We start from the raw sequence: 144,179 nt of genomic DNA, 5'->3' as shown, positions 1-144,179 counted from the left end.
TTGCAAAAACTATAAAAAAACTACTGGAACAATCTATTATGACATATACAAGGTGCGACTGACACCATTGATGAAATTCAGTAAATCACCGAGCCAACTGCGCTTGAACTGGCTACACGCAAGCACACAGAGGCCAACGCTGACGCTTGCAGGCTCGTCTAGTGCAGCGGCTGAATCCCAGTGACAATGATGCTGATTCGCTAGGGGGCGCCAGTGGTCATGAGCTTGCTGCTCAACGAATGTATGGCATGGACTGATCATCTCCGGTGTGCTGGCAAATTGCACTAGGAACCGACTATAGCCAGTTGCGGTGTTCAACGAATCTACGTTGCTGAAGATACTTGGCTCCAATGTGTTGGCAAATTGAGATCCGACTATAGCTGGTTACGGCGGTTTAAGGGTTAATGTTTACTTAAAAAGTCAGACCTTGACCCACATATACTAAATAATTATAGGCCTATTTCAAATCTACCGTTTCTCTCTAAAATACTAGAAAAAGTAGTCGCCAGTCAGCTTCAGACACACCTTATGCATTACAATTTATTTGAGAAATTCCAGTCTGGTTTTCGCACTGGTCATAGTACAGAAACGGCACTAACACGGGTTGCAAATGACATTCTGATATCCTCTGATGAAGGAAACTCCACTGTAATTATGTTGTTAGACTTAAGCAGCATTTGACACCATCGACCATTCTATTTTACTGCACAGGCTAGAAAATGATGTTGGGCTTACAGGCACCGTTCTCACTTGGTTTAGTTCTTACTTATCAAATCGATTCCAATATGTACAGAAATGTGCTGACAGTACTCCATCATTATACACAGAAGTTCAATATGGTGTCCCGCAGGGCTCAGTACTGGGGACCTTTACTGTTTTCACTTTACATGCTTCCACTGGGATCTCTCATTAGGAAACATAATGTTAATTTTCACTCGTATGCAGATGACACCCAGTTATAACTTTCATTTAAATCAAATTAAGTTTCTCCAATGTTGTCTTTAATTAGTTGTGTTAGTGAATTAAAGGAGTGGATGAATAAGAACTACTGGTCTTTAAATACAGATAAAACAGAGATGTTAACTGTTGGAGGGAATGATGCTGATCACAACAATATTTTGTCATCATTTAACTCAGTGGGAATCCCAGTCAATTTTACTGAATCAGCCCGCAATCTAGGAGTTATCTTTGACTCTAGCATGTCATTTAAAGTGCATATTACAAAGTTGTCCAAGACATGTTTCTTCCATCTTAAAAATGTTAGGAAATTAAGGCACTTTTTAAATAAACAGGATTCTGAGAAACTAATTCATGCATTTATCTCTAGTAGGATTGACTACTGCAATGCGGTGTTCACTGGATGTTCAAACTGTTCTCTATACAGCCTCCAGTTAATACAAAATGCGGCTGCGAGAATTATTACAAGAACAAGAAAATACGAACACATAACTCCAGTTCTTAAATCCTTACACTGGCTCCCAGTTAAGTTTAGGGCAGATTTCAAAATCCTTCTTTTAACATATAAAGCATTAAATGGTCGAGGTCCGGCTTACTTGTCTGAACTTATCATGACTTACAAACCAGAGCGCACATTAAGATCTCAAGATGCCGGTCTGCTTATGATTCCAAGGATTAATAAAATAACAGTGGGAGGTCGAGCTTTTAGTTACAGGGCCCCTAAACTGTGGAGTGGTCTGCCTGCTACTATAAGAGATGCCCCTTCGGTCTCAGCTTTTAAATCCCGGCTGAAGACTCACTACTTCAGTTTAGCACACCCTGACTAGAGCTGCTGATTAACTGTACAGACTGCATCTCTGTTATTAGTCATTAGCACTTAAACATAAGTAACATGACAGTTATAATTGTATACTAACCCTCACTTATTCTGTTTTTCTTCTCGGTACTCAAATGTGGCACTTGGTGCCACGGCCCACCTACCAAGTTGTTTTGCCTGCCTAAGGAAAAGTCATCCCCGATGGAGGATCGCAGGAATCGTGGGAAAGAGGGGTCTTTTCATTGGATTGGCTGGCCCAGCACTGTTTCAGCCGTGGAATGGCCAAATGGGGGAGGCAGCTTGAAGGATGAGGTCTCCAGGACTCTACACAAATCCAAATCTTATTATGGGATATATCATCTACTGTTAAATTCTGCTCTGTACTTCTAAAATTTATATTTTTTATTTCTTACTATATTGAGAAATTGTTCTGTTCTGTGTATTGTATTGTATTGTATTGTATTGTATTGTATTGTATTGTATTGTATTGTATTGTATTGTATTGACCCCCTTCTTTTGACACCCACTGCACGCCCAGCCTACCTGGAAAGGGGTCTCTCTCTGAACTGCCTTTCCCAAGGTTTCTTCTATTTTTCCCTACAAGGTTTTTTTGGGAGTTTTTCCTTGTCTTCTTAGAGAGTCAATGCTGGGGGGCTGTCAAGAGGCAGGGCCTGTTAAAGCCCATTGCGGCACTTCCTGTATTGTATTGTATTGTATTGTAGTCAGTGACAGATGATGCACACTCATCTAAGTTGATGAAACAGCCAATAAGTAGCAGCTGCTTTAAACATGGCCCGGTCCGTGTGATCTAAACAGTCCTGCTGGGTTGAAACAACTCCTTCTGGGCACATCTGGATTTGTTTAAAATGTCTGTAGTACTAGAGTGTTGTTAGCCATTATGAATGTAGTGTTTACATCTTGCCTGAAGAAGGGGCCTGAGTTGCCTCGAAAGCTTGCAAAAGGGGTCATTTAGCTTGACTTTTCACTACATTTAAAATGTCTGAAATGCTTTCATCCCGTTGCCCTAATCTAGGCATAGACACAATTTTTGTCACAAAGGTCTAGATAGAGGTCCTTGAACTTCATAGCTTGCGTTGTGAATTGTGGGACCTTCTCTACACAGGTACAAGATGTCCAATCGATTCCATTTACCGCAGGTGGACTCCAATCAAGTTCTTGACACATCTTAAGGATCATTAAAGCAAACAGGATGCATCTGACCACAAATTGAAGAGCTGCAAAAAAGGATCTGAATACTTCACTGAACGAGAGATTTCAATTTTTGAGTTTTAGTAAATCTGAAAACCTTTCAAAAACATGTTTTCACTTTGTCCGTATGAGTTATTGAGTGTTGACTGATGGGCGGTGATGGCACATTTATCCATTTAAAATTCAATCAACAGCACAGTAAAGTGTGGCAAAAGTGAAGGAGTCGGAGTCTACTGTATGACAAAGGTTAAATAAGTTAGAAAATGGAAAGTTGTTATTCATTGTTCTGTTTGCTAGAAGAAATTGATCCTATCATAGGACTGAGAATGGTGGATGACATCATCTATGCTCTTGTTAATGTAGTCAGTGACTGATGATTCACACTCATCTAAGTTGATCAAACAGCCGTAGGTGGCAGCTGCTTTAAACATGTGTGATCAAAACGGTCCTGCGGGGTTGGAACAGCTCCTTCTGGGCACATCTTGATTTGTTTAAAATGTCTGAAATGCTTTTATCCTCTTGCCCTAATCGAGGCCTACACACAATTTGATCACAGAGGTCTAGATAGAGGTCCCTTGAACTTCATGGCTCATGGTGTGAATTGCGGGACCTTCTCTACACAAGGTACACATGTGCCTTTCTAAACAATGTCAATCAAATTCTTGACACACTTCAAAATGGAAAGCTGTTATTCATAGTCCTGCTTGCTAGAAGAACTTGATCCCATCATAGGGCTGAGAGTGAAGGGTGACTATCACAAAACTCACTCATAGACACTCATATCAAGAAAGTTTAAAGTCACCAATCAATCAAATGTGCAAGAAGAACGTGGAGAAAAGCCTGAAAACACTACACAGGCTGGTGTTCAAATCCAGCATCCTGGAGATGTGAGGCAGCATTTGATAGTACGTAACAAACGGTGAGAATGTATCACATGAAATGCCTTCTAAAAATTAAAACAAAAATTAATAAGCTGTAAGATTCTTTCATAGTGATAGCATAAATAATACATTTTAGGAAAATATTAACCATTCATTTATTTCCAGTTCAACCTTCCCAGGAAAGCAATTCTGAGAATGTAGTAATAAAACAAGACCGAAAAAAATTTACTGACATATGTTAAGAAACTATTGCAAAATCAATACATATAAAAAGTAAAAATTACTGGACATTTTCTGAATAGGACAAATTGTTCACAAATGACCTCAAATGCTTACCAAGTATTAAATTACTATAAAGAGCTCTAATGTATGACCACATATGAATGATTGATAAGTGCGTACTTTTGACATTATTCCAAGAGATACTTCAAAAATACCATTTTGGTTGTCTTGAGTTTGGAAAAGCTTGCAGATATTTCAAACAATTGCTGGTCTGTTGTATATAAATGAACAAAGGACAATTAAACGATGATCAGGGAGAAAATCGGTGGTGGTCTCTCCTCACCTTTCTTATATTCTCAGATATGGGGATGGATATTTGAGAAGTAAACCACAAGAGAATGATTATATTTTTATATTATGTACAGTAATCCCTCCTCCATCGCGGGGGTTGCGTTCCAGAGCCACTCGCGAAATAAGAAAATCCGCGAAGTAGAAACCATATGTTTATATGGTTATTTTTATATTGTCATGCTTGTGTCACAGATTTGCGCAGAAACACAGGAGGTTGTAGAGAGACAGGAACATTATTCAAACACTGCAAACAAACATTTGTCTCTTTTTCAAAAGTTTAAACTGTGCTCCATGACAAGACAGAGATGACAGTTCCGTCTCACAATTAAAAGAATGCAAACATATCTTCCTCTTCAAAGGAGTGCGCATCAGGAGCAGATCATGTCAGAGAGATAGAGAAAAGCAAACAAATCAATAGGGCTGTTTGGCTTTTAAGTATGCGAAGCACTGCGGCACAAAGCTGTTGAAGGCGGCAGCTCACACCCCCTCCGTCAGGAGCAGAGAGAGAGAGAGAAAGACAGAGAGAAAGAGAGAGAGAGATAAAAACAAACAATCAAAAATCAATACGTGCCCTTCGAGCTTTTAAGTATGCGAAGCACCGTGTAACATGTCGCTTCAGGAAGCAGCTGCACAGAAGGTAGCAACGTGAAGATAATCTTTCAGCATTTTTAGACGAGCGTCCGTATATCTAGGTGTGCAAACAGCCCCCCTGCTCAATCCCCCTACGTCAGGATCAGAGAAAGTCAGCGCAATAGAGAGAAACAAAAAAGTAAGTTGGGTAGCTTCTCAGCCATCTGCCAATAGCGTCCCTTGTATGAAATCAACTGGGCAAACCAACTGAGGAAGCATGTACCAGAAATTAAAAGACACATTGTCCGCAGAAATCCGCGAACCAGCAAAAAATCCGCGATATATATTTAAATATGCTTACATATAAAATCCGCGATGGAGTGAAGCCGCGAAAGGCGAAGCGCGATATAGCGAGGGATTACTGTATAGTAAACAACCATCAACAACAAATCAAATCAAAACATAATATATTAAATAATTATTATAAAAGTAAATTCGAATAAATCGCACTCTGCGGCTACATAAATAAAAAATTTGCCATGGTAATTTTATCTTGGCGAACAATTCAGGTAAATCACCACTTTCAGTAAGCGGAAGTGGGACAAAAGTTGCAAGAGACTTTAGTAATGTGTGTAATGTAGTATTTGTACACACAATTTCATTCACGTAAAGCACAAATGTTCAAAAATATGTACAGTATATATTATAATTTGAGCATCAATTGGAACATTGCGATTATCCCAAAAACCCAGTCGTTTTTTGAAAACAATGCAAAGCGACAAAAAATGCCTAGAATGTGGTGCTTTACCATAATATGATTTGAAATTATCAAATTTTTAATATTTTTGGGAAAATGTTTCAGGTAAAGTATCACTTCCGGTTAGTGGAAATAGCTCAAAAGTTGATAGAAATTTATGTTTTGTACCTAATACTTGTATGCAAAATTTGGTTGACCTAAGTGAAAGCGTACTCAAGTAATCGTGTTTACACACATACACACAGACAGAATTCCAAAAATGGTATTTTCGGACTCAGGGAGGTCTAAAATGTCGAGATTCATCAAAATCTCGAAATCGAATATTTGGACGATTACAATACTTTCCCTACGAGAAAGTAAATCGGACTCAGGGAGGTCTAAAATGTTGAGATTCATCAAAGTCCCGAGGTCAAATTTTTGAACGATTACAATACGTTCCCTATACTTCGTATACCAAAAAGTTAAAAGAATAAATGATTATTTTGTCGGTTGAGCCTGGAGATGTTGTCTCCCTTTATCGTATGTCTTAAAGAAAGACGATGTTTAACTACCCCTGAAGATGATGAGGGGGACTGCACCCTTAAGGGACTTTGGACTTGTGGACTGGACAATGAGGTTGCCCAAATGGACTATGAAGCTGTTTTAAAAGAGTAAGAAGTGTAAAAGATGAGGAGATTGTCAAACATCAAAGAGGAAGAGACTCATTTACTGTGACATCTTCTTCTTCTAATTCTGGTTCTTCCTCTTCATCTTTTCTCACGTCTATGTGGGGTCGATGTGCTTGATCATCCTTCTCCAAACAGCTCGCTCCTGCACCTTCTCTCCAGTCAGACCCTTTTCCTTCAGATCTTCTTTTACTTTATCCATCCACCTCTGCTGAGTCCTCCCTCACTTTCTCTTTCCCTAGACTTCCATTCCCATCACTCTTTTGCCCACATCTTCATTGGTTCTCCTCATGACATGTCCATACCACCTCAACTTACTTCTCTGTACTTTCTTAGATTTCTCTCTCATTTGTGTTGTACCTCTGATTACCTCATTTCATATCCTGTCTCAGTTTTGTAACTCCACACATCCATCTCCACATTCTCATTTCTGTCACATCTAACTTCTTCTCCTGCTGTGCTCCCTTTACTGTCCTTGTCTCAGCTGCATACATCACTGCTGGTCTTACTACTGTCTAAAAAACCTGACCTTCAACCTTGGCCTTAATTTTTCAATCACACAACGTTTCTGACACCTTCTTCCAGCTGTCCCGTCCACACTGCATTCTATGGGTTACTAAGAGAAAACCTTGAAACCAGAGACATACAGCATAACAGGAAAGAAGAAAATCTCTGGTGCTAATACAGAGTTTGAGAAAATGGCAGTGTATTGATCCCACATTATTTTCTAATTTTTCTTTATTTGTATACTTGCTTTTGTCAGTGTATTTCCTGTCCCATTTGAATTCTTTCATATGCTCATAAACACTCATCCATGGTAAAACACTATCTCCATATTGTGCAGAAATTCTTCTGTGGATTTTGGACGTCCAGCCCTGCATACGTTTGAGTTTGCCCATCCTGTGTCCCGCAGTGAGGGATACTTGAAGTGAGGAGTGAAGTGGAACTGGCAGTGTGAATGAGACAAATGAAAGTGTGTGGAGCCCCATTGACTGGTGTCCACACATGGTAGCGGTGTTGTACACTGTAGGGAGGACAAATAAGGACATGGTAGAAGATATGAGCTCCTACTCAAAACATTAACCCTGTCGTAGATGGCCGGGGTCCTTGCCCGGCTGTTATACCTTTTTGCTGAGAGGACTGGGGGATCAAGAGTGGGCAGAACATTACCTCCCCCTGGATGCTAGATGACAGCCCTCATGGGTCACAGTGGTGCCTCGGACTCCCGCAGGGCTTTGTGGGAAATGGAGTTGTATACAGCCTTGTTGGGATCTTAGGGCACTGCCGGTGGGTGCTGTGCTGCACCACACCTGGAAGTGCGACTGGAAGTAATAATAATAATAATACATTTTATTTATATAGCGCCTTTCCCATGCTCAAGGCGCTTCACAGAGTCTTAGAAAAAACAGCAGGGTATATGTAACATTGGATACACATGTTTTCCTGAATAGAACAATGAAACAGATAACAAAGCATTAAATAAAATAAAGGACAAGACAATAAACCAGAATAAAATACTAAATTCAATACTTAAAGAAAAACCTAACAAATAACCTAATTTGTGATATAACAGACACACAAATTATCCTTCGCTCTTGGACAGAGAAGTAAACTGAAAGAAAGGGCAGAATGTTAAGTTAAGTTAAAAGTCTTCCTAAATAGATGAGTTTTAAGTTGTTTTTTAAAAGAAGGAATGGAGTCAGCTGATCTAATTAATTTCATGTAATTCCAGAGTCTGGGTGCTATGGAGCTGAAGGCCCTGCTGTCGCCCATAGAGTGCAGGTTAGTGTGAGGCACAACAAGATTACCAGAATCAGAGGACCTTAGTAGGCGAACAGGCACATAGTGATGGAGAAGGTCACTGATGTAGGCCATTTAAGGCTTTGTAGGTTATTAATAGGATTGTATATTCAATCCTGTAAGACACAGGGAGCCAGTGAAGGTGAAGCAGGATGGGTGTGATGTGCTCGCTGCTGCTGGTTTGTGTAAGGACTCTTGCAGCAGAGTTTTGAATAAGCTGGAGCTGTGATAGAAGATTAGAAGGGACACCTGCCAGCAACGAGTTACAATAATTGATGCAGGATGTGATAAAAGCAGAGACAAGTTTCTCAGCATTAGAATATGAGAGGCATGAGCAAACACGGGATATGTTACGGAGGTGAAATTAAGAAAGTTTCTTAATGTGGTTTATATGGGCAGAATAAGAAAGGGAGAAATCAAAAATGACAGCAAGATCCCTTGTTCAGAAGAAGGTCTGATGAGATCACCGTCAAGAGTGACTGAAAAGGAGCTCATTTTCTTAAGTAGCGCTTTAGTGCCAATTTGCAGGAGTTCAGTTTTGTTGCAATTTAATTTTAAAGAGTTCTGCTCCATCCAGGTTTTAATTTCACTGAGGCAAGTTGTGAGCTGAGAAAGCTCTGAATTTGCACTTTCAACATTGAAACAGAGTTGAGTGTCATCTGCATAAAAATGATAACCCAGTCCATAGCTATGAATAATATGGCCAAGGGGAAGCATATAAATAGAGAAGAGAAGAGAAGAAGTAGGTCATCAAGCATCTGGTGCACTTCCGGGTAACATATAAAAGGAGCCTGCTGACAGTACTTGGAGAGCCAGAGTCGAGAGGAGGAAGACAAGGCTTGCCGAGGAGGAGTGGAGGAGAAAGAAAAGAACGAGTATTGTGTTTGTGCTTTGTGACTGTGTTGAGGATTGTGGGAACAGGGAAGAAGTTGCCAAAAAGGGAAAAGAAGAATAAAAATCATGTGTGCTTTTATAAGTGTGCCTCCACCAAACCCAGTTTATTTAAACCATTGAGTAGCCATGTGCCAGCTGAAATGATCAAGGGGGACCACCCTCCTTTGCTTGATGAAACGATTGAGTATCCGCGAGTTGAAATGACCAAGGAGGACCCTTTCATTTGATAAAACGATTGCATATATGTGAGTTGAAAAGACCAAGGAGGACCCTTTCATTTGATAAAACGATTGCATATATGTTGAAATGACCAAGGGGGGATATCCCGCTCGATTGGAGTCTCACAACGAAGTCAAAAGCTACTGCACTTTATTAAATGACCATGTGTCGGCATGTTGCATTGTTAAAAGTATGATCAACTCTTTGTTAAGAAGCCAAGTTACCCAGGGGCCTGTGGGGGTCTTAACTTGAAAGATTTTGAAATCACTGAGCATTTGTTGTCCGGAACCTCCTTACTCACCGGCATGAAAAACCCTCTCCTCATGATATACCATTTGACTCATCTTTAAATAATAATAATAATACATTTTATTTATACAAGGCGCCTTTCAGAGAACTCAAGGACACCGAACAAACAATAAATAAATAAATAAAAGACACAATTATAAACAACTTAAAACATCAGAAAATCTAAAAATGAAAACAAAGCAAAACCACTGTAATCATAAGGAAAAAGAAAAAGCCATTTTAAACAGATGCGTTTTAAGTTTGCATTTGCAAAATGAATATGATTTGATGTTTCTGAATTCCGCAAGTAATGAATTCCAGAGCTTGGGAGCAGAATGGCTGAACGCTCCGCTCTCCATGGTGGTTAGACGGGTGAGAGGGACGGTCAGATGGGTGGAGGAAGAGGATCTAAGGTTACGGGATGGAATGGCAACATGAAGAAGGTCAGACAGATATGGAGGGGCGAGGTTATGAATGGCCTTAAATGTTAATAGCAGAATCTTAAAATCAGTACGAAACTTGATCGGGAGCCAATGAAGCTGCTGCAAGACCAGAGTAATATGGTGAATAGATGGGATTTGAGTGATGATACGTGCTGCAGAATTCTGGACTAACTGAAGCTTATGAAGAGATTTATTAGGGAGACCAAACAGGAGTGAATTGCAGTAGTCCAGCCGAGAAGTGACAAGACTATGAACAAGAATGGCAGTGGTATGAGGAGTGAGGGAGGGGCGAATGCGATTAATATTACGTAGGTGGAAGTAAGCAGACCGGGTGAAGTTATTAATGTGACATTGGAAAGATAGAGTACTGTCGAGGATGACACCCAGACTCTTGACCTGAGATGATTGGGAAACAACAGAGTTTTCAATAATAAGAGAAAGATTATTGGTTTTGGATAATGATGATTTTGAACCAATGAGGAGAACCTCAGTTTTTGTCTTTATGTCTGGTTAGGGAGAACATCAAGCTTTTTGGGGTTCCACCTTATTTTTGGCCGCTTCGTTTCAAAAAACCCCACAGTTGTAGGCCATTTTTGTGCAGTAAATTACACCTCTTGTCAAACAATAGGTGTCTCTAGCAAAACTGACAAGATGTACTTGAACCTGTGCACGTCATCCAGGGGTCAAAGTTACTCCTTTTCACAAAGAAGATTGGTAATATAGGTGTGTGGAGTGACGTTTTTTGTAATCTTGAGGTTGCTAATCAGGAATATAGTAATACTTTTAATACTTGATGCTTTATTGGTGGTCCTAGCCCTCTAAGAGTCACTCCAAAAAAGGTCAAAAATGACAAATTTCACACATAAGCATGTCAGGAGTCATTTTAGACTATTTCAAGGTCAGTGATTGTGAATATGATGCTATTTTTTATTTTTAATCCTTTACTGAGGGGGCCTGCCCTCTATGGACCACTACCAGAGAGCAAAAAATGACAAGTTTCAATTACATTCAAGAATATTTAGACTTTAAACATTTAAACTGAAGTATGCATTTTAACTCTTTGAGGGCCGAATATTTTTTCCAAAAAACATTTTCTGAAAAGCAATGGTTTCACACAGAAACATAAAACATCTGTTGCTGCATGCTGTGGCTGCCAGTTTGCCAAGAATATGCGGCAGGCTTGCTGCCAGGATGTCTTTGCATGGCTGGGACAAAGTCGCAGTGAATTGCAATCTGGTTTCTACCTCTTATCATTGTTAAGTGGCAGTCCTCCATGGCAAATATTGTCAGTACAACGATGAGCTGGGGACCAGTCAGCTGAAGCTGGAACCTCACATTCATTTTCAATCACTTGTATCAAAATCCGACAAGTCATAGTCCAGTTCAGAGAGAAGAGACAAAACGTCGTCCACAGAGTGTTTGCTATACGCATTCACTTTGATCTCTCACCAAATGTCAGTGCCATTTTTGCAGTTATTTGCGCCTTGCTACTCACATGAACGCAGGAAATCTCGGTCAAACCAATGAATCTAACTTTCCTTCTATCAACAAGAGTCCAACTAAAACATACTAGTGTGGTATTGTCAAACTTTACAGACGATTACCATCGTCAACTCCTCCTTTTGACAAAAGTCGACATCAGCCCTGAAAGAGTTAATATTTCACATTTCTGACACAGCTATTATTGTTTATTATGTACTTGTACCTCATGAAGTAAATCATTCCATCTCTTTAGAACCCCCAAATTAATTATCTTAATATGTTAATATTAAATGACCCTAATTTGTACTGTCACACACGTGCACATGGGAGGCAGCTAAAAGGCCTGAATGAGAGTAATTCCATGCCAGACCAGGGGGTGGCAGAGTGCATTGACTCTTTCTCTCACTTCTCTGCATACCAGTTACAGGAAATTCCGCCAGGCCCCGATTACATCACTTCCGGTTCCGCCCCCACTGATTATGTCACTTCCAGTCACTGCCCCAATGACGCCACTTCCTGGTTCTGGCCCAACTGATGATGTCACTTCCTCCACTCTCCCTTAAAGCTGCCATCTTTGTGCTATCAAATCAGTCTCCAATCTGTACACATCTTTACATTGATAAGTATCCATTTTGCAGCCAGGAATAATACAAGGGTGGATGCCCCAATCCTTTTTTTGGACTCTTTTGCCATGCTTGTGACAGTATTTAAGCTCAAAGTTGAATCATGTTCCAGGAACTGCTTGTGAGGGGTTGATGTGTTTTCTCCTGGCTGAGAGGATTTTTTTTTTGGATACTTCAATTTTCATCTCACATTCCAAAAACATACCAATTAGATGAAAGGGCAGTATGAAATTTGCCCACCGTGTGTGTGGGTGTGTGCGCGAATGTTCCTTTGGCCTAGGCTTGGCTCCTGAATTGCACTCAATTTTCCCAAGAAAACCACAAGCTCCCCCACAATCCTGATTTGGATGAGAAGGAGAGGTGAAAGGAAGGATGACTGTTGTCACACAGACTTTGCATTTGGGAACCATCTTCTGGGCTCTGAGAAGGTAAGCAGTTCCATCCCAGGACGAGAGGGGGTGCTGACTCTAACAGTATCTTCTCCATTCCCTTCAGCAATGAGCCACCACTCAAGAAGGACATCAAGCCACACCTCAAAGAAGAAAGAAGGCTCCGCCCCTTACGGTCCCTTCAGCATAAACAGGAACTATTCCTGGAAGGGGGCGGCACGGTGGCAGAGTGGGTAGCGCTGCTGCCTCGCAGTGAGGAGACCCGGGTTCGCTTCTCGGGTCCTCCCTGCGTGGAGCTTGCATGTTCTCCCCGTGTCTGCGTGGGTTTCCTCCGGGCGCTCCGGTTTCCTCCCACAGTCCAAACACATGCTGGTTAGGTGGATTGGCGATTCTAAATTGGCCCTAGTGTGTGCTTGGTGTTTGTGTGTGTCCTGCGGTGGGTTGGCACCCTGCCTGGGATTGGTTCCTGCCTTGTGCCCTGTGTTGGCTGGGATTTGCTCCAGCAGACCCCCGTGACCCTGTGTTCGGATTCAGCGGGTTGAAAAATGGATGGATGGATGGATGTTCCTGGAAGGCTGCATTTCATATCAACCTTAAGCTTGCTGAGAACAGAGCTCCCAATTAACCACTAGTGCTTTTTTCTTTGTTGTTCTTATTTTCTTGGTCATAGAGCCATTTTTTATTTGTTATTGGTAACAATTTTTTGGAGTACTCGGGTTTCTCTTTGGTCACGTTACACTGTGTAAGATGCAAAATTATCACAACCTGGACATAGTTTTACCTAGTGGGGTGCTACAAAAAGTTTTTAAACAATAGCAAAGCTCAAACTTAGGTTGACAGCTTACAAAATAGGGGCTTACAATTTAAAGTATGAGACAAACTTCTTGCATCATTTTTATGTTCAACGCTGTCAGGTGCGAGAATCATGATGAATGAGTTTGCTTACAAAGTAGTCAGTTTTCTCATTGAAATGTCACTGATTGTGTAGATGATGTAGTCATTTTGAGAAGAAGAATATGTTTCATAATTGCTCCTGTGGTTCTGTGAATGACTATTTTTGTTCCTACTGCTTCACAGAATTTATTTAAATTACATTTAGTATCATTATATGCCTTCATTTTTATTAATGTTGCTTGATATTCATTATGCTATGCGCTGATGTATTTCAAGCCACTTTAAACCTTATGGAGATTAAGAAGGCTTTTTTGAACAAGTGAACAATGCAGAGGGTGGCACCCTCATTTGCTCTACCACCTCATGGATCCTGCATCCTGGTCTCAAATCCTGGCTGTTGTCTGTCTGGTCCTTGTATTTGTCTTGGGTCTTCCTCTAAATATTCTGGTTTTGCTCTTATATGTCAAAGACATGCTAGTGGGGTTGATTGGCGATTGCAAAATATGTGTGTTTATAAGTGGGTTTTGCAATGGATTAGCACCTCGGCCCTGGTTTGTATCCTGCCTTGAACTCAGTGCTGATGGAATAGGTTCTAGCTCCTCTAAGAAACTGAACTGGATGAGTCGGGTTTACAAATATTATGTTATTTTGTCATTTGAAAATACATTGCCCAAATTAACAGATATACAGTGCATCTGGAAAGTATTCACAGCGCATCACTTTTTCCACATTTTGTTATGTTACAGCCTTATTCCAAAATGGATTAAATTCATTTTTTTCCTCAGAATTCTACACACAACACCCCATTATGACAACGTGAAAAAAGTTTACTTGAGGTTTTTGCAAATTTATTAAAAATAAAAAAACTGAGAAATCCCATGTCCATAAGTATTCACAGCCTTTGCTCAATACTTTGTCGATGCACCTTTGGCAGCAATTCCAGCCTCAAGTCTTTTTGAATATGATGCCACAAGCTTGGCACACCTATCCTTGGCCAGTTTCGCCCATTCCTCTTTGCAGCACCTCTCAAGCTCCATCAGGTTGGATGGGACGTGTCGGTGCACAGCCATTTTAAGATCTCTTCAGAGATGTTCAATCGGATTCAAGTCTGGGCTCTGGATGGGCCACTCAAGAACATTCACAGAGTTGTCCTGAAGCCACTACTTTCATATCTTGGTTGTGTGCTTAGGGTCGTTGTCCTGCTGAAAGATGAACCGTCGCCCCAGTCTGAGGTCAAGAACGCTCTGGAGCAGGTTTTCATCCAGGATGTCTCTGTACATTGCTGCAGTCATCTTTCCCTTTATCCTGACTAGTCTCCCAGTTCCTGCCGCTGAAAAACATCCCCACAGCATGATGCTGCCACCACCATGCTTCACTGTAGGGATGGCATTGGCCTGGTGATGAGCGGTGCCTGGTTTCCTCCAAACATGACACCTGGCATTCACACCAAAGAGTTCAATCTTTGGCTCATCAGACCAGAGAATTTTCTTTCTCATGGTCTGAGAGTCCTTCAGGTGCCTTTTGGCAAACTCCAGTTGGGCTGCCATGTGCCTTTTACTAAGGAGTGGCTTCCGTCTGGCCACTCTACCATACAGGCCTGATTGGTGGATTGCTGCAGAGATAGTTGTCCTTCTGGAAGGTTCACCTCTCTCCACAGAGGACCTCTGGAGCTCTGACAGAGTGACCATCGGGTTCTTGGTCACCTCCCTGACTAAGGCCCTTCTCCCCCGATCGCTCAGTTTAGATGGCCAGCCAGCTCTAGGAAGAGTCCTGGTGGTTTCGAACTTCTTCCACTTACGGATGATGGAGGCCACTGTGCTCATTGGGACCTTCAAAGTAGCAGAAATGTTTCTGTAACCTTCCCCAGATTTTTGCCTCGAGACAATCCTGTCTCGGAGGTCTACAGACAATTCCTTTGACTTCATGCTTGGTTTGTGCTCTGACATGAACTGTCAACTGTGGGACCTTATATAGACAGGTGTGTGCCTTTCCAAATCATGTCCAGTCAACTGAATTTACCACAGGTGGACTCCAATTAAGCTGCAGAAACATCTCAAGGATGATCAGGGGAAACAGGATGCACCTGAGCTCAATTTTGAGCTTCATGGCAAAGGCTGTGAATACTTATGTACATGTGCTTTCTCAATTTTTTTATTTTTAATAAATTTGCAAAAATCTCAAGTAAACGTTTTTCATGTTGTCATTATGGGGTGTTGTGTGTAGAATTCTGAGGGAAAAAATGAATTTAATCCATTTTGGAATAAGGCTGTAACATAACAAAATGTGGAAAAAGTGATGCGCTGTGAATACTTTCCGGATGCACTGTAGATATGTTGAACCTTCTATGCTCAGGTAAATGTGTGTCTTTCTTAACAATGTCCAATCAATTCAGTTTGGATGTTCTGGAAGCATTTCAACATTACAACCTTAGAACAATCTGGACAAGAGCAGGCCATTAAGCCCAACAAAGCTCGCTAGTCCTATCTACTTAATTCTTCTAAAAACATCAAATCGAGTTCTTCCACACTACATGGTCACTTATTCCAAGTGTCTGTGGTTCTCGGTGTAATGTTAAACTTCCTAATGTTTGTGTGAAATTTACCCTTAACAAGTTTCCAACTATGTCCCTGTTGTAACACACGTGCAATCGGGAGGCAGCTAAAGGGCCTGAATGATAGTAGTTACACGCCAGACCAGGGGGTGGCGAGGTGCACTGACTTTCTCTCTCATTCCTCTGCAGACCATCCATGGGAAATCCTGCATGGTTCCGGCACCATTGATGATGACACTTCCGGTCCCGATGACATCACTTTCAGGTCCAGCGCCATTGATGACGTCACTTCCGCTCCAGATGACCTCATATCTGGTTCCGGTCCCAATAACGTCACTTCCTGTCTATGCCTGCAACCTTAAAATCAGTTCTGTTTTGGACCCAGACTTGTGAACAACTCACAAACGAATGACCCATTTGTAGCCAGGGCACAATATACTGGTGGATGCCCCAAACCTTTTTCAATGTCTTGTGACTATTATTGTGACACTGTGTTCTTGATGAACTCATTTTAAAGTCACCGTCTTGATCCACTGGACTAATTCCCTTCATAATTTCAAACACTTCAATCATGTCTCCTCTTAATCTTCTTTTGCTTAAACTGAGGACTGATTGAGGTCATTTATGTTGGGTAGAATGCCTAGAGGAGGCTGGGTGGTCTCGTGGCCTCGGACCCCCTGCAGATTTTATTTTTTTCTCCAGCCGTCTGGAGTTTTTTTTTTTTTTTTTTCTGTCCTCCCTGGCCATCGGACCTTACTTTTATTCCATGTTATAATTAGTGTTCCCTAATTTTAATTATTTATTTTGTCTTTTTTCTCTTTCTTTGTCATGTTAAGCACTTTGAGCTACATTGTTTGTATGAGAATGTGCTATAGAAATAAATGTTGTTGTTGTTGTACACTGAAAAGGCTCAGCTATTTTAATCTCTCCTCATAATTCATATATACTTCATAATACACATACATATTCTTCATAAGACTTACAGTGTGTATATATATTTATGTATATATACAGTATGTAAGGGGATGTGAGCAAAGATAACGCCCTGAACCAATTTTTAATAGATTTTCTCTGTTTCTGACCAGTCTCCCCACACCATTCCTACTACATTAATAACTCCTAACACGTCAACTGGAATGGCCAGATACAAGCCCACTTTTGATCATTGGTGTGGCCTGAGGGTGTATAATTTAAATTATTTGTTATTACTTTTGTAGAGGGTTAAGTTCATGTAGCTTTGGACAATGGCTGTCCCTTAAAACTCTGTCCGTGAATGTGCCCCCTTTGTCCCCATTCACACTCTGATGCACTCTCCACCGTGTAGTTACTTTCACATCTTGGCTTCTTCTCTCCATTCAACCCCTGCTACTTTTTTATTTCTTTCTAAGGACATGCTGTTATAACTTGGGATTTTAGCCTGTCTATTGTTTCTAGAAATACATAATTTTTGTTATTGGGTAGTGTATTATCATAGTATTTCCCTCTACTTACCCTTTACCTGTTTTCTCAAGGGTAAATGTTCTCGTGAGGTTCGTTATCGGGTTAGTCTACTGTTGCACTTTAAAATGAACACACACACACACACAGATAAACACACACACACAGACCCTAACCACAACAGTGCCCCATGAATGACACACACACACACGCTGATTAACCCTTTGCACTTTATACCACACATCAGCCTGTCACTCAGCACTTCAAGAGACTTACTTATTATCGGCACGAACAACATACGATGTTTTAGTGATATCTCAGACCTAAATATTACTTTTGGTCTACAAGAATACATTTAAACATACAAAGACTCAGCACTCTTGACTATAGGCCATTTATCAGCCAAGAATACCTTCTTTTTATCGTATTTTCCCTTCTTTTGAGTGGCGCTCCTCAGAAATAATTTCACACAGAAATAATGGCAAAAATCTGGCTACCCCAGGTGCTCAAAGAAATCTAACTTATTAATTCAATCACTCTAGACATTAAGACAAAGCATAGAAAGTTAAAAGCAGCATGGTATTTATTACAAGAATAATAATAATACCACTGGAACAAAGAATAGAAAATAAGTACTGATAGGAAAGTCTGAATATATATAGTCTTTAGGAAAAGCTTACGAAAAAGTTGAAATGACAAGGATGAATGTCCCAGGGAGGCGTTTGATTTAGCAATGGATGTTCATGCTGCCTTTCTGACGACCAATGTCGTCTTTGTCTGTTCCTCTTCTTCTCCTTCTTCTCTGTGCTTCTTCTCCTTCCTCCTCTTGTTCTCTTTCTCCTCCTTCTTCTCCTCTTCCAAACCAAGGCATATTTATTATGAAACATCATGCCTTGGTTACACAACACATGAACCTGATTGGCTGGCTGTCAATGTGGTTGATGAATTTTGCTCAAACTCTTTCCCAGATAATAAAGTTCTTTGATATTGCCTGTTTCCCTTTCCCAGGCCATAAATCCCAGATGTCCATCCATAAAGTAATCAATAGCCTGGGGTGTCAGCAGAGCATCCTTTCCCAGGTTGTAAGATAATTGAGCCCCAGAATGTCTTCCTTTCAATGTAGGAAACAGCTGTTTGAAAGTGAGGTGTGACAAAACCTGCTTTGATCTGTCTTAGTTCATCTGTTGTCTTGTCTCGAACAAAATATAATGGAAACCAAAATGTACAGATTTTATACACCATAACAGGTAGCAAACATCTGTCTCTTACCATGAAAAGGTAAAATGTTTTAGGGTAAAGGAGTCAAAAATTTTTAATGGCACGTGTTTTTGATCATATTTTTTTGGAGCACTAGCAGATGAAGGGACTTTCTTGTGATCACACAATGGTGTCAGCAGTGGGATTTGAATCCACAACCTCAAGGTTTGAAGTCCACAGTGTTAACCACTGTGACACACTGTCTGCCTTTTCTTCTGGACTGAGTATGATCTAATTGGAGCCCAGCAATATAATTTAGAGTACTGTAGCCTTGGCACAGAGCGCTGCAATGGATGGATTCCCTGCTCTTTACATGGCTCTCTGAGATGTTTGTTTTTTATCCTTAAAAAGACTGTTTGCCTTTTGGAAAAGCATGTGACTTTGACATTTTTAAAGTGGATGGCACAAACTCGCTGAAATGTTAGCGTCGCCTTTTCTCTCACTTCAGTCATGCAGATGATGACGAGGGCACGTCAGCAGGAATTGTGAGCGCTGTGTTGTCAAATGGCACAGCTGGAATGTCAAGTGCTGCACTGTCATGTGGTGCAGCAGAGATGGTCAGTGCTGGTCAGTTGTAAGCAGGCATGCAAACCATCTTGTGTGTGGACATGCAGATGTTCTGGTCTCTTGACTGTTGTCCTTCGCTGAACTGGAGCTGCAAACTGCGTTCCAAGTCTGAATCTCAGTTTTAAGACCCTCCCTCCTCTGCTGCTACTTCACAATGTCTCCACAATCTTCCTTGTCCTTTGAGTGCACATTTTTACCACTGCCTCTGATTCTCACCACTCACATGAGGTCAGTGACAACTCAATCTACCTCAAGCTCTGCCAACGTCTGAACACCCAGGTTAATGGACCTTAGCACACAGAGAAGTGGTGGTGGAGCTGCAGAGGTGGCAGTCTCTCATCTGTCTCCTCCATGTACTGATGCTGCAAACAGCACTCCAGATTATGGATCTGAGCCTCGAGACTCTCCATCAACTCTTCCGAAGAGCTAAGCAAATCTGTTTTAGGTCTCCAAGGCACCCAATGCTTTGCTAAGTTGGACTGTAGGTCTTTTCCATATCCTACTTCTGACACCCATGTAACGTTGGAGCCAAGCTCCACAATGGGTGGATTCTCTGCTCTTTACTTGGCTCTTTGAGGTGGCTCACTATCCTTAAAAGGACTGCTCGACTTCTGCCACACTAGTTGAAAAAGCCTGCGACTTTGCAGTCTCGCCATTTATATCAGCACCCCTGCCACTGGTGATGTAATGCCAGCTCATACATGGGTGACTCAACAACTGTCTGATGTAACTTGTCAGCGGCATCTTCTTATATAATTCATTACTGTGGCTGTCCGTTTGTCTGTCAAGGATTTTAAGTCACCTGTAGCTCACAAACTGTTTGACCTATTCACCTGAAATTTGGTACACATACACTACGTGAGGTCTACTATCCACTTTCAGGGTGATGATTTTTATTACTTTTTTTATTTTCATTTTATTTTATTGTAGAATCAACTCTCAACAGCGGGCAGCGGGGCAGCCATGCGGCGCAAGTGTAGAGGCGCCGTTCTCATCCCTACCACCTTCGCTGTCACTTCCTCTACCTCTTCATATCTTAAATCATTCTTGAGGCAGATTGAACACTTAAGTGCCAGCTTAAGTGAAAAATTAAGAAAAACGTACTAAGTAATTGCAACAGAAACACTGACTTAATCAGTTTTAACGAGAAAAGATGCTGATGGAAGAACAGAAGAAGCGGGCCACTAGAGTGGAGGAAAGAAAAAGAGCTGCTCTGAGCAAACGAATGATAAATGTACAGAGAAAGAGGCGGAAAAGTATAAGTCAAGTGTATTCACTGAACGTTATTGTGCAGTCCGCCATTACAGGTTAGAGTTTAATTCAGAAGGAAGGACTAGAATTTTTGTAATTACGATATTATTACCTCAAACAACTGTCCATGCATTATTTCTTTCTGATCTCATTGTTATCTAGGAGAAACCAAAAAGTTATTAAGGATATTAGATTTTTTATTCCTGTGGGTATTCTCCTCTGAAATCCTCAATTTATTTCTTTCCAATTTTAATGTTTGTTTGTTTATAATTTTCTCTCTACTTTTTCTTTTGTCTTATAATGATTTATGATTTAACTCTTTTATTTATGTTATTTCATTTTATCCATTTGTACTTTTTCTGTTGTCTCTCTTACATATTTGTGTTTCTTTAGGTTTTAATTCTTTTCTATTCTCCATTTATTCAGGTTAGGGTTAGGATTAGAGTCACCTGCACTTCAGAAGAGGTCATCCACCTGAAGTTAAGCAGGTTTTGTCCCAGCCAGTACCTGGATGTGAGACCAACCAGGAAAAGCTTGGAATGCTTCTGGAAGAGGTGTTGGGGAAGCCAGCAGGGGGGCGCCTACCCTTGTAGTCTGTGCGTGGATCCCAATGCCCCAGTCCGGTGACCAGGATGGTGAGACGTAAAACTGAGGTCAGATTAATCAGATTACTAGGACAGCATGTTTTTACTTAAGAAATATAGGAAATGTTAGACCTCCTATAACATTGCAAGATGCTGAGAAATGAGTTCACGCTTCTGTTTTTAGTTGACTAGATTACTATAACGCACTCCTCTCAGGACCATCCAAGAAAGACATCAATCGAATACAATACAGTGTGGAATGGAGCTTCTAGAATCTTAACTGAGCAATCTGAGCACATCACCCCAGTTCTGGTGTCACTACACTGGTAACCTGTGTCATTTAGAATTAAATTATGGTTTACAAAGCCTTAAATAATCTGCTCCATCTTATATTTCAGAATGTCTTACACCTTACACTCCAAATCGTAACCTTAGATCTTCAAATGAGGTTCTGCTTAAAATTCCAAGAGGTAAACTTAAGAGAAGTGGTGAGGCGGCCTTCTGCTGTTATGAACCTAAAATCTGGAATAGCTGACCGATAGAAATTCACCAGGCTGATACGGTGGAGCACTTTAAAAAACTGCTGAAAACACGTTACTTTAACATGGCGTTTTCATAGCTTCATTTTAGTTTAATCCTGATGCTCTGTATATTCGATTAATTATCATTATTATTCATGGTGGCTTCAAAATCCATACTAACCCCTACTTTCTCTTCTGTTCTTTTTCCGGTTTTCTGTGGTGATCTGCACCACCACCACCTGATCAGCGTGCCATGCAGTCCCTACATTGATGGATTGAAGGCCAGAGGTCCATATGACCGTCATCATCAAGAGAACCCTGAATACAATGAGGACTGATTGAGGTCATTGATGTTAGGTAGAATGCCTAGAGGGGGCTGGGTGGTCTCGTGGCCTCGGAACCCCTGCAGATTTTATTTTTTTTTCTCCAGCCATCTGGAGTTTTTTTTTTGTTTGTTCTGTCCTCCCTGGCCATCAGACCTTACTTTTATCCTATGTTAATTAGTGTTCCTAAATTTTAATTCTTATTTATTTTGTCTTTTTTCTCTTTTCTTCATCATGTAAAGCAGGCATGTCAAACTCACTACCATTGGTGGGCCGCTTCGACTGCCATACGTGTGTCAGCGGGCCGTACTGTAACAAATACTATTATACTATTATACAAAGTTACTGTAGCTTTCTTTCCAATACTGAAAACTTTAAAAAATGTAACACTTAAAGTTTAAAGTTTAAAGAAAAGCAATTTATTTCCATGCAGTCTCCATACGACAGTGTAGAATTAGAGTCTTAACCTCTTAGCTAGGTCCTTATTATATTACTAGGCTCACCCTCCTTTTAAGGCGACCGACATTTATCCTCAATTTGTGTGCACTCCATGTGTACATCAGGCATGTAAGTGTAGGGAATGAGAACATCAAAGTGCCCATTCATAACATCTTCCGAAAACCTAAGTTTTTTTATCCCCTCGACTGCATGTCCAAGCTTGGAGTGTAGGACACCATAATAATATACTTGAAACTCATTGAGGAACAACTCTCCCGCTGCCATTAGCTCAGAAATGGTACCATAAGTTTGAGACTTTGACATTTCAGTGAGATACTGAAGCTCATTTGTATAAGAGATTCCTGACGGCATCATTGTAAATGGCTGAAACCTTGAGCAATTACTTAAAACATGTCGTACAATGTCAGCCCGAATCTGTACTGCTAAAGACGGAGTTTCATGCACTAAATAAGCTATAGTTGAGAATAAGCAAGCACCACCTCCCCTAATATTTACTACGCGGTGAGGCATTTGTACTCCATCAACATTACTTATTTCCTGAGACATCATTTTGTCTATTTTTCCAGCGCATCGCGCACAAAAGCAAGGGAATGATGGGAGCACCAGAACTCTGCTCACATCGCGTCGCTTCGTACCGCAAGCCGCAAGTAGTAAGTAAGCAGAATACCGCTACACTTTGCACTCACGGGACGGAAGGACAATCCCGACCGCTTTTATATAGTGTCTTGATGATTGATATTCATTATATTATATTCATTGCTTATATAGGAGCCTTACAGTGTGAGATTTATTTCTTTTGTCCCGACACTTGGCATCTCTTGTTAGTAACCAGTTCATCAATATCAGGCTTGAAATCTTGTGCAGCTGCAACTTTTAGGAGGGATGAAAGGTACTCGATGGTAAGTCTTGAGCGATGTGGGGTTTTGGTAGCTTTCATTGACAAAAACAATTGCTCACAAAGGTAAGTGCTTCCAAACATTGACAGTACTCTCGATGCCAACTTACGGATCTGCACATAAGAGGGTGGCAGGTACAAGCCTGGCACACCAACTTCGTTGTATTTTGCCTTCAGAATAGAATCTGACTGCACTTCAATCAATTCCATTTGGATATTCTCAGGCGCATTCTTAACGTTGTAAGAGAACAATGCAATGCCCTGTTTGTGCGAACTGAAATCACGAAAATGCTCACTGAATTCATTGCTCAGTAATTCAAGTTGGAAAACCAATCCTCCAAAAATCAAATTTTACTTTACTAAGTTTACTTCAAAGTTTATATTGTAAAATAAGCCGATATGCAAAAAGCCACCTCACCTAGAATAATTTTACAAACTCAAAATCATAAAAATATGTTAATAAACAACTCACCAACTTCTCGAGTCCACTTCAGATCTTCAGCTGTAGTCTGCACTAACTGTTTGTTACAATACCAGCACAAAATTACATGAAACTAGAGCAAAAAAACGTGAAAATATGCGGGCTATTACTACTCGTGATGGTCAGTTCTGCCCAGTGGCCAGTCTCAGCAGCCCAGTCAGTAGTGTAGCCTTAGCAGGGGCGGCTCTAGGCTCGTGACGGACCTGGGCAGAGAAAGAATCAGCGGCCCCTTCGCCTGGCAATGTCAATACGGTATCTTATGTACGGCGGATGGCCACATCCGTTGCGGACACTGCATAGCCGCCTCGTGCTCATGACACGCTTCTATATACGCATGTCCGTAACTTGAAAACCAAGTGGCGGCCCATGATATTCTCATTACTGCTCCAACTCTAGCAACATTAGTAAATACAGCGTACTAATTAACAAGAAACACAATGTTTTTCGGCCACATTGTCGTCAGCTGTGTCGTTATTTTCTCTTTCTGTTTTATATTCAATATATATTGGCGTGGCGGCCCCTGGGATTTGGCGGCACTGTGCAGGTGCACAGTTTGCACATGCCTAAGGCCACCCCTGCTGCAGCCTAGAACTTCAGTTGTGACGCTGCGGCTCATTAACTTGTCAAGGTTCGTGGCTATACTAGCAGATGATGTTTCCGGTACCGTAATGCCATGGGAAAACGCGCTTTTGTCAGAAGGCAGAAGTAAGAAAAGTCAATAAGTAACACCGAAGATGCAGAATGATTCAATCACACACGATAGTAATCATTTTGTACAAGTTCAGTGCTAACTAGGATCTGTCATGCGGGCCGCACAGATTTCTGTTGCGGGCCGCATGGCCGCGTGTTTGACATGCCTGATGTAAAGCACTTTGAGCTACATTGTTTGTATGAAAGTCTGCTATAGATATAAATGTTGTTGTTGTTGTTGACTCTCTGTGGTCATAAAAGATCCTTCATAAAGAGCAGGGTGTTATCCCAATGTCCTGGTCAAATTGTGTTGTCTATTCTGCCCCCCCCCCCCCCCACACACACACACCCCATCATTCCCTGTCTCAGGGACTTTCTTAGGCATACGCAAACTATGGATCCGCGTAGGGCTCCGACTGTGAGGGGGGCCCCTGGCCCGGCCCCGACTTACAATTTTTTTTTTTTTTGTTGTTGTCGGGCTGTGGGCCTGGGACCCCTGGCACTGCAGCCGTCTGTGCCAGTCCCAGGAAATTCAGTTCAGTGCATCTATTAGTCTTATTAACAATGGTAATTTATTATCCAAATTGCAATCTTCACCTAAATCCCTAATAATATCGTCACGCCATCGTAACTTTGCCAAATGCACTATAGCAATCGTTAATTTTAGAGATTCATTTCGGATTCATTCAGAGAGATCCCCATAAAATCATGAAATATCCCTGTATTACCGGCCTTTATCAGATCCAGAACAAAATCAATATTTTACCACTCTGCATACACACAAGCGTACATGTAGGCCTACTGGTCATCCAAGGCCTTTTCCCGATGTTTTATTAGAACATCTTCCTGAGCCCCCGGACCCGAATTCCCCCCCCCCCCCAATTCCATGGCCTGCACATTTCTGAACCGCGTAGGGACCCCAAACTTCTAAGAACAGTCCTGCCTGTCTTTAACTGGCTATCTCTCTCACCACTTCACCACTTAACAGCCCATGTGTGGCGGGGGCAAAAATGGCTGCCGTTGCATCATCCAGATGAATGCTGTACCTTAGTGGTGGTTGCAGTGGCTCCCCACTTATTATGACAAGTGCTGTTAGTAGTGAGAAAAAGCGCTACATAAATGTAACAAACTATTATTACTCTTATTATTATTGTTGTTATTTTTATTATTATTATAGACAAAGTTTGTGAACCACTGCTTTTGAGAGACCCATCATGACTTGAAATAAGCCCTAAATTTCTTCCTCTATTAGTATAATGCAGCAGGATCAAACACACACACACACCCCCCCATATTTACCTCCGATTTGTAGTGTTTTGCAGCCTTTTACAAAGGACGTAATATCCTGCTGCCGGCATTAGTAAATATTTCCATCCCATGCCTCTCCTTAAAGTAGAGTAGAGGAGCACTCAATTGTATCTTTAAGAAAGACTGGCTAAATGCCTTATTTGTATTCCAGCCTCCTCCTCTTCTCTCACGTGTGTGACTGAGAGAGATGAAGCACAAGGGTTGGGGGACGGGGGGGTTAGAGAGAGGGAGGCTGAGCCAAAAGCGATGCAGCAGAATGCTGTGACAGACCTGGCATTTATTTGAACAGAGGCTGCAGGACTAAGAAGGGAGAAATGCTTTAGTGTAACTCCAACTGAAGAGCGAGGAGAGGATAATAATAATAAGTAATAATAATAAAATAATAATAATAATAAATAGAGAGAGGAGTAGAAAGAGCCGATGCAACAAAGAAAAAAAAATACCCTGCGTGTACTCAGACAACTGCTGAAGAGCCCCGTGTTTTGGAAATAATCTTTAAACACTGTGTCTCTGGCTTCAAACTGGGTATGTGCATTCAGAGTCGTACGAGCCTTGAATCCAAAGTCACTTGGTTACCTACAGGTCAAACCGAGAGGCAGGCGCTCTGCAACTGAATTAAAGACCACTGGAAACATTTGTCTGTTGCAATTCAATCTGCACACTTCAAGCAGTTCAGCATTTCAACACGCGAGCCCCCCTACCCCTGGAATCGGGCTTTACAAACACGTAATGCCTCCCTTAACTTTTTGTTGTTTTTTTGTTACGTTGCTATAAATCGAGACTGGAGGATTCTGTATTTTATAATTTCTCAAAACTCCACTCAAGAGAGGACGTCTTACTTTTTTTTTTTTTGTTTTTTTTGCACTCCTCTTAAATATCTACACACTACAAAATCAGTTTTTGGATCTAAAAGAACAATAAAAAAAGAAAACACCCACAGAGGATATTTTGAAGAAAAAAGTGTGAAACTCTATTTGCTTTAGTCACTGTTTTTGATTTGTTTTCGACTGCATTTGGAGAATATAACTGTCCTTGGCAGGCAACACATAAACCATTTAAGGAAATGTGACCATGGGGGCGGCTTGTAACACTGGTGAGTCTTTAGAGGTTTTTCTTTTTTTTTTTCTGCTGCCCATGTGGAATTTTTGAACTGGCATCCTTGGCATTTTTTCCTAAATGTTTGGAGCACTCGAAGCTCTTCCATGGCTTTGCTGCTACTGCTGCTGCTTTTTGGGTTTGCTGTTAAAGAACCTTTTGGATTGATTGCATTGCTTTCCTGCAGATTTGAATCATGGAGTAGGAATATGATGAGAAGCAGTACACCCAGACCCCAAACCCTTCCGCCAGACCAAACTCCCACATAAGAAAGCAGAATTAAGTTTGAGTAGAGGTGATGATAAGGAAACCACAGAGTGTGACAAGGAGAAGGAGGGAGACTAGGGGATGAAATGACTGCAATAAGAGGCAGGAGATGCTGGCCGGGTTTGACTTGAGACGTCTTGAAGGTTTCCTCCGAGTGGCTTTAGGATTTAGCACTGAGCTTTTGAAATGTCTGCATGTGGTGGACAAAATATTAAAGTAGATAGGACTTTAGAAATCTTGGGATGTGTTGGCTGCTTTAAGTGAATATTGAAGTGTTGTTTGCCAATATCTAAAAGTTACCAAAAAACACAATACATAACTTAAATCATGAAGGACTAAATATTAAAGCAGAATACTATTTTTAAAATGTTGGGAACAGGTTGACTAGTGTTCCCGTTTTGGGAGAAATACTGTGATCACTATGTGTGTGTTGATTTGGGGTGCCCCCGCAGGCAAGGGGGCCCCAAGTTTTGGCCTATGCTGACTTATGCCAATAAAAAAGGCCCCTGCTTGGGAGAAACAGATTGACATTGTATGTCGGCGTCTAAACATTAACGATCTTTGTTTGAAAAATGAATGATGGGAATAAATAAATTAATGAACGAAGAAATATTAAAGCAGATATTATTGTGATCACTGTATGTGTGTGTATTGGGGGACCCTGCTGGCAAGGGGGACCCATGTGCTGGCCTAGCTTGCTTATGCCAGAGAAAAAGTCCCAGTTTAGGATGAATAGATTAAAGTTTCAAGCCTTTATTTAAAAGTTACCAATCTTTGGTTTAAAAATGAAGGACAGGAATAAACAAGGAAACTAATGAAGAAATATTAAAGCAGATATTATTGTGATCACTGTATGTGTGTGTTTTGGGGGCCCCTGCTGGCCAGGGGGCACCAAGTGGGTTCAATAGCTTGCTTATGTCAAACAAAGGTCGTGCTTGTGATTAATAGACTAAAGTTGTAAGCAATTATTTAAAAGTTACTTGTCTTTATTTGAAAAATGGATGACAGGGATAAAAAAAGAAATTAATGAAGAAATAGTAAAGCAGATATTATTGTGATCACTGTATGTGTGTGTATTGGGGGCCCCTGCTGGCAAGGGGGGCCTAAGTGGTGGCCTAGCTTGCTTATGCCAGAGAAAAAATCCTTGCTTAGGGATGAATAGATTAAAGTTGCAAGCTTTTATTTAAAAGTTACCAATCTTTGGTTGAAAAATGAAGGACGGGAATAAATAAGGAAATTAATGAAGAAATATTAGAGCAGATATTATTGTGATCACTGTATGTGTGTGTATTGGGGGCCCCAAGTGGTGGCCTAGCTTGCTTATGTCATAAAAAAGACCCTGCTTAGGATGAATAGACTAAAATTGTAAGCCATTACTTAAAAGTTACCAATCTTTAGTTGAAAAAATGAATGACAGGAATAAACAAAGAAATCAATGAAGAAATATTAAAGCAGATAATATGTGTGTATTGGGGGCCCCTGCTGGCCAGGGGGCACCAAGTGGGTGCAATAGCTTGCTTATGGCAAACAAAGGTCCTGCTTGTGATGAATAGACTAAAGTTGTAAGCAATTATTTAAAAGTTACTTGTCTTTATTTAAAAAATGGATGACAGGGATAAAAAAAGAAATTAATGAAGAAATAGTAAAGCAGATATTATTGTGATTACTGTATGTGCGTGTATTGGGGGGCCCTGCTGGCAAGGGGGGCTTAAATGGTGGCCTAGCTTGCTTATGCCAGAGAAAAAGTCCTTGCTTAGGGATGAATAGATTAAAGTTCCAAGCCTTTATTTAAAAGTCACCAATCTTTGGTTGAAAAATGAAGGACGGGAACAAATAAGGAAATTAATGAAGAAATATTAAAGCAGATATTATTGTGATCACTGTATGTGTGTGTGTATTGGAGGCCCCTGCTGGCCAGGGGGTCCCAAGTGGTTGCAATAGCTTGTTATTTCAAACAAAGGCCGTGCTTGGGGTTAATAGACTAAAATTGTAAGCCATTATTTAAAAGTTACCAATCTTTGGTTGAAAAATGAATGACAGGAATAAATAAAGAAATTAATAAAGAAATTTTAAAGCAGATTATACTTTGATCACTGTATGTGTGTATCGGGGGCCCCAAGTGGTGGTCTAGCTTGCTTATGTCAGAAAAAAGGCCCTGCTTGGGATGAATAGACTAAAGTTGAAAGCCAATATTTAAAAGTTACTTGTCTTTATTTGAAAAATGGATGACAGGGATAAAAAAAGGAATTAATGAAAAAATATTACAGCAGATAATTACTGTGATCACTGTATGTGTGTATTGAGAGCCCCAAGTAGTGGCCTAGCTTGCTTATGTCAGAGAAAAAGTCCCAGCTTAGGATGAACAGAATAAAGTTGAAAACCAGCATTTAAAAGTTACCAATCTTTGGTAGAAAAATGAATGACAGGAATAAATAAAGAAATTAATGAAGAAATATTAAAGCAGATATTACTGTGATCACTGTATGTGTGTGTACAGGGGGGTCCCAAGTGGTGGCCTAGCTTGCTTATGTCAAACAAAGGCCCTGCTTGGGATGAATAGACTAAAGTTGTCAGCCATTATTTAAAAGTTACCAATCTCTGGTAGAAAAATGAATGACAGGAATAAATAAAGAAATTAACGAAGAAATAGTAAAGCAGATTATACTGTGATCAGTGTATGTTTGTATCGGGGGCCCCAAGTGGTGGGCTAGCTTTATTATGTCAGAAAAAAGGCCCTGCTTGGGATGAATAGACTAAAGTTGCAAGCCTTTATTGAAAAGTTACCAATCTTTGATTGAAAAATGAAGGACGGGAATAAATAAGGAAATTAATGAAGAAATATGAAAGCAGATATTACTGTGATCACTGTATGTGTGTATGTCGGGGGTCCCTGCTGGCCAGGGGGCCCCAAGTGGTTGCAATAGCTTGCTTATTTCAAACAAAAGCCATGCTTGGGATTAATAGACTAAAGTTGTAAGCCATTATTTAAAAGTTGCCAATTTTTATTTGAAAAATGAATGACAGGAATAGATAAATAAATTAATGAAGAAATGTTACAGCAGATAATTACTGTGATCACTGTATGTGTGTGTACTGGGGGCCCCTGCTGGAAAGGGGTCTTGGGGCTAAGTGGTGGCCTAGCTTGCTTATGTCAGAGAAACAGTCCTTGCTTAGGGGTGAATAGATTAAACTTTCAAGCCTTTATTGAAAAGTTAACAATCTTTGGTTGAAAAATGAATGACAGGAATAAATAAAGAAATTAATGAAGAAATATTAAAGCAGATAATTACCGTGATCACTGTATGTGTGTATCGGGGGCCCCAAGTGGTGCCTAGCTTGCTTATGTCAGAAAAAAGACCCTGCTTGGAATGAATAGATTAAAGTTGTAAGCCATTATTTAAAAGTTACCAATCTTTAGTTGAAAAAATGAATGACAGGAATAAATAAAGAAATTAATGAAGAAATATTAAAGCAGATATTACTGTGATCACTGTTTGTGTGTATTGGGAGCCCCAAGTAGTGGCCCAGCCTGCTTATGTCAGAGAAAAAGTCCCAGTTTAGGATGAACAGAATAAAGTTGTAAACCATTATTTAAAAGTTACCAATCTTTGGTAGAGAAATGAATGACAGGAATAAATAAAGAAATTAATGAAGAAATATTAAAGCAGACAATTACTGTGATCACTGTATGTGTGTTTTTGGGACCCCTGCTGACCAGAGGGTACCACATGGTTGCAATAGTTTGCTTATGTCAAACAAAGGCCCTGCTTAGGATGAATAGACTAAAGTTGAAAGCCAATATTTAAAAGTTACTAATCTTTGGTTTAAAAATGAAGAATGGAAATAAATAAAGAAATTAACAAAGAGATATTACAGCAGATAATACTGTGATCACTGTATGTGTGTGTACAGGGGGGTCCCAAGTGGTGGCCTAGCTTGCTTATGTCAAACAAAGGCCCTGCTTGGGATGAATAGACTAAAGTTGTTAGCCATTATTTAAAAGTTACCAATCTTTGGTTTAACAATGAAGGACGGGAATAAATAAAGAAGTTAAGAAAGAAATATTAAAGCAGATAATACTGTGATCACTCTTTGTGTTTTTCAGGAGCCCCTGCTGGCCAGGGCTGCCCCAAGTGGTGGCCTAGCTTGCTTATATCAAACAAAGGCCCTGCTTGGGATGAATAGACTAAAGTTGAATTTTTATTTGAAAAATGAATGACAGAGATAGATAAATAAATTAATGAAGAAATATTACAGCAGATAATTACTGTGATCACTGTATGTGTGTGTACTGGGGGCCCCTGCTGGCCAGGGGGCCCCAAGTGGTTGAAATAGCTTGCTTATGTCAGAAAAAAAGGCCTTGCTTGGGATGAATAGACTAAAGTTGTAAGCCAATATTTAAAAGTTTGCTTGAAAAATAAATGACAGGGATCAATAAAGAAATTAATGAAGAAATATGACAGCAGATATTACTTTAGAAATGGCAAGATGTGTTGGTTGCAATTGATTCTTTAAATGAATACAGGAGAGTTGTATGTCAATATATAAGAGTTACTAATTTTGGCTGAAACTGAATAAGCACAATAAATCAATAACAACTAAATACTGCATTTGGGCCGAGTATTACCTTTACATTTTGGGACGTATCAGCTACTGTTTCTATTTGGGAGCTGAAATGCTGTACTTACTGTGTGTTCATTTGGGGTCCCTACTGGCCAGGGGGTCCCAAGTGATTACCTTGCTTGCTTATAACTGAAAAGTAAAAGTCCTGCTTGGGATGAACAGATAAAAACGTTGTGTACCAAAATCTAAAAGTTACCAGTCATTATGTGAAAAATTAACGGCAGGGATAAATAAAGTCATTAATGAAGGAATATTACAAGCAGATATTATTTTAGAAATGGCAGGACATGTTGGTTGCAATTGATACTTTAAATAAATACAGGAGAATTGTATGTTGATATATAAGAGTTACTAATTTTGGCTGAAAATAAACAAGCACAATAAATCAATAACAAATAAATACTGCATTTGAGTAGAATATTTCCTTTAAATATTGTCACATAGCAGCTGCTCTTTCTATTTGGAAGTTGAAGTGCTGAAATGTGTGCAATGGGGGTCCCTACTTGCCTTGCTTGCTTATATCAGAAAAGAAAAAGTCCTGCTTGGGATGAACAGATAAAAACGTTGTGCACCAAAATCTAAAAGTTACCAGTCTTTATGTGAAACATTAATGGCTGTCATTAATGACGGAATATTAAAGCAGATATTACTTTAGAAATGCTGAGATGTGTTGACTGGAACTGATCGATGGAATATTATGGCATTCTATAAACATTAACAATCTTAAACTTAATTATGATGGAAATTATTATGTAAGATATGTTGAAATGTTTTGTCTAGGATTGGCAATTAGAATTTATACATGAGAGCTGTAGCCCATTACATAAAAATCACCCATTTTTGGCTGAAAAATAAAGAAACACAATAAATAAATTAATGGCTAAATATTAAAGCAGAACATCACTTTTAAAAGTTGTGACGTGTTGGCAAGAATTCCTCTCTGGAAACTGAAATGTTGTGTGGACTGTATGCGTGTATTGGGGGTCCCTGCTGGCCATGTGGGGGGCCCAAGTGGTGGCCTTGCTTGCTTATTAGAGCAGATATTAGTTTAGAAATGGCAGGACATGTTGGTACTTTAAATGAATACAGGAGAGTTGTATGTCGATATATAAGAGTTATTCATTTTGGCTAAAAACGAATAAGCACAATAAATCAGTAACAACTAAATACTGCATTTGAGCAGAGTATTACCTTTATATACAGGGAGGTAGCAGCAACTCTTTCTATTTGAGAGTTGAAGTTCCGAAATCTGTGCATTGGGGGTCCCTGCTGGCCATGGGGTGGCCCAAATGGTGGCCTTGCTTGCTTATGCCAGAAAAAAAAAAACGCCCTGCTTGGGATGAATAGATTAAAATTGGGAGCCGTTATTTAAAACTTACCAATCTTTGAAAAACATTTAATAGGGATAAATAAAGAAATTAATGAAGTATGACGGTGGATATTACTTTAGAAATGCCGGGAGGTGTTGGCTAGAATTGATATTTTGAATCGATACATGGCTGTTGTGTTGCAATATACAGGGTGAGTCAAAGTTACAGTATGTTCACATTTGAATGGTGGAAACAATTCATTCACAAAACATACTTCATATGTGCGAGATGATTTACAGGAATGTTTCAGCTTGTTCACCATCATGTTCAACACACAAAAACCAACGAGCAACAGCACCATTTAAAGCCCGGACACACATTTTGTGGGTAATAGATGATACCACAGTCCGTATTCTGTCCTTCAGGTCACTGATATCACAGACTTTAATGCCATACACACACATACTCCTTCACCATACCCCATCACCAGAAATTACAGGGTGTCATATCAGGGGAGTGTGGAGGCCACGGCAATGATCCACCACAACCTACTGTATCCATCGACCTGGAAAGGTATGGTCGAGATAAAAGTGTTAACATCATTTTGACTCACCCTGTATAAAAGTTAGCAAAATCTAAATGAATAAGAACAATAAATAAATAACAATTAAATACGGTATTTGAGTAGAATATTACTTTAAATACTGGGACGTATTGAGTAGTGTTTCTATTTGGTAGACGAAGTGTTGAAATGTGCTCGCTGTGTGTGTTTTGGGGGCACCAAGTGATGGCCTTGCTTGCTTATCCCAGAAAATAAAGGCCTTGCTTAGGATGAGCAGAAAAAAGTTGTAAGCCAATATCTAATTATTACTGATCTCTGAAAAATGAATGACAGGGATTAATATAGAAATTAATGAAGATATTAAAGCAGATACAGTAATCCCTCCTCCATCGCAGGGGTTGCGTTCCAGAGCCACCCGCGAAATAAGAAAATACGCGAAGTAGAAACCATATGTTTATATGGTTATTTTTATATATTTTAAGCCCTTATAAACTCTCCCACACTATTCTAAACATTTCACGCACAATTATACAGCATAAACCCTTTGTATACTCTTAGATATTAGGTAAGATTTGTTGAAATTATGTATGTAAACACAGTTTACATACAGTAAAACCTAAATATTATTTTAAAGATATCGAGCGTCTCCAATATCACATACGTTACAGCCATTACAACAGACAGGCCACCAGCAATAAATACGTACAATGCAAGAAAAATTTTATACAGTAAAATGTGTGTACAGCGACACTAAACTATGTACATGTAATAAGTACTGTACGTAAATAATTAATTATGGTTACTCACCAACAATGACACGACGACTTGTCCGATAACGATGAGTTTAATTTTACTGCACAACAAAGGATAGCATTACAGCTCTTCTAAAGGAGCCTCTTCAGGCGACTGTGTAGCACCGCCATTGTTCTTCTTCCATCACTCTTCAATCCAAATCCCTAAAGCAGATTCCATCCAGACTGCTGCCTTATCACATTCCCTTGCAACTCGTTTTGCGCCCTGATTAAAGGACACTGCGGCCGTAGATCTTATATGCTTTTCCTCCTTTTTAAATAAAAAGAATCGTGGACTCATTGATGCTGTAATTGTGTCCTGCAGCGGTGTAGCTGTTTCCTTCCTTCAACATATCCAAAACTTTTACCTTTTCTGCAATCCTGAAGCATTAGCAGTAACGTGCATTAATTCTGAATGAGTGAGATGAGACTTCCTGGTTAATGCAGCACTCCGTTGCTGAGCCAATCAGCAGCACACAGGAACTTAACTGCGTGCTCTGATTGGGTAGCTTCTCAGCCATCTGCCAATAGCGTCCCTTGTTTGAATTCAAATGGGCAAATCAACTGAGGAAGCACACGTACTGTAGACCGCAGACATCCGCGAAGCAGTGAAAAATCCGCGATATATATTCACATATGCTTACATTTAAAATCCGCGATGGAGTGAAGCCGCGAAAGACGAAGCGCGATATAGCGAGGGATCACTGTATTACTTTAGAAATGTCAGGATGTGTTAACTGGAACTGACCCTTTGAATGAAGACAGAAGAGCTGTGTGTCATTAGAGAAAAGCCACCAACATTGGCTGAAAATGCACAATAGATAAATAACAACTAAACACCATGTTTGAGCAGAATATTCCCTTTCAATTTTGAGATGTGTTGGCTAGGGTTCTGCTCACTGTGTGCGTGTGTGTTGGGGTGGATCCCACTACCTAGTGGTTGCCTACCTTGCTTATGACAGAGGAAATAAAAGGCCCTGCTTGGGATGAATAGATTAAAGCTGTAAACCATTTCTTAACACTTACCAATCTCATTTTGAAAAATGAATGACAAGGTTAAATAAAGAAATTAAAGAAGAAAGCAGATATTACTTTACAAATGACGAGAGGTGTTGTCCGGAACGGATACTTTGAATCAATACATAACAGTTGGATTGCAATATATAAAAGTTAGCAGCTTTGACTGAAAATGAATAAGCTCAATAAATAAATAATTATATATTGTATTTGAACAGAATTTCACTATAAATATTGGGACGTATTGAGTAGTGTTCCTATTTGGAAGGATCACGCTCACTCTTGTGTGTATTGGGGGGCACCAAGTGCTTACCTTGGTATCCCAGAATGAAGGCCCTGCTTAGGATGAACAGATACAAGTTGTAAGCCCATATCTAATAATTACTCATCTCTGGTGGAAAAATGAAAAACAGGACTAAATAAAGAAATTAATGAAGAAATATTAAAGCAGATATTACTTCGTAAATTGCAGTTTGTGTTGTCTGGTATTGGTACTTTAAGAGCTTCATGTCAGAATATAAAAGATACCCATTTTGGTTGAAAATGAATAAGCACAATAAACCAATAACAACTAAATGTTGTGATTGAGCAGAATATTACATTTTGGGATGTGCAGGCTTGTGTTTCTATGTGGGAGTTGAAGAGCTAAGCACTGCAAAAAATGCTTATGCAAAAACTACACAAAATAAACTTTATATGGGAGTTGTTTTGCTTTTATTTATGTGTTGGGGGTCCTACTGGCCATCGGGCCCCACGTGGTTGCCTTGCCAGAAAAAAGGCTCTGCTTGAGATAAACAGATTACAGTTCTTTTGCCAATGTCTAAATGTTACTAATCCTGGGGTAAAAAATGAATATCAGGGATGAATAAAGAAATTAATGAAAAAATATTTAATAAGAATGCCCTGCGGTGGGCTGGCGCCCTGCCCGGGTTTGTTTCCTGCCTTGCGCCCTGTGTTGGCTGGGATTGGCTCCAGCAGACCCCCCGTGACCCTGTATTTCGGATATAGCGGGTTGGATAATGGATAGATGGATGGATGGATATTTAATAAGAAATGCTGGTATGTGTTAAGTGGAATTGAATCTATGAATGAATACAAAAGAGCTGTATGTTATTATAGAAAAGTCACCAATCCTGGCTGAACATCCATAACCACAATAGAAAACTAACAACTGTTTTCAAGCAGGAAGTTACCTTTAGGGTGGCATGGTGGCGCAGTGGTCATGCTGCTGCCTTGCAATTAGCGCTTCCCGGGTCCTCCCTGCGTGGAGTTTGCATGTTCTCCCTGCGTCTGCGTGGGTTTCCTTCGGGTGCTCCAGTTTCCTCCCACAGTCCAAAGACATGCAGGTTAGGTACATTGGTGATCCTAAATTGTCCTGTGTGTGTGTCTGTGTGTGTGTGTGTCCTGTGGAGGGCTGGCACCCTGCCTGGGATTTGTTTCCTGCCTTGTGCCCTGTGTTGGCTGGGATTGGCTCCAGTAGACCCCTGTGACCCTGTGTTAGGATATAGCAGGTTGGATAATGGATGGATGGATGGATTGTGAAGGAGATCTGGTCACACTTATAGGTAGTCTAACCTAAACACAGTTAAAATATCTGACTATGCCACTCAGTCTTATTAATTTACAGTATTTTAAAGGCTAAAAAGTTTAATAATAATTAAATTATTAAACTAGATCTTAACATTAAGAATCTTTATAATTTAAAGGTAATAGTACACAGGCTACTTTAAATTGGGAGGTGAGTAAACACAAACAATGAAAGACAAGGCAGCAATTTCAAGAAAAACTACAATAACTTGTATTACACCAGACAAAATCAAATCCACCAAGAAGGTAAAAGCATACAAGAAGCTGAAAAAATATCAGAAACAAAAGCCTTTTAACATTCATCCTACCGACATATTTACATACATGAACTGCCGACTGGGGTCCCTGGGGACCCCAAGGATAATTTAATGTAAGAAGCAATCATTGTAGCAAAATAATAATAATACCAAAACTTATTTCTTATCAAAGCATTATTAGTTATGTAAATAATGTCAACTAAAGAAAAAATATATATTATTATTATTTTAGCAAATTTACAATTAATTTGCATATTTTGTATATAAAATAATTGAAATAAACACACAGTCATTCAAATTTCAACAGTTTTAATTTACATTTTCTTTTCTTTCTGCGGTGGGCTGGCGCCCTGCCCAGGGTTTGTTTCCTGCCTTGTGCCCTGTGTTGGCTGGGATTGGCTCCAGCAGACCCCCGTGACCCTGTAGTTAAGATATAGCGGGTTGGATAAAGGATGGATGGATATTCTTCTTTTTTATCTTTTAAAACTAAACTCTTCAACACTTCTAAATTTAATTTTTCCCTTCAGTGCAAAGTAAATAAAAAAATGAAAACTAAACCCACTACAGGCAGTCGTAGCACACAATTTGCTTCATGCTATGCCCAGTGCAGGCTGGCATGTGACAGGATGAGCAAACAGTTGCTACCTTCTTTGCCAAATAGATTTTTCCACCCGAGCGTTGGACAGTCACATCTGCAGGAGGAGTTTTACTCACTTCCATAAGGGTCAATACTGCTTTGATTGGGGCTTACAATGTGGGAGTTTCAGCCCTCCTTTTCATGTGTGGCATGACCAAGGCATAGCCTCAGCTGCCTCAGAAAGATATGGCGACGTCTGCCATGTTCTGATGACTTCCAGTCTTTTAAGTCCCCCACCCAGATGATGAAGGCAGCGATGGCTGCAACATCCACCATGTTCATAAATAGTGCCATCGGTCAACTGTTTATTTTTCCTCTGCATGTGAACATTTTGGACAGATGATCCAGATTACTCACACTACTTTATAGTGTAGTAGGATCTCTGGTTTTTTGCTTTTCACCTTCAACCTTGGTGTCATGGTGCATGGAGGACAGCACCAGTACCGCTTTTCCTTTTGCAGGAACATATGACACAAGGGGAATTGGCCCATAAAAGCAAAAACTGTGAACTGTTGATATCCCTGTCACTGTTAGGCTTCATCTCCTCTGGGATATGTGGCTTGTTTGACTTTATAGTGCCCACATATATCAGCCCATTTTCCAGTAAGGCTTCAGCTAAGGGAATGGAAGTGAAAAAATTGGCAGCTGTGACATTTCTGCCACTTTTGTGCCAAGGTCCCACAAGCTCTTTCACTACACGATTTATGTCTCGTTCCCTCCCAGACTGTCTGCCAAGGTATATTTCACCCTTGAGCATGTAGCTGGTCGCTGCATCACAGTTCGACCAGATTTTTATTCCATATTTGTCAGGCTTGAATGGCATGAATTGTCTGAAGCTGCACATGCTTCTGAAACCAACAAACTGCTCATCCACACACATGTCTGCGCCTACTTTGGGAGATGTGCTAAAAACATTGTCCATACATCTCAGAAAGGTGTATCTTGGAGCTCTGAGAAACCTCCTTCCCCTTACATATCTCTCCTTCCAACCTTCCCCTTCTGCAGTCTCAAAACATATTCTTTTTTTCCAGTCTTCATCATGCTCTGACTGCATGGCAAACTATTTTACGTTATTATCATTTATAAAAGAACATAAACATTACATTTTATAGTTATATAACATGTCATTATGAAGCTATGCATTGTATTTCAGACTTGGAACTTATCTTACCTTAGGAACAGCAGTCTCTCAAGTTGTGAACAGAGGAGCTGTGGAAATCTCTGGTTGCTGCTGTGTCCGTCTCCTTCTAAATGACTAACAAAGTGTCCCTACACCCATCAGCAAGAGTGAAAGGGAAGGTCTACAGGACGGTAGTGAGACCAGCTATGTTATAAGAGTTGAAGACGGTGACACTGACCAGAAACCAGGAGACAAAGCTGGAGGTAGTAGAGTTAAAGATGTTAAGATTTGCACTGGTTGTGATGAGGATGTACAGGATTAGAAATGAGGACATTAGAGGGTCAGCTCAAGTTGGACAGTTGGGAGACAAATTCAGAGAGGTGAGATTGTGTTGGTTTGGACATGTGCAGAGGAGAGATGCTGGGTATATTGGGAGAAGGATGCTAAGGATAGAGCTGCCAGGGAAGAGGAAAACAGGAAGGCCTAACTGAAGGTTTATGGATGTGGTGAGAGAGGACATGCAGGTGATGGGTGTAACAGAACAAGATGCAGAGGACAGAAAGTTATGGAAGAAGATGATCCGCTGTGGCAACCCCTAACGGGAGCATCTGAAAGAAGAAGAAGAAGAAGAAGAAGAAGAAGAAAGAAGAAGCCTAGATTAGATTAGAATAGGTCTACAGGACGGTAGTGAGACCAGCTATGTTATATGGGTTGGAGATGGTGGCACTGACCAGAAAGCAGGAGACAGAGCGGGAAGTGGCAGAGTTAAAGATGCTAAGATTTGCATTGGGTGTGACGAGGATGGACAGAATTAGAAATGAGGACATTAAGAGGGTCAGCTCAGGTTGGACGGTTGGGAGACAAAGTCAGAGAGGTGAGATTGTGTTGGTTTGGACATATGCAGAGGAGAGATGAGGGATATAAATGAGAGAAGGGTGCTAAGGATAGAGCTGCCAGGCAAGAGGAAAAGAGGAAGGCCTAAGAGAAGGTTTATGGATATGGTGAGAGGGAACATGCAGGTGATGGTAGTAACAGAACAAGATGATGAGGACAGGAATATATGGAAGAAGATGATCCACTGTGGCAGCCCCAAACAGGAGCAGTCAAAAGAAATAGAAGAAGAAAGAAGAAGCCTATATTAGATTAGAATAGGTCACCCCCTGATAATGTGTGACACTCATAACTTAGGACCAATCAGAAACAGTGACTGAAAAGTTATATTTCTTAAGATTGCATAGGTGGGATTGGATGCTTTTGACTGGGGCTTTTGGGCACTTTTGACATTTGTATTTTTAAAAAGCAATAATCAAAGTCAGAAATAGAAAACAATGATGTGACATTATTGGGAACAAACTGCTTGACAAAGTCATACAAAGTTGAAATGATAAAAAAGCACCTGTAAAATATGACAAAATATTAATATAATATCCCCAAAGACCCAAGTCAGTAAGATGAGGGTTAAAAATAGAGCACACAGCCTACACTGTAAAAGTCCATTGAAACTTTCACAGTAGAGGATTTGACCTTTGGTGGCGTGAAGTCCAAGTTGCACACTGTGTTACCACAACGATTAGTCTTCCAACTGTCCCACTAAACCAGCGTTTCTCAACCTTTAAGTATTTGAGACTCAAGTTTTCATAACAGTTTTAATCGTGCCCACCTAACATTTTTTTGAAACCCTAATATAATTTATTCCTATATTTTTTGCTGCCGATACACCGCTACAAGTTTAAAATTTCCCTACGAATAGCGAAATTACGCAACATATGGCAACATTCGCACCCCTTTTTCTGTTACTTCACACTCCCCTAGGGGGTCGCGCCCCACAGATTGAGAACCCCTGCACTAAACCAATCTGTTAGCCGAACACTTGTTTCCCAACAGATGTCTTGCTAACTTCCTGAATCCCTGTCCTCGTCTCTCCCTCATGGAGTGAGTGTTCTCTTTCACTTCTGGGTACCTCTTGTTGCTACAACAACCTATGCATACGAGTATTATGACTTTATTTGCAAGTTAACAATCTTTGCCACAAATCGATAAAGAATTTAAATGAATGGAAATTACATTAGAAAGGTTGGAATGTGTTGGCTGAATATTAATAATTGAAACTAATACATAAGAATCGAATCCAATTATATAAAAGTCATCAATGTGGGTTTCCAAGCAGTCACATAGGTTTATTGTAGCAATAAAAATGCCTTGCTTTGGATAAACAGATAAATGTAGTATTTCATTATCAAAAAGCTGAAAAATTGATAAGTCTAATCAAAAATTGTGACTTTGTATAAAAACTGGAATAACTAAGGAGGAAAAAATAAACAATAAATTAAGTAACTAATGAACACAAAATTGAAACAGAATATTACTTACACTAGAAATGTTGGGATGTCTTGGCTGGAGTTGATGCTTATGTTTCTTTCAGAGTTTATTCTCTGTCTTATCTCTATTTTCTGTTTTTAAATGATTCTATTATTTTTACATGATATTTTTCATGTTTGTTAATATTTATTATTTGCATACTCTGTCTTTAACCCCTTAACCGCCCTCTGCCGGATATATCCGGCAACGTTGTTTTATTGCTAACGCCATACTGCCGGAATTATCCGGCACATTTGCCTGTGGTTATATGAATGCCTGGCAAGTAGTATAACTGACGGTTTGGCGTAGGTATTATTACTACGTTGTATTTCGACAAGTCTGTGGTTGTTTTGGCCGGTCATGTGACGTGATTCGCATGTAACAGCTGTGAATATGGCGAAACGTAAACTGACTTCAAGTGAGGCTTTGCAGGCGATTTTGGACAGTTCTGATCATGATTGTAGCAGTTCTGAAGAAGATTTTAGCGACAATGATGAGCAGCAACGTGCGCTGCATGATACTGTGAATGAAGACGCATCGGATGACGGCGATGAGTGGGTGTATCCCCAGCATCTCAACTGGACTGCTGCCCGAGGTGAACTACCTTTTCTGCATCCGTTTGAGGCAACGTGTGGCTTTACTGTTGATGTAAACAATTACACTGCTGAGCAGTTTTATGAGCTGTTTGTGTCACCTGATTTGATCAGACATTTTGTTCATCAGACAAATCTGTATGCAGCACAGTTTATTGAGAAAAATCCCAATTTACCTCCACATTCCCGTGTTCGTGCTTGGTTTGACACTGATGAAAACGAAATGAAAAAATTCATTGGGATTTTGATGTTGATGGGAATAATCAGAAAACCAGATATTGAGATGTACTGGTCTACAGATCCTATGTATGCAACACCTATTTTTGCAGCTGTCATGACACGTAACCGATTCTCTTTGCTGCTGAAATTCTTTCATTTGAATGACAACAGAAATGAGCCAGATAAGAAAGATCCAAACCGTGACCGCTTGTTCAAGCTACGTCCTTTGACTGATCATTTATTTGAAGCATTTCAGTTGCCCTACATGCCAGGACCGTCAGTTGCAGTTGATGAAAGTTTATTGTCGTGGAAGGGCCGCTTACAGTTTCGACAGTATCTACCATTGAAAAGGCCACGGTTTGGTATCAAGATGTTTTGCTTAGCTGAGAATTCAGGTTACATTTATAGATTTCGTGTATACACTGGCAAAGAGGATCCTATGAGTAGTATTTCAGCAGTGTTGCCAGATGAATGTAAGGACTTTGGACTTTCAGAAAAACGCTGTCGTGTCTGTTCAAAGAAGGGTCAGCGTAGAGACGTCAAGACCTTCTGCTCAAAGTGTCCCAGCAATCCAGGACTTTGTGCAGTTCCCTGCTTTGGCCTGTGGCACAGCAAACTCAAATACTGGGAATGAAACTATGATTGACTGAACTACTTTTGACTTTTGAATTACTTTTGACTGTTCCGTTTTGTAGTAGACAATAAATCCAGAAGCCTGAGAAAAGGTACATTTTGTGTTTTATTATGTTATGTCAATACTGCTTGAATAAATGTAAAAAATGTAAAACAAATGTAAAAAAGTAAAAAAACGAAAATTGTTCAGATTTCGCCTGGCGTGGGGAATATTTAGGGAGTTGGCGGTTAAAGGGTTAAGGTTATATATATTCCATGGGTTCTGTAATTGGAAACACCAATCATGCCACACCTGAGGGACCACTCTCGATTGTTGCATTCTGGCTTCCCTCAGTTTAGGTTAGGTTAGGTTAGGTTAGGTTTCTTTATTTAGTCATGTTTACACAGGAAAACATGAAATTTGCCTTCTCAGTTGCATCTAATAACAGGTAACAGACAGAATGAAATAAAACAGACAAATAGAAATAAGAAAGGTTAAGGTAAGGCAGTTAGATAAAACATATTTATACCAAAAAAAAAAAAAGGTAACAGGATATATATCAAAACCTTAAACATTATCTCCGATATTTCTTATTGAAAAGTCGTATGGCACTAGGAAGAAAGGAGTTTCTGGAGCGATTTGTGTGGGTTTTCAAAGCGACTATCCTTCCTGATTTACTGAAGTTTAGTTCTACATGTAATGGATGTCTGTCATCAGTTGAGATGATTTCCAGGTTCTTTAGCATTGCCCTATGACACACACTAGTCAAATCATCTACATCAGCCCCAATAACTTTAGCTGCATACTTCGTAATCTGCTGGAGCTTTTTTGAGTTTTGGTTTGTCAGACTATTAAACCAGGCAATGAAACTGAAAGTGATCACGGACTGGATCATACTACGATAGAAGGACAACATGAGGTCCTTGTCTACTTTAAATGGTTTGAGTTTATGGAGGAGAAATAAACGCTGGTTGCATTTAGAAAATCATTTTTTTGTATTTGTATTCCAGTTAAGATTGTTATCTAGGTAAGTTCCTAAGTATTTATATTCATTCACTATTTCTACCTCCTCTCCCAGAACTACAATAGGTGAACATACAGATTTCTGTCTCTTAAAATCAAATATCATTTCTTTGGTCTTTGTCATTGAGTTTGGTTTGGAGTTGACAAGTCTTTGCTTTTCTTTTAACATTCTGGTTTTTATGGATTTTGGATGGCTTACACATTTATTATTTACATGTTTTCTGCCTAAGAGAAAAAGAAAATCACTCATTGTACAAAAATGTTCACCACTGACACAACAAATAAATAACATAATTAGGAATTAGATACTAGAACAGAGTATTACTGCTCTTGGACTCTGGGATTTGCTGGGTCTGAATTAACTTTAAGGCCAATTCTTTTCAATTCTTATATTTGCCTTTTGGCTTGTTTTGTTCATAAATTCTTCATTTATAAATATATATTTATTTTGGCTGTCTCGACAAGCCAGGGGTTTATGAATACCCACTCCCTTGTATGGCATATTAGTATATGTTGGGACTTGTATTGTAATTTGTACTTTTAAAGCTAGCTCCCCATTTTTTAGGCATGTGTAGGCCGAGGCCTACAGCTTCAGAGAGTAGTTGGGGTCTGGTTTCCTGTGGTATGGCCATATCTTTGCAGGTCTATGAGGGTCCTGCCCTGCTTATTAAGACTTATAGTAGGCCTTACACCATTTTGCTATGTTCATGATCCTACTTCACAGATTCAGTACTTGGAGTAAACATACACAAGTAGTATACCATTACTTAAATATAATTGATCTTTGCCTAAATGAGACTCTACTGTAAATAACGTAATTAATTCTGAATTTTACATTAGGAATGTTGAGATGAGTTGGTTGAAGCTGATACTTGAAATAAATGTATGGAGTTGTATCCATTGTATGTTAACTGTCCTTGACTGAATCGATACTTGGAATGAATAATGTAAAGTTATTAATGAGAAAATATTAAAGCTGAATATTACTTTAGAAATTCTGTAATATGGTAGCTGGATAATATATTTTAGATAAGAGCTGTTTCTTGCTGATTTGGGGCCCTACAATTGAGGATTTTGGAGATGAAAATAATAGTCAGAAATAAGAAATAGGCAGAAGAAAAGGGAATTTATTTGTTTCTGAAATATTGCTTAGTTAATATTCTTTTGCAGTTGTTTCACTTTGCTTTGTATTTGTAATATTTAGCAACCAGTAACGGTGCACCGCACTAATACACTTGACTTGAGCATTCCTAGTTTTCATCCTCTTTCTCTGTACATTTATCATTCGTTTGCTCAGAGGTTGATGCGCTTGGTGCTTCCTGAGCAGCTCTTCTTCTTTTCACCACCCTAGCGGCCCGCTTCTTCTCTTCTTCCGTCGACATCTTTTCACTTTAAAACTGATTAAGTGAGTGTTTGTGTTGTAATTACTTAGTATGTTTTCCTTAATTTTTCACTTAAGCTGGCACTTAAGTGTTCAATCTGCCTCAAGAATGATTTAAGATATGAAGAGGTAGAGGAAATGACAGCGGAGGTGGTAGGGATGAGAACGGCGCCCGTACGCATGTGCCGCATGGCCTCCCTGCTGCGCACTGCCGAGAGTTGATTCTACAATAAAATAAAATAAAAATAAAAGAGGAATAACATTGGAGGTCAATCACGTAGTATATGTGAACCAAATTTCAGGTCAAAAGTTCAAATGGTTTACGAGATACAGGTGATTTAAAATCCTGGACAGTCAAACGAACAGCCACGGTGGCATATTACATAAGAAGATTAACTTTGAAGTACTGCACTTTGATTTAGACAGGAATATAAGAAACACACTGGTTAAATTTGCAGATGATACCAAGATAGGTGAATTAGCAGATAATTTGGAATCCGTTATATCATCACAGAAGGACATGGACAGTACAGTATACAGGCTTGGGCAGATTTGTGGCAGATGATATTTAATGTCAGTAAATGTAAAGAATCACACATAGGAAGTAAAAATGTGAGGTCTGAATACACAATGGACACTCTGAAAATCGAGAGTCCACCTTATGAGAAGGATTTAGGAGTCATAGTGGACTCTAAGCTATCGACTCTCAGACAGTGTTCAGAAGCCATTAAGAAGGCTAACAGAATGTCAGGTTGTATAGCGCCTTGATGTGTGGAGTACAAGTCACAGGAGATTCTTCTTAAGCTTTATAACACACTGGTGAAGCCTCATCTGGAGTAATAGGTGCAGTTTTGGTCTCCAGGCTACAAAAAGGACATAGCAGCACTAGAAATGGTCCAGAGAAGAGCAACTGGGCTGATTCAGGGCTACAGCGGATGAGTTATCAGTAAAGATTAAAAGAGCTGAGCCTTTACAGTTTAAGCAAAAGAAGATTAAGAGGAGACCTGACTGAAGTGTTTAAAATTATGAAGGGAATTAGTCCAGTGGATCGAGACGATGACTTTAAAATGAGTTCATCAAGAACATGGGAAACCAGTTTTAAACTTGTTGAGGGTGAATTTTGCATAAATATTAGAAAGTTTTTCTTTACACAGAGGCCAGTATGCTTAATGTGCATCGCAAGAAAATTAATGGAGGGAATTATTCAATATAAGATTGAGCAGCACATGACAAGGACAGGAGTTTTACTGAACAGTCAGGGAGGTTGTGTTTTACCAACATGCTGGAATTCTATGAGGAGGCAACAAAAGGATACAATCAAAGTCGAGTAGATGATATTATCTATCTGGACTTTCAGAAAGCATTTGATAAGGTGCCACATGAGAAGTTGGGCATCAAACTAAAAGAAGTGGCAGTTCAGGGTGATGTTTTTAGATGGCTGCAGAATTGTCTCAGACACAGGAAGCAGAGGGCGATGGTGTGAGGAGCCTCATCAGAATTGGCTGGCGTTAAGAGTGGTGACCAGCAGGGGTCAGTGCTGGGACCACTGATATTTTTAATTTACTGTATATAAATTATTTAGATAGGAATATAAGTAGCAAACTGGTTAAGTTTGCAGGTGATACCAAGATAGGTGGATTGGCAAATAATTTGGAATCTGTTACATCATTACAGAAGGACTTGGATAGCATACAGGCTTGGGCAGATTTGTGGCAGATGAAATTTAATGTCAGTAAATGTAAAGAATTACACATAGGAAGTAAAAATGTGAGGTTTTAATACACAATGGGCAGTTGGAAAATTGAGAGTACACCTTATGAGAAGGATTTAGGAGTCATAGTGGACTCTAAGCTATCGACTTCCCAACAGTGTTCAGAAGCCATTAAGAAGACTAACAGAATGTCAAGTTATATAGCGCCTTGATGTGTGGAGTACAAGTCACAGGAGGTTCTGCTTAACCTTTATAACACTCTGGTGAGGCCTCATCTGGAGTACTGGGTGCAGTTTTGGTCCACAAGCTATTAAAAGGATCACTAGAAAAGGTCCAGAGAAGAGCGACCTGGCTGATTCCAGGACTACAGGGGATGAGTTATGAGGGAAGATTAAAAGAGCTGAGCTTTTACAGTTTAAACAAAAGAAGATGAAGAGGTGACATGACTGAAGTGTTTAAAATTTTGGTGGGAATTAGTGCAGTGGATCGAGACAGTGACTTTAAAATGAGTTCATCAAGAACATGTGGGCACAGCTGGAAACTTGTTGAGGGTAAATTTCGCATAAACATTAGGAAGTTTTTCTTTACACAAAGAATGATAGACACTTGGAATAAGCAACCAAGTAGTGTGGTAGACAGTAAAACTTTAGGGACTTCCAAAACTCGACTTGATGTTTTTTGGAAGAAATAAGTGGAGAGGACTGGCGGGTTTTGTTGGGCTGAATGGCCTGTTCTCATCTAGAGCGTTCTAATGGTCTAATATTCTATCTTGGATACTTCTCCAAATTCCATATCTTGGTTACCTGGGCTTTATCTGATTACAGACTGAACTTTCATATCAATACGTGTCGGACTGATAAATATTGTTTGTGATGTTTATATTGTGTTGTGCCCATCTTGTTATTTGTAAATTGTACACACGTCTTGTATTTTGGGTTTTAGTTTGGTCACAATATAATCCCGACGTTTATCAGCCTATTATAAGAGTGAAGTCTTGTTCATGGGAAAGTGGAGCCAGTGTAGCAGTTATTATTACTGGGGGTCCTCGGGTTACGACACAGTTCTGTTCCTACAACAGTGATATAAACCGAATTTTGGTGTAAGCCGAAACACACCCTAGCCTAAGTTACTTACCTATCCTAACACATTTGCAAAATCATAATCTAAAACATAAAAACACAACTAAGCCACAGAAAAAGGAAAAGGACATAAATTTACTACTCTGTACACTGTACTGTAGTAACAGAAAAAATGAGTGTAAAAAAATATCCTTACCTTTATTCGTTCTCACGTCTCAATTTTTTTAAGTTTTAATGGGAGTGAGCGTTGTAAACTCGAAACATCATATGTTGAGACGTTGTAACTCGAGGATTCCCTGTATAAGAAATAGCAGCAAGTAGCTGCAGTCCTCATCCCACCAATCTGGCAGCATAGTGGGCAATCGGTACAATCTTCTTATAATATTTTCAATATTGCATTCCATTTACATATGGTTTATTATACACTCACTTGGCAGATTATTAGGAGTGCCTGTGCACTTACTTATTCATTCAATGATCTAATTGGCCAATTATGTGGCAGAAGCACAATGGATAAAATCATGCAGATACGAGTTAAGACCTTCAGTTAATGTACACATCAATATAATCTCAGTGATTTGGGCCGTGACTTGACTATTAGTGCTGGATGGGCTGGTTTGAGTATTTCTCAGATCTTTCCACAGATGTTCTACATGGTTAAAGTCTGGGCTTTGGCTGAGCTACTCAAGGACAATCAGAGACTTGAACCAAAGTCAATCCAACATTGTCTCAGCTGTATAGTTTGGGTCATTGGGTGAAACATCACCTCTGTTTGAGGTTGCATGCATTCCAAGGACCACTCTGTACTCTAGGTTCTAATGTTCTAACACTGTTTTGCTTTTTGTTTGTAATTAAAGCACTGCACGCTTTACACCTTCCCCTTGTTCCAAGTGTGATTTGTCCTCATCTCCCAGCTCCTCCGGTTACATTATCTACAGTGTCGAGTTTGAGAGGCTACCAAACAGGAAGAGGGAGCATGGAGCAGTATCCGCACCATCACACCTTGCACTAATGAATTTGATTGTGGTGGTCTGCAAAGATTTCCTGGGACTTCCTTGGCTTGGTTTTTATCCTGACATGCAGTGTGAATTGTGGAACCTTATGAACAAAATGAGATGTGTACCTTTCAAAATGATGTTTGTCACAGGTGGAATCCAATCAGGTTGTAAACATGTCTCAAGGAGAATTAAAGGAAACAGGACACATCTGAGCACAATGTGGAGTGCCACAGAAAAGCATCTGAACACTTATAGGAATTAGACGTCAGTTTTGATTTTTAATATTTTTTATAAATAAATCCAGGACTTAAACCTTATAGAACATGTGAGGAGAGATCTAAAGATGGCAGTTTTCAGACATTTCCCATCCAAACTAACAGAGCTGGAGAGAATCTGCCACGAAGAATGGGACAAACTGCTCAAATCCAGGTGTACAATGCTTGTAGAGACATAACCATACTGATGCTCTGTGCAAGAGAGGACAGGGCCGACTATACTTCCTTAGAAGGCTGGCGTCTTTCAACATCTGCAATAAGATGCTGCAGATGTTCTATTAGACAGTTGTGGCGAGCGCCCTCTGATACACAGTGGTGTGCTGGGGAGGCAGCATAAAGAAGAGGGACGCCTCACGCCTGGATAAACTGGTGAGGAAGGCAGGCTCTATTGTAGGCACGGAGCTGGACAGTTTGACATCTGTGGCGGAGTGACGGGTGCTGAGCAGACTCCTGTCAATCCTGGAGAATCCACTGCATCTACTGAACAGGATCATCTCCAGACAGAGGAGCAGCTTCAGCGACAGACTGCTGTCACCGTCCTGCTCCACTGACAGACTGAGGAGATCGTTCCTCCATCACACTATGCGACTCTTCAATTACACCGGGGGGGTAAACGTTAACATTATATAAAGTTATTGTGTGTTATACCTGCATTTTTATTACAGTTTAATTTAATATTGTTTTTTATCAATATGCTGCTACTGGAGTATATGAATTTCCCCTTGGGATTAATAAAGTATCTATCTATCTATCTATCTATCTATCTATCTATCTATCTATCTATCTATCTATCTATCTATCTATCTATCTATCTATCTATCTATCTATCTATGTTATAGTGCCTTTCACATATCTATCTATCTATCTATCTATCTATCTATCTATCTATCTATCTATCTATCTATCTATCTATCTATCTATCTATCTATCTATCTATCTATCTATCTATCTATCTATCAAGAAGACTGAAAGCTGTAACTGCTGCCGAAAGGTCTACAAAGTACTGAATCAAGGGCCTGAAGACCTCAATGAAGGAGAGATTTCAGTTTTGGATTTTGAACAGATTTGCAAACCTTTCTGAAAACAGGTATTCTCTTTGTCATTATGGGTTATTGAGTGTAGATTGAATGGGCAAAAATTGCAAATGTATCCATTTAAAATTAAATCTGCAACACAACAAAGTGTGCACAATGTGAAGGGGTTTCTGAATACTTTCTGAATCTAATGTCTTATTTGGTGACACCACAAATTATAAACTGCTCAAACAAATTAAAAGAACACTTTGAAAACACATAAGATCTCAATGGGAAAAAAAATCCTGCTGGCTGTCTCTACTGCTATGGACTGATATGGTGATGTGTTAGGGACGAAAGGATGGAAATGAAAATGATGAACCTACAGAGGGCTGAATTCAAAGATACCCCAAAAATCAAAGGGAAAAAATGATGCGGCAGGCAGGTGAGTCCATTTGGCCAAAATTTCATTGTAGCTCCACTTCAAATCGTACTCAGTAATTTATATGCACCAAAAGTGCTTATATGCATGACTGACAATGTCCTAATGAGACTATGGATGGTGTTTTGGGGGATCTCCTCCCAGATCTGGACCAGGGCATCACTGAGCTCCTGGACAGTCTAAGGTGTCGGATGGACCCAAACATAATGTCCCACCCAGAGGTGTTCTATTGGATTGAGGTCAGGCGAGTGAGCGGGTTGGGGCAGAGGGGCTGCGGGGGCAGTCAATGGTATCAATTCCTTCATCCTCCAGGAACTGCCTGCATCCTCTCGCCACATGAGGCCAGGCAGTCGTGCACCAGGAGGAACCCAGGACCCCACTGCCCCAGCATAGGGTCTGACAACGGGTCCAAGGATTTCACCCTGATACCTAATAGCAGTCAAGGTGCCATTGTCTAGCCTGTAGAGGTCTGTGTGTCCCTCCATGGATATGCCTCCCAGATCTACCATCCCTGACCCCCCACCAAACCGGTCATGCTGAACGATGTTACAGGCAGCATAACGTTCTCCACAGCTTCTCCAGACCCTTTCACGTCTGTCCCATGTGCTCATTGTGAACCTGCTCTCATCTGTGAAAAGCACAGGGCGCCAGTGGTGGACCTGCCAATTCTGGTATTCTATGGCAAATGCCAATTCGAGTTCCACGGTGCCAGCCAGTGAGCACAGGGCCCACTAGAGGACGTCAGGCCCTCAGGCCACCCTCATGAAGTCTGTTTCTGATTGTTTGGCCAGAGACATTCACACCAGTGGCCTGCCTGCTGGAGGTCATTTTGTAGGCTCTGCCAGTGCTCATCCTGTTCCTCCTTGCCCAAAGGAGCAGATACCAGTCAGTCCTGCTGATGGGTAAGGATCTTCTACGAGGGGCTCTGTCCAGCTCTCCTAGAGTAACTGCCTGTCTCCTGGAATCTCCTCAATGCCCTTGAGACTGTGCTGGGAGACACAGCAAACCTTCTGGCAATGGCGCATATTGACGTGCCATCCTGGAGAAGTTGGACTACCTGTGCCACCAAACTCTGTAGGGTCCAGGCATGGCTTCATGCTACCAGTAGTGACACTGACCGTAGCCAAATGCAAAACAAGTGACAAAACAAATAAAGAGGGAAAAATGTCAGTGGCCTCCCTCCACCTGTGAAACCATTCATTCCTGTTTTGGGGGTCGTCTCATTGTTGCCCCTCTAGTGCACCAAAGCAGCTGAAACTGATGAACAAGCCCCTCTGCTACTTAACTGAGCAGATCAATAGCCCAGAAGTGTCATTGACTTCATGCTATACTCTGATTAGAAAGTGGTCCTTTCATTTTTTGAGCAGTATAGTTTGTGTAAAACACACCCAAAGGCAAAAGATAGAAAACTATACTTTGTGAAATGTACTGTATGTGCAGAAATGATTCTTCATATCAGACAGCATCTCGTTTTTGTAATGCAGAAGTCCACATTCTGCAAAAAATGCTGTCTACATCTGTGAAGTCCAATGTTCCCATGAAAACAAATATTATTTACACATAAGGCAGGAACAGTCTATCAATGAGAATGATAAGATCGTCAAGTGTAATTTTGAAATGCAAAGAATTATGAGTTGGGCATTCAGTGCAAATAATCTATCCATCACCGTAATTTATAAAAATGGCACATGTTTCTGTGCAGAGTACAAAGTTAAGGTACAAAAATGGAGGCCTGTGACCTCTTTTCGTCCCTAACACAATCACCACCTTAGCAACCCCTTCCAAAGCACAAAGCTAACCTGTACTGCACTTCCCACCGCTTCCATCTGGGAGTTCAGCTCCAGTCAAGGACATCCGACTGTGATAGCCTTTATCCCAGGAGAAATCATCTGAGCTTAGTAAGCTGTCTTCTGACTGCGGAAGTGCTGCATTAGTCTAGTGCTCCTGATTGTCAGAAGGAGAACGGTCACCTGGGAGATTTAACCAGTTCTGGCCGGCTCCAAACCAAGTTTCGACAATATTTTTTTTTCTAGATGAGTGGAAAACCTCCATTTCTTTTTGAGCACATGCGAAGTAAGACAGGCTGACATCTTTACCTTAGTCAAATTCCTCCAGAGACGTCAAGTAAAATTAGCAACCGGAATGACCCTCTGTCTTAGTGGGATATATCAGATATTATGGCTCTGCTGGTGCTTGCTATTTTTTTTCTGTTGCTTTTCTCGGGCCCTTCTACACCCTTGAATCCCACGGTTCTGTCAGTCTGCAACCTGGAAAAAATTCAATCTGGCTTCACTTCATGCTTTTTAGCAGATGCTGTTCATTTCTTGTTATAAATGTAAATGTATCGCTGACACCTGCCCACCATTGACCTGTGACGATGCGGGTTCAGCTCCATGCTCCCATCCTCTATTAGGGAGCCCTTGAACACAACACCGTCGGTAATGTCACCGATGAGCTAGACAGTGAGGCAATAACATTAGAGCAAGGGGATGATGTAACAAAGTGCAAAAGTGCTTTTATTTACAGCCAATCAACAAAAACAAATGAGTGTTCAAATAAATAAGTGCAAAAGTGAAGTGCTTCCAAAGTCATTAAATAAATAATCCATTAAAATGAACGTGGCACATGGAGGTTAAAATACAACAAACACAATCCTTTAAAACGAGGTTAAAACGTTGTGCAGGAAATAGTCTCATAAAACAGTTACACAAATGAAAAGCCCGGTGCTTCTTTTAAACTAGCGTCTCAACTGCTTCTCCCGTTAGGGCCCTGCAGCAGGCGAGATGCTCTCTCTGCAGCTGACCTTCTCAAAGTGCTTCTGCTGCCACTACTACTGTCAGTCGCCTTACCGATCCTTGGCTCCGGTCGGCCCCTCCTGACAGTGACTTGGGATTCTGCAACGACCAAGACTCTCACGTTGGGGACACCACGTCCCAAGTCCCGACTCCCTCTGCCTTCCGCGGCCTTAATCGGAGAGTCACTCGTCTCCCGGTCACTCCCGTCCTTCGTAAAAGTAATCTCTACGGAGTGACCACATCTACTACTTCTCTGGGTGTCGGCCAAACATCCAGGCTTTCTGCTCAGCTGCCGCGAGCCTGCTCTCTCTCTCGCTTTCCTTCACCGGCTTTCTCTCACTCGCTCCCTTCCTGCTTCCTTCTGCAACCTCCGTTTCCTTCTCTTTTCTCCCCTCTAACCGTCTCGGGCTTCTCTATATATAGTCATGGCCGAAATTATCGGCACCCCTGGAAGTTTCCTTGAAAATGCACTATTTCTCCCAGAAAATTGTTGCAGTTACAAATGTTTTGGTATCCACACGTTTATTTCCTTTATGTGCATTGGAACAACACAAAAAAACAGAGAAAAAAAGCCAAATCTGACATCATTTCACACAAAACTCAAAAACCGGGCTGGACAAAATTATTGGCACCCTCAACTTAATATTTGTTTGCACGCTCTTTGGAAAAAATAACTGAAATCAAGCGCTTCCTATAACCATCAACAAGCTTGTTACACCTCTCAACTGGAATTTCTGACCACTCTTCTATTGCAAACTGCTCAAGGTTTCTCAGATTTGAAGGGCGCCTTCTCCGAACAGCAATTTTGAGATCTCTCCATAAGTGTTCAATCGGATTTAGATCCGGATTCATTGCTGGCCACTTCAGAACTCTCCGGCGCTTTGTCTTTCTGGGTGCTTTTAGAGGTATGTTTGGGGTCATAGTCCTGCTGGAACACCCATGACCTCTGACGCAGACCCAGCTTTCTGACACTGGGCCCTACATTGAGCCCCAATATCTTTTGGTAGTCTTCAGATTTCATGATGCCTTGCACACAGTCAAGGCATCCAGTGCCAGAGGCAGCAAAACATCCCAAAAACATCTTAGAACCTCCACCATGTTTGACTGTAGGTACTGTGTTCCTTTCTTTGTAGGCCTCATTCCGTTTTCTGTAAACAGTAGAATGATGAGCTTTACCAAAAAGCTCTACCTTGGTCTCATCTGTCCACAAGACGTTCGCCCAGAAGGATTTTGGCTTTCTCAAGTACATTTTGGCAAACTCCAGTCTGGCTTTTTTATGTTTCTGTGTCAGCAGTGGGGTCCTCCTGGCTCTCCTGCCATAGCGTTTCATTTCGTTCAGATGTCGACGGATAGTTCGAGCTGACACTGTTGCACCCTGAGTCTGCAGAACAGCTTGAATATGTTTTGAAGTTGATTGGGGTTGTTTATCCACCATTCGGACTATCCTTCATTGCAGTCTTTTATCAATTTTTCTCTTCTGTCCACGTCCAGGGAGATTAGCTACAGTGCCATGTGTTGTGAACTTCTTGATTATGTTGCACACAGTGGACAAAGGAACATGAAGATCTCTGGAGATGGACTTGTAGCCTTGAGATTGTTGATATTTTTCCACAATTTTTGTTCTCAAGTCCTCAGACAATTCTCTGCTCTTCTTTCTGTTCTCCATGCTTAGTGTGGCACACTCAGACACACAACAGAAAGGTTGAGTCAACGTTTCCCCATTTTAACTGGCTTCAGATGTGATTGCTATATTGCCAGAACCTGTTTCTTGCCACAGGTGAGTTCAAACGAGCATCATATGCTTGAAATAAAACGATTTACCCACAATTTTGAAAGGGTGTCAATAATTTTGTCCAGCCCATTTTTGGAGTTCTGTGTGACATGATGTCAGATTTGGCTTTTTTTTTCTCTGTTTTTTTGTGTTGTTCCAATGCACATAAAGGAAATAAACATGTGTACAGTAATCCCTCACCTATCGCGGGGGTTACGTTCCAGAGCCCCCCGCGATAGGTGAAAATCCGCGAAGTAGCGACCTATATTTATTTTATTATTTAAACATATTTTAAGGCTTTATAAACCCTTCCCACACTGTTATAAACCTTTCTCATTCTCTTGTTAACCTTTCCCACACTCTTATAAACACTTCCTATGCTCTTAAACACTTTCTACATTCTTAAACACCTCAGACCAACACTACACACTGCACACTGCACGCAGCGATCAGATGTCAATGTGTCTGCACTCGCTTTGTGAAGGGGGGCAGCTGAACTCACGCTGAGCAGAAATGGACTTTGTGCTGCTTCTGCCAAAATGCCTGCTTGCCGCTCTGCGCGTTCGGAAGGAGGAGGAGGAGTGGGGGTGTGTGAGGGCTGAACGCACGTTCGCTCAAAGCCCCCCTTCCCGGAGGCGCAGTTCGCATTGTCAAGGGGGTGGGGAGCTGAATGAAAGCTAAGGAGAAGTGGACTTTGTGCTGGCTTTGTGCTGCTTGTCGCTCTGCGTGTCAATAATTTAAAAGCCTGTACATCACCAATTTTCCTGTCTCACTGTCTTGTCTTGCGTGAAGTTAAAATGTTTTATAATAGTGAGATGTTACTCATATCCTTAGCCCGACATCCACATATCATATGTGTTAACAAAGTGTGTTTTATAAGTTTACATGTGTTTAAAGCATGTGGGATGGGTATTTTAAGGCTTAAACTATAAAAATGTTTATTTATATGGTCTTTCTATATCGCGGATTTTCTCCTGTTGCTGATGGGTCTGGAACATAACTTCCGCGATAGGCGGGCAATCACTTGTATTTAAAAACCCGCGAAGTCGTGAATCCGCGAAAAGTGAACCGCGAAGTAGCGAGGGATTACTGTATACCAAAACATTTGTAATTGCAACAATGTTCTGGGAGAAATGGTGCATTTTCTGGGAAAATTCCAGGGGTGCCGATAATTTCGGCCATGACTGTATAATGGACGTGGCAGCTGTGGCAATCAACAGTTCCCGGGATCAATTATGCTGCGGACCATCCCTCACCTGTGCACTTAGGTGAGATACGCCCGCAGCACGAATCCACCCGGAAACCGCTTCAGCCACACTACCACGCCCCTTGCAACGCCACGAGCGCGGTGATTATTTATTTAAATAAAACTGGCCTTTGCTGGTAGAGCTGTGAACCCACAACACCACATGACCACCCCCTAAAAACAATAAAAACAGAGTTCTATAATACAGTGGATTCATAAAGTATTTGGAACCCTTTAACTTTCTGCACAATTTATTGTGTTGTAGGTTTAATTTTAATTACATACATTCATTAATAATTTAATACATGCGCAATTTTTGCCCACCAGTCTACATCGAATAGCCCATAATGACAAAGCGGAAACAAGCTTTCAGAAAGGTTCGCAAATTTATTAAACAAGCAAAACCTGACATTTCTCATTCATAGAAGTGTTCTGATCTTTAATTTGTTCAGACCCTTTGTAAAAGCCCTTTTGGCAGCAGTTACAGCTTTGTGCCTTCGTGGGGTACATCTCTACAAGTTTTGCACACCTGGATTTTTGCAGTTTATCTTATTCTTCCTGGTAGACCATCTCAAGTTCATTTAGATTAGAGGGGAAGTGTCTGTACACCGGTCTCGCCTCACATGTGAGGTGATGCGGCAGTCCTTCTCCTCCTTGACCTGTCCGCTGCCTTTGACACTATTGACCATGAAATATTGCTGATGCAGCTTGAACATCTTGTTGGGCTTAAAGGGGCTGCTCTTAACTGGTTCAGGTCATATTTAACTGGTAGACACTTTTCAGTGACTTTTAATTCCTCTTCTTCATCTACTGCTCCTCTTAAATATAGTGTTCCTCAGGGATCCATTTTGGGTCCTATTTTATTCTCCATATACCTTCACAATATTGGAGCAATTTTTAGGAAATGTAACATTTCTTTTCACTGCTATGCTGATGATACTCAGGTTTATATTCCTGTCTGCAACTCTACAATGAATCAACTCCACAACTGTCTGTCTGAACTAAGATCCTGGATGGCTAATAATTTTCTTGATCTAAATCAAAATAAAACGGAGGTGCTTATAGTGGGCCCATCAGCTAAAGCCCGAATTGGTCTTGGACTTCTCGGCTCTTTCTCTGTCTTTTCCAAACCTCAAGTCCGCAATCTTGGTGTTACCTTTGATAGTAATCTCTCTTTTGAGAAACAAGTAAATTCTGTAGTCAAGAGTTGCTTTTTCCAACTTAGTCTATTAGATAGATAGATAGATAGATAGATAGATAGATAGATAGATAGATAGATAGATAGATAGATAGATAGATAGATAGATAGATAGATACTTTATTAATCCCAATAGGTAAGATCAAGCCTTTTTTATCTTCTAAGGATCTTGAGATAGCTACTCATGCGTTTATTTTTTCTCGCCTCGATTACTGCAGCTCACTGTATTCTGGGATTAACAAATCCTTGATACGCAGGATACAGTTGGTCCAAAATGCTGCCGCTCGCTTTCTGGTTGGGGCAAGAAAGTCTGACTCTGTTTCTCCAATATTAGCTTCTTTACACTGGCTGCCTGTCAGTTTTCGAATTGATTTTAAAATCTTGTTGCTAGTTTTTAAATCTTTACATGGGCTTGCTCCTGTCTATTTATCTAAACTGTGTGCTTTACATCAGCCATCTAGAGTGCTTAGATCTTCTGGTCAGCTGTCTCTGGTTGTCCCTTGTACCAAGTGTAAAACTAAAGGGGACAGACAGGGCTTTTGCAGCTGCTGCTCCTCGCCTGTGGAACTCTTTACCTCATCATATAAAGGAGTCGTCTACAATTGAATTGTTTAAAACGAGATTAACTCACTTGCATTCCGTGACCTTCAGTAATACTGATGGCTTCCTCTTTGTGATTATATTACATTACTTCTATTTTTTATGTATATAACATTACTTCTATTTATTATGTATTTTATTTTATGTTCATATATTTTATTTCTATTTATGTTTTATGTTAATTTGTTCTATTTTTGTAAAGCACTTTGGCAACAGCATTACTATGTTTGTTTTAAATGTGCTATATAAATAAATTGACAATTGACATGTGCTATGTGCTTTTAGTTTGGGCCACTCAAGGACAATCAAAGATTTGTCCCGAAGCCGCTCTAGCATTGTCTTGGTTGTATGCTTCAGGCCATTTGTAGCAAGGCTACATAACTTATCAGTCGGGTTGGCCTGCTGGACTGTCCGTCACTTTATAATGTTGGCTGGGAGGGTGTCTATAAATAGCCCTCCAGGCACTTTTAAATGACGTCCCAGTGCTGGGAGGATCCCGCCTGGTAAATATTCCAGCTGCCTGTTGCCGGCGTCATGTTTCCATAACAACCGAGAGGGGAAAAGACGGGAAACGTTTTCTTTTTAAGGGTAATGGCGGATCAAGGAAAGAAAGTAAAAAGGGAAGGAAAAGGCCAAAGGCAAGGAGGCAACTATATACGCTTTAAGAAACATGAGGATCTGACTTCACCCAGGGACGTCTGCTAATTGTGGGTGGCCACCCTGAAGAAATAATCAGTGTAACGAATCCCCGAGAAGAGGCCAGGGTCTGGTGTTCTCCGGGTGCTCCTGTTTGGTGAGTCAGACTCGTGAGTGCGTTTCTTCGTGATAGCCAGCGGAGAAGCCGTTTTCTCCAGAGAACTGTTGTGTTCCCTCATGCCTTATGGTAGGTACTGAACTGCAGGTTTCTTCTACGCATATATGGACTACGTTAAAACTTTCTTTCTGCTTTCTCTGAGAACAGTTTTTTATTTTTCTTTATTGTCTGTGTCAAACCGGGGGATAAGATTTGGCCGCAGGGGAGGGCGTCTGGGGAAGTGGCATCACAAATGAGCACTCAGGCACCGGGCAAGGAAATGTAATCAGTAGTTTTCAATATATTTATCATCCATCCATCCATCCATCCATCCATCCATCCATCCATCCATTTTCTAACCCGCTGAATCCGAACACAGGGTCACGGGGGTCTGTGGAGCCAATCCCAGCCAACACAGGGCACAAGGCAGGAACCAATCCTGGGCAGGGTACCAAGCCACCGCAATATATTTATCAGTCCCACTTTTTTCTGATTTTGATTTTTTATGCCAGTTATTTAAGGGTGTGCATAGGGGACAAGAGAGGCCGAGGACCGAATATGGTAATGCTATTTTATCTTTCAAATATCGTCCACTTCCCTCTCGGGTGGTGAAGTGTAGGAATCGCATTCCCATATCGGGCGATTGCTACACATTGTTGTCTTAAAAACTGAATCCTCACCCCAATCTGAGATGGGGTGTACCCTGGAGGAGGATCTCTCTCTATTTGTCTCCACTCTGCCCTTCCTTCAATTCAATTCTGACCAGTCTCCCTGCACCCTAAAATTGCACCATGCTGCCATCTGAATGCTTTCACCATAGGGATGGTGTGAGGTAGGTGATGAGCAGCGTCTGGTCTTCACCAGATGTAGTGCTTGGAATTCTGTCCAAACAGTTAGACCAGAAAATCTTTGTCCTTAGTGCCCTCAGAGTCCCTTCAGTGCCACTTGAAAACATGAAGCAACCTGACCTATGCCTTTTACTCAAAAGTGGCTTCAGTCTGATTGATGCTGTGCTGCTGAAATGGGTGTCCTTCTGAAATAAAATTTCCATCTCCATACAGGACTTCTGAAGCTCTGTTAGAGTGACCGTTGGGTTTTTGGTCAACTGCCTGACCAAGGCCCTTGTTGTCCTCTTTCATGGGAAAGAGGGGTCCTTTCATCGGATTGGCTGGCCCAACACTGTTTCAGCCGTGGAATGGCCAAATGGGGGAGGCAGCTTGATGGATGAGGTCTCCAGGAGTCTAAAATTATCTAAATCTTATTATGTGATATCATCTACTGTTAAATTCTGCTCCGTACTTGTAAAAAATTTTATTTTTTATTGAGGATTTGTTCTGTTCTGTGTATTGTATTGTATTGTATTTTTTTGACACCCACTGCACGCCCAACCTACCTGGAAAGGGGTCTCTCTTTGAACTCCCTTTCCCAAGGTTTCTTCCATTTTTCCCTACTAGGTTTTTTTTGGGAGTTTTTCCTTGTCTTCTTAGAGAGTCGAGGCTGGGGGGCTGTCAAGAGGCAGGGCCTGTTAAAGCCCATTAAGGCACTTCCTGTGTGATTTTGGGCTATACAAAAATAAACTGTATTGTATTGTATTGTATATGGTGGTTCCAAACATTCTCCATTTCTTAATTATTGAGGCAATTGTTCTCCCGGGAACACTCATGGAAATGGTTTTATCCCCTTGCCCTGGTCAATTTGATTGTGGTGGTCTGCAAAGATTTCCTGGGTCATCCATGGCTTGGTTTTTGTCCTGACATTCAGTGGGAATTGTGGGACCTTCTATACACAGGTACACGTGTGCCTTTTTTAAATGATGTCCAATCAATTCAGTTTGCCTCATGTGCTTTTCAGTCAGGTTCAAGAAACATCTCAGGGAAAACAAAAGCAAGCAGGATGTATCTGAGCACACTTTGGAATGGAGAGGGTCTGAATATACTGGCCAAAACATGTAGAGACTTTCCAGAGAAGACTTCAAGCTGGCATTGCTGCCAAAAGGAGCTTCTACAAAAAAAATGCTTATATAAACGAGAGGCTTCCGTTTTTTAAATTTTAATAAATTTTCAAACCTTTTTGAAAATATGTGTTCACTTTTCCCTTATGGCTTATTGAGTATTGATTGATGGGCAAAAATGGCAAATGCATCCATTTAAAATTAAATGTAGAATTCAGTAGTGGGTGCAGAAAGTGAAAGGGCCTGGATACTTTCTGAATCCACCATAAATTAAGATGTAACTTTCTAGTGGTTCTTGGACTGCTGTACACGTCTCTCTACATGAAAGTCAAAGTCAATAAGGTTTTGTCTCACTGTAGGAAATAAGCTGGTCATTTTCGAAATGAAATTATGAAAATATAACAAAATATGAAAAAAGATTTGTAGTAAGCAGCAGTGTGGTTTCATGCCAGGAAAGAGCACCACAGTTGAGATGTTTGCTCTGAGGATGTTGATGAAGAAGTTTAGAAAAGGCCAGAAGGAGTTGCATTGCGTCTTTGTGGACCTGGAGAAAGCAAATGACAGGGTGCCTCGAGAGGAGCTGTAGTATTGTATGAGGAAGTCGGGAGTGGCAGAGAAGTATGTAAGAGTTGTACAGGATATGTACGAGGAGAAGTGTGACCGTGGTGAGGTCTGCGGTAGGTAGGAGTGACAGATGCATTCAAGGTGGAGGTGGGATTACATCAGGGATCGGCTCTGAGCCCTTTCTTATTTTCAATGGTTGACAGACGAGATTAGACAGGAGTCCTCGTGGACTATGATGACATTGTGATATGTAGTGAGAGTAGGGAGTAGGTTGAGGAGACCCTGGAGAGGTGGAGATATGCTATAGAGAGGAGATGAATGAAGGTCAGTAGAAACAAGACAAAATTCATGTGTGTGAATGAGAGGGAGGTCAGTGGAATGGTGAGGATGCAGGGAGTAGAGTTGGTGAAGGTGGATGAGTTTAAATACTTGGGACCAACAGTACAAAGTAATGGGAATTGTGGAAGAGAGGTGAAGAAGAGAGTGCAGGCAGGGTGGAATGGGTGGAGAAGAGTGTCAGGAGTAATTTGTGACAGACGGGTATCAGCAAGAGTGAAAGGGAAGGTCTACAGGACGGTATTGAGACCAGCTGTGCTATATGGGTTGGAGATGGTGGCACTGACCAGAAAGCAGGAGACAGAACTGGAGGTGGCAGAGTTAAAGATGCTAAGATTTGCATTGGGTGTGACGAGGATGGACAGGATGAGAAATTAGTTCATTAGAGGGTCAGCTCAAGTTGGGCAGTTTGGAGACAAAGTCAGAGAGGTGAGATCGCGCTTGTTTGGACATGTGCAGAGGAGAGATGCTGAGTATATTGGGAGAAGGATGCTAAGGATAGAGCTGCCAGGCAAGAGGAAAAGAGGAAGGCCTAAGCAAAAGTTTATGGATGTGGTGGGTGTGACAGATCAAGATGATCTACTGTGGCAACTCCTAACAGGAGCAGCTGAAGTAAGAAAAAGAAGAAGCAAGGCTCTCAATTATACTTATTATAACAAAACAAGTGCCCTTTTTTTCTAGAATTTAAGCAAAGTAAAAGAAATTTGGATTGGGTACGACACACACACACACACACATATACACAAACATGCGTCTACTTGGCTGGTGCAGAGGTAAGAACTGCTGTCTCCAAGTCAAAAGGTTGCAAGTTCGATCCTGGGTCCTTCATGCATTAACTGTTTTGAGTAGTGAGCTGCTCTTATTGTTACTATTATACAATAAAAACACATTTGATCTGAGTCTGTAACAGCCGGTGTAACTTTATGGTACTTGTAAAGGTTAGCGTTTATTTTTATTCAGTTTTATTCTCTCAGTCGCGTCCACACTCCCCCTGATCTGACACTGCTGTTTTCAAATAAAGACATGCTATAGCAGAGGTGAACTCAGATGAGGATGAGGGTTCTACATCGGAGAAGGAGAAGAGAAGCCCTCCCCGCAAGAAACGTCCACTCACATATAAGCACAACGCAGCTGCACCAGGCATAAAGGCAAAAGATGGCACAGTTTGGATGCAGTAAGAGGTTGGGTGTCATCCTGCCAGTGAATTGTTTTGTTATACCTTTTGTGAAAGTGTTTATTTGATATTTGGACTTCAGTCTTCACACATTATACTCTTCACGTCAGCATTTTGCCAATTATTAGTAGAACATTTAAAAAGTTCAGTTTTGCTTGCCTGGCATTTCCTCTCATCCTACACTTACACAGATCGTTGTAGACATGGAACAAACATGAAATGTATGTGTTGTAAATAAAGATATATTATTTATCCTATGCAACTCCAGGCACATCACACCCAGATAAACACACTTGAGCTGGTAGAGCTTTGTGTACGACTAAAGCTGCGGCGGTGGAGGGTGATGGGATAGCAGGGTGCTTGCTGCTTGTGCTGATCGACACATTTACGAAACAAAAGACGCTGATGGAGAGGTGCTAAGGAATTTAAGGTGGCCCAGAATTAAGAGTTTTTTCATAAGCTTCAGGGATTGTAGTGCTAAGTAAGTGGATAACTGATGTTCTATATTGAAGTTGGAAAAAATCAAATTCTCACTCCAGCAGACGCTCCTGCTATGTATACGTTGCACTGTTTATACTTGCATGGATATTTTACGTAAATCTGGAAGATTCCACCAGGTGGCAGTGCGAGATATCATCACAATGAGAACAGGTTCGGCTTCGCTGTGTTGTGAATTGCCTGGAACACCCATTAAATTCTGATGACACCTTACCGCAATATCTCTGAAAAGGATGTTTAATGATTAAATCCATTAATCCAGGGATGTGCCCGTTCCAGCAAGCACTGAACACGAGGTAGAAACAATCCCTGGACTTGGCATCAGCTCATCGCATCAGCACATACACTACTGTTATTTTAGTGTCACTAAATCTGCATATCTTTGGAAGGAAACGGGAGCCAACTGTGGAAACCCAGCAGGAAACATGAAAACTCCAGGGAGGAAATACCAGCGATGTGACTCTGTGCGAGAGCGCAGTGCTATCACTACGCCACCGTGTGTAATTATTATCAGTATTCATTATTCAAATGAAATGAACGATTTATCTGTAAAATTTAACATACATACTTTAATGCATTTCATCATGAAGGTTATATCAAGTATAAATCTAAGGATTCTAAATGACCAGAGAGCTGGAATATCATAAATGTAATGTGTTCTGTGTGGTAATCTGTTGCTGTTTGCCGCTGCTGTCAGGTCAGGAGGAAGCCCCAGAAGCTCATAGTGATTCAGATATCAGATGGCATATAACAGAGACATATGTATTACATTTTCCATTCCAATAGATGGTACATCACAAACATTAACACTGCTTTTACGAATCCCATACAAAGTGGCATATAGCAGAGACATATGTATTACATTTGCCATTCCAACAAATGATGCATCACAAACATTAACACTACTTTTATGAATCCTAAACAAAGTGGCATGTAACAGGGACATATGTATTACATTTTCCATTCCAACAGATGGTGCATCACAAACATTAAGGCTTCTTTTATGAATCCCATACAAAGTGGCATATAACAAAGACGTACCGATGGAACATCACAAACATTAATACTGCTTTTACGAATCCCATACAAAGTGGCATATAACAAAGACATGTATTTCATTTGCCATTCCAACAAATGAGGCATCACAAACATTAACACTACTTTTATGAATCCTAAACGAAGTGGCATGTAACAGGGACATATATATTACATTTTCAATTCCAACAGATGGTGCATCACAAACATTAAGGCTTCTTTTATGAATCCCATACAAAGTGGCATATAACAAAGACGTACAGATGGTACGTCACAAACATTAACACTGCTTTTATGAATCCTAAACAAAGTGGCATGTAACAGGGACATATATATTACATTTTCAATTCCAACAGATGGTGCATCACAAACATTAAGGATTCTTTTACAAATCCCATACAAAGTGGCATATAACAGAGATATATGTATTACATTTCCAATTTCAACAGATGGTGCATCACAAGCATTAACATTGCTTTTATGAATCCCATACCAATTACCTAACAGAGACATACGCATTACATGGCAAACAGCACATGTTAATGTTGAGCTCCAGATTTCAACTCATCTCAGATGGGTAGCACGGCTTGTTTTTAAGTATAAGAGTGCAGTCAATTCATATCCATTGCCTGTAGTATTTACATTAAAGGAGTTCAAATTGCAATCATCCATCCATCCATTTTCCAACCCGCTGAATCCAAACACAGGGTCACGGGGGTCTGCTGGAGCCAATCCCAGCCAACACAGGGCACAAGGCAGGAACCAATCCCGGGCAGGGTGCCAACCCACCGCAGGACACACACAAACACCAAGCACACACTATGGCCAATTTAGAATCATCAATCCACCTAACCAGCATGTCTTTGGATTGTGGGAGGAAACCAGAGTGCCTGGAGAAAACCCACGCAGACACGGGGAGAACATGCAAACTCCACGCAGGGAGGACCCGGGAAGTGAACCCAGGTCCCCAGGTCTCCCAACTGCGAGGCAGCAGCGCTACCCACTGCGCCCCCGTGCCACCCAAATTGCAATCACTTATTTTTATAAAAATACACTGGTCATCATTTTAAAGAGGTCCCTATAGCTTCCCTGACAAGAAAATGTTTTATTTATGCCTTTTTTTTTTTACAGTGGAGTATATTAAACTTATTTTTTTTTATTAGCTTCGTGCTATTTGGCAAATATCTCTAAGTTGTTTCACCAGATTTTTCACTCCTTATCTGACAGTGCAGGAATGAAAAACATTAATTATGGTTAATGCAGCAGAAGCCAGAGAGCCGTCCCTTGGAACGTTCCGTGAAAGGTACCCGTGAAACATCAATCCGCATTTCTTAAGTTTTAAGTCAACAGCACTAGAGGATCAATGCAAAACACCGCTGTTCAGCGAATCACACTTGGGTCCTTCTCCCTGCTCGTCTATTCATTTCCATCTTCAACATAATAATAATAATAAAAAAAAAGTTTTAAAAAACCCACTTTCGCATTTATTCCTTTCACTTTCTTCTTGTTCTTTCTCATTTTCCCTATCCCCACTGATGAAAGCCGGAGGAAACATACATTCAGAACGTCTTTGAAGTGATTTTTTTTTTTTTTGCAAACACAAAAGCAGAGTCTAAAACTCTTGCAGTTGTGCAGAAATCCTTGGTGGAATGAGGAGCCGCTCATGATGGCTGCTTAGGGAAACAAAACGGAAACTTTCTCCAAGTTTCCCCCTGCAGGTCTAAACACTAACTGACTGATAATGCTTATGTAGTTGTTTTGCATAACTATGAAGTGCCCTGTCATGTTAAAATGAATTGCCTTCAAGCACACAGGAAGGGAAATTTGTGTAGTAAACGTAAGATGGAACAAAAGGTGGCACATCCAGGTCAAATATTTCCATATAACCCTATCACCCCAGGCCTGCTGGATTACAGAATAACATTAAGGCCGGAATCTGGCAGATTCAGAAAGCCATCAGACCATCATGCACCATGCTTTCCATCCTTCCATTATCTAACTCACTTTTTCTACTAGGCAGAGCCTATACCAGCACTGTATGGGATGGCAATGCATGCCTTCCTGGGTGCTGTGATGGGTCGTGTCATGGGGTTACTTTGTTGTGGAATTGCCTAATTCTCCTTTTTGTGAATACCGTGTTTGAGGCAAAGACATATTTTTCCTTGATTTGCTCCTCTGCTGCACAGTTTAAAATTAAAACCTCAGACATCATGATAAAAATGAACATTGCAGCGTTTCATTGAAGGGGATCTGCACACATTTTCGTCACACAACATGTTTTACAGTGGGATCTGCACTGGCAATCGGAAACGCCAAACGTGACTCTACTTCGTGCCAGCAAAGCAGCGGGTCCAGATGGAGTATCGCCACGACTGCTGAAGGTCTGTGCATCGGAGCTGGGGAGTCCTCTACAGCGCATCTTCAACCTGAGCTTGGAACAGGGGAGAGTCCCGAGGCTTTGGAAAACATCTTGTATCACCCCAGTCCCAAAGGTATCACATCCTAGTGAGCTGAATGACTTTCGGCCTGTTGCTCTGACATCACATGTGATGAAGACCATGGAGAGGCTGCTGCTTCACCACCTTAGGCCACAGGTTCAACACACCCTTGACCCTCTGCAGTTTGCATATCAGGAGAAGGTGGGAGCAGAGGATGCCATCATCTATATGCTACACCGATCCCTCTCTCACTTGCACAGAGGCAGTGGTGCTGTAAGAATTATGTTTCTAGACTTCTCTAGCGCCTTCAACACAATCCAACCTCTGCTCCTTAGGGACAAGCTGACAGAGATGGGAGTAAATTCATACCTGGTGGCATGGATCGTGGACTATCTTAAAGACAGACCTCAGTATGTGCATCTTGGGAACTGCACGTCTGACATTGTGGTCAGCAACACAGGAGCGCCACAAGGGACTGTACTTTCTCCGGTCCTGTTCAGCCTATATACATCGGACTTCCAATACAACTCGGAGTCCTGCCATGTGCAAAAGTTCGCTGATGACACTGCTATCGTGGGCTGCATCAGGAATGGGCAGGAGGAGGAGTATAGGGACCTAATCATTGACTTTGTTAAATGGTGCGACTCAAACCACCTACAACTGAACACCAGCAAAACCAAGGAGCTGGTGGTGGATTTTAGGAGGCCCAGACCCCTCATGGACCCCGTGATCATCAGAGGTGACTGTGTGCAGATGGTGCAGACCTATAAATATCTGGGAGTGCAGCAGGATGATAAACTGGACTGGACTGCCAATACTGATGCGCTGTGCAAGAAAGGACAGAGCCGGTTATACTACCTTAGAAGGCTGGCGTCCTTCAACATCTGCAATAAGATGCTGCAGATGTTCTATCAGACAGTTGTGGCGAGCGCCCTCTTCTACGCAGTGGTGTGCTGGGGAGGCAGCATTAAGAGGAAAGACGCCTCACGCCTGGACAAACTGGTGAGGAAGGCAAGCTCTATTGTTGGCATGGAGCTGGACAGTTCGACATCTGTGGGAGAGCGAAGGGCGCTCAGCAGGCTCCTATCAATTATGGAGAATCCACTGCATCCACTAAACAGGATCATCTCCAGACAGAAGAGCAGCTTCAGCGACAGACTGCTGTCACTGTCCTGCTCCACAGACAGATTGAGGAGATCGTTCCTCCCCCAAACTATGCAACTCTTTAATTCCACCCGGGGGGGGTAAACGTTAATATTTAACATTATACAAAGTTATTGTCTGTTTTTCACCTGCATTATTATCATTCTTTAATTTAATATTATTAATTGTATCAGTATGCTGCTGCTGAAGAATGTGAATTTCCCATTGGGATTAATAAAGTATCTATCTATCTATCTATCTATCTATCTATCTATCTATCTATCTATCTATCTATCTATCTATCTATCTATCTATCTATCTATCTATCTATCTATCTATCTATCTATCTACTTCGTTAGGCCCTTGAGAAAGGCCCTTAACCTGCGATTGCTCCGTCCTGGGTGTGACGTTAATTTGAATCCAGCCCTGCATGAAGACCCTCCGACCTGTTGGGAAAAACCTGGTGGCAGAATTGACACTCCAGCCGCCATAACAAACCTCCCATTCTATCTGAACTAGTGTGGTGCTGAGGTGTCACCTGTCGCATGGCTGCACTCGTGTTCTAATCTGGGATCCTGAGTTGGATCGGCGCCTGCTCCTAACTTCTCTCTCACACTTCAGGGCACCATGATATGTTGGACACAGCAATGGCAGGTCTACCAAACCCATCATATTTAGTCCTTTGTCACATATCCCTTGCAGGCAATGACTACGATTCACCAGTGCCACTCGGACTCAGATCTATGCCATGACAGCAGACTTGGATTAGCAGACATCACCATAGTAATGTTACACTGCGTGTACCATCTTGTTCTGGGAGTCCCACTATACTGAGTCATGTGACTGCTATTATTTTCATTTTCCCAGTCAGTGTAAATGCAGCATAATAGCAAAGATGACACTGATGCACAATTTCACTCAACGTGAGTTTTTTGTCCATCTGCAATGTTACCACGACATGAAAATGAAACTCGTTCACTTCGCTTGTATAACTGGTTTGATTTTAATTGTTCTTTTCTTATTCTCAGCACTTGGAAGAGGTGGTGTGTATTACAACATTAGAATATTAGAACAATCTGGACAAGAACCGGCCACTCATCCCAACAAAGCTCACCAGTCCTGTCCACTTAATTCTTCTAAAATGACATCAAGTCGAGTTTTCAAGGTCCCTAAAGTCCTACTCACCACCCCACTTATTCCATGTGTCTGTGGTTCTCTGTGTGAAGAAAAACGTCCTAATGTTTGTGTGAAAGTTTCCAACTCTGTCCCCGTGTTCTTGATGAACTCATTTTAATGTCACCATCTCAATCCACTGGACTAAATCCCTTCATCATTTTAAACACTTCAGTCAGGTCTTATTCTCTGTTTGTTTAAACTGAAAAGGTTCAGCTCTTTCAATCTTTCCTTATAATTCAATCTTTCCTCATGAGTTGCTCTTCTCTGGACGTTTTCTAGTGCTGTTATGTCCTTTTTGTAGCCTGGAGACCAAAACTGCACCCAGTACTCCAGATGAGGCCTCACCAGTGTGTTATAAAGCTTGAGCAGAACCTCCTGTGACTTGTACTCCACACATCAAGGTGCTATATAACCTGACATTCTGTTAGCCTTCTTAATGGCTTCTGAACACTGTCTGGAAGTCAATAGCTTAGAGTCCACTATGACTCCTAAATCCTTTAACATTTCCTCATAACTCATCCCCTGTAACCCTGGAATCAGCCTAGTCGCTCCTCTCTGGACCTTTCTGAGTGCTGCTATGTCCTTTTTGTAGCCTGGAGACCAAAATGGCACCCAGGACTCCAGTTGAGGCCTCACCAGTGTGTTATAAAGGTTGAGCAGAACCTCCTGTGACTTGTACTGCACACATCAAGGCGCTATATAACCTGACATTCTGTTAGCCTTCTTAATGGCTTCTGAACACTGTCTGACAGTTGATAGAGTTGAGTCCACTATGACTCCAAAATCCTTCTCATAAGGTGGACTTTAAATTTTCAGACCTCCCATTGTGTATTCAGACCTAATATTTTTACTTCCTACATGTAATATTTTACATTTACTGGCTTTAAATTACATCGTCCACAAATCTGCCCAAGCTTGTCTGCTGTCCAAGTCCCTCTGTGATGTTTCAACATAATCTTCATTATCTGCCAATCCACGTATCTTGGTATCATCTGCATACCTACCCAGCTTGTTACCTGTGGAACACCAGAGAAACAATGTCTATATCATATTGTGTGATATCATCTACTGTGGAATTCTGCTCTGTACTTGTAATATTTCTACTGCACTATTATATTGTATTGAGGATTACTTGTGTTCTCTTCTGTGTATTGTATTGTATTGACCCCCTTTCTTTGACACCCGCTGCATGTCCAGCCCACCTGGAAAGGGGTCTCTCTTTGAACTGCCTTTCCCAAGGTTTCTTCCAGTTTTTTTCTCTACAGGGGTTTTCTTTTGGGAGTTTTTCCTTGTCCTGTTATAGAGTCAAGGCTGGGGGGGCTGTCAAAACACAGGGCCTGTTAAAGACCATTGTGTGATTTTGGGCTATACAAAAATAAATTGGATTATATTGTAAACTGAATATGATGTGTATATTTATATATATATATATATATATATATATATATATAGTGTGGAACGAGCCCCGGACACAGACAGGTAGACATGTTTAAGCACCACCACACGTTTATTTACAGCTATTTACAGGAATAAGTGCACACAAACCCCCAAGACTCCCCCAAAGTCCAGGCCTCTTTCACTCTGCCTTCTTCACCGCCTCCACTCCTCTCCATCAAGCTCTGTCCTGCTCCTCACCCGACTCCAGCCCTCGAATGGAGGGAGACGGACCCTTTTATACTCACCCGGATGTGCTCCAGGTGCCTCCCGACAATCTTCCGCCGGCACTCCCCAGTGTGGTGGAAGTGCCGGCTGCGTACCCGGAAGCACTCCAGGTGTCCCCGATCCTCTTCCCCCTAGCACTTCCGGGTGTGGCGGAAGTGCTGAGGTCCAGGGCTCCATAAGCATCGGGGCGCCCCCTGGTGGTGACCACGGGCCCCTACAGGGCTGAGCTTCAAAGCTCTCTACCCGTGGTCCCCACAGCCACCAGGGTAGTCACCTCCTCATGGTCTGGAAGAGGCATAAGCCCGTCTGGGTACCACCCCCAGCTGTGTGCCACAATAGATATATATATATTGCAAGAAAAGGTGCTATATAGCTCCCGACATGACACAGATTGTTTATTTTACACGTGCATCCCGTGTCCAAACTTTTATTTTTCTTCGTCTGTGGGAAACGCCTTGCCCGTACCCAAAGACACAACACAGTCCCAAACATTAAGCACACAAGTAAAGCAAAGCACTCTTCTTATCTCTCTCTCTCTCTCTCTCTGGCACCACCACTCCTCCCAGGCAACCTTGTCCTCCTCCACCCGACTCTGGCCACTGAGTGGTGGTCGCTGGCTCCTTTTATAGTTCACCCGGAAGTGCTCCAGGTGCTTGATCACCGAGTTCCGGCTGCACTTCCGGGTGTGATGAATATACTGCCCATACGGGCTCAGGAGTCCCAAACACAGCACACCCTGGCGGCGCCTGCAGGACCAAACAGGGCTGCACCCAACTTCAATTCCCATGGAGCCCTGTGGGAAACCGAGGCACTGCTCCACTCCATGGGGGCTGCCATCTAGAGTCCAGGGGGAGGTATTGCACTGTCCAGAGCTGCTCCCCCTGAATATAGTGTGCAGGGGTGTGTCCCGGCTGGGCATGGACCCTGACCGCCTGCCACAATATATATAAAGGAAGCTCAACCCTATAAGGGCCTGTGGTCACTGCCTGGGGGTGCCCCGATGCCTGAGGAGCCCTGGCTCTCAGCACTTCCACCATACTCGGAAGTGTTGGGGAGAAGAAGACCAGGGACACCTGGAGTGCTTCCGGGTGCACTGCCAGCACTTCTGCCACACCAGGGAGTGCCGGCAGGTGCTCATTGGGAGGCACCTGGAGCATGTCCGGGTGGATATAAAAGGGGCGGCCTCCCTCCATTCGATGGCTGGAGTCGGGAGGAAAAAGGCAAGAGCTTGGGAGGAGAGGAGTGGAGGTGGACCTAAGAGGCAAAGGCATTGTGAGAGGCCTGGACTTCCGGGGTGAAAGTGGGTTGTGTGCTGTGCTTCACTTTATGTAAATATATATATACATACATGTTGTCACAAGAAATGCACAAGTACATCAAAAAGTTTTAGGGCAGCCACCCATATATTATGCTCTGGCTGCAAAAGGATAATTTGTGTGAGTTGTGTTCAGGTTGAAGTCCAAAGCAGAACTGATTTTAGTTTGATAAGATGGCGGCCATGACGGGAAGGGACGTCATCTGGACTGGAACCGGAAGTGGTGTCGACGTGATCGAAAGTGACATTGTCCATAGCGCTGGAACTGGAAGTGCCATTTTCATGACTAGAGGTGACATGTTCTATGGCGCCAGTACCGGAAGTGATGTCATCAAAAGCGCCAGCACCTAGTGGGATTTCCCAAGAATAGTCTGCAGAGGATGGAGAGAGAAAGTTAGTGCAAATCATCACCCCCTGGTCTGACGTGGTACTACCGTTATTTAGGCCCGGGCGCAGACAGACAGACACTGTATGTCCAAAACTCACTCGTTTTTATTAAACTAATGTCCTGCACACAACACCGTGCTCCAAGACAGTACTCAGTCCTTCTCTTCCCGACTCTTCTCTACTCCTTTCTACCCAAGCTTCGTCCTCCTCCTCCCGACTCTGGCTGAGTAATGGAGTGAGACGGCCTCCTTTATAGTGCACCCGGAAGTGCTCCAGGTATCCCTTGATTAACATTCGGCAGCACTTCCAGGTGTGGCAGAAGTGCTGCACCGGAACCCCGCTCCTCTTCTGGCAGCACTTCCGGGTGTGGCGGAAGTGCTGCATATCCAGACTCTGGACCTGTCCAGGTGCTCCCTGGCAGTGGCCATGGACCCCCACCGGGTTGAGCTTCTAAGCTCCAATTCTATGGCCCCGATGTAAACCAAGAGGGCTGCCCTCTCATGTCCCGGGGGAGGCACTCCTGGCAGTATGCCCATGACCCCTGGTCTTCTCTTGGAAAGGGCCGTCCATCACAATATATATATATATATATATATATATATATATATATATATATATATATATATATATATATATATATATATATATATAATGTGTATATGAAACCTATGAAACCATGTGTACAGAAATACTTATTGGTTATTGAATTATTGGTTCAATGCGGTATGCAGCATGTTATGTTCCAGTATAAGATGATCTTGTATTATAAGGGACAGTAGGCAACCTTACCGGTGTGTGTGGATGAAGATCATTATCAAGAAACAACACAAGAAACGATCAAGTGCTGGTAACCTGCTACTACTATTAAAAGAATCGACACTGCTTTATTAACAACATGTGAAGTGTGGCCAAAATTAATCAGATTAAACTAACACATTTAGGAGTTGTGTTAAGAAATTTAATCACAGAAATGTTTTATTTCATGGTGATTAATCAGTAGCTCTAATAATTGTCACAGACCACATTATTTCTTTATAATACTGTATAGTAAATAGTAGAATACCGACAAAGCCTTGTTTTCAATGCCTTTCTCTGTTTCTTATAGCAAAAGGGAGGCATGTATTTATATTTAAAATTAGTCAATTGATAGATAGATAGATAGATAGATAGATAGATAGATAGATAGATAGATAGATAGATAGATAGATAGATAGATAGATAGATAGATAGATAGATAGATCTGAGCAAGCCACAAATGCTGTTAGGATTGTCAGGTAATATTGGTAATATCTGGTAACATTAATAAAATTAAATCTTTACATTTATATAGTGCTTTTCTGATTACTCAAAGTGCTTATTTTACATAGTGAGTGGTTGAGCCACTTCAACCACCACCAATGTGTAGCACCCATCTGGATGATGTGACAGCAGCCATTATTGCGCCAGTACACTCACCGCACGCGAGCTATTAGATGGTCAAGGAGTGAGAGAGACACAGTAGCTATTTAGAGACAGGGAATGATTAGGAGGGGCCAGAATGACCAGGCCATAGAGGGCAATTTAGCCTGGACATCGGGGTACACCCTACTCTTTACGAAGGATGCCCAGAGACTCAGGACCTCGGTTTTACATCTCATCTGAGAGAAGGCTTCATTTTTAGATCACAGTGTCTCCATTATTGTAGTGGACCATTGGGATCCACACACAGACTACAGGGTAAGCACCCCCTGCTGGTCTCGCCAACACCACTTCCTGGCCAGATACAAACATGCTTAGCTTCAAATGGATGACCTGTTCTGAAGTGCAGGTGCTGTTAGCTACATTTGTGTAAAAAAGTGCATATTTCTGCTTATTTTACATTTTTAACTGACTGTTAAGAGAACTTCAATCCAAATCTAATATTCAAAAATACAGACCCATTGTGAATTAATGCCACAAAATGTAGAACTTATGTAATGTGTTTAATATGATATGTTATGCAATACCCAAGCCCATTTAAAAAGTGAATTCACTAACCTCAGTCTGATTATTTTTGTCTTTATGAGTCTCTCAGCAAGATGTGGAGGAATTCAGACCACTGTGTATTGCAGGACCACTTCAGCTCCATGACAGTTGTGCGTTCTTAATCGTGAACTGCTCACTTTTGAAACTCCGTGGAGTTTGGGTCCTTACTTCAACTTCACTTTCCAGACAGATGGCTTAATGTATGTTCTGATCTAGGGGACAACTGATCCTTTCTTAAATGAGGGCAAGTGATTCAGGTGCTTTTATTTATTTTGAATTGATTTTAATTTGAATTAGAAGCAGATAATATTCCATATAATTAAGACAAACTGTACAAAGCAAACAAACAAAGCAAAATTCAACCCCTACTGAAGAGAAAGAGAGGAGAGCCAACATCCAGAGCTACTCTACAAAGGGAAACATGAAAGGAAGGCTACCCTTTTCCCCGAATTGGAAGTTTATTCTAAAACAAGGCTCACCCGCCTTTTAAGGCGACCGACTTTTATCCTCTATTTGTGTGCGCTCCATGTGTACATCAGGCATGTAAGTGTAGGGAATGAGAACATCAAAGTGCCCATTCATAACATCTCCCGAAAACATAAGTTTTTTATCCCCTCGAGTTCCTGTCCAAAGTCGTAAAATGTCAGCCCGAATCTGTACCGCTAAAGACGGAGTTTCATGCACTAAATAAGCTATAGATGAGAATAAGCAAGCACCATCTCCCCTGATATTTACTACGCGGTGAGGCATTTGTACTCCATCAACATTAATTATTTCCAGAGACATCATCTTGTCTATTTTTCCAGTGCATCGCACACAAAAGCAAGGGAACGATGGGAGCACCAGAACTCTGATCACATCGCGTCGCTTTGTACCGCAAGCCGCAAGTAGTAATTCTGTGATAAGCGGAATACCGCTACACTTTGCACTCACGGGATGGAAGGACAATCCCGACCGCTTTTATATAGTAGATATATCGCACAGTCTGGAGTAGAAAATCATCTTTTACCTGGAAAAACGAAACTACAAATCCCATCGTGCATTGCAAAATGGACGGGGCGTGCATGAAACTCCGCACCTGCTTAGCACTCACGGGACGGAAGGACAATCCCGACCGCTTTTATATAGTAGATATTATTGATTAGGTCCTGCCAGGTTTTAAGTGAGAATTTGATTTTTTTCCAGTTTGAAGCAGTAAAGAACATAAGTTACCCACCCAGGGCTGTCTTAATAACATTATAGGCCCCTGGGCAAAGCAATGCACTGGAGCCCCTACCTACATTGTATTGGTACTTCCAACAAAATCAGTATAGTATGCTGTACAGCAAAGATTAATTAACACAAATGTTTGAACAATATCACATGAGCTTTGAAAAACACAAACATTTCAACATATAAATGATGCTCAATTGGTAAACCATACAGACGGAGACAGCACAGTATGAAATTACTATGAATTATTTATTATTAATCAAGTGTTCAACACAAACATTTGTGAAATTTCTTTTCAGAGAATTGAGTTGAAGTGACGTTAACATATACACTTTTACGTTATGTAGTGCATGAGATCCGTACACAGACATGCAAATGAGGTGGCAGAGGTGACCGTGATACTAAATCAGAGGTGAATGCCAATGTACACTTGTAACACAATAACAAATATTTATAGTTTAGTACAGTATAGTATTTATTTACTGACAGCAAGTCATAACATGTATAAATTAGTATGGGGCCCCAGTACTCATGGGGCCCCCGGGCAACTGCCCAGCATGCCCATGCATTAAGACGGTCCTGCAACCACTTAACACTAGAATTACTAAAGCCTACGAAAAAACTTGTAATCCCTGCCCACCTTAAATCCATTCGCACAAGATCCAACCTGTGCACATTGCAATCGAGTTCCTGCCTCACTGGGACACATGTTTTGGGTCTGCACCAAATTAACAATTAACAACATTTTGGATAAAAATCTTTGCATGCCTATCAGACAGCCTTGGTGTCAAAATCACTCCTACACCATTATCAGCTGTGTTTGGTGGGCTCCCAGACAGACTTAAAGTGGAGAAGGGTAAACAAACTGTAATCACCTTTACCTCACTACTAGCATTTAGGACCACCCCACCTCTTTTAACACTAGAATTACCAAAGCCTACGAAAAAACTCATAATCATGGCCCATCTTAAATCCGTTCGCACCTCTCCATCAGCGTCTTTTGTGTTGTAAATGTGTCAATAAGCTCAAGCAGCAAGCAGCCTATTATACCATCCCTCCCACCACTGCAGGAAGGGCAAAAAGCTCTCTCGGCTCAAGCCTTGATTATCTGGGAGTGACGTACCTGGAGTTGTAGATGGTAAATAATATATCATTATTTGGAACACATGCATTTCACGTGTTTTCTGTATCTACAAAGATCTATGCAAGTGTAGGAAATGCGAGAAATTTTAAACACAAACCTAAAAGACAAACTGTTTTCATGTTATAGTACTAACGACAAAATTTGATGTTGGAGTGTACCTACCTTCCACTTGGTGAGAATTATATTTCTTTTTATTTTATTTTTTTTGATTTTTAAAGTTTGTCCTGTTGGTGAAGCGACAGGGGACAGCTAGTATAATATAAAGCGACAACCTCTTCAATGGAGAGGAGCACTGCAGGTCTACAGCTTTTAGAACCTGTGTGCCAACAACTATTTCCTAATGATAAAAGACAAATATATTTGAAAAAACTATTATTTTACTGTAAATTAGGTAGAGTTTAGTAGGAGTATATTATCTTGATTTTTCTAAGGCTTTTATGGTTGCACATGAAATATTAGTGATCAACCTAAGAGGGAATTCAAGGTACTGTATAGTGTTAAGGTGGGACCAAATTTGGCTATGACATAGGAAGCAAGTGATTATGGTTAGGGGTGCTTTTTCAGAGATAGGTCATGTAAAAGTGGTGTCCATCAGGGGTCAGTGTGGGGCCGCTGCTATTTTTAATATACATAAACAATCTGGATAAGAATATAAATATCAAGCTAGTCGAGTTAGCAAATGATAACAAATGAAGTGAAAAGGGCAGGTAATGGAGAATTTTCTAAATCAGTGTTTCTCAACTACTGGGCGGTGAGTCATGGGTTGCTGCCGGAGGGTCTCTAGTTGCTATTGTTTATAATGGTAGTGGGTTACGGTGGGTTGTAAAGTGGTTCACAAGTGCAGCGTGTCATGGGTCACCGTTCTGACGGTCACATTTGATTTTCTGTCCCGTTCTAATGATCATGCTGGATTCAACAAGGTGGAAACATCATGATCATGTTTTATTCACAAAAAGGGACCCCCCACCCACTCTGGCAATCGCGCTCAATTGGTGAGTCCTTGGTGGGTCATGAAGACACTTACAAGGGAAAAGTCGGTAGCAGCTCTTAAAATGAGACATTAGATGTACCTTTTATTAAATAGAAATACATGTATAAAAATACAGAATGAAAACGTGATGTTAAATGAAGATGAAGGCGTGATTCCAAATGCTTTAGCCATGTCATTTTTCTTCATTCCAGAAATTTATTTTTCTTTCAGCATAAACTGACACGGTTTCTTGTTTTTTTTATTCATTTCAAATAAAATATTGTGAAGCGCTGTGAAACTCGAACATTACAGTATCTGCACATGACACAACTACCCATGTGGAGGCTCTCTGGAGTACTAACTCTGAATTCGCCTATACCTGTTGTCACAAGCTCGATAAAATTTCCTGGCTGCAAAATTGAATAGAGTGATAGCACTGATGTGCACAAATCAGAGTCCAAAACAGAACTGAGGGGACAGGGGAAAGGTGGCAGCTTTTAAAGGCCAGTATAGGAAGTGACCTCAAAAGGGCAGGAACTGGAAGGGTCTTCATCCATAAGCTCAGGCCCAGAAATGACATTAGATAGATAGATAGATAGATAGATAGATAGATAGATAGATAGATAGATAGATAGATAGATAGATAGATAGATAGATAGATAGATAGATAGATATGAATGGCACTGTATAATAGATAGATAAATAGATTGATTCTTTTGTTGTCCACAGTGGAAAATTTAGATAGATAGATACTGTTCAGTGGATGCTGTGGATTCTCCGTGATTGACAGGAGCCTGCTCAGCGCCCATCGCTCTGCCACGGATGTCAAACTGTTCAGCTCCGTGCCTACAATAGAGCCTGCCTTCCTCACCAGTTTGTCCAGACGTGAGGCGTCCTTCTTCTTTATGCTGCCTCCCCAGCACACCACTGCGTAGAAGAGGGCGCTCACCACAACCGTCTGATTGAACATCTGCAGCATCTTATTGCAGATATTAAAGGACGCCAGCCTTCTAAGGAAGTATAGTATATGTCCTCTCTTGCACAGAGCATCAGTATTGGCAGTCCAGCCCAATTTATCATCCAGCTGCACTCCCAGGTATTTATAGGTCTGTACCCTCTGCACACAGTCACCTCTGATGATCACGGGGTCCATGAGGGGCCTGGGCCTCCTAAAATCCACCACCAGCTCCTTGGTTTTTGTGGTGTTCAGGTGTAGGTGGTTTGAGTCGCACCATTTAACAAAGTCCTTGATTAGGTCCCTATACTCCTCCTCCTGCCCACTCCTGATGCAGCCCACGATAGCAGTGTCGTCAGCGAACTTTTGTGTGTGGCAGGACTCTGAGTTGTATTGGAAGTCTGATGTATATAGGCTGAACAGGATCGGAGAAAGTACAGTCCCCTTCGGCGCTCCTGTGTTGCTGACCACAATGTCACACCTGCAGTTCCCGAGACGCACATACTGAGGTCTGTCTTTAAGATAGTCCACAATCCATGCTACCAGGTATGTATCTACTCCCATCTCTGTCAGCTTGTCCCTAAGGAGCAGAGGTTGGATGGTGTTGAAAGCGCTAGAGAAGTCCAGAAACATAATTCTTACTGCACCACTGCCTCTGTCCAAGTGGGAGAGGACGGTGTAGCATGTAGATGATGGAATCCTCCGCTCCCACATTCTCCTGGTATGCGAACTGCAGAGGGTCGAGGGCGTGGCGGACCTGTGGCCTCAGGTGGTGAAGCAGCAGCTGCTACATGGTCTTCATCACATGTGACGTCAGAGCAACAGGCCGGAAGTCATTCAGCTCACTAGGACGTGATACCTTTGGGACTGGGGTGATGCAAGATGTTTTCCAAAGCCTCAGGACTCTCCCCTGTTCCAGCTCCTGTGCAAAGGCCTTCAGCAGTTGTGGCAATACTCCATCTGGACCCACTGCTTTGCTGGCATGAAGTCTCCTCAGCTTTCTGCTCACCTGCGCTGCTGTAATTGTGGGTGGGGATGTCTCTCCTATGCTGGTATCAGTGGAAGAATGGGTGGAGGGTGCAGCACTCCGTGGTGAGAGTGGGTTGGGGTGGTCAAACCTTTTAAAGAAGTTGTTCTCTGGTTTGTTCTCTCCACGTCTCTCTCGATGGTGGCACCCTGCTTCGAGCTGCAGCCAGTGATAATCTTCATCCCATCCCACACTTCCTTCATGATGTTATTCTGCAACTTCTGCTCCAGCTTGCTCCTGTAAACAATAACAACAATGACGTGTCCAAACTCTCTGGGCAAGTAATAGGGACGCAAACTTATGACCAACAATTCGATGTCCCTGCGTCAAGTGGAGATTTTGACGTGTACATGTCCAGAGTTGCACCATCTTGTATTCACATAGAGTGCGAATGCTCCTCCTTTCTGCTTCCCACAGGTATTTGCGTCTCTGCCCGCTCTAACTGTGCTAAACCCGGGTAGCTCCACGTTAGCAACTGGGATGTTAGTTGTTAGCCACGTTTCACAAAAACACAACAGACTGCATTCTCTGTAGGTCCTGACATTTTTCACCAGCGCAGCCAGTTCATCGATCTTATTTGGTAGTGAGTTCAAATTTCCCAGGATCACAGAAAGCACCGAAGGCTTGTAACGCCACTTTCTCGCAAGCCGCCTCGCCTTTAGCTTAGCTCCGGCTCTGCTGCAAAGATACCGCCTTCTTACCTCATCAGGTAAATAGGGAACCACACCGGCGCGGGCATTTGTTCTCAGCGCTTGAAGTTGTCTACATAAATAGACGAGTCACGGTGTGTAAAAATCTATGTCCAAGTAGTAAAAAGTTGTAAAAAGTGTCCAGGGAACGAGTCCACATAAAAGAAAGTGGTGGGAGTGATCAGTGAAATAGATAAAATAGATAAAAAGGTAGAAAGATAAAGTCGTACACGGAGCTGCTGGAAAGGCTGCCACTTGCGGCGGCACCTGAGTCATCAATCAGTATCAAGATTAGAGGGACCGGAACTGGAAGGGTCTTCAACCATAGGCTTGGACCCAGAAGTGACGTCAAAAGGGTCGAAACTAGAATTGACGTCATCAGGGCCAGGTGGAATTTCCATGTGAACAGTCTGCAGAAAAGTGAGAAAAAGAGTCAGTGCACTCTGCCACATCCCAGTCTGGTTCAGAATTACCATCATTCAAGGCCTTTAGCTGCCTCCGATGATCACGTGTGTCACACTGTATGATGTTGTGCCTACTCTCTCACCGAGACTTCCCGAGACCGGAAATTTCGCAATAGACTGCCTCTTTCTTTAAGACAGCCTGTTGAAGAGTTCCCGAGACTCAGCAAAAAAAGGAATTAATTTTTTGTATTGCATTATTATCTTCGGTGGCCATTTGTGGTCAAAAAATATTCATTATACTGAAACTTACATTTTGTTAAAACAAAATTAACATGATGTTGTATGAACGTTTGTCCAGGACCACAAAAACTGAAAATCTTGTTTTTTCGGTATTTGCTATAACTCGATTTGACCTGTAATGTATATCTCTTTTATGTTATACTCATTGTCATCCCTCTGATATAGTCAATTTTCTTTTAATGCTGTGTTACTTTAATATGTACACCTCATGAGAAGGGCCTAGGAGTCTCAGTGAACTCATCGCTGGGTAATTTGTGTTCTGTATTGTGTGTTGTGTTTATCCCAATTTTGGAAATGCCCAACCTATGTGAAGGGGGATCTCTTTCTGAATTGCCTTTCCCAAGAGTTCTTCCATTTTTCTTTTTTCTATTCAAGGTTTTAAAAGACAGGGCCTGTTAAAGCCCATCGAGGCATTCCTTGAGTGATTTTGGGCTATATAAGAAATCAATTGTTGTTGTTGGTCACTATCTACATCCAGACTGTGGACAGAGGTGATCGAGAAGGTTAATATTATGTTAGGTTACAGACCACAAGGTGTGGAGTACAAGTCAAGGGAGGCCGTGCTTAAGTTAAATAGCACATTAATGAGGCCTTAACTAGAGTAATATGTACACGTTTGGTCCATATTTTACTAAAAAATCTGTACGAGAATGACTAGTTTGATTTCAGAGCTGAGGGATATGAACTATGAAGAGAGACTGAAGAGTTGAGTCCATCAAGTGCTCCCGGTAGAACTATTTGTACTTATAATTACATTTAGCTCACTATAAATTTGCACTATAACCATAATATTGCACAACCTGAGCCAGTTTATGAACCATTTGCACTATCTACACAATCTGCACATGTATATTCTAATTATGCTTTCATATTGTATATTTTTCATTGTTTTTTATCATACTAGGGGGCTTTGCCCCCCTGTTCGCTTTGCTCGCCAACCCCCGTGTTTGGTTTTCTGGATACACACTTTTAAGATTTTTTTTTTCTTTGAATTGTTGCTATTTCATTAGTTTCACTTTTATTTCAGAACTTCTGTAAAAACAATATTTGTAATCTTGCGAGTCCCAATATGCTGAATCTTTTTAATGTGGTCAGGACAGGTTTCTCTGTTTGGAATTTCAGCACAGACAAAACGATCGACATCATCAGCAGTTAATCGTTTTTTTTTACAAAGTAACAAAGTAAGTAGAGTTCTGCATTGGACTCCTGTCTGTAAAGTCGTGCTATTTTCCTCTCACAGTTCCAAAAGTACATGGGGTTACCAAGGTGATACCCCAGCTTTTCACTCGGTTTTTGTACAACGGCTAGACAGAACGTTTTTGACTCCTGGGGTAAATGTAGCTTTTTAAATAAGCAGACAGATAAATATATACGCACTAACAAAGTAACCAATAAATACATGTGCGGTAAACTCCGTTTTTGAAATCCTCAAATTCTTTATTTGTCACATTCATAGTTATACAGGACAACACGCAGTGATCCGCTTATCAAAAACTGTGCAAAGTTAGAAGAATATCAGTTAGATTAACAAAAAGTCATAGATTGAAAGATAACAGTATAGTAGAACATAATAAATAAGTAAAATTATGTGAATAAAGTAGAATTAAGTGTTAAGGTACAATAGTGCAGTAATTATTGTGCAAAACCAAAGTTAGACTGGTGCATAGTTAAATGAGGCAGTTTGTTTGTTTGCGCTACTGCGATCTGTACTTTCTTTTTTTATATTTTCTAATTTTCCTACTTTTTCATATCCTTTAACTTTCTCCACATGTGTATAGCACCGTTTTTTTTTGAGCCTTTCTAATTTCACTGGTTTCATAGTCTCTAACCTGCTCTGCATGTGTTTAGCGTCAACGTTTGTAAACGTCTCTATGAAGTTCTACTTTGTCATTTTACTCATTGTCTTTTAATTCTGAGCCGTACAGTACAATACATAGAAGAGAATAAATCCTCAATACAATATAAAAATAAATATTATAGACGTACGGAGTAGAATTTCACATTAGATGATATCACATAATATGATTTGGATTTGTTTTAAGTCCTGGAGACCTCAGTCATCAAGCTGCCTCCCCCATTTTGCCATTCCACATCTGAAATAGCGCTAATCCGATGTCCCCATTCATCAGAGATGACTTTACCTTACAATTTAAAGAGATTCTTATTTTCTTGTGAATTGTTACATATGCATTATTTTCACTTTTACTTTAAAAACTTTTGTAAAAAGGAAAATACTTGTTTCTTTATTTCCTGCCCCGCACAAGGTTACATCTCTTTCTTCCCAGACGTATAATACTGCTGGTGTTGTGAAGGGTGTTGCGGCTGAACGTACGCTAAGGATATGCCTTTGGATCATTTGCTGTCTTTTTGCTGCTTGCTAGCTGCCTCTTCTGCCTGTCGCATGTCGTTGTTTTAAGAGCTCCGAGCACATGATGCTTGCCTGCCAAAAGCAATCCAACAACTGCTAGCTTAGAGGTCTGTTGACTTGTTGTAAATGATGGCTCACTGCCTGGTCTCGCGTGACGTTGTAAAAGCAATACCTGTCTTTTATTTCTGGCCCCAGGTGTGGTTGAATTCTTTCTTGCAGGATGTATAACGCTGCTCGCGTTCGGTTGGGGTAGCTGCTGTCGCGCTGCCCTTCGATCTTTTTAAAGCCCGTACAGCCGCTGTCCTTTTTGCTATGGTCCTGGGACAATCTCTTGGCACCAAGTCTCATGTTTACGGTCCCCGCGAGACGCACCGTGGCAAGTCTCCTTGGTCTCGCGGGTGTTTTAAATGTCTTTCGAGATTATCACGTATCGTAGCCTTGCATTTGCTTTCCATTCCAGGATTTCCTTTTATATATAGAGAGATTATTTTATAAGACAATTAGTTTATGGAGGAGATCCATAATGAATATCATTAGTTTATGGAGAAGATGCATATTGAATATGATTGTACCATACAATGATAATAACGGACTTCAAGTCAATTCAATCTTTTCAGTTTAAGCAAACTGGAAATACGAAGTGACATACTAGAAGTGTTTAAAAATGATGATGGGAATAAGTGGATCCCAGCTGGTACATTAAAATAATATTTCAACAGGTGGACAACTGGATACTTGCATTGAGATTTTGCACAAATGTTAGAAACTTTATCTTCACAAAAAGAACCATAGAGACATGGAATGAATACATAAGTAATATGATGTAGCGAAGGTCTTTAGGGACCTTCAATTCTTGATCTGATGTTATTTTGGACAATCTATTGTAGGTGACCAGAAGGGACAAGCTTGTTGAACTAAATTGCTTTTTCTTTTCACATTTCTGCTAATGTCCTAAATCATTTTTTTCCACACCTGAAGGTAGCATGTCAAATTAACTAATGAATTAAAGAAATGAAAGACGCACCAAACCCCATCTTGTTCATCACATTTGGAGTCATCAGGAGTCAACCGTGCACAAGGTGCCAGTCCGTTCCATACCCAATTTTTTGGAGCAATTGTTATGATCCTGTAAACTACAGGTGCACAGCTTTTAAAGTGGAAAATAATGATCAGGAGATGAACCAAAGATAAAGCTATGAGGGGTTGCAGAAGTATGCAGAATTGTTAAAGAAAAAAATTATTCTAAAAACTTACAACGATTCCATTTGAAACCTCTTCAAAATAGTCTCCTTGAGATGTTATACTCTTACTGAGGCATCTACAGGAAAGCATCAGGAAAGAGCTATCGGAAAACTGAAGAACCCAAAACTGGATCTTGGACCTTGGCCGTGCACCTCCACTCACTGTGTTGTCGGTCAAAGAGTTTTTCTAGTTGTCTCACTCCCTGTGATTTCTTTTTGGTCCTAAAATTAAATTCGAGACTTGAAGGGAGGAAGATTTGCTAACATGGAAGAAACCCAAGAAAAGAAACACCTGAGGCTCAAAGCACAGCAACATAAGATGAGTGCAAGAAATGTTAACAGGAATGGGAGCAACGCTGGAGCAGGTGTACTGCTTCTCAAGGGGAGTATTTTAAAGATGTCTTAAGGAGAATTGCTATTCATTTCATAATGAAGTTTATTTTATTTTATTTATTTACTCATTTATTTATTTATGTATGTATGTATTTATTTATTTATTTTTAGCAATTCCAGGAATTATTAGGTTCTCCCATGTAAGACATTGTCAGGGACAAGAAGAACACAGAACAGCAAACAAAATCCTAAACGTCAAAGCTAATGCAGTTTTGGTCTCCAGGCTACAAAAAGGATATAGCAGCACTAGAAAAGGTCCAGAGAAGAGCAACTCGGCTGATTCAGGGGCTACAGGGGTTGTATTATGAGTTAAGATTAAAAGAGCTGAGCCTTTACAGTTTAACACTAGAATTACCAGAGCCTACGAAAAAACTCGTAAATCCGTCCCACCTTAAATCGCGTCTTAAATCCGTTTGCACCTCTCCGCCAGAGTCCTTTGTCATCTAAATGTGCTGATAAACAAAAGCTACTAGCAGCCAGCTATTCCATCCCCCCAGTGACTTAGAATGAACTTCTCCTAGCTCATGCCTTGCCTTGATTTGATTATCTGGGATTGATGGGATTGATTATTGTATGGATTGATTCTGAATTCGACTGCGAAAATGAAAAGTGAATTAAAAAAAAAAAAAAAAGCTAACCTTTACCAGTATCATAAGTTACACCGGCTGTTACAGACTGAAATGAAATTTATGTTGTTATTCTAAAATTATAAGAATAAGAGGAGTTCACTTCTTGAAGTGGAGCCGTGCAGGATCGAACTCGCCACCCTCTGATTCCCAGTCAGGAGCTAATACCATTACGCCACCGCGGCAGTTGTAGTAAGAGTGTCAATGTGGCATGCTAATGCGGCTTTTTTTTTTGTGCAGTTATTTTTTTGAATAAAAGCGCGCGTGTTCTCTTATTTGTACCTTTTGTGAAAGTGTTTCTTTGATACATGGACTTCAGGCTTCATACGTTATATAGTTTATGCCTACATTTTGTCATTTACTATTAGAATATGAAAAACGTTTCTGTTTTAAAAATGTGTTTGCACAGACTACTATAGAAACGGAACACACATGAAATGCGTGTATTCCAAATAACGCTAGAATTATTTCCACTCTAAAACTCCACTTCAATCCCAGATAATCAAATCAAGGCAAGGCATGAGCTAGGAGAAGTTCGTTCTAAGTCGGTGGGGGGATGGAATAGCTGGCTGCTAGTAGCTTGTGTTTATCAGCACATTTAGATGACAAAGGACTCTGGCGGAGAGGTGCAAACAGATTTAAGACGCGATTTAAGGTGGGACGGATTTACAAGTTTTTTCGTAGGCTCTGGTAATTCTAGTGTTAAGCAAAAGAAGATTAAGAGGAGACCTGACTGAAGTGTTTAAAATGATGAAGTGAATTAGTCTGGTGGATCGAGACGGTGACTTTAAAATGAGTTCATCAAGAACACAGGGACACAGTTGGAAACTTGTTAAGGGGAAATGTCACACAAACATTAGGAAGTTTTTCTTTACACAGAGAACCACAGACACGTGGAATAAGTGACCAAGTAGTGTGGTAGACAGTAAGACTTTAGGGACTTTCAAAACTCAACTTGATGTTTTTTTGGAAGAAATAAGTGGATAGCACTGGTGAGCTTTGTTGGGCTGAATGGCCTGTTCTCGTCTAGAGTGTTCTAATGTTCTAAAAAAAAAAAAGCAAAATTCATTGTCAAACCGATTCAAAGTAAAGAAATACTATCTGGAATTTTTAAGCCTTCACAGTCCAAAAGATTTGCAAATCTTTTAGGGTTAAAATTAGGACCTTAATACTTTTGTGCCACCATGTCTTATAATCAGGGCTCTATGATGTCAGAATGGCGAATGTGAGCTTGTGACCCCACAGATTGGCTGTTCCGACTAGAACGACAGAAACCCCTAATGGCTGTGCTATAACATCATTAGCATAGCTATACAAATTTTCAACTGCCTAAACCACAAAGCTAAGATGTCCATCTATCCATTATTCAACCCGCTATATCCTAACTACAGGGTCGCGGGGGTCTGCTGGAGCCAATCCCAGCCAACACAGGGCACAAGGCAGGAAACAAACCCCGGGCAGGGTGTCAGCCCACCGCAGGGCACACACACCCACACACCAAGCACACACTAGGGACAATTTAGAATTGCCAATGCACCTAACCTGCATGTCTTTGGACTGTGGGAGGAAACCCACGCAGGCATGGGGAGAACATGCAAACTCCATGCAGGGAAGACCCAAGAAGCGAACCCGGGTCTCCTAACTGCGAGGCGGCAGCGCTACCCACTGCACCACGTGCCGCCCAAGCTAAGATGTACAAAATTTAATGAATGATTTCTTTTTTTTTTGTATAGTCCTTTAAACTTAGTGAAGAATAAGATCCTAGAGGAACAAAACACAAAATTATGACATAAATTAATTAGAGTAGCAGTTAAACCTACATACATGGCTTTTGGCTGAGGGAGGAAAAAATGAAATATCAGGAGGAAAACTCAGACAGTGTCCAGGCCAGGACTGAAAGACAAGACAGTTACTAACCCTCCTCTATTCTGTTTCTCTTCTTGGTGTCCTCATGTGGCACTTGGTGCCAACTGCTCTCCTGCCAAGTTGTTTGCCTGCCTATGGAAAGGTCATCAATGATAAAGGAGCACTGGAATCATCAGGTAGAAAGGTCCTTTCATCTGATTGGCTGGCTGACTCAACTGTAGAATGGCCAATAGGGGTGAGTGGCTGTGCTATAACATCACTAGCATAGCTATACAAATATTCAACAGCCTAAACTACAAAGCTAAGCGGTTCAAAATTTAATGAATAATTTAATTGTTTTTTTTCATATACTCCTTTATACTTAGTGAAGAATAAGATCCTAGAGTGACAAAACACAAAATTATGACATTAATTCAAGTGGTGGTTAAACTAACATACATGGCTTTTGGTTGACAGTGACGAGGCCAGGACTGAAAGACGAGACAGTTACTAACCCTCCTCTGTTCTGTTTCTCTTCTTGGTAATCCCCATGTGGCACCTGGTGCCACTGTTCTACTGTTTGCCTGCTGACGTTTGTCTGTTTCCTGCCTTCCACTTAGAGTTGTCAGGATAGGCTCCAGACTCCATGACTGGGAAGTCTATTGAGCTGTCTGAGAAGGTTATGTTATTTTAATTTCCACTAAAAAAAGTGATGAATGGCCACCTTACTGCTTCCCGTGTCAGACATATGCAAGGCGAGATGTCGTCCGATGGTTAAGTCAGAGATGCTGGAGGAACACTTTGGATTCTGTCTTGCCTGTGGAAAAGTAACCTCAGATTAAAGGCACATAGAATCATTGGGTAGGAGGGTCCTTTCATCTGATTGGCCGGCCCAGCACTGACTCAGCTTTAGAACGGCCAATGGGCTGGGAGGGTGGCTTGTTGGCCAAGGTCTCCAAGACTCTGTTTGTGTCTGCCTTGTCTCTGACTCCTTTTCTACAATGTGGTTCTAGAATCAGCTGATGGACAGATGTTACAGTTTTTCTTTTATGTTAATTTGTTTCTACTTTGTATCTGAACAAATCTGTATCCTCGTATATGCTAGTTCTGTATTGATTGAGTGGTATCATCTATTCTTGCATTTTGCCTTGAGAGTTGTGGCTGTGCTCCGGCCTGAGCTGGGTGAGGAGTCCCTTTTAAGAACAAAGTCGTTTGTACTGTCGTGTTGTATTTCTGAGGTCGCCATGATAGATTGGCCATCAAGCTCTGTGAAGAGGATTGCTTGGGTTCTGTTTTCTGTATTAAATTTACCTCATTTTTTGACACCCAATGCACACCCAACCTACCCGGATGGGGGCCTCTCCATTTTTTTTGTCCCTGGGAGTTTTTTCTTCTCTTCTTAGAGCGTCAAAGCAAGGAGGGCTGTTAAAGCCCACTGAGGCATTCCTTGTGCAATTTTGCGACATACAAGAAATAAATTGTTATTGTTGAAAGCCAATCTCAAGTTATAGTATACAATGATGGCCAAAATTCTGAATTGTTAAAAAATAGTTTGTTAAAAAATAACTTATAGCAAATCCCAATTTAGTTAACTCCAAAATCCTCTCCTGAAGATGTAAAACACTTGTTTTACATCTACCGTTTCTCCCATTCTGGTTAACACTTCATGCACTCAGTGGCAGATTTTAGACAGCCGCCCAGGGTGGCATCTTCCTGGGGACAGCATAGTGCACCCGACACCCAGCAAATTCATAATGGTGATTACAGTCTGAGTCAGGTCAATCCATTAGGGGGGCCATTTATGAAATCTCCATAAAGTTTGTGTTATGTACACAGAGCAGCGTCAATTATGTAACTGAATGGGAGCGCTCCTCGAAAACTAAGGGGTTAAGTCGTCAAAGTCTAGTACTGACTATTCACTGTGGACACCGAGGAGCACCACTTCCTCCAACCGCCACTACCTGCACTCTTCTTTTATTATTGTATGTAAGAGCTTCCTGTAATTTACTCCTGGATTTCTTCCATGATAGCAAATCTTCTTCCCTTCCACCTCAATTTCAATTTTGGGACCAAAAAAGAAGTCACAGTGAGTGAGAACTGATGGATATGGCAGAGACGAAGCAACAATCTCATCGTTGGTCAAAAGCTCGTTGACTGTGTGACCCGGTGCGTTGTCATGGTGCAAGCTCCAGAGTTGGGGTGCGCCACTGCTCTGAACATTCTTTTCTGTTGCTTTCCCGTAGACACCTCCTCAGTTCAATGTAGTGTCATTTATTAACAGTTACTCCACGGGGAACAAACTCCTTCTGAACAAGTCCGTCAGTGTCGAAAAGCACATTCGGCATTGTCTCTTGAAAATCTACCATGGTGGCTTAGGGGAAAAAATTCGTCCAAGACACCTGCGTGATTGTAGAATAAATGGAAGAAATACGCACCCAATCAACTCAGGACGATGCCACTCAACGGACTTGTTAACAAGACCAGATTAATACGATACCGAGTGGTATATAAATAAAATTTATTATTATTATTATTATATTTGAGAACTACAATCTACTCCTATGCTATTGACCAATTCCAGGAATTTCTGAGCCCCCCCCCCCCCCCCATAAGGCAGCTACTATGCCACCCCCACACTGGAGCGTTTCCTCTTTCTGCAATTGTTCTTCTTTTTCGTCTTCATCTTTTTCCACTTCTACGTGGGGTCGATGTGTCTGATCAACCGTCTCCATGCAGCTCATCATTCACCTTCTCCCCACTCAGATCCTTTTCCTTCAGATCTTCTTTTACTTTATGCATCCATCTCCTTCTTTGGACTCCCTCACTTTAATCTTTCCCTGCATTTCCATTCCCATCACTCTTTTGCTCACACATTCATGGTCTCTCCTCATCACATGTCCATTCCACTTCAACCTACTTTCCTGTCCTTTCTTAGATATCTCACCCACTTTTGTAGTACCTCTGATTGCCTCGTTTCTTGTTCTGTCCTTTTTTGTAACTCCACACATCCATCTCCACATTCTCCTTTCTGACACATTCAACTTCTACTCCTGCACTCCCTTTACTGCCCATGTCTCAGTTCCATACATCATTGCTGGTCTTACAAACTTGACTCTTAACCTTCACCTTAATTCTTCGATCACACAATACTCCTGATACCTTCTTGCAATTGTTCCATCCACACTGCTCTCTGTGGGTTATCTCTGCATTTAGTTTTCCATCTCAGACCACCTCTGATCCCAGATATTTAAACTTATCCGGTCTTTTCAATAGCGCTCCCTGCAGGCTAACTGATGAATCCTGATCATCTTTAAATCTGAGATATTCTGTTTTTTTCTTCCTATTTATCTTCAAACCTCTGTCTTCCAAAGCCCTTCTCCATTATTCCAACTTGCTCTCCACATCCTCTTTTCTGGTGCCACACAACTTAATGTCATCCTCACAAACCCTTATTGGTCTTAAATCCCACAACTCAACACTTCCATAACCTGATCAAAGAGCTAAGGGCTTCAAGAAGATCCCTGGTGCAGACCTCCTCTAACTGGGATCTTATCTGTTCCTCCAACACTGCTTTTAACCTGAGTCCTCACTCCCTCATACATTTCATGGACAATCCTCACATAATTCTCTGGTCCTTCCTTCTCTCTCAGTCAGTATAGTCACTGTCAATCGTCCATCCCTACGTTTAGTTTCCCTATCTGCTTTTTTCAGGTCATTCACTCATTCATTTTCCACTGACTGGGTTGTGAGGTAACAGTCTTACCAGTGAGGCCCATACATCCTTTTCTTCAGCCACACTTGCCAACTCATGCTGTTGGATCGCAAGGCTTTCCCAGGCCATCTGGGACATTTAATCATCCCAATGGGATTGGTCATTTATTCCATGACTCAGCAACATCCATAACTAGATAGATAGATAGATAGATAGATAGATAGATAGATAGATAGATAGATAGATAGATAGATAGATAGATAGATACTTTATTAATCCCAATGGGAAATTCACATTCTTCAGCAGCAGCATACTGATACAATAAATAATATTAAATTAAAGAATGATAATAATGCAGGTGAAAAACAGACAATAACTATGTATAATGTTAAATGTTAACGTTTACCCCCCCGGATGGAATTAAAGAGTCGCATAGTTTGGGGGAGGAACGATCTCCTCAATCTGTCAGTGGAGCAGGACAGTGACAGCAGTCTGTCGCTGAAGCTGCTCTTCTGTCTGGAGATGATACTATTAAGTGGATGCAGTGGATTCTCCATAATTGATAGGAGCCTGCTGAGCGCCCTTCGCTCTGATCAACTAGACCAAAGAGGTAAGATCCCTGGTGCAGACCTCCTCTTTCTGGGATATTGTCTTTTACCCCAGCACTGCTTTTAACCCGAGTCCTCACTCCCTCGTACATATCCTGGACAATCCTCACATACTTCTGTGGTCCTCCTTTTTGTTTCATGCACCTCCAGACCTCTTGATGTGGCACTTGTCAGAATAATGAGACAAAGCCATTATGAAGGTTTGGGCCAGCCACCTGTATAATGTGCCCTGACTGCAAAAGGTTTTAAATAATTGTGATATGTTCACAAGTCAGAGTCCAAAACAGAACTGAAGTCTTAGAGCTGAGATGGTGGCTTTAAAGACCGGTTAAGGAAGTGATCTTTAGGACAGGAACCAGAAGTGATGTCCTCTCTAGGCTTGGAACCGGAAGTAATGTCATCAGTGGCGCCGGGACCTGGCGAGATTTCCCGAGAGTGGTCTGCAAGTAATTGAGAGAAATAGTCAGTGTACCCTGCCTCCCCCTGGTCTGTCATGGAATTATCATTACTTGGGCCCTTTAGCTGTCTCCTACTCACACATGTATGACACACTCTATTATGTCTTCTCCAAATCATTGAACACCATATGCAGACCTTTCTGTTTTTTTCGAAGCTTCTCTATCAGCTGTCTCAATGCAAACGCTGCATCAGATGTTCCTCTCCCTGGCATCATAAGCCTTCTCTTTCTCCAGTGCTCCTCCATATACATTATGACTACAATGCATGGAAAGATCACACCACGTTCACTCTAATAATATGGATAATTTCTGACAAATACCTTTGATGGCACTATAGCTTACACATAATGAATGCTTCAAGCATAATATTTTACTGTGTCACTTGTTTAGCCAGGCAGGCAGTGTAGGAATATAAGATGTCATATTTGTCCAATTTCAGTTATATGGCAATCCATTTTTACGGGCCTTTTCTTTCTTTTCTATAAACAAATAGAGTCATATTCTCTAATTAGGGCTTGTGGATGTCAAATATTCATGTCGGCTTCAATAAAAGTCTGCCATTGAACTCATTTACGTGTCGCTATGCAGCAGATAATGCAACTTAATATTACTTCAATGCTGATAACTGTACTGTTGTTGTTTATTTGAAAATGTATTAGAGTAAGTAATAAGGCCAGTAAGAAAACATAATCCATTCAAATAAGCTCATGTTAGAAAATTTACTTTTAGCTATTCAATTTACTTCTATGCAGCACACATGAAATGCCTAAAGCCAAGCACTGATATTTAAAAAAATATATATATATGTACATTGTTGTGGACGGCGGGACTATTTCCTGACCGGGACGCCAGCTGGGTTGAAGGACCGCGGGAGAGACCATGTTTGGGACATTATAACCCCTGGCGTTCAGGGGCAACTGGGCAACAGACAACTCGGCGAAAAGAGAATTCGGCGAAAAGACAATTCAGCAAAAAGACAACTGGGCGACAGACAACTTGGCAAAAAGACAATTCGGTAAAAGACAATTCGGCGAAAAGACAACTCAGTGAAAAGACAACTCGGCGACATCCTTTACCAGTTAGGTACAGTAATTGTTAGGTTCAAAAAGATTTTTTAATGATATTTAAATGACAACGTAGGATGCCGGAAAATCCACTAACTCACCAACTACAAAAAAAGCACATTCACATTGAATCACCAGGAACTGTGGCGGACCCTCTGGATTTATTGGACAAAGGGCCTCTTCAGGGACCACCCACAAAACACATAGGACATAACAAAAGGCAACTTAAATCAATAGAGAAAACCAAGAATAAGGAAAGATGTACATGATCACCATAAAAAGAATCAGAAATTAGCAAAAGATACATAAATCATGAATGTGAACACCAGCAAGGTGAGAAACCCTAGCTGAGCCATGAAAATGAGACATCAGCGTTAAAAAAAATGTTCAAAGATAAATGAGAGAGAAAAGGGAAGGACTGAGAAGTTCAGATCTGTTCCGCTCCACAAAATACACAATACAATTTATTTTTGTATAGCCCAAAATCACACAAGGAGTGCCATAACGGGCTTTAACAGGCCCTGCCTCTTGACAGCCCCCCAGCCTTGACTCTGTAAGAAGACAAGGAAAAACTCCCAAAAAATAAACCCTTGTAGGGAGAAAGTGGAAGAAACCTTGGGAAAGGCAGTTCAAAGAGAGACCCCTTTCCAGATAGGTTGGGCATGCAGTGGGTGTCAAAAAGAAGGGGGGCAATACAATACAATACACAGAACAGAACAAATGTTCAATACAGTATAAAAATAAAAATTTTACAAGTACGGAGCAGAATTATTAACAGTAGATGATATTACATAATATGATTTGGATTTGTTTAGACTCCTGGAGACCTCAGCCATCAAACTGCCTCCCCCATTTGGCCATTCCACAGATGAAACAGCGCTAGGCCTGCCAATCCGATGAAATGACCCCTCTATCCCACAATTCCTGTGATCCTCCATCAGGGATGACTTTACTTTAGGCAGGCAAAACAACTTGTCAGGTGGGCCGTGGCACCAAGTACCACGTTTAAGTACCGAGAAGAGAAACAGAATAAGTGAGGGTCAGTATCCAATTCAAACTATCATGTTACTTATGTTTTAGTGCTAATGACTAACAACAGAGATGCAGTCTGTACAGTTAATCAGCAGCTCTAGTCAGGGTGTGCTAAACTGAAGTAGTGAGTCTTCAGCCGGGATTTAAAAGCTGAGACCGAAGGGGCATTTCTTATAGTAGCAGGCAGGCCATTCCACAGTTTTGGGGCCCTGTAACTAAAAGCTCGACTTCCCACTGTTATTTTATTAATCCTTGGATTCATAAGCAGACCAGCATCTTGAGATCTTAATGTGCGCTCTGGTTTGTAAATCATGATAAGTTCAGACAAGTAAGCCGGACCTTGGCCATTTAATGCTTTATATGTTAAAAGGAGAATTTTGAAATCTGTCCTAAACTTAAATCTGTCCTTAAACTTAAAAACTGGAGTTATGTGCTCCTATTTTGTTGTTCTTGTAATAATTCTTGCAGCAGCATTTTGGATTAACTGGAGGCTGTATAAAGAACAGTTTGAACATCCAGTAAACACTGCATTGCAGTAGTCAATCCTACTCTAAATAAATGCATGAATTAATTTCTCAGAATCCTGTTTATTTAGAAAGCGCTTTAATTTCCCAACATTTTTAAGATGGAAAAAACATGACTTGGACAACTTTGTAATGTGCACTTTAAATGACATGCTAGAGTCAAAGATAACTCCTAGATTGCGGGCTGATTCAGTAAAATTAATGGTGATTCCAACTGATTTAAATGATGACAAAATATTGTTGTGATCGGCGTCATTATCAATATATGGATAATGTTCTCAGAAATGGAATATCTACAATGTGATTATTTTCCTCTATTGCGCATTTGAAATATGGTGTTCCACCGGGGTCTGTTCTGGGTCCTTTGTTATTTTCTTTGTATTTGCTACCCCTTGGGTCCATATTTTGCAAATATGGTATTTCATTTCATTTTTATGATTATGATACCCTCCAGATTTATTTATCTATGACTATCATAGATAACTAAGGAGTCCTTAAATTCACTACAAAAAATGTTATGAGGATGAGGTCAAACATTGGATGTTCGTAAATTTTTTGAATCTCAATCAGAGTAAGACTGAGGCTATCGTATCTGGACCAATGGCATCTGATGGGGCTGACAGGGATCAGCTCGGCTCATTAGCTAGGCTTTGCAAACCCCACATCAAAAATCTTGGGATTATCCTTGATTCCAATCTTTATTTTAATAAACAGATCTCGTCCATTGTTAAGAACTGCTTTTTCCAGCTTAGACTGCTTGCTAGAGTCAAACCATTCCTGGGGCACTCAGGTTTAAAGAAGGTATGCCATGCTTTTATTATATCGCACCTCAACTATTGTAATTCAGTTTATTCTGGAATCAGTAAGTCTCATCTTTCTCGGCTGCAGATGGTTCAGAATGCTGCTGCTCGTTTTCTTAGTCGTTTTTAGAAAGTTATGTCTATTACCCCAATTCTGGCCTCGCTTCATTGGCTCCCAGTTGAATTTAGGATTCAGTTTAAAATTTGACTTTTGTTTTTTAAGTCACTCAATGGTCCTATCTGACTGAGTTGCTGGTCCTGTATACACCAGTCCACTCTCTACGTTCCTCTCAACACCAATTGTTGGCCGTGCCAAAGTCTAAGATGAAGACTAGGGGTGATTGTGTCTTTGTAGCTCTAGCACCAAAGTTATGAAATGTTCTGCCAATTGAAATTACATCAGCATCATAAACCCAAATGTTTAAATCAAGACTTAAAACACACCTGTTGTCGATTGCCTTTAACTGTATATGAGTAACTTTGGTATCAATTTATACATTTTTCATATTCACTGTTTTTCTGTTAATTGTTTATCTGCTAATTGGTTCCTTTAATTTATTTGTTTTAGTGTTTATGTAATTTTTTTATTGTATTTTGTTTTGTTTTTTGTTTGTTTATTGATTTCCTTTTGATATTTTTTGATTTTATTATGCAGCACATTGGTTTAAACTTATGGTGTTTTTAAATTGTGCTTTATAAATAAAATTGCAACATAATGCGCTTCGCAGCGGAGAAGTAGTGTGTTAAAGAAGTTATGAAAAAGAAAAGGAAACATTTTAAAAATAACGTAACATGATTGTCAATGTAATTGTCATAGGCTTATACTAGTATTGAGAGTGAATTTGATGATTGTAAAGAGTTTAATTTATGATTGTAAATGTTGTGTATGAGAAATGCTCATTTTTTGGATGCAAGGATCTCTTTGTAAATGATGTTTGCAGTTCTGCCCTCGGGCTGTAAAATGACCAAGCTGTTTGATGAGCTTACTCTTGAGCATACAACGTACAATCTTGTGTCAAGTCAATGCTGACCTTTTTTAGAGCCTGGCCCTGTGACTTATTTATTGTCTTAGTGAAGCAGACCCATACTGAAAATTGAAAACATTTGAATTGGAATGGAAGGTCAGAGGGTATGAGAAGGATGTGAGGGAATAAATCCAGTCTCCCCTGAGCCAGTTCCAGTACAGATAGTTGCCTCAATGAGGTTCTTGAGCAGAGATTTGATCTGAAGCCTGGTGCTGTTACAAAGTTTTGGTGGTTGTAAGTTTCGTAGTAACATAGTTGGTGTGCCGACCTTCAAAAGTAGAGTATGCGGAGGCTCGACCGGAGGATTAAGAGTGTGAAGAAACTAAATGAAAAGGCAGGAGTCACCAGCAGGAAGACGTGAAGCAAGGCCAACAATAACAGGCTTGAAGTGGTGGACTAAAGAAGAAGGGAGCAGTGAGCATGACGAACAGCTGAGGAAAGTAAGGAAGCGAGTAAGGAGGCACATGAGCGCGGGATGTCGTTAATGTATATAGGCAGGGAGCCAACCATGTGGTAGGTGCGCGGACAATGGCCGTGCAGAAAAAGGAAGGGGGACCGGGGTGGCCCTTGTCCGTCTATGCCGTGAAATTCATCGTCTGTTATCGTCTTAAATAAGGAATGAAACTGGCAAAAGGAGAGGTCAGTTCTGAAAGTTCCTTACAGCATAATGGTGAGAACCGCCAAAAAGAGACGTTATTTTTGAAAGTCCGTTACGGGGCACGGCGCGAAATGAAACATACTTAACGTTTGTAAGTACAGTGTAAAGGATGAGCATGAGAAATTTGGGCTTCCTACGTATATTGGAAGTCGCAGAAATAGTAAGGAGCAGTTTCCCTTATCTATATATACAGATTAGGGGGTACACCCGTTCCCCAATGGGTGTTGCAATAGAACATGAAACATACCTAACTTTTGTAAGTACACTTCAAGGAATGAGCAAGAGAACAGCTTCCCACATATATGGAAAGTGGGAGAATTAGTGATGAGTCAGTGAGGGCTTTGTCTTTTTTATGTAGAAATTTTGATTCGATTTGATGAAGATTTTCTTGGAAGAATGAAAACGCTAACAAGCTATTGTTACTCATGGAAGCTGTGGGTATGGTTACCTGGATCTGAAATGGTAGGTACAGGGAAGGATAAGACTTTTACACCATCCTTACACTAAACTCCTTTTGTTTCCCTCAGAGCGAAGGACGATACCACTTCCAGCCCTATGACAATTCACCAATTCATCAGACGATGCAACTGAAAGCCCATCGTCATTACTAACCTTGTTTTTGAGAAGAATGCTGCCTTCGAGAAGCATACAATTTTGTGAAGAGGTCTATAATGGACCACCTTTTTGTTTCCTATTGGTTATTAACTCTTTGAGGGCTTGAATATTTTTTCCAAAACATTCAGTTTTTTAAAAAGCACACAAAGTAACGGTTACACACAGAGATAAATGTAAAATGTTGGTTGCTGCGTGCTATGGCTGGTGTCGGCGCCTGTTCGCCATCTCTGATGGCATTGGCTGCGTGTGGATGGGGGTGGTGTTGCTGTTGGGGCTCGACGGCATTAAGAAGCTTCCTGAGTGCTGGAACAAGTGCATTGCAGTGGCAGGAGACTACATAGAAAAAGAGTGTGTAAATCATTTCATTGTGTTCAATAAATAAAGTACAGTAGAACCTCTGGTCACGAATGTTTCCGAACATGTACAAATCGAGTTACGATCAAAAAGTTTGCCAAAATTTTGCATCTGTTCACGACCACATGCTCTGGTGGCGAACAAAAACACTGGCGGCCAGTTTCCCTACGCGCGTTCGTACGCGCCAATGATTTGCCATTCTCCGTTTCCCATTTTCTTTTGTTTGCATATACAGGGCCTAACAAAGCAACTGATGTTGCAAAAGGAGTTATAATGTTAACCAAGCAGAGGCCTCAAGTGCTGGAAGAGGTGGAAAAACTGTTGGTAGTGTGGTTGAACAAGAAGCAACTTGCAGGGGATAGCCTAAGCGAGCGGATCATATGCAAGAAATCCAGGAAGATTTATGGCAGTTTGCTGAAAAAAAATCCTTCTTCGAGTGGCGAAGGTGAGGAATTTAAATCCAGTAGAGGATGGTTTGAAAAGTTTTGCAAGAGAAGTGGCATTTAATTTTTTTTTCCTGTGCTTAAAACTCATAAAAAAAGTGTTTACAGTGAGTAGTTCGTAAGAGTCTAGCGTGAACTCTTACAATGTTAATGTTATTCAATGTTTTTACATTAGTTCACTATTACACTGTGCATTCTATGGTATAATTAACTATTTTTGTGTTTAAAAAATATATATTTACATACAGTTTGTATGGTCTGGAACGGATTAATTGTATTTACATACAGTCTTATGGGGAAATTACGTTCGGGTCGTGTCCAGAGTTTTGGAACGAATTGTGACCAGAGGTACCATTGTACTGGGGTGTTGTACTGTGTTAGCCATTATGGATGTAGTAAGAAGTTAAGCAAAATGACAACTTTTATTAGCTAACTAGAAAGATTACAATATTCAAGCTTTCGAAGCTCTGTAATCTTCTTGCCTGAAGAAGGGGCCTGAGTTACATATTGTAAACTTTTTAGTTAACCAATAAAAGGTGTCATTTTGCTTAACTTTTCACTACAATAAGAGCCCATAAATTGGCGTTTATATTTGAATGCCCCTCATGATTAGGAAACTGGTTGGAATGAAAACCTGCAGGCACCAGAACAATAAATAAGGACTCCAGCATTTGACTAAATGGCGTAGGAATGGAATGGATTCGTTCGTTAATGGATTTTCTAAATCTTCATGTAGAGATTGACACTTGTGAAGGCAAAGGATGGCACATAGCACACAGTATAACCAGTGGCGTAGCTAGCTTGCTGAAGACCCCTCCTGGGCCCCTCCTGTCCAGCATAACCCTTAGTAATTTATTCACAACTAGATCCTAGGGGCCAGATGGGCAGTGGTGTCTAGGACCATGTCACTATCAGATCACACGATGGTGGCAAGCAAACCGGCTCGCTAAATGGAATTTGTAATAACTTTTTTAATCGCTTTATTACACCAGCTGTAAGTTAGCAAAAATAAAAAAAAATTGTGGGATTGAAATGTGGGAGGTGTGGGTAGTAGTAGTAGTAGTAGTAGTACATAAATATATGTAAGATGTGTATCTGCTTATTTTTCCAAGACAGTTTTGTGAAGAAGGATTATTAAAATGTAACGTAAGCTAGAAAGTAGAAACTGTTCTGTGCTATAAAATGAAGCAATTTCAATTAGTAACAAATTGAAACGGCAGCACCGGCTGACAGGATACTACTACACCATCGACCTGTTTTACACAAGTTCTGAGAAAATGGACATCAAAAAGAGAGGTGCCAGTGGTTCCAAGAAATTTGTTGGTTTGAAATTGCTTTGTCATATATATTGCTTGTTTGTCTTTAGTAGTTTCTCCATTTTGAACGGTTTTAGCAGATTGCACCTGATCTGAAGCCACTGTATCGCTACTTCCAGACTCGGTAGTTGCAACCATTTCACTGACTGCACTGTCTGCATAACCTGCTTGAGGCGGTTGCGACAATTCACCAGCATCAGCATTCTCAGTTCCTACCGCTGGCCCTTGCTCAGTTTTGAGAAAGGTAGAAATCTTGGTAAACTTTAAGCATTTTTCAATTCCTGCTGCAGGCGTGTCTTACATTTTGCGGCGCCACTCTTATAATGTTTGCCAGATGGCCAACATGGCGTCGTATGACGAGAGTATAAAAAGTGTCAAAGTTTTCAAATATTCGGTGTTGGCCGAGTAACGGGGACCATAACTTAACAAGAAAATTGCTATGATTTACCGTTTACAAGTTCAAACTTTGAAAAATATTGACATCAAATCAAAGTAAGTAACAATTATTTGCGATAATCGTAAGAGCCATTTTCCTAGTTATATAAAATTCATAAATATTTTACTAGATGACAATGCATAATCTATGGGAGGTTCCTAAAACCCCCATAAGTAGAATTATATTGGTATATTCTTGTCATTTCTAACAGCTTTCAGTAAACATTATTCTTCAGTTAGTGACAGCCTTGCCATGTGTAAGGTGTAGAGGCATACAGTTTTAAATCGTGACCGTGACCCCAGGCATGTGCTCGTGTCAATGGGCCTATGGGCCGGTTGAGTGTGTAAGCAACTCGTACTTATTTAAGCGCAATGCCGTATGTTTAAAGTGTATAGAAGAAGAACCTAAGAATCTTTTAAGTACAGAAATAACTAACGTTTCTCAAGAAAAGCTAAGTTTAGAGAAGATACATTTTTCATTTTTTTTGCCTTTTATTCTATTTTTTCTTTTATTCTTGTGTGGATTATTTGCTTTTAACTTTCACTAATTAATTTTAAAACTAACTGTTGGACTGAGAGATTTATTTCGACATGCGTTTTACCCGTGATTGAGCTCGCCTTATGGCTTCGGCGGCTACACTAAAGTATATTTACATTATTTGTGTGATGTCCTTCCAAACTTCTTCCATTCATTTCTGCTATGGCACACCAAAGGTCACCAAATTTTGGAATGTGAACTTCTCTGCAAGGTGGACTGGGACGTGTTGTGCCTCCGATTAGGCTCCAAACCTCCGAACTCCCAAAGTCTAAATTTGTGTAAACTGTAGGCCTGCTAAATACGTAATATTATCATGGATTGCCTGGAGATGGTGCAAACATGCCACTGAAACTGTGACTTATCAACACAATGAACTGTGCAAGTGATTTAAGTTATTAAAATTTTTTTTTAAATCTATACAGTCCCAATTTGGCTCCCCAAGCTGTGTGCTTTACACAATCTGCACAGTCCATTGCTACGCCATAGAGTATAACATAACACAGCAATCTCACTTGAGGACCGAGGAGGCCAGAGCCTCCCCTTAGCAGTGGGCACAAGACAGGAGCAAACCCTGGACAGGGTGCAATCCATCCTGTGGGGCTATTCTGACATTGTGTGACCATAGAAGGCACGGCTATCAACAACATTTTTCCATGCGAATCCATGATTAAAAATTACCAACATGGTGCGGAAAAACAATATGTCTTAAAAATGTATCTTGTCCAAATCAGGCTGTATACAGCACTGGAAAAGTATAGATAGATAGATAGATAGATAGATAGATAGATAGATAGATAGATAGATAGATAGATAGATAGATAGATAGATAGATACTTTATTAATCCCAATGGGAAATTCACAAATCCAGGATGATGTGCCAGTCAATCGCAGCCTTTATTCAATGCCCCTCTTGATGTATTTGGAATAAATGTATTAAGGCACCGTTTCAGCTTAACTTGATTGCTTTCACTGTACTTCTCTCTTTCCTCTTAGTAGGAAGCTGTCAAGTTTTATATGCACCGCTATCCCCTGACTAAGCAAAAAGCCTTATTAGACTTGCTGATGGAGTTTGTCATTAATTTACCTTCAGCATTTTTGCTAACAATTGTGATTTAGTGAAAACTTGTCCTCTAGATCGTGTGTGTGTGTGTGTGTGTGTGCGATTCCAGTTCCATTTTTTTCAATACCTGCTTTGAGGCAGGATGCGGCATCACTGCTCTGATGTCCTGGATTCAAGTCCCACATCCAATCAATCATTGTCTGGGTGGATTTTTGCATGTTGTCCTCTGAAATCCTTCATTTTCCTCCAGCCCCCTTGAGACATTGGAGTGTGTTAAATTGGTTTATGAATGAAATGCTACATTGTTGTGATGATCCTCACTGGTAAAAGTGGTTTTGAGAAGATGTGATGAGATAAAATAAGATGCTACCTTGTAGTGGCACAGTGGTGTAGTGGTTAGCACAACTTCCTCCTGGATCCACAAAACTAGGTTCCAACCTGGAGCCTGTGGAATTTTCATCTTCTCCTTGTGTATGTATTGGTTTACCTCCCATATCGCCACATATGTGGTGTTACAGGACAAATTTCACAATCCTTCTTTTAACATATAAAGCCTTAAATGGCCAAGGTCTTGCTTAATTATCTAAACTTATCTTTACTTACAAACCAGAGCACACATTGAGATCTGAAGATGCTTATGATCGCAAGTGTTAATAAAATAACAGTGGAAGTCGAGCTTTTAGTTCTAGGACCCTGAAGCTGTGGACTGGTCTGTGTGCTACTATAAGAGATGGCTTTTAAATCAGGCTGAAGACTCACAACTTCAGCTTAGCATACCCTGACTAGAGCTGCTGATTAGCCAGCCTAACCCCAACACAAACAGTCAGGACACTAATTGCCACACTGCACATGGTTTATTTACAGAAAACACAGTCCATACAGCACAGTCCTTTCACCGCCACTTCCTCCCGACTCGGGCTATTGAGTGGTGGTAGTGACTGGCTCCTTTTATAGGGCACCCGCAAGGAGTCTAGGTGCCCAACGAGCTTCTTCTGGCAGCACTTCCGGGTGTGGCGAAAGTGCTGCCAATTAGGGCCCTGTATAAGGCCAAGTGCCCCGAGTGGTGACCCCAGCAGAGTTCAGCTTCCATGTCCATATCCCGTGGCCCCGCTGGAAGCCAAGGGGGCTGCCCTCTGTCAGTCCAGGAGAGACACTGTCTTGAAAATACTCTCTCCCCATGTCCTTCCATGGTCGGGGTTTCCCGGCCGGGTAAGGGCCTTGGCCGTCCGCCACACTGTACAGACTGCATCTCTATTATTCTCTTTCTCCTCTCAGTATCCTCAATGTGGCTCTCTTGCCATGTTGTTTGCCAGCCTATGGAAAAATCACCTCAGATAAAGGAGCACTTGAATCATTTGCAAGAAGAGTCCTTTCATCTGATTGGCCGGCCCAGCACTGACTTGTCATTCCCAAGATTTCTTCCTGGTTTTTTTTTTTTTTGTGGGGGGGGGGGGGGGGGGGGGTTCCCATCTTCTTAGGGAGTTTTTTTGAATATTCAAGACCTGATCACCTTTTAAATTTACCCTTGTTTCCTGAGTGATATCTGTACAGCAAACCATCGAAGAACAGAGGAAAACAAGACAGAAAGCAAAACTCCATTGAATGTGAACATAAGGTGTTACAGACTGAAGTGTAGAAGTGTAAAAACATGTGGTGTGGTAGACACACAGAGAATTGATTCAGGGTGTTAGTGTCTTGTGTGAAACACAATGTAAATTGACGTGGGCTATATGTGCACAACAGGTCAGGTCAGGTTGGGGAGCATGCACTGGTACAGTGGGTTGCCGCACGCACCACACGACAAAACAGCTCGGGATCCTGATTGGCAACCCCCCCAGGCAGACATGTGGTAATCCCACCCTCCTTAAATGACCCTCTATCTGCCATAGCCAGGTGTTATGTGTGTGTCTCCTTGGCCTGGTCCAGCCACTCAGGTCCTCAACAGCCGGATCACTCTCAGGGAATCGCGCCACATGGGTGTAGTGCTGTAACTGATGCTCCCTTACAATTCAGGTAATGCGCCTCGTTCAGGACTCCATCAGCAACCACTCATTCAATACAAAGTCAAACCAGCGGTACCCAAGGATTCTCCAAAGAGACACAGTACTGAAGGAGTCCAGTCTTCATCTCAGGTCACTGGATAACGTTCATGTCTCGCAACCATATAGCAAGACAAAAAGCACCAGGACTCTAAAAGACTTAGACCTTCGTCCTTTTGCAGAGATATCAGGAGCGCCATACACCCCTTTCCAGTGACCTCATGACCCCCCATGCTCTCTCAATCCGTCTACTGACTTTATAGGAAGAGTGACCAGAGACATGAATGTCACTACCGAGGTCAGTAAACCTCTTAATGTGGTCGACACTCTCTCCGCAGACAGACACACTGCTGATGGCCATGCCTAAGAGGTCATTAAAGACCTTGATGTTGGTTTTTATCAGGACACTCACAAGCCCAGACACTCAGACTCCTCGTTTAGTCTCTCAAGAGCCCCGATCAGAGCCTCCATTGATTCTGTGAAGATCACAGCATTGTTGGCAAAGTCAAGATTATGTGCACAACTGCGAGATATTAACCATTTGAACCCGGGAGGGCACTTTTTGGGCAAGCTGTATAGCTGTACTTACCTGAAAGGTAAGTCAGTTTTGTTTTTCTCTCGAAGTTTTCAAAAAGGAAAAGGAAAGAATTTCAGTTGTACTTTAGCATGGGGGCAACTCAGAACAACAGATGTGTATGTGGTGTGCGCCCAGAAGCACAAGCAGGCAAAGAGAACTTTTCCACTTCAGTCCCAGGGGAGGTTTCTTTACTCCAGGACATCTGCATTATGGTGTGATAGACGTACCACCCCAGTAAAATTTGTCACCTGCCACTGGCTCTCACATCCAAGGTAGTTTGGGCACCGGACACCAGAAGCGAGAGCCCTGCAGTGACACACTTCACTCAAAGGTGCAGCTTTGGCATTAGGTCCTTACAATGGATGGTAGAAAATGATGAAAACTGCAGGACTGAAAATGATCCAGCTTGTCTTATAGTATCAATTTATTGTTTGAACATTGTGGCTTATCATCTTATTATTATACTAGTCATTTAGCCCGTTACAATAACGGGCGCTAGAACAGTAGTGCATAAACATTAGTAGGAACAGTCTATATTAAATGGCAAGGGACTTTGACCTCATTCTTTTTGTTGGTCATATTTTGCTTTCTTTAAGCCTTTCTTTTGTTGATGTTAACTTGCTGAGCTGACCGTTCTACGTGGGCTGCCGCCGTGTATTGTGTGTCTTTAATTTTCTGTGACAGTAATACTGTCTTGTACGGCTCTATTCAATAAGGGCGCGCACAAAAAGGCGAGCTTCAAAAGGGCGACCTCAAATGAGCGCGGCGAATAAAGGCGTTCGTAGATAATTTAGTTCAAATGGCTCTGGAATATGTGAAGAGCAACAAAGGTGCAGATCTTTATTTACGTGCGCCTTTATTCGCTGCGCCCAATTGAAGTCGCCCTTTTGAGGCTCGCCTTTTTGTGCATGCCCTTATTGAAGGATACCGTCTTGTACGTCCGCTGGCTTGTACGGCCGTAATATACCTTTAATTTTCTCTGGCAGTAATACAGGTGTGCACGTCGGTAATATGCCTTTAGTCTTCTCTGACAGTAATACTGGCTTGTATGTGGCTGTAATATGTGTCACTGTATTGTGTACCTTTAATTTCCTCTCGCAGTAATACTGGTTTGTATTTCCGTAAAATGCCTGTAACTTTCTCTGACAGTAATATCGCGCATCGCACCGTGCCCCGCGCATGCGCACTTCACCAGAAGACACCCACACACGGACACCTGGACGCACAAAGGGATTTTATTAAAGAGGTTTACCAGTAGCAACACACTGCACAAAAACACTTGACTTGAGCATTCCTAGTTTTCATCCTCTTTCTCTGTACATTTAGCATTCGTTTTCTTGGAGGTTCATGCTCTTCTTCTTTTCTCCACCCTAGTGGCCCGCTTCTTCTCTTCTTCCGTCGGCATCTTTTCGCGTTAAAACTGATTAAGTCAGCATATGTGTTGCAATTACTTAGTATGTTTTCTTTAATTTTTCACTTAAGCTGGCACTTAAGTCTTCAATCTGCCTCAATAATGATTTAAAATATGAAGAGGTAGAGGAAGTGACGGCAAAGGTGGTAGGGATGAGAATGCCCCCCGTACGCATGCGCCACACGGCCACCCTGCTGGACACTGCTGAGAGTTGATTCTACAATAATATAAAATGAAAATAAAAAGAGGAATAACCTTGGACGTCATCATCACCCCGAAAGTGGATAATAGACGTCCGGTAGTATATGTCTACCAAATTTCAGGTCAATAGGTCAAACAGTTTGTGAGCTACAGGTGATTTAAAATCCTGGACGGACAAACGGACAGCCACGGTAGTGTATTATATAAGAAGATACAAAGGTATTATATAATTACAATTACAAAGGTATTTTTATAAATCAAAATAGTTGGTTTTCAGGATAGTTGAAAATTGATGTTGAGGCTATCGTTATAGTGCCAAAACACTGGGGAGCGCATTGTTCAAAAAGTTAAGGACATTCCTATTGAACGTGTTAAAAAATAAAATCGGTTTGCTAAGTAAATGTCAATGTCATAATACACACAAGTCCCTTTACAATCGACCTAAGAATATCCACACATCTTTGAATCACCATTGCATCGATATCCCGAGAGACCGAATCTGATGTATCTCCTGTGGCAAAGGCTGTCCATGTTTGTGCAGTACTACAAATCAGAGAAGTGACACGATTTGAGAAATGACCAGGAAGAGAAAAGGGACAAAACCAAGAGATCATAAACACGAGCATCCAAACCAAAACAAGAGACAAAAATCGTGTTCAAAAATACAGAGCAAAAAAAAAAAGTCAAAACCAGAAGAAGATACTCAATACTTTTAGAAAAGTTTACAGATAAGGAATTCCTAAGTGACCTTTTACCACGTTGCAACGCTATCCCAAAGGTCATGACCTCTGAAGACACACCCCTAGCAACATGTGATGTAGTCCTGACGAACATCGCTGCAGTCATGAGAAATACAAAATGGGGGGTGAAATGGTCCAAAAATTAGATGCGTTTAGAAACAGATGCGTGATAGGAATTTATAGATTTAAACATCATCATAAAAAAAATTTATATGTATATGTAAATGAGTGTTTGATCTCAAAAATCCACATGAAAAAATGTATACGAAAAAGATACAGCAAGTAAAACCCTAATACCGTCACAAATATTTGCGGGACTGTACAGCTGAGTACTGCCTGACAAGTCTGAAATCCACCATCTAGCTTTTAATGAACCAATGTCTGTTCTATCACCAATCGTATTGGGGAAGTACTTTTAATTACATCTCCTCACTTGTACTGTTTGCGGGTCGGTGAAGGGTGTGAGGAGTCAGGCTCTGAGAAGATACCAGCTATCTTTTGAAAGAAAGATTATACAAGTTGTTTCTGATGTAGTAAACTTCATTGCACTGATCGTATGTCGGACTGCCTTTCAATATAGACTGCATCTCCTGTCTTGCTGTATCACCTGAATTTGGCGTAGTCCTGACAAACATCTCTGCAATCATGAGAAATACAAAATGGGGGGTGAAATGGTCCGAAAATTAGATGTGTTTTTGAGCGGTAGGAATTTACAGATGTAAACGTCATCATCAAAATATATATATATATATATATATATATAAAGGAGTGTTTGATCTCAAAAATCCACGTGAAAAAATGTATACGAAAAAGAAACAGCAATTAAAACCCTAATACCGTTACAAATATTTGCTGGGCTGTACAGCTGAGTACTGCCTGACAAGTCTGAAAGTCACCATCTAGCTTTTAATGAACCAAAGTCTGTTCTATCACCAATCGTACTCTATCACTGATCATATGTTGGAGTGCCTTTCATTAAATACTGCATCTCCTGTCTTGTTGCATCACCTGAACATTTGGCGTAGTCCTGACGAACATCGCTGCAATCATGAGAAATACAAAATGTGGGGTGAAATGGTCCAAAAATTAGATGCGTTTTTGAATGATAGGAATTTACAGATGTAAACGTCATCATAAAAAATAAAAACCATAAAGGAGTGTTTGATCTCAGAAATCCACGTGAAAAAATGTATACGAAAAAGAAACAGCAAGTAAAACCCTAATACCGCCTGTGGACACTAGAGGCGCTGTTACCCCGCTAAACCCATCCAGACTGACGTCCAGGACACACGTGTAAAAGCACCAAGAAGATTTCTTTAATATTTTTCGTTCAGAACTAGTACACAAAGCACCACACACTCTACAATTCACAAATCACAAATCAATAATCAATAATCAATAATCCTCCTCTCCTCCCAGCAGCTCCGTCACTCTACCACCCAACTCCAGCTCCCTTTGCTGGGATTCCCAAAGTCCTTTAAATAGTCCATGACCTTCTCCAGGTCAAACGCCACATCATCCTTTTCAAGTAGCCCGGAAGTACTGCAGGCTTCCGTCTTCATGACTCCAAAGTACTTCCGGGTTGTCGTAAGAGTAATAGTCCCCAGGTTCTTTATGAGCTCCCCCTAGCGGCACCCACGGCACCCAACAGGGCTGAGGAAACGGACTCCACGTCCCAGGATGCTTTGAGGGAATCCGGGGAACCGTTGCCGTCCAGGGGACAGGGGATGCAGTACCCTGAAAAGGCTGCTTTCCTCCACTATTTTCTTTCAGGGACATCCCGGCCGGACTGAACCGCCGGCTGTCCATCACACATCACAAATATTTACGGGGCTGTACAGTTAAGTACTGCCTGACAAGTCTGAAATCCACCATCTAGGTTTTAATGAACCAATGTCTGTTCTATCACCAATCATATTGGGGAAGTACCTTTAATTACATCTCCTCACTTATACTGTTTGAGGGTCGGTGAAGGGTGTGAGAAGTCAGACTCTGAGAAGATATCAGCTATCTCCTGGCAGAAAGATTATACGAGTTGTTTCTGATATAGTAAACTTCATTGCACTGATCGTATGTTGGAGTGTCTTTCATTATACTGCATCTCCTCTCTTGTGGTATCACCTGAACATTTGGTGTCATCCTGACAAACATCGCTGCAATGATGAGAAATACAAAATGGTGGGCAAAATGGTCCAAAAATTAGATGACTTTTTAAGCGATAGGAATATCCAAATGTGAACATCATAGTCAAAAAACACTTAAAGGAGTGTTTGATCTCAAAAGTCCATGTGAAGAAATGTATATAAAAAAGAAACAGAAAGTAGGATGAGCCAAAATGCAGTACCATATTTATAAAGATCAGTGAGCGAGGGAGAGGCAGCCGAGTAGGTTGAGGTGGGGGTCTTTTGATAGGCAATCCCTTGTAGTTTTCCAGTCGGCAACCTGCCTTGGTCTGGTGCGCACCATGCTTTCGCTGTTGAAGTGTTCTTCAAAAACAAGAAATCCATCATCACTATGCAATGCACCTTCCAAAAGCACTTCAGCATTCCTTCTAATGGTGACGTCCCAAATCGGAAAACAGTTCTTCAGTGGGTGGCTAAATTTAGACAGACGGGTACAACATTGAACAGAAAATCTCCAGGCCATCCTCGAACTGTGCAAATGCCTGAAAACATCCAAGCTGTAAGGGCATCAATTTTGCAGTTTCCTAGGCGTTCAGTGCACTTCTGTCTTAGGCATTTCCAACATGTCTTTGATTTTGCATGAGGACCTTAATTTCCATCCATACAAAGTGATGGTAGTGCAGGAACTCACTGAGAGAGCACCAACATTCTGCCAACCATTCATCAAGATACCATTGTCATGTGACATCAGCGACGAGGCACATTTCCATTTGAATGGTTGCATAAATAAGCAAAACTTTCGCTATTGGGCTGAAACCAACCCTGGTGAACTTCAACAGAGACCCCTGCACAGTGAGCACACATGTTACAGTTTGGTGCGCCGTTGCAGAATCTGGCATTGTAGGCCCTTACTTTTTTGAGGAGGGGGGAGCAACGGTCACCGTCACTTCAGAACATTATATTGAAGTGATAGAGAACTTCCCAACTGGAAGAAATGGATGTGGTGGATGCCTGGTTTCAACAGGATGGAGCGACAGCTCATTCGGCCTGCGTGGAGATTCATGCAAGTTTTTTGGGAGATGTTTTCCCGGAGAAGCTGATCTCCCTGCTGTAAGAGTTGAATTTGAGCCCTGATCCAATGTGCACCTAACATTTGTCTGAGTCTCGTATCCTTCTGAGCTTATGCTTAAAAGCTGATGCTGTTATTTTTTTATTTATTACTATGATAAACGCATTTTTTGTTATTTTATATAACCCATAAGAGAAAAAGTTATATTTTTGGTATAATCATTGTTCTATTGTTATTCGCTAATTTTCCTGTTGATGGCAAACTTAGGAAACCTATGGGTCAGAACATAAAAATGAACATGGACCCTGGTGTACTTTTAACCCTACTGAAAAGTGGCATACTCTTAAGGACTATAAATCAACCTACAGTAGTCGTGGTTGATTGTAGTTATTTAAGGTATCAACGTTTGTCATGTCCCGTTAACAACTGGGTGTAACCAATCATGTTAAATGTTTTCTGATTATGTAATGAATTCCTTTTTGAGTAGTGACCTAATCAATGGATTGTATAAATAGAGCACAGAAGACAATTATTTCTCTGCAAGAACATGTGACATGTTTTTTTGCCTCTTGCAAGATTTAGATAAAGAATAATGATTGATGCTTTGTCCTGCCTGTGTTTTATTGCTTAAAATGGGACATATATAAATGTAATGAATTATTATTATTATTCCAATGAGGGGTGTCTGTATTTAAAATTTTCTTCTGCACTGTGCGGCGATGTTGGATTGCCTTCACATTCACCTGATCTCGATACATGTGATTTCTTCTCAAGTCGAAGGTATAAACACACCAACCTGAAAACCTTGAAGCTATCAAGGACAGCACTTGCCACGAAATCGCTGCTATTCCTCTTGAAATGGGCGAAGGAGTCATTACGAGTGTTCAGAAATCGTCTCGGAGAGCGTATCGCTAGTGATGGCCACCACCTTGAAGACATAATTTTTAAAACACAGTGAGAAAAACCCTTAAGAGAAAATGTTATATTTTTGGTGTAATCATTGTTCTATTGTTATTCGCTAATTTTCCTGTTGATGGCAAACTTAGGAAACCTATGGGTCAGAACCTAACAATGAACGTGGACCCTGGTTTACTTTTAACCCTACTGAAAAGTGGCATACACTTAAGGACTATAAATCAACCTACAGTAGTCGTGGTTGATTGTAGTTATTTAAGGTATCAACGTTTGTCATGTCCCGTTAACAACTGGGTGTAACCAATCATGTTAAATGTTTTCTGATTACCTAATCAATGGATTGTATAAATAGAGCACAACCTGAAAACCTTGAAGCTATCAAGGACAGCACTCGCCATGAAATCGCCGCTATTCCTCTTGAAATGGGCGAAGGAGTCATTACGAGTGTTCAGAAATCGTCTCGGAGAGCGTATCGCTAGTGATGGCCACCACCTTGAAGACATAATTTTTAAAACACAGTGAGAAAAATCTATTTTATGTTCCTTCTCTTGTGTCGTAATAGCCTTACAAACGCACTTCAGGATTCCTCCTAACGGTGACATCCCAAATCGGAAAACAATTCTTCAGTGGGTGGCTAAATTTTGACAGATGGGTACAACATTGAATAAAAGATCTGCAGGCCGTCCTCGGACTGTACAAACACCTGAAAACATCCAAGCTGTAAGGACATCAATTTTGTGGTCTCCTAGGCATTCAGTGCACTTCTGCCATAGGCATTTCCAACACGTCTTTGATTTTACATGAGGACCTTAATTTCCATCCACACAAAATGATGGTAGTGCAGGAACTCACTGAGGGAGACTGATCTCGATCCATGTGATTTCTTCTCAAGTCAAAGGTATACATACACAGACCTCAAAACCTTTCTTGCCACGAAATCACCGCTATTCCCCCTGAAATGGGCGAAGGAGTCATGCGAGTGTTCAGAAATCGTCTCGGAGACCATATCACTAGTGATGGCCACCACCTTGAAGACATCATTGTTAAAACACAGTGAGAAAAATCTATTTTGTATACCCTTTCTTGTGTCGTAATGAAATTTATTTTATCTCGTAACGTTTGAAATGTGGTACTTCTTTTTGGCTCACCCTGTCAAACCCTAATACCATCACAACTTTTCCAAGTTATTTGTAATGTACTAAACTTATTCTGCAATCTTATCAATTCTCCAGAAACCAACCATCATGCACAGCACAACCCTGAAGTCCGCATCCCACAATACTGTTTGATTAAAATGGACTGAGCTGGGTAACTTCACAACAATGTTAATCAGAGATATGTGAGCATCACATTTTAGTTTTATATTAATTGAATAAAAGTGTTTTCTGTTTAAAAAAACAAATTCATTCATGTGTGCAGTCAATTGGGCCTTTTACATTAGGGAAATCGGCGACCGCTACACAAGTGGTGTGTTACGCTGCACACAACAAGGAAGAGGAATCAAAAGTTACAGTCATTTTCTAGAACCTCAAGAAGAAAAAATAAAGTACTGGCATTTCCTATCAAAAGTACTTAAAACATTTTGCTTAAATCCCAAAACCCAAAAGTATTTACAGAAGAATTCAAGGATTCATAGAATCCTAGTCCTAATGTTAAATAATGCATTTCTTCCTTTTATTAAGTGAAGAAGTTGATATTCCAGTATAAAGAATAAATGACTAATTTAATGATAGCCTCAGGCAAACAAATACTATACAGTTTATGCACCGGGCGAAAAAGATCTTCTTTTAAAAGAAAGCATTTAAAAGGAAGGCGGACGAATGACGAGTCCAGCAGACACGATTTTCAGTTGTTGGTCCCCATGTGTAAAGCTAACATTAATTTACTGGTTTATTGAACAACAACAGTATACTGAGAAATGAACACAGAAATGTGCTTGAAAAGAACACATCACTCCGAGTAGAAGGCAGCTTTCTGCCTTGGGGTCTGATTAAATTGCTTCTGTGCCGTCTTTACTCCGAGCCGGGGATGGCAACACACATTTAGGTGCCTGTTTTGTGAAATGGAGAACTGGTGGGATTTGGGTGTCGTTCTCTCCATCCACACACACACACACACACACACGCACACACACTCCTGCATCCCGCAGTTCAGTCAGACTTATAGATGAATTTATCAATCTGTGATTTCTCTTTGTCTATCTGTTATGAAAGCCATGCTATCCATTTCATTCACAGACTGGCGGCCTGACCAGGGTGGTCTCCTGCCTTACGTTCTTTTCTGTCTGGATTGACTGTAGCCGAATCCCCCCCATCCGCTGACACTAAATCTGATTCATCACCCTTGAGGATGTTACGTTATATCACGTCATCTACACATCCATTAAGAACTCTGCTCAATCCAGTTCAAGGCTGAGGGGAAGTAGATGTGTTTGTTCATTTATGACTCTTCCTTCTATCCAGTATAAAATTCACTCTTTTTCAGTTTCATGCTGTTAATGATTTTTTTAATTATCTATAATTATTAATCCTGGATTAGCTTATTTGGAATTAGCTTATTTGGGGTCTGGAGGACTTATTCATATGACTTTATTAACTTATGTATGTGTTATAACAATCCATCCATCCATTATCCAACCCGCTATATCCTAACTACAGGGTCACAGGCGTCTGCTGGAGCCAATCCCAGCCAACACAGGGCGCAAGGCAGGAAACAAACCCCGGGCAGGGCGCCAGCCCACCTCAGGTTAATATTATAATATTATTTCTATTATACTAGGGGGTTCTCCCCTGATTGCTTCGCTCGCCAACCCCCCCTTGCGCCTTTGGCGCCCAACCCCCAGTTGCAGCCAGTCTGCTGCTCATGTTGTGAAGAGGGGGGCTGAACACACCCCAAGGAGTCACGGTCACTCCTCCGAAAGCCCCTCTTAACCCTTTAACCGCCAACTCCCTAAATATTCCCCACGCCAGGCGAAATCTGAACAATTTTCGTTGTTTTACTTTTTTACATTTATTCAAACAGTATTGACCACTATATGTTGTGCAAGTTCTAGAAATGGGCAAACACATACAACTGGAGTACCAGTTATCCATCCAAATGGTGTACCCTTTGTCCAATAGTGGTAGGGCAAGGTACACAACAATTTTCTCTGAAAGTCCAAAGTCCTTACATTCATCTGGCAACACTGCTGAAATACTACTCATAGGATCCTCTTTGCCAGTGTATACACGAAATCTATAAATGTAACCTGAATTCTCAGCTAAGCAAAACATCTTGATACCAAACCGTGCCCTTTTCAATGGTAGATACTGTCGAAACTGTAAGCGGCCCTTCCACAACAATAAACTTTCATCAACTGCAACTGACGGTCCTGGCATGTAGGGCAACTGAAATGTTTCAAATAAATGGTCAATCAAAGGACGTAGCTTGAACAAGTGGTCGCGGTTTGAATCTTTCTTATCTGGCTCATTTCTGTTGTCATTCAAATGAAAGAATTTCAGCAGCAAAGAGAATCGGTTACGTGTCATGATACCTGCAAAAATAGGATCTGTAGACCAGTACATCTCAATATCTGGTTTTCTGATTATTCCCATCAACATCAAAATCCCAATGAATTTTTTCATTTCGTTTTCATCAGTGTCTACCCAAGCACGAACACGGGAATGTGGAGGTAAATTGGGATTTTTCTCAATAAACTGTGCTGCATACAGATTTGTCTGATGAACAAAATGTCTGATCAAATCAGGTGACACAAACAGTTCATAAAACTGCTCAGCAGTGTAATTGTTTACATCAACAGTAAAGCCACACGTTGCCTCAAACGGATGCAGAAAAGATAGTTCACCACGGGCAGCAGTCCAGTTGAGATGCTGGGGATACACCCACTCATCGCCATCATCCGATGCGTCTTCATTCACAGTATCATGCAGCGCAAGTTGCTGCTCATCATTGTCGCTAAAATCTTCTTCAGAACTGCTACAATCATGATCAGAATTGTCCAAAATCGCCTGCAAAGCCTCACTTGAAGTCAGTTTACATTTCACCATATTCACAGCTGTCACTTCCGAATCACGTCACATAACCAGGCCAAAACAACCACAGACTTGTCGAAATACAATGTAGTAATAATACCCACGCCAAACCGTCAGTTATACTACGCGCCAGGCATTCATATAACCATAGGCAAATGTGCCGGATAATTCCGGCAGTATGGCGTTAGCAATAAAACAACGATGCCGGATATATCCAGCAGAGGGCGGTTAAGGGGTTAAATGGTGATATAATGGGAAACAAATAGGTTTTTCTTTTACCTCCTCTTTGCTCGATCAGCTGCTGCTGCTGCGGCCGTGCTGTACTTTCACGGGACTTCAAAGTGTTTCCCCGAGATGATCACGTCTCAACCCAAAATTTTTTTATATAATAGATAATATAATAATAATAATAATAATTGAAGTTGTAGCAGAAGAAAAAAAAATGTAGGAAAAGGAAAACATAATAAGGTATGATATTGTACTAAGATGCATGAAATAGGTGCCCATTGTCTACAACATCAAGAATAATATTATAGAGAGCTCTGAGCTAGAGAGACTGAGACACACACTGTGTTGTCACGGTCGCTCCTCCGAAATCCCCTCTTAAACGGTGATATAATGGGAAACAAATAGGGTTTTCTTTTACCTCCTCTTTGCTCGATCAGCAGCTGCTGCTGCTGCTGCCGTGCTGCGTGATCTGCATCTTGCACGGCACTTCAAACATTTAAAAGCCTGTACAGCAGCTGTCCTACTCTTTGTGTTTTATTTCCGGCCCCAGGCATAGTTAAATCTCTTGGCACACAGTTTAGTCTCGCGGGATGTGAGTTCTTGATATTTTTAATTTGTAATTTAAAAACAGAATAAGAATCTGAAAATCTAACAACATCACATTAAATTTTGTCAAATTCTGAAAAGAATGATACCAAACATATATATGTAGATTTTAAAATAAGCCTGATTTAAAGCATGACAAAAAAGGTGACATAAAATCATTGCACAAAATCGTTGCACTTTTAGGCTTAGGATATTATATATAGAGAGTAGATTAAAATAATTATAATAATTATTAAGCATAGAAACAGTTCTAAAGCACACTTCTCTTGTTTTTCTTTGTCTCAGTCCTTCTGCCTCCACTCCTCTTCCGGGTAGCTTTGTCCTTCTTCCTCCCGAATCAGACTCCAAGAGCAGTGGTAGCTGGCTCTTTTTATAGGGAACCCAGAAGTTCTTGCAAGTCTGGTGATCATCTTGCAGCAGCACTTCCGGGTGTGGTAGCAGTCCTGAGAAGGAGGGCTCAGCCATTCCAGTTGCACCCCCTGGTAGTGACCATGGGCCTCAGAAGTATTGAGCTTCCATGGTCCAAACCCGTAACACCGTAGCAAGCCAGTGGAGGGGCTGCCCTCTTTCATCCCGTAGGAGGTATTGCCCCATGCAAGCTCCTTCCCCCGGTCCTTCCGTTTTGAAGGTGTCTTGGCTGTCCCTCACATTATAAAGCGTCCTATATCTAAGCCCAGCGAGGAGTGAGAGTTCATGTTTGAGAATGAATGACTTCATGATTTCACGACACCCTGAGTCATGGTGATGTTTTGTCATTTTTTTAATACTAAACTTAAGGGTGTACCGCAAAGATAATAATAATAACAACTAGGGGGCTGTGCGCCCTACTCGCTTCGCTCGTCCACCCCACAATCTCCACCCCCGGGGGCGCGCTTCATGCTAGCCACTTTGCGTCTCTGCTGTTCGCGTTGTGAAGGGTGGGGAGGTGAACGCACACAAAGAATGGATCAGCTGCTGGCTTGCTGCTAGCTACTACTGAGCTGCCTGATCTGCATGTTGTGCTGCACGACAATCATTTAAAAGCCTGTAGAGCAGCTGTCCTTTTGTCTCACTCCATATCTCCCAGGACGTTAAAGTGTCTCCGAAAAATTGTTTGTAAGTAGGGCGTGACGTGCAAGTAGTCTCGCGGGACTTCAAAGCCCCCGAGATGATTTTTTCCCCGAGATGATCACGTCTCAACCCAAAATTTTTTTATATAATAGATAATGATAATAATAATTGAAGATGTAGCAGAAGAAGAAAAAATGTAGGAAAAGGAAAACATAATAAAGTATGATATTATACTAAGACGCATGAAATAGTTGCCAATTGTCTAAAACATCAAGAATAATATTATAGACAGCTCCGAGCTAGAGAGACTGAGACACACACACCATGTTGATGGGTCAGACTCCGGCTTCACCATGACTCTGCTCAAGATAAAGCAGGTTTGGAAAAAGGGTGGATGGGTACTTTTAGATGAATTACCTTCCCACTCTTATGGTTATGAAAAATGCCTTGCAAATTAACAGTTACTGAAACTAACCACAGCTATTCTCTGAAGTCACGTTCTCTCTTCCGGCATCCCGATCATTCTCTGCTGTGCCATGCTGTGCCTTCCTGGTCCCCTACCCCTACCACTAACCCCTAACCCTGATCTTAACGTTCACGTTTAATAGTAATTTTATTCATTATTTATTCCAATTTAAAGCAGTTTTAAATTTGACCAATAGGGGGCATCTTAATGGAACCCTCTCTTTTAGTCAACATTTTTACTGCCAAAATGATAGGATTTTATAGGAATATTTAAATATTGAGGAGTGAACATGTTTAGGACAATTCTAGTGGGGTTTTAAAGTGTTTTATTCACTTAGAAGAAGAGGGTGTATATCTCTTTAAATAAGATGTTATTTTTGGAATTAAGTGTGCCAGAGCTTGCCAGTCATGGCCATATCCCCTACCCTACCCCTAACCCTGATCTTAAAGTCAGTCAAACTGGGCCCTAAGGCTAAAAATGATTTTTACTTGAAGCCCTTGTGTTAAGTCTGATTTTAATTTTTGTTTTATAGGTCCTGCCCCCATCCCCTACCCTCACCTTAAAATCAGTGAAACTGGGCCCTGAGGTTAAAATACTGATTGGAACCCTTGCTTTTTATTTCCTATCCCTCCCTACCTCAATCCTAATCTTAAAGTTAATAAATGTACAGCCCTAATCTTAATTAGTATATGAGGCTATGATGTTAAAAATTGTCTTCAGGGCTGTAAGTTTTTTATTTGCTTTTAAAATGTTTTATAGTGCCTTATTTAAACTATTTATAAATACTCAATAACCCTATCTTTAATGTTTTTTTTATAGTTTACATTTAGTATCATTTTAATTATATATTTATTTCATTTTTAATACAGTTTTTAGTTTTGACCAGTAGGGGGCATTCTATTTGAACTGTCTATGTCAATTGAAAATTTTACTGCAAAAAAGATGAAATGTAATAGGATTATATAGATACTATATGAGATATATGAGAGATAAACAATATTTAAACAGTCAGAAATTAGTTTTAGAGTGTTTTTATTGAGTTAATTGTAGAGGGTACATATACCTTTAAGTAAGATGTTATTTTTTTGGGATCAGTGTACCAGTGCATTTGCCTTCAGGCTTCTATCCCATACCCTACTCCTAACCCGCGTGGCTTTATTTATTCCCTAGATGTCTCCACCTGCCTTCTTGAACATTCTGGGGCTTGTATTGTTTCAGGTGTTTGTGGACTGCAGACCCTGGCAGCACTTTGCTGTCAGTCACCCATCCAGTTCCACCCATCCTCACAGTGATATGTTGGTTATTACAATACAGTGTGTATCCGTGATCACCTGTGTGTTTGATGCTGTGACATCGCTCGTGATTCACATACTGTATGTGTGTTCATCCACACTTGGGGCATTGATCTTTATGTGTGTCTCGATTTGTGTGAGTGCATCTGGCTAGTGGTTGTTCATTTTTGTTTAATTTTTACGGTTGTTGAGAGATTGGTTTGTGTTTCTGGTATCAACACCATTTAATTAAATTTATCTTTTCACTAATTTCTGCAGAGTTGGAACAAGTACAATTACAATAAATGGCACTTCTTTGTAAAGATGCTGAGCAGACACTCCATGTAAGGGTGAGAAGTCCAGCGACCCGGGAGAGCTTCAGAGTAGAGTTGCTGCTCCTCTGGATAGAGAGGAGCCTTTTATGGTGGTTTGGGCTTGTCGGTAGGATAACCCCTGGACAGCTCCTGCTCCTGAGTTGCTCCAGACATATCCCGCTGGGCAGAGACCCTGCCATAGACACAGGCCGTGTTGGTCGGATTTTACCTTTCTGGTGGGATCTGTAGCTGAGCACAGGGAGGCCTGGGCTGACCTACTTGGCCTGCACCTGCCATGACCTTCACCAGGAAATGTGTTTTGAGAAGATGGGATGACTTAAGACCCTAAAGAAGTGGATGTTAGGTTTAATGACAATTATCATGGGGATCAACATGGAATGTGTACATGTGTGTGAACTACAATAGACTGACACTCCATATAGGTGTGATTCCTACCTTGTGCCCACAAGTACAATGAGCAGACAGAGACTTCAATATTACTGATGTTGCAGGGCAGCAGTGCAACAATGCCACCATTCCCTACCCTCAACTTAAAATCAGTGAACCTGGGCCCTAAGGTTAAAATAAATCTCACTTCAGGTCCCTTATGTTAAAATACTGATTGGAACCCTTGCTTTTTATGTCCTACTACTACCTAAATCGGAACAAGTACCAGCACAATACAAGGGGAGACCCAAAAATAACAAGAATTTTTTTTTAAATCGTATATTTCTCGGAACATTTCCAAACTTTAATCACACTCGAAATCCTCTCCCTGAGACAGAATACACTTGTCCCACCACTTTTACCGTTGTTCAAAACTGTTCTGAATCTCTTCCAAAGTGATAGCCTTCAGTACCTCCATCGATTGCTTCTTATCCTCCTCTAAATCCTGAAAACGCTTTCCTTTATGGTCCCCCTTCATTCTTGGAAATAAAAAATCACAGGGTGCAAGGTCCGTTTTGGGCGGGTTGAAAAACTGCCATACACTCAATGCTGTGTGGGTGGGAGAGACATCGTGATGCACTAACCACTCACTTGCTCGCCACAATTCGAGTCGTTTTCTCCGCACTGCATCATGCAATCACTTGAGAACTTTAAGGTTAAAAACACTTGCCTGGCTTAAAGCTTCTTCTTTGAAGGCCTCTCGAAGCATTGGGACAGCTTCTGCTGCTGTTTTCCCCAATAGGAAACAGAACTTGATGCAAACACGTTATTCTTTCAAATCTGCCATCACAAAATCAACGAAGACGGTAACAGAGGCTCAAGATAAAAAAAAAATTAAACTGCCCTTACAAACCTTTCCCCAAGGACCCTGCTCGCCCCTCTAGCCTGCCAGAAAAAAAAATTCTCGTTATTTTTGGGACCCCTATCGTAAATGGCACTTCTTTTCAGGGATGCTGGACTGACACTCCATGTGAGGGTGAGAAGTTCAGCTTCGGAGTAAAGTCGCTGCTCCTCTGGATGGAGAGGAGTCTTTTTAAGGTGGTTTGGGCATGTTGGTTTGATAACCGCTGGACAGCTCCCCATAGAGTTGCTCCAAACATATCCCACTGCTCATAGACACGGGCTGCTTTGGACGGATTTTACCTTTCTGGTGGGATCTGTAGCTGAGGACAGGGAGGCCTGGGCTGACCTACTTTGCCTGCAGCTGCCATGACCCTCACCAACGAAAAGTTTTTTGAGAAGATGGGATGACTTGAGACCCTAAAGAAGTGGATGTTAGGTTTATTGACAATTCTCATGGAGATCACCGTGGAGCATGTGAACTACAATGGACTGACATTCCATCTAGGTGTGGTTCTTACCTTGCACCCACAAGTACAATAAACAGACATAGACATCAATATGTCTGAAGTTGCAGGGCAGCAGTGCTACAATGCCACCTACAAATATTTCTATTTGTCATCCTCTCACACAGTTCTTAACGCATTTTATTTAGAAATATAACTCTGGCTTAAAGTAAAGAGCTGTCCAGGTTATATAAATTATGTGATTGAAATATGGTGAACATTTTTCTATTATTTAGCCTCATCTTCTTGATATGAAGACAAATTTACACAATCATTGGTTGTGACCTGCAGTATTCTGCTGCCTCTCAGCTGCTTTCCCCATCACACATGTGTGACACATTTGACAGATAACAATGCGCCTCCCTCGAATAGGCCACCCGCACTAATTATCTATGAGACGCACTCCGCGGACAGCTTTGTAATCTATTCAGCCGTCAGCTTCATCCCCATCACACACAAAGCGATGACTCATGGTTTGCAGAAGGATGCAGCCTGATAATTGTTGTTTTCTTCCACTTTCAAACCCTCGTCTCTGGATCTCATACCTACATGTGGCCCTTTTATGAGGGAGACGGGAGCTAATACAGTGAAAGTAATTGCTAATTATTCATTAGGCCACACACGTCATTTTTGTCAGAACCTATTTATATCCCACAATGAGTAAGAAAGACTTTTCAGTTGGTACTGAAGCCTAGATTATGCATCATCTGTACATGTACTGTTCATATTGTTGGATTTTCTCATAATTCAAATAGAACCATGAAAACAGACAATCTGAGCAGGAATCACTGTTAAGGAATACAAGTCAGGACCAGGTTTTATATAGAGAAAGGGCAGACAGAATTGAACTCATTCAGCGGATTTGGACAATATTCACGTTTTTCACATTTTGCTGTTGTTCAGCTTTGAGTTAAAATAATTTAAAGTCATCTTTTCCCTCGACATGTTCGATTAAGGCTACTTTGCCTTTCCTCCTTCCTTTTAGCACCAGTATTATTAACCCATCTCTTTCTACTGGATCAGTTCCTTCCAGCCTTAAGATGGCGGTTGGTTACCCCTGTCCTAAAGAAACCTAGATTTAAAAAATCTATTGTCTCCTCTCCAATCTTCCATTCCTTAGAAAAATCTTAAAACGTGCCACTATGGGCCATTTGAAAGCCCATCTTATCTCCAATGATCTGTCTGAGGAATTTCAGTCTGGTTTCAGGGCCAACCACAGTACAGAAACAGCCAAGGATCTCCTGGTTGTGGAGAATTGATAAAGTGATGTCACACATAATGAAAATTTGGGAAAGGGTTATAGAATAAAGGCTTAGCATTAGAATCCATGAAGAATACATGAGCAACTCTCCACACTAGTGTTTAGATCTGACCGTGCCAAGCTGATGGTGTATGTGCTCAAGAAGAAGTCTGACTGCATTCTCTGTATCATTGCTCACGTACTGAAGTGTCTATAGCTGCAGGTGGAAGCTGCTGTCGCGCTTTATGTGACTGATCTCCTCCTAAATAAGGAGTGGCATTGCACATGTACTAGCTTCTTTACTCATGACCCATGGACCCGCTGCAAGCCAAGGGGGCTGCCCTCTGTTGTTCCGGGGGGAGAAACGTTCTTAAAAATACACTCTCCATCGGTCCTTCCATGCTCCGGACGTCTGCCACAATATGTGGGCAAAAAAGGGATGGGAATGGAAGTATAGGGGAAGTGAAAGCAAAGAATTACCAAAGCAGAGGTGGATGTATAAAGTAAAAGAAGATCTTAAAGAAAAGGGTCTGACTGGGGAGGAGGTTCAGGACAGAGGTGTTTGGAGAAACAAAAATACGAAAAAAGTGAAAGTTGGCCTTCTCTGCTCCTCCCTCTGCACAATAGTAGACGGACGGCCATTCCATCCCTGACATCACTTTCATTGCCCTTCTTCTTGCCTAAAACACATAATACTGGAGGTTTGGCCATATTTTGTCAGTTGTCTGGTGGCCTCGTGTCTGAAAAGAGGTTTCTATATTCTTTTTCTTCTTTCGGCTGCTCTCGTTAGTGGTTGCCACAGTGGATCATCTTCTTCCATATCTTTCTGTCCTCTGCATCTTGTTCTGTTACACCCATCACCTGCATGTCCTCTCTCACCACATCCATAAACCTCCTCTTAGGCCTTCCTCTTCTCCTCTTACCTGGCAGCTCTATCATGAACACCCTTTACCCAATATACCCAGCATCTCTCCTCTGCACATGTCCAAACCAACGCAATCTCGCCTCTCTGACTTTGTCTCCAAATCGTCCAACCTGAGCAGACCCTCTGATGTCCTCATTTCTAATCCTGTCCATCCTCGTCACACCCAGTGCAAATCTTAGCATCTTTAACTCTGCCACCTCCAGCTCTGTCTCCTGCTTTCTAGTCAGAGCCACCGTCACCAACCCATATAACACAGCTGGTCTCACTACCGTCCTGTAGACCTTCCCTTTCACTCTTGCTGATACCCGTCTCTCACAAATCACTCCTGACACTCTTCTCCACCCATTCCACCCTGCCTGCACTCTCTTTTTCACCTCTCTTCCACAATTCCCATTACTCTGTACTGTTGATCCCAAGGATTTAAACTCATAAAATCATCTTTCTAAAAAGACCAACTAATTCTTTTGTTTTACATTGTACGGGTGGCGGATGTGACCCAAAACTTTTTTTTTCTGTGGGTTGTCTTTTTTCTACAGTATCTTATAAATAGTAGAAAATGTTGCCCATTAACGGCGCTAACTCTGGCCACGATGTGAGTCACAGCAGACATGCCCATTTTATCCTCAAAAAGCTGCAAAGCTGAAACTTAACAAAATTCAATAAAAACATAAGTTTAGATTTTTTTATGAGGATTACATAATTATTAATAACATCATGAAGACTCCGAAAGGAGATAATTACTTTTTCACAGTTTTGTGTATTTGCCATCCTTCAAAAAGCTAACACTCAATGGAAGCCTGTTAATAGCATGGCAGCATGCTGAGCTGAAAGCAGAAATTCATGTATGTGTTGCCAGAAATGACTTGTCTTTTCTTTTAAAATTTAAAATCCCCATCCCTTAACAAAGTTACCATCAAGTGGGTCATATTTTACTCTCTCAGAAGACATTTCTGGGTAAACTTTTTGAATGTCCGGGATGAAACTGTCAATGGAGGTTCTGATCAGAGCTCTTGAGAAGCTGAGAGAGCAGTCTGAGTGTCTGGGCTTGCAAGTGTCCTGCTAAAAACCAAAGAGCCAGGCCTTTAATGACCTCTTATAGTAGGCACAGCCATCAGCAGTGTGTCTGTCTGCAAAGAGAGTGTCGACCTCATCGAGAGGTTTACTTACCTCAGCAGCGACATTCATCTCTCTGGTGACTCTTTCTATGAAGTCAGTAGACAGATTGGGAGAGCATGCGGGTCATGAGGTCACTGGACAGGGGTGTGTGGCGCTCCTGCTATCTCTGCAAAAGGATGAAGGTCCAAGTCTTTAAAGTAGAGTCCTGTTGCTTCCTGTCTTGCATGGACTCTATCCAGTGACCTGAGATGAAGCCTGGACTCCTTTGGTACTGTGTCTTTTTGGAGAATCCTTGGGTACCGCTGCTTTGACTTTGTGTTGTTCATGGAGTCATGAATGAGACACATTACCTGCATTGTGAGGGGGCGTCAGTTACAGCACGACGGCCATGTGGCGCAATTCCCCGAGGGTGATCCAGTTCACAGGATCCTCATTGTTGACCAGGCCAAGGGGTCGCCCTCGTAACACATGGCTGTGCCAGATTGACAGTCATTTCTGGAGGGTGAGACTGGACTATGTGTTTGCCTGGGGGGTTGCCAACTGTGATCCCGAGCTGTTTCATCGCATGGTGGTGGTGGCGGCAATGCACTGTACCAGTGCTTGCTCCCCAACTTGACTTGAATTGATGAAATTGTCTGTCATGACAGGGTGGGAGTAGCAAAGAGGGCACTGAAGTGACAGTCTCACAATGGCTTTTGTCATAATGAATATCTGAAATTATTAATATCCCATAGTGACCCATAATACATGGGCATTCTGAACAATCATTGTTAATTTATTTATTCAATAAAATTTTTTTAAAAAGCCTTCAACAATAATACCAGCTAATTAAAAGCTTCGACTGTGTAGCATTCACACCATATCCATATCGCATAACAGAGAATTAATTATTGGGAAACTATTGTCATAATAAAGGCAATGGAGAGGGACTTGCTTCTGCAACACATGTGAAAAGCTTAATCAGTATATCACTTGGCAGTGATGCCAACTAACTCAAAGCAAACTGAAATGGTTTTGAAATATTACAAACCATTTAGCACTGGCATTTATTGTTCTTTTTATTAGAAAAGACACTTTAGAAACCTTTTTTCTTACACTCAATATTATTTACTGAATCTCATGATATTTCAAAAGAGAACGGTAGTGTTTTATAAGAGCTTGTATTTACAGTATATGTATTTTGACTTACAGTCATTTTTGAATGATTATGTTTCATATTTTTATGTATTTTCAATTATCTTCATCGTTCTGTATTGTCCCTGTAGCTGCACCTCCATTCCAACTGTTTTGTGGGTGGAGCCTCCCTCAGGAGGCAAGGCCACCCTGACATCACTCCTTCTGAACCCGCCCACTGGATATTTAAAACTATGTCTCGATGTGAGTGTTTGAGTGTGTTTCTGCTGTCAAGGAGTGAAATTATGTTCATGGCTTCTGGAGGAACAGTGCATATTGCTCAAAATATATAAAAAAAACTGCATCGAGAGGAGACAATTGAAGTTGTTTGGACATGTGATTCAGATGCCTCCTGCACACCTCCCTTTCGAGATTTTATGGGTATGACCACCTGTGAGGTGACTCCCAGGGAAAACCCAGGGCTTGCTTGGAGGATTAAATTTTCCAGATGGCCTGGGAAAGCCTTGGGATCCAACAATATGAGTTGGAGAAAGGAATGTATGGGCCTCACTGCTAAGACTGTTGCCTTCACAACCTGGCTATGGATAAGCTTGTGGAAAATGAATGAATGAACTGAAAAAAAGCAGATAGGGAAACCAAACATAGGGGTGGACGATTGACAGAGACAATACTGACTGAGAGAGAGGGAAGAACCAGAGAAGTATGTGAGGATTGTGCAGGAAATGTATGAGGGAGTGAGGACTCTGATTAAAAGAAGTGTTGGAGGAACAGACACGATCCCAGTTAGAGTAGGTCTGCACCAGGGATCTTCTTGAAGTCCTTACCTCTTTGATCAGGTTATAGATGTTGTTGAGTCATTGGATAAATGACCAGTCTCATTGGTGTAAGCTTTTTGCTAATGATGTTGTGTTGTGTGGCACCAGAAAAAGGGAAGTGGAGAGAAAATTGGAAGAATGGAGAAGGGCTTTGGAAGATAGATGATTGAAGATAAGTAGGAAGAATAAGACAAAATATCCGAGGTTTAATGATCAGAATTCAGAAGTTAGCCTGCATGAGGAGCTATTGAAAGAAGTGGATAAGTTTAAATGCCTAGGATTAGTGGTAGCCCAAGATGGAAAGTCTAGATGCAGAGATAATCCATAGAGTGAACTGTGGATAGGACAACTATGTGTTTAGGCTCTCCTATTAGTTTATCGTCGCTTTCTAGAGGGGCATTCATTACTCATCTACCTCATTGTAACCTTGGAAAATCAAGCTGGTGGTTTCTTTAAGATGAGATAGACCTCACACGCTTAAGCTTTAAGCTACATTTAGTCAACCCTTCAGTTATCTTCAGTCTTTTTCCATGTGTTTAATAATTCATTATTACAGCTTCATCTATATACAGTATATAAAAGCCAAATACCACGGACTCACTCATCACAAAATCTCCTGAACCATGAGGACTTGGGACTTGAAATTTGGAATGTAGGTTATCCTTAGCTTGCTAAGAAACAGTTTTAAAAATTTTGTGGTCCAAGTGCAATATTTTTTATAGTATTTTAGACCCGTTTCTATATCTGTCCGCTTTTCACGAGAGAATTACTTAATGGATTTAAATCGGGTTTTTTTCTATAATTTGCTTGAACATTCTGTTGATTTTGCAACTTTCTCATCACTCTAAATATCATAGTTCGCTTGTGGTACCGATTTATTAGCGCAATTCCAAGAGAGACTCATCGGGCTGCTGAATGGGGGTGCGGCCCTCCTCACTCATGCGTCTGTCTCAGGGCGTAACCTTAACTCCGCTTAGTTAGCGAACGAGAGAACCACTTAACGGATTTAGATTTTTTTTTTCTATAATTTGCTTGAACATTCCGGTTGATTTTGCGACTTCTCTCATTGCGCTAAGAATCATAGTTCTCTTGCAGGAGTGATATATTCACGCTAATCCAAGACAGAGGCTGCGGGCCAAGGGGAGGGGGAAGAGTGACGTTATGAGTAGAGAGCTGGGCGGGGCCCTCCTCACTGTCTTGTTTCACTAACACATGGGCGAAGCCGCGGGGGATGTCTAGTATAAGTATATACTGGTAATAAATTGTAAAAGATTATTATATATTAACTAAAAATTCCATAGGAGCTGAGAAATGGGCAGTAAAGAGTGTGCAGGAGAAGAAGTTAGATGTGGCAGAAATGAGAATGTGGAGATGGATGCGTGGTGTTACAAAAAAGGACAGAATAAGAAATTAGACCATCAAAGGTACAACAAAAGTGGGAGAGAAATCTAAGAAAGTACAGAAAAATAGGTTGAGGTGGTATGGAAATGGGATGAGGGGAGACAATGAATATGTGGGCAAAAGAGTGATGGGAATGAAAGTCCAGGGGAAGAGAAAGAGAAGGAGGCCAAAGTGGAGGTAGATAGAAAAAATAAAAGAAGATCTGAAGAAAAAGGGTCCAATTGGGGAGGAGGTGCAGGACCGAGCTGCATGGAGAAGGTTGATCAAGCACATCGACTTCAAATAGAAGTGAGAAAAGATGAAGAAGAAGAAAAAGCAACTAACTTTATGACAATGGCAATGCCTATGCCTTTAGAGAAGTTCGTGTTACAAACTGTCTAAAAAAATCCCCTTCCTCCTTCATTCCTTCTTTTATGTATTCATTCTGCATCTGTTCTTACTATCTTTTATTAAATATTTTTATACAATAATAGTTATATAATTAATCACTGAAATCATCTCTGATTCATTGAAATTCTAAAGTGGAATAAAGATGCATATGAAGCAATGATTGAATGAGTATTGAAATTACATTGAGGACATTTTTATTATGATCTCTGATTTTCATAAATTATTTATGCCCTTGCCTAGTATAATCCAGAAAATCTGTATATATAATTTCCGGTTTTGACACTCATTAATTTGGATTATTTGGTCAGAAATGGAAGAGACGTGAAAAAGAGAGTGCAGGCAGGGTGGAATGGGTGGAGAAGAGTGTCAGGGGTGATTTATGGCAGATGAGTATCAGCAAGAGTGAAAGGGAAGGTCTACAGGATGGTAGTGAAACCAGCTATGTTATATGGGTTGGAGACGGTGGCATTGACCAGAAAAACAGGAGACAGAGCTGGAGGTGGCAGAGTTAAAGATGTTAAGATTTGCATTGGGTGTGACGAGGGTGGACAGGATTAGAAATGAGGACATTAGAGGGTCAGCTCAGGTTGGATGGTTGGGAGACAAAGTCAGAGAGGCCAGATTGTGTTGGTCTGGACATGTGCAGAGGAGAGATGCTGGCTATATATGAGAGAAGGGTGCTAAGGATAGAGCTGCCAGGAGTAGTATTGTGTGCTTGAAGAATTAAGGTGAAGTTCAATGGTCGGGTTTTTAACACTATCAGTGATCTATGGAGTGTTGTGGAGAAAATCTTTCATTCATCTTCAAAGAAGGCAGTCATGGAGCCCAGATGTGAATGCAGGACTTTTCTTTATTTGCACAAAGATGTGCACAAACGTCTTCAATCCCAGTCCCTGCTCCAACCTGATTGCTCAGCAGGATCACCCCTCGGACCCCATGCTTTCACTCCTGCCCAGGGGCCTGACCACAACCACACCGCTTCCTCACATCTGCATTTGTTTGCTCTTTTCTGCCTCTGATTTCTTTCCAAAGCCTTCTTTTTTGTTTCCTCTTACCCTGAACTGCTTCTTCTAAACTGGCCTGTATGGTTACAGGTGGCGTAATCAAACTGCAGGGGTCTAATTGGCGGCCATGCACTGCCGCACATGAATGCTCTGCCAATGCCTCACCTATAGCCTGGAGATGCTCTGCATCACTACCACTCACCTATGCCACACCTCAAGCACAAACGCACCGCATTACCTGACAACTCACACCTCTCACCTCACACCTTATCACAGTAAACCAAATGGAGGCTGAATGTCAGAGTTCATTTATGAATCAGCATCCAGGTGTGATGCTGTGAAGCCCTTGGAAGTGTCTTCTCTAGGCTGAGGACACCAGTGCCAGGACCGGAGGGTCTAATTCTTTTGTATTTCTGTTGCATTTCGCCCTGTTTTGTTTTGTTAGCATTAAATGTGGATTGGCTATAGACCCCATAACTTTACACAGCTTTATTACAACCTTTCCTTTTCCACCGTTAGAATGGAGAACCATGACGTCATTTTTATTTTCTCGTATACATAGTATAGAGAAAGTATAGGAATCGTGAAAAAATTTGACCTTGAGATTTTGATGAATCTTAACGTTTTAGTCCGAAAATACCGTTTTAGAAATTATGTCTGTCTGTGTGTCTGTGAGTAAACATAATAACTCGAAAATGATATTTTGTACACCTGCTTTTATAACAAATAACAAATCCTATCATCTTTCGGGCCACTTCTGACAACCGGAAGTGGTACTTTAATTGAACACTTTCATGAATTTTCAAGTAAACTATGGTTATAATTACAGACAGATGATTCAAATTTTGTATAGATATTTATTTATAACTAGCTGTCCCCCACGGCTCCGCCTGTGTAGTAGTGAAACTGGAGAGTGAGGAGGACCCTGCCTGGCTCCCCACTCCTGATGTCATGCTTCCCCCTCCCCTTGGCCTGCAGCCTATGTCTCGGATTAGTGCAAATATATCGCTCTTGCAAGCGAGCCATGATTCTTAGTGTGATGAGAGAAATCGCAAAATCAAATGGAAAGTTCAAGCAAATTATAGAAAAAAGACCCAATCTAAATCCGTTAAGTAGTTCTCTCGTTCGCTAGCAAAGCGGAGGTAAGGTATACACCCCGAGGCTGGTACATGAGTGAGGAGGGCCCCGCTCCACTACCCTCGGCCTGCAGCGTCTCTCTCGGATTCGTGCAAATAAATCGGTACTGCAAGCAAACTATGATACTTAGAGCAATGAGTGAAGTCGCAAAATCAAGCGGAATGTTCAAGCAAATTATAGAGAAAAACCCAATCTAAATCCGTTAAGTAGTTCTCTTATTCACTAGCTAAGTGGAGGTAAGGTACGCCCACTTCATCTCGGCCTGCTGCGTGTCTCTCGGATTCACACAAATAAATCGGTATTGCAAGCAAACTATGATACATAGCGCGACGAGAGAAGCCGCAAAGTCAAGTGGAATGTTCAAGCAAATTATAGAAAAAAACCCCGATCTGAATCTATTAAGTAGTTCGCAGGATCGCTAGCCAAGCGAATGTAAGGTACACCCCCGCTCCCCTCGGCCCAGTGCGTGTCTCTCGGATTTGCGCAAATAAATCGGTACCGCAAGTGAACTATGATACATAGTGCAATGAGAGAAGTCGCAAAATCAAAAAGAATGTTCAAGCAAATTATAGAAATAAACCAGATTTTAATCCGTTAAGTAGTTCCCTCGTGAAAAGCGGACAAACAGACAGACAGACAGACAGACGTTGGATTATATATATATATATATATATATATATATATAGAGAGAGAGAGAGAGAGAGAGAGAGAGAGAGAGAGAGAGAGATAATAAAAAGTAAACATATATGAAATTTGAGAAAAAAATTACTCAACGATAAGTAGTAGTTTATTTAAACAACCATCCAAATTTCTTTTCCCAGGTTCCTCAAAACTTCCACCACCACAGACCTTTTCTTATCACCCCAACCACTATGTAAACCCAACGGAGGCTGAATGTTGCCGTTCATTTGTGAACCAGCATCCAAGTTTCTTTGGTTCCTAATTTCACCCCCCTTAGACAGGCTGTATATCCTCTCCAGGCTCTGTGCTATGAAAGGTAGGGAAGCTGGAGCCTATCCCAGCAAACATCAGTCACGAGACACGAACGATACGCGGACAGGCCAACAGCCCATCACACTCAGTGATTTGTGGATTATGAACACACTCAAACATATCAGGGGCAGGTTTAGCATCGCCAATCCACCTGACCTGCATGTCTAGGGACTGTGATAAGATACCAGTGCACCGGGAAAAAAAACAACATGGACATGCAAAAACTACACATGGAGCACCCGGGAGATGAACTGCAGTTTCCTTTCTGCCATGAAAAATGATTTTTATGAGCTCAGAATTAAGCAAGTGCATACCCGTATGAGAGGAGGTCCATAGCAAAGTGTGATTTTAATAAATAATCTCGAGTGCCCGAGCGGGCAGGCCCCAAGCGGGTGCAGGTGCATGTGTGAGCATGCATGTATGCACTGCTCCGAGGCTGATTGAGGTGCTTGACATTACAAATGTACAGTGGGTCAGTGAAGTGCTTCACTCATACCTAGGAGCAGGTGGCAGAAGGCAACTTCACCCAGCTGTTTCTATAAAGGGAGCCTGCAATAAATTCGGGAGAGAAGAGGAAGAAAAAGGATAAGACGGAACAGAGATTAAGGAAAGAGAAAGAAGGAGGATCTTGCGTGAATGGAATGGAAGCAGGCAGTCGGGAAGTAACGTAGTGCATGGCCAGCACTTGAGGGCAAGGCGAGCTCTCCTGCTGAGCCGTCTAGGAGTAGTGGCGACACAGAGCTCCTTTGTGGGCCCCCATCGTAAGGCTGTGCTGAGGCGGCAGATGGGAGATGGAGCGAGACTCGGAGTGACGCCCCACCGAATGCCGAGAAGCTGACAATGGGGACCCAAGTTATGTTATGATTGACTGCACCTGTGTGACAAGCTGTCCATTGTGGCGCGCCAACTCTAAATAAATAAATAATGGATGTGCTCACACTGGGGGTAGGAGCGGGTGCAAGTGATTGTCTGAGAAGACGGCTCATTTCCGGGTTGGTGCAAGGTGATCAGGCGGCCGTGTGTTGTCTTGTCGGCACGTGCGGGTGGTCTGATTGTCTCATTATAAACTGGGGGTGGCAATCAGGCGATCACACCTGCAACTGCTCCCCAGTATATAAAAGGAAAGTGCATGGGAGAAACAAGAGAGGACAGAGAGAGGAGAACAAAATGTAGGTTAGAAGAAGGGAAAAGAAGAAGAAGGCATGAAGACGGGCAAGAGAACCGGTGCAGGTGTGACCCAGAAGGAGAAAGAGCGAACCAGGAGGCAGGCAGATGTGAGGGGAGCCCTTCCAGGGAGTGGGTGGCCACTGTTCAGGGGGCTGTCGTGGAAGGTCGCTCCAGCTGAGAAATTTAGGGAGCTGAAGTGACCAGATGGTACAGGCAGCTTGCCACAGAAGTCTGTGGGAGACTGGGAGTCCCTTTGTGAGCGCCATGGCCTTTGGCGACCCGAGTCCTGTTACAGACCCAGGCCCGTAGAAGGATGGTAGGCACCTGTCGGATGGCTGTCTCCTCAACTGCAAGGTACGGTCAGGATAATCTGAGGAGATGGCTGTTTTAAAGGAGTGCACGGTTTCCTGCTGTGTTTTAGCCTTGTTTTAATGGCTTTTCTATTTATTGGATTTTAAGCTCCTTCTTGGATTACTTATTTATTGAAGACTTTGCACTGCACTTTGGGCACTGTTTAGATTTGTTTATTTAAATTAAAGCACTAGAGCACTTTTTCACCCTCCCCTTAGTTTGTGTGTGTCTGCCGAGCTCATCCCAGTCATGACTATTGACAGTGTCAGGTTCAAGAGGCTCTCGAAGCCGACAGGGAGCATGAAGCCGACCCGCACCATCACAGCCTATTAGTGGACGTCTCCCCCTGGCTGCAGAGATCCCATCTAGGGGTATGCAGGAGTACCGCTCCCCAAGCCAGCATGATTATATCATGTGTTGCCATCCCAGAATGGCAGCAAGGAGAAAGAAAAAATAAAGAAATGATTGCGAGCGAGCAACCAACACTACTTTCCTACTAGATCACCACAAGTACAAAAGCAAAGTTGAGTTATAAAAGAATTATTATTATCCCGTAAAATGAGGTATTGGACACAACAAACAAACCCCCTGTATGCATTATACCGCGCTGTAGCATTTCCACCCGCCCCAACAACGAATCACAAAACAAAACATAAACCCCAAATACACATATGTGAAAAACAAATTAATGCAACCAGAGTCCTTTAAATATTCACTGTTAAACATGATTATTTACAGTCTATAGGATGCGCCAAGCCAAACCTCCTGTTCGGGGAAACGTAATCCTACCCAGTCCCTTATACTGGCCTGTCAGGTCCTCTCCCAAATGACTTCACCTCATTCATAATGAAAAGAAAATTGATTCTTACAGAAATGAACCCGGGTTCACCTGACTTTTTCCAGAGAGTTGAGCAGCTTTTCCCATTTTGGTAGCGTCTGCTACTCCTTTGGCTCTGGCGCTCTCTTCTCTCCCTTCACCTTTCTCCCGCCTCCCATTTACATAAGGTCAGCTCCTCCCCTTAGTCAGGTGATCCCTTCCCCAGGAATCATTGGCCGGCCTTGTCATTCCACCATTAACAGGATTAGGGGACAGTGCAACCTGCCAGTGACACCCATGCATATTCATAACAAACGTTACACAGGGCAGACGTCAGTTTTTTCTGTGGCTCGGGATTGGTTTTTAAAGGACAGATAACTGCCTGGGATTTTAATCTCATTTGTATCGGATTTCTTTATTAGATGTTTTAACTCCTAAACTGCCACAACCTGCTATAGTCGGTTCCCAGTACAATTTGCCAGCACGTCGGAGCCGAGTATATTTGGTGACCTTACATTCGTTGAACGCCTCAGCCGGCTATAGTCGGTTCCCAGTGCAATTGGCCAGCACGCCGGAGCTGATCAGTCAGTGCCGTACATTCGTCGAGCAGCCAGCTCATGACCACTGGCGCCCCCTAGCGAATCAGCGTCTCTGTCCCTGGGATTCAGCCGCTGTACTAGACTAGCCTGAGAGCATCAGCACTTACCTCTGTGTGTTTGCGTGCAGCCAGTTCAAGCGCAGTTGGCTCTGTGATTTACTGAATTTCATCAATGGTGTCAATTGCACTATCATCAGAGATTGTTGCAGTAGTTTTTCATTGTTTTTGCAGTTCATTGGCAGTGTGTAAAATGATCAGTGCTGCAGTAATTGTGATGCTCTTTGCGTGAAAAAAATATGTGCTCCATTAAAATTTCACTTTTTCGTGTTGAATTGTGACGTTTACTTAAAAGGTGCAGCAAAAAAGTATTTGGCATCTGTGGGTGCATTAACCCCATAAGCATGTGGCGGTTAAAGGGTTAACCTCTGCATTCACCGATTTTATGGATTATTATTTTGAAGATTTTTTGCACTGCACTTTGGGAACTTTTTTAAATAAAGGCACTCACTTTGCACCTCACCCTTGCTCTGTGTTCTCATTTGCACTGCTCATCCTTGGGTACATTATCTGGGTTTAGGAAGGTCGTGGAAGTAAGCAGGGATCATGGCGCTAACCCGGAATGCCACAACCATCCATGGCCTGGAGCATTTACTCACTAATTCATTATCGTGTCCTCTGCTTTAAGAGTATGGCCACTTTTTCACTACCCAAGCTGTCCTCCTTTTCCTCTGTTTAATACATTTGTCTGATGGCTACGCTAAGTGCCCCAGCATGACCTGCAATGCTGAAAAGCTGCCAGACTAAGCTTTGGGTGACAGCCAGAATGCACAATCTTCTACCTTAACTGGAATGCAATGTCAGGTATAAAGGAATGGCACAAATTACAAAACAGAATGTCCTGAAAGTAAATAAATTTACATTGATTTGCTTAGCAAATGCTTTTATCCAAAGTGACATACAAAGAGGGCAACATAATCGAGTAAACATCAGCCTGGGGAACTTCTTGGGAACAAGACAAGAGTACAATACTGACCGTAACAAATGGAAAGTACATTTTACATGGCTTGCCTGAGGAAGGGCCTGAGTTGCCTCGAAAGCTGAGCCATTTTTTAAGATGCTTTCGCATATAATGCGTGAAGAACTTATTGTGAAAGCCCATGTCTGTCTGTCCATCTGTCTGCCTGCATGAAACAACTTAAGTGGGCCAATGTTGTTCAGATGTGACACGCTTATTCTTCAGAGAAACTTGTCAAGACAGTTCAATTTTCAATGATATATCTCAAGCAGATCACATTGTACCAAGTTTTGAAGTTTCAAAATGTCCCATTGAAAAACATCGGCAAATCTGGGAACTCATCAAACTTGAAATGAAGAAACATTCTAAACAACTTCAAGTAAGAATTACCTTACTATTTCAATTCTACCTTGACAGCCATTACACCAACTAGTATATTTTGTATAAGTTCCTCTTAAAGCTTCTAATGATGGCAAACAGATCCCCAGTACAAGTTAACAAAAATACCAGCAGACTGCATGTGTGGGTAGAAACTTGCTGTCACAAGCTGCTTCAGTGCCCATGAATAGGGAATCGTCTATCAGCTAACACAGAAACCTCTGCATTAGCATATTGCTTCCACAGTTTTCGTGGTTGCTTGAGCGCCATGCATACATTTACACAGTTGCCTTTAAAGATTCCCTTCCAAGTTTGATGTCTGCTTAAGTGCATGCAGTGGCTCCCAATGCATTGCCATATGGTATGGGTCTGTAGTGGCGTTGCTGTACAGTTTGTTGGGTGCTGAGTGGAAACAAGAGTTTGGCTGAAGTCATCAGTGCTTAGCTAGTGTATTATCATGGTATTTCCCTCTACTTACCCTTTACCTATTTTCTTTAAGGTTACGTGTACTCATCAAGTTCGTTACCGGGTTGGTCTACTGTCGCACTTTTAAGATTAACACACACATACATAGATAAATGCATACACACAGACCCTAACCACAAAAGTACTTTATGAAAGATGTATAGACATGCACATTATATTCCCTGACACTTTAACCCACACAAGTACCGTATGAATAACACTTGCACAGTCCGCTTTCCCTAGTACTCTAAGAGACTTACCTATCATAGGCACGAACAACGTGTCATGTCTTAGATATTTCTCAGACCCGAATATTACCTTTGGTCTCCAAAAACATATTCAAACATACAAAGACTCAACATCCCTGGATATAGGCCATTTATCAACCAGTGAATGTTTTACTTTAATGCACTGTTCATTACTGGACAGAGCTCTTTGTCCGCAGCTCGATAAACCTTGCAGCTTGGATCATATAGCATTTCCACAGAGCTCCAGGTGCTCAAAGAAATCTACCTTATTACCACAATCAATCTAAATATGAGGACAAAGTATAGAACGTTAAAAGCAGCATGATACAGTGCATCCAGAAAGTATTCACAGTGCATCACTTTTTCCACATTTTGTTATGTTACAGCCTTATTCCAAAATGGATTAAATTAATTTTTTTCCTCAGAATTCTGCACACAACACCCCATAATGACAATGTGAAAAAAGTTTACTTGAGGTTTTTGCAAATTTATTACAAATAAAAAAACTGAGAAATCCCATGTACACAAGTATTCACAGCCTTTGCTCAATACTTTGTCGATGCACCTTTGGCAGCAATTCCAGCCTCAAGTCTTGTTGAATATGATGCCACAAGCTTGACACACCTATCCTTGGCCAGTTCTGCCCATTCCTCTTTGCAGCACCTCTCAAGCTCTATCAGGTTGGATGGGAAGCGTCGGTGCACAGCCATTTTAAGATCTCTCCAGAGATGTTCAATCGGATTCAAGTCTGGGCTCTGGCTGGGCCACTCAAGGACATTCACAGAGTTGTCCTGAAGCCACTCCTTTGATATCTTGGCTGTGTGCTTAGGGTCGTTGTCCTGCTGAAAGATGAACCGTCGCCCCAGTCTGAGGTCAAGAGCACTCTGGAGCAGGTTTTCATCCAAGATGTCTCTGTACATTGCTGCAGTCATCCTTCCCTTTATCCTGACTAGTCTCCCAGTTCCTGCCGCTGAAAAACATCCCCACAGCATGATGCTGCCACCACCATGCTTCACTGTAGGGATGGTGCCAGGTTTCCTCCAAACGTGACGCCTGGCATTCACACCAAAGAGTTCAATCTTTGTCTCATCAGACCAGAGAATTTTCTTTCTCATGGTCTGAGAGTCCTTCAGGTGCCTTTTGGCAAACTCCAGGCGGGCTGCCATGTGCCTTTTACTAAGGAGTGGCTTCCGTCTGGAAACTCTACCATACAGGCCTGATTGGTGGATTGCTGCAGAGATGGTTGTCCTTCTGGAAGGTTCTCCTCTCTCCACAGAGGACCTCTGGAGCTCTGACAGAGTGACCATTGCGTTCTTGGTCACCTCCCTGACTAAGGCCCTTCTCCCCCGATCGCTCAGTTTAGATGGCCGGCCAGCTCTAGGAAGAGTCCTGGTGGTTTCGAACTTCTTCCACTTACGGATGATGGAGGCCACTGTGCTCATTGGGACCTTCAAAGCAGCAGAAATTTTTCTGTAATCTTCCCCAGATTTGTGCCTCGAGACAATCCTGTCTCGGAGGTCTACAGACAATTCCTTTGACTTCACGCTTGGTTTGTGCTCTGACATGAACTGTCAACTGTGGGACCTTATATAGACAGGTGTGTGCCTTTCCAAATCATGTCCAGTCAACTGAATTTACCACAGGTGGACTCCAATTAAGCTGTAGAAACATCTCAAGGATGATCAGAGGAAACAGGATGCACCTGAGCTCAATTTTGAGCTTCACAGCAAAGGCTGTGAATACTTATGGACATGTGCTTTCTCAATTTTTTTATTTTTAATAAATTTGCAGAAACCTCAAGTAACCTTTTTTCACGTTGTCATTATGGAGTGTTGTGTGTAGAATTCTGAGGAAAAAAATGAATTTAATCTATTTTGGAATAAGGCTGTAACATAACAAAATGTGGAAAAAGTGATGCGCTGTGAATACTTTCCGGATGCACTGTATTTATTACAGGAATAATAATATCAGTAGAGAAAAGCATAAAAGAAAATGTGGATAGCAAAGTCTGGATATATATATATATATATATATATATATATATATATATAGTCTTTAGAAAAAGCTTACGAAACAGTAAAGATGACAAGGATGGATGTCGCAGTCGGCTTGTGATTTAGCACTCTAAGTTGTTTGTGAGATGGTTTTCTGACGATCAGAAGGAAATGGGTACACGTTGTCGGTGCCCTCTTCTGACGTCGCTCTGTTCTCTTTTTCTTCGCTATTCAGCTGAAAATTCTACCAGGGGTTTTCGCAACATGTAATTGTTTGATATTGCGATTGGCTGGTTGTCAATATGATGAATTAATTCACTTGTTTATTTATTCCAAACAATAAAATATTTTGATGTTGCTTAATACCTACTAGCACGTCTTCCTTTCCCAGGCCTTAAACCCATTTAGCAACTTGTGGTCCCAGATGCCCATCCTTTCTCAGGTTATAAAATAATTGATAGCCTGAGGCATTGCCATGTCTTCCTCTTTTTGTTTGAACTGCTGTTTTAAAAGTGATGTAGAATTCGGGAAGTGGATATGCTTTGATGTGGCCTGTATTTAAGTTCGTCTGTTGTTTTGTCTTCAATAAAACATAATGAAAATATAGACCAAAATGTACAGATTTTGTACCCCACAACAGCTAGTAATAGTAGTGATAGGTTTTATTAAGTAACTGAGAGAAGAGACGTAATCAAAAGGCAAAAGAGGTTTGAAAAATGCACAAAATGTGAAAAATATACATGCAGAAAATGAAAACAATGGAGATTCTTAGAATGAAAAGCAAAAGCACGAGGGAAAAAAGGTTTACTTTGGAATCCGTCAGCTCGGATAAGGAAGTGACCTTTCCATGCGACTTTAAACCACTGCAGAAGATGATAATTTTATTATGTTATATATCATGTGCTTTGAAGCATTAAAGCATTACAGACAATATTAAAACTGTTTGTTAAAACTGTAAGTTCTTTTCACTTGAACTTCTGTGCTCTGTAAATTTAGCTTGTCTAATCACAGAAAGAGGAAGCGTTAGTGGAGGCAGCAGACCAAATGCTAAACTGCTGTGGGGATTAACAGGACACGACAAGGGGTTACATTTGTATCCAGCATCAAAGCACCATGATGTCCCTAAACTGATGGATTGAAGGCCAGAAGTCCACATGACCGACATCATCAAGTTCTTCCGCATGAAGCCTGAAAAGCATGAGGACTGATTGAGATCATTGATGTTAGGTGAATGCCTAGAGAGGGCTGGGTGATCTTGTGGCCTCGGAACCCCTGCAGATGTTTTTTTTTCACCAGCCGTCTGGAGTTTTTTTTGTTTTGTTCTGTACTTTTATTCTATGTTAATTAGTATTGCCTACTTTTTTTTTCTCTTTCTTCATCCTGTAAGGCACTTTGAGCGACATCATTTGTATGAAAATATGCTATAGAAATAAATGTTGTTGTTGTTCCACCAAGTGAAGCTCCACAAAGTTAGAACACACAACAACAACAACATTTATGTATATAACTCACTTTAATACAATGAATGTAGCTCAAGTACACAATGTCAATGAGTTCTATCTATCTATCTATCTATCTATCTATCTATCTATCTATCTATCTATCTATCTATCTATCTATCTATCTATCTATCTATCTATCTATCTATCTATCTATCCTGGCCAGCAGGGGGCGCACCTGCCATCCAAACCTAACACAAACAGACTCCAGGCACATGTTCAGCACACAACACATAATTATTTACAGTGGGAATGCATCCTAAACTGCTCCCACAAACAGCATAGTACAATAAAGTACCACTAAAGCACAAATCACAGCTCTTTATTTTCTTCTTCTTTCTTTCCTATTTCTCTTTGTCTCTGTCTCTCCTCCTTCACTATTCCTCCGGCAAGCGCTGTCCTCTCCCTTTCCGACTCTGGCTCCCAGAGTAGTGACAGATGGGTCCTCAGAGCGCTCCATGTGGCTTGTTAGGGATGTCTGGAATTACTCCTAGGTGTGGGGTCTGCCACAGATTCCCAACAGGGCTGTAGGTGAACTCCAACCCCTAGCATGCCCTGAGGGAATCCATGGTGCCCCAGCAACCCAGGGGGGCTGCCTTTTGGCATCCCAGGGGAGATAATGCCCTGAACACTGTCTCTCTTCTAGTCCTTTCATCCAGGGCCCTTGGCCATACACAACCCCCTTCTATCTATCTATCTGTTTTGTCTTGGTAGAGTAATATATATTGCTCTACTTTCCCCTATTGTATTATTAATATGTAGCCTCAGAATGCCTAATCTCACAGACTTACCACTGTTTATAAGGTATTATTGTATATAACTTATCCCCACCTTCCCTTCTATATCTATAACCTCAGGCAATTAGATGTAGTAAAAAGACAAACAGAAGTTAAGTTACACATAAGATAATGTAAAGATTTTAATGAAAAGAGTTGTTAACAGGGAGGAGCAGCAACAACATGGGTGTGCCAGTGTACAGCCACCCAGTCCCGACACAGACAGACACCAGGCACAAGTTGAGGACACAACACACTTTTATTGACAGTGCAGTGCCCTGATTACATTAGAAGAATCGAACACTGCTGCCAATTGTCTCTTTATGTCGGCAGAAACAGTTGATGTTTCATTTTTGCGCACCTACAACATACAGTATAAGGCTTCCAGCACAGCAGGCACAATGGAGCTGAAACTTGACCACGATATCGCTGACATGTCTGCCAATTACCTGAGAAGTAACAACAAGCAGATGATATAAACTGACAAAAAAACCAAAAAGTTCTTCATTGTAAATACGCAGCACTGGTCCTGTTAAAAGGAAATGTAGAATTTTAATCAATATTTTTAATCAATACATGATAAAATTTTACAATTTAGTACAAGTATATACTTCTATGAAGTTATAACAATGAATTCTTAAACATAAGGATAAGAATTGCGTGAAACTAAAGGATTAACTAAATGTTGTTTTAAGCCTAGGGATGTGAGGCTGTTGCATCATCTTAGAGAAGCCACCAAGGTACTTGCTAAGGGTACAATGAAGTAGATGAGTAACAAACACCCCTCTAGAAAGTGGGAATAAACGATTGGGAAAGGCCAAACACCCCTCAGGTCAGGTCAGGTTGGGGAGCATGCACTGGTACAGCGCATTGTCGTACCCACCACCCGATGAAACAGCTAGAAACACATAGCCCAGTCCCACCCTCCAGAAATGACCCTCTATCTGCCACAGCCAGGTGTTATGTGGACATCCCCTTGGCCTGGTGGAGCCACTCGGGTCCTCAACAGTGAGGATCCTGCAAGCCGGGAATCTCACCACATGGCCGTGGTGCTGTAACTGATGCTCCCTCACAATGCAGGTAATTTGCCTCATTTGGGACTCCATCAGCAACCACTTATTAAAACACAAAGTCAAACCAGGGGTGCCCATGGATTCTCTGAAGAGACAGAGTACTGAAGGAGTCCAGTCTTCGTCTCAGGTCACTGGATAGCATCCATGTCTCACAACCAGATAGCAAGACAGGAAGGACCAGGACTCTAAAGACTTGGACCTTCGTTCTTTAGCAGTGATATCGGGAGTGCCACACACCCTTTCCAGTGACCTCATGACCCCCCCCCCCCCCCCCATGTCTACTGACTTCATAGGTAGAGTCACCAAAGACATGACTGTCACTGCCAAGGTCAGTAAACCTCTCGATGAGGTCGACGCTCTCTCCGCAGACAGACACACTGTTGATGGCCGTGCCCAAGAGGTCTTTAAAGGCCTGTTTTTTATCAGGACACTCACAAGCCCAGACACTCAGACTCCCTCCTATGCTAAAATCAATAGAAGAGTTCACAAATCATCCCTTATTTACAAGGCAATATTCATTTTAATGGGAGAGTTGAAAGGACTGGTGGCACTCACTGATTGGATGAAGCTCTGCATATGATGCATATTGAGAGTCAGATGACATGATGTATTAGATGAGGTAACAGAAAAGCACAAAGGCAGATGAATTGTTTTACTGAGTGCTCCCTCCATGGACTGAGACGTTTTTTGCACACCTGTGTACAAATCAAGAATTGTTCTGCATTTTCATCTGATCTCCTTGAATGACTCTTTGAAAACAGAGGAAAATTTATCCATTATAGAAACTAAAAAAAACAGTCAGCGCATCAAATTCATCACTTTTGAGGTTTAATATGTTTGTCGTGTCAATGCACATTATAATAATGGCTTGGCGATATGAGCTATTAGACGTGCGAGTCGGCATTTAGCTGGTTTGGCTGCATGTCCCTACTTGATCACGTGCGTCCCCAAAATTGCTCATATGCAAATATTACAAAACCTGAAAATATGCAAAATATGAAATTGTTCTTTTCCCAGGTATTTTGGATTAGGGATACTCAACCTGCATTATATTGAGTTTTTAATGTTCCATATGTTTCCAACACCAAGCCACCATTCGGCTCCTGCTCAATGGTCTCTTTTATAAAGATCTGCCAGACTGCAGTGAATTAGTCATTCTGTTTTGTTTTTGTTGAAATGTAAGGTCATCAGACTCTTACACATTCTTCCTACATTTCTTTTTTTTATTATTGTAATCCTCTCAACCACAGCCATTTACATTTTTTGAAAACAGAACACACTGTTGCCAGGGCTTGCACACTAATTGTGCTTCCAGAAATAGACGAGTATTCCTCTTAAGCTTACTTCTGTCCACCCCTTTTCCTGTACTGATTGTGCAGCCCATTTCTGAGCAGCTTTTTAAAAGATGTAATCAAGCAGATACAGTTGGAAACAGATTTTTCGTTTCTTTGCATTATTTTGCAAAAGCCAGACTTTATATAAAGGAGACATGTGTGACATGGTAGCAAGTACTGATGACCAAAACATGAATTTTGCTTCTTCTCAGGTACTTACTTTGAATTCATTTTTTTCAACAATATAAGCAGAGTGTTTGTTTTATAGAAATACATTACAACGGATTCAGAACATTTTCTAACACCATTACTTTATTGTGTAGTAGATTTCTCTCTATTATAATAAAAAAATCCTGGGACGAGACGTGACTTTTTAGCCTGGGACGAGACGTGACTTTCTCAGAGAGACACTTTCACATCCTGCGAGATGAGACTTTGTGCCAAAGATTTAACCAGGCCCGGGGCCGGAAATAAAAGACAAAGAGTAGATGACGAAGTAGAATGTCGTAAAGGATTCAGAAACGTTGGCGCGATACACATGCAGAGCAGGATGCAGCTAATGAAAGTACGAAAATTCAAAAGTCTCAAAAAAATGATAGTAAAGATCGCATTAGTGCAAACAAACGGAAATTATTAAATGGTGAAATAACGGAACAGCAAAAAGAGATCGAATATATGGACATAGGTGATATGACAGAAGTGTGTAGTTATTGTTCAGATTTAAACTTTAACACTAGAATTACCAGAGCCTATGAAAAAACTCGTAGATCCGGCCCACCTTAAATCAGTTCGCACCTCTCCCTCAGCGTCTTTTGTC

Source organism: Erpetoichthys calabaricus, chromosome 2 (assembly GCF_900747795.2).
Source record: "Erpetoichthys calabaricus chromosome 2, fErpCal1.3, whole genome shotgun sequence".
Taxonomy (NCBI): Eukaryota; Metazoa; Chordata; class Cladistia; order Polypteriformes; family Polypteridae; genus Erpetoichthys; species Erpetoichthys calabaricus.
The sequence above is the reverse complement of the archived record's forward strand: the minus strand, read 5'-3'. Positions refer to the sequence as shown.